At 35.5% G+C, this 144,179-nt stretch overlaps 8 protein-coding genes and 1 long non-coding RNA gene across 21 annotated transcripts; 6 read left to right on the plus strand and 3 right to left on the minus strand.

Moving 5' to 3' along the window:
• Nucleotides 1–3,466: 3,466 nt before the first annotated feature.
• Nucleotides 3,467–28,269, minus strand: LOC112045227 (uncharacterized). 7 transcript variants are annotated; one of them, XM_052882411.1, is made up of 5 exons: nt 28,195–28,269; nt 12,955–13,102; nt 6,559–6,665; nt 5,262–5,385; nt 3,467–4,195 (listed from the first exon to the last, which is right to left on the minus strand). In XM_052882411.1, the coding sequence occupies exons 2-5, from the start codon at nt 12,973–12,975 to the stop codon at nt 3,539–3,541; spliced, it is 909 nt and encodes a 302-aa protein (XP_052738371.1). In that variant the 5' UTR covers nt 12,976–13,102; nt 28,195–28,269; the 3' UTR covers nt 3,467–3,538. The 7 variants fall into 7 exon arrangements, with proteins under 7 accessions (XP_052738371.1, XP_052738372.1, XP_052738373.1 ...); XM_052882412.1 differs by lacking the exon at nt 28,195–28,269 and adding an exon at nt 17,958–18,036; XM_052882413.1 differs by lacking the exons at nt 12,955–13,102; nt 28,195–28,269 and adding an exon at nt 17,958–18,077 and having other exon boundaries at nt 5,262–5,366.
• Nucleotides 16,676–20,400, plus strand: LOC112045228 (protein catecholamines up). The gene is made up of 3 exons (XM_024081329.2): nt 16,676–16,985; nt 18,577–18,700; nt 19,892–20,400. Exons 1-3 carry the CDS (start codon nt 16,968–16,970, stop codon nt 20,251–20,253), a joined length of 504 nt encoding a protein of 167 aa, XP_023937097.2. The 5' UTR covers nt 16,676–16,967; the 3' UTR covers nt 20,254–20,400.
• A 55-nt stretch (nt 28,270–28,324) lies between the features above and the next one.
• On the plus strand, nt 28,325–35,376 carry LOC112045222 (cuticle protein 19.8). Of its 2 annotated transcripts, none has more exons than XM_024081321.2 (5): nt 28,325–28,524; nt 31,465–31,578; nt 32,068–32,184; nt 33,803–33,982; nt 34,337–35,376. In XM_024081321.2, the coding sequence occupies exons 1-5, from the start codon at nt 28,444–28,446 to the stop codon at nt 34,508–34,510; spliced, it is 666 nt and encodes a 221-aa protein (XP_023937089.1). In that variant the 5' UTR covers nt 28,325–28,443; the 3' UTR covers nt 34,511–35,376. The 2 variants fall into 2 exon arrangements, with proteins under 2 accessions (XP_023937089.1, XP_023937090.1); XM_024081322.2 differs by having other exon boundaries at nt 31,468–31,578.
• Nucleotides 35,377–37,181: 1,805 nt separating this feature from the next.
• LOC112045193 (KRAB-A domain-containing protein 2) lies at nt 37,182–60,430 on the minus strand. 2 transcript variants are annotated; one of them, XM_024081288.2, is made up of 5 exons: nt 60,252–60,430; nt 54,844–54,956; nt 50,214–50,371; nt 41,680–41,863; nt 37,182–40,339 (listed from the first exon to the last, which is right to left on the minus strand). In XM_024081288.2, exons 1-5 carry the CDS (start codon nt 60,285–60,287, stop codon nt 40,186–40,188), a joined length of 645 nt encoding a protein of 214 aa, XP_023937056.2. In that variant the 5' UTR covers nt 60,288–60,430; the 3' UTR covers nt 37,182–40,185. The 2 variants fall into 2 exon arrangements, with proteins under 2 accessions (XP_023937056.2, XP_052738366.1); XM_052882406.1 differs by lacking the exons at nt 37,182–40,339; nt 41,680–41,863; nt 50,214–50,371 and adding an exon at nt 52,140–53,658 and having other exon boundaries at nt 60,252–60,270.
• Nucleotides 60,431–60,589: 159 nt separating this feature from the next.
• LOC112045192 (uncharacterized) lies at nt 60,590–78,548 on the plus strand. Of its 5 annotated transcripts, none has more exons than XM_024081282.2 (6): nt 60,590–60,972; nt 66,785–66,963; nt 67,234–67,384; nt 72,850–72,981; nt 73,315–73,477; nt 74,119–78,548. In XM_024081282.2, exons 1-6 carry the CDS (start codon nt 60,734–60,736, stop codon nt 75,592–75,594), a joined length of 2,340 nt encoding a protein of 779 aa, XP_023937050.2. In that variant the 5' UTR covers nt 60,590–60,733; the 3' UTR covers nt 75,595–78,548. The 5 variants fall into 5 exon arrangements, with proteins under 5 accessions (XP_023937050.2, XP_023937053.2, XP_023937055.2 ...); XM_024081285.2 differs by having other exon boundaries at nt 66,788–66,963; XM_024081287.2 differs by lacking the exon at nt 60,590–60,972 and adding an exon at nt 61,002–61,256 and having other exon boundaries at nt 66,788–66,963.
• LOC128198222 (uncharacterized) lies at nt 61,454–63,795 on the plus strand. Its single transcript, XR_008250953.1, has 2 exons — nt 61,454–62,602; nt 62,856–63,795. It is a non-coding gene; the product is annotated as an uncharacterized LOC128198222 (long non-coding RNA).
• Nucleotides 78,542–81,602, minus strand: LOC112045200 (protein anon-73B1). The gene is made up of 2 exons (XM_024081294.2): nt 81,332–81,602; nt 78,542–79,835 (listed from the first exon to the last, which is right to left on the minus strand). The coding sequence occupies exons 1-2, from the start codon at nt 81,560–81,562 to the stop codon at nt 79,734–79,736; spliced, it is 333 nt and encodes a 110-aa protein (XP_023937062.2). The 5' UTR covers nt 81,563–81,602; the 3' UTR covers nt 78,542–79,733.
• Nucleotides 81,603–83,739: 2,137 nt separating this feature from the next.
• On the plus strand, nt 83,740–92,537 carry LOC128198220 (antichymotrypsin-2-like). The gene is made up of 8 exons (XM_052882408.1): nt 83,740–83,870; nt 85,611–85,748; nt 86,710–86,913; nt 87,387–87,485; nt 87,698–87,829; nt 89,636–89,848; nt 90,778–90,919; nt 91,390–92,537. Exons 1-8 carry the CDS (start codon nt 83,838–83,840, stop codon nt 91,518–91,520), a joined length of 1,092 nt encoding a protein of 363 aa, XP_052738368.1. The 5' UTR covers nt 83,740–83,837; the 3' UTR covers nt 91,521–92,537.
• Nucleotides 92,538–92,839: 302 nt separating this feature from the next.
• On the plus strand, nt 92,840–111,063 carry LOC112045213 (netrin receptor UNC5B-like). Its single transcript, XM_052882403.1, has 13 exons — nt 92,840–93,190; nt 94,194–94,579; nt 95,261–95,471; nt 98,375–98,574; nt 99,950–100,028; nt 101,079–101,267; nt 103,155–103,211; nt 104,240–104,401; nt 105,012–105,143; nt 105,633–105,801; nt 107,637–107,746; nt 108,232–108,489; nt 109,065–111,063. The coding sequence occupies exons 1-13, from the start codon at nt 93,109–93,111 to the stop codon at nt 110,234–110,236; spliced, it is 3,207 nt and encodes a 1,068-aa protein (XP_052738363.1). The 5' UTR covers nt 92,840–93,108; the 3' UTR covers nt 110,237–111,063.
• The last annotated feature ends 33,116 nt before the right edge of the window (nt 111,064–144,179 follow it).

Below are 144,179 nucleotides of genomic sequence, written 5' to 3' on the forward strand. Positions count from 1 at the left end.
TATTATCATTTTGAATGCAGTTATTCGAATTCCGATGAAATTACATTATCACCTCATTTGTATTCATTGACTTGAAATGAAGTAGGTAGGTAATTGTTGATACTTACGTCAATGGTAAAAGGAATATTGCAAAAAATACAATAGGTCCAGCAGCTCGCTCCCTGATATTTCTTTAACATTTTTTTTTTATCTCAAGCACGTGCTCTCATTTGCAAAACTATTGTGGCGTCTTACAGGGAGATCTTCTCGCCCCTTTTTATTATAATTGTTTGGTCCATGGGTCCCCATAATAGTCATAAAAACCAATAGTTTTTTGTTTGGTGACAAATGCCCTCATACAATAAAAAAAACTTTTTTATCTGTTTTTAATTACATCTTTAATGTGTTTTGTGGTATATTTATTAAAATTAAAAAAGAAATTACAAATATGTTATCAAATGAGAAAAATAAAAACTGTAATTTAAGACTACCGACATTTTAAATAGATTTTGTATCTACTTAACTCCAAATAACATTGAGATTAATTAAAGTACATTTACAAACGAATGATTAGTTATTTATATTTCCTATTAAAACTTTAAAAGATGTTGTTATTATTTAATTTCTACCTAACCTTTCAAATACTTGCTGTGGATGATAATCTTACTGAAACTCTTATAAACCACGGCGCTTCCGCGAAAAAAACGAAAATAAACTAATTTACCCTCTTTCAAAATTAATACTCCACAGCTCCGGCCCATACGCAATGTCAATAAAAATTTACAACAACCTTCCAGACCGTATACGTAATGAGGCGAAAGATATTGCTTTCAAAAAGAAATTAAGGGACTTTCTGGTCGAAAAGTGCTATTACACGGTGAATGACTACTTGAATGACAAATAAAAACAAAAAATAAAATCGGTCTCCCTATCACTCACTTGACAAAAGGCTACGCCCAAACTGGGTATCCATAACTTGCATTATGTAATAAAATGTAACTTGTAATTATTATTATTATATTGTATAATGTAATGTATGGTATTGCTTGATATTAAATAAATAAATCTTATATCTACTATTGTTTTACACTCATCTAAAGATAAAAATAAAGGGATACACAGATCAATATAAAGATACTCTTCAATTTGTACCTGCATGTAACAACCGGAAGTACACTCACTGTACGTTTATGACCGTTACCCAAAAAGTACAGTCCTATTGTTCTAAAGCTGTATAGGTGTGGGAAATTTTATTTTTTAATTCTGAAACATTTAGCGAAAGGTGGCAACTTAAATAGGTATACCCACAGAATACAGAAAACGCTAAAGCTAACGCTATTCCGAAGGTAGGTATACCATATCAAAATTAAAATAGGGACTGGTAATGGTATTGCTATCTTTATCATTTATTTATATGTCCTTTTTTAAATTTTAACAGTGTTCATACAAAATATAATACAAAACGCTATTAAAAAATTATAAAAAAAAGTTGACTGATAGGTACTATTACTTACCTTACGCATGATAAGCAAGTGTAATTCTACAAGCGCGCTCATTCTACAAAAATACAACAAATCTTTCTTTTTCTCTTTGTGATATTAGTAATAAGCTTATTATAATTTATTTAGATGAATATAGGAAGTGTTACAAGTGTTACCTAGTCTCTTATTAGTCTCTTCAGAAAACCAACATTTGATGTCCATAGTGTAAAATTATGATGAATGAATAAATAATTGTATGACATAAATATTGACGTAATGAACCTACTACACATATTTTGTGCCTCGATACTGATAGAGTCAATCGGTAGGTATTGCGTAAAATATAATTTAGTAATTATCTTTAGAAACAGTCCGATTTAGCCTACTTCAAGCCTGTTGCAGTTGAAAAACGAAAGTGCTGAGCTTTTTATGTAATTTAAACTCACCTACTTTATCGCTTATTTATTGTGTTTAATAACCCCTAGTGACTTATCGACTTACATTTTTAATGCAATGCAAAACTAGAAAGTTTTGTGTAACTTTATTTTATTGAGTTTTAATTTATTTTTAGTGCATACCTGAGAATTGTCTTGTTTCTCTACGTGTGTGAAGTCTGCCAATCCGCATTAGGCTATCGTGATGGACTATTGGCCTCTTTATTGCTCGTGCTCAACAGTGAGCCAATATTGAGCCAAAAATGGGTTGCTAATGGTGATGATGACGACTTTTTTGTCTTAGCATTAATTTACATTTAAAATAACAAAAGATAGATAGAGAGAGAGAGAAAGAAAGCGAATTTTTTACTTTTACAAGACTCTCGAAGTTCCGGTTAGATACCGAATGATTGTTATAGGAAGAACTTAGAGTTCAGATTGAAAGGTGTACTAGATTTATTTGCTCATGAATAATACTATTAACCAGTAAAATATGGAATTCTTCGTTTTGCTCTTGGTTAGTGAAGGTGCAATATAAAAGTAATATTCTCGAACGACCTACTAAAATTGCTTTTTATCAATCTTTGCCACTTGCGAAAGATCGAGAAAGGTTATTTTGTATGCCCCGAGTGAAATTCTCCGAATTTAGAATGGAAGCGATTTTCTTTTTACAAGTTAACAATAATGATAACTGTTAATCTACTGGAAGCAATAGTCACGAACTAATCAAATGAATAGAAATTGTATTCCCAAATACAGTTCTTGCTGCAACGTATCAAGAATAAAGACATTAAAATAGTAAAATTACTTTCAATCTTTAAGCAAAAGATGTTTAAGAAGAAGAAAGATAAAAAATGTTTATTTTTTATAAATAGCTAATATAGCTAAGGCAGATAAAAATGTAGCACAGGCATGTCTAAAGTAAATATTTATAGTTGCTCCACATAAACCAGTAGCCTAAAAAATCCTAGATTAGTTATACGCAATTCGATAATTTTGTAATGTACTAATAGTAAATGCTACTAAAGTTTCAACATATCTAATTATTCTATTGTCGTCATAAATCTATCCAATTTGTCAACATCTTAGATAGTTCAATCGTAACTATTGCATTATTTGTGCGTCCATGACTAATTACAACAAAGGTCAAATCAAGTGACAAGCGTTTTTATCACGCTAATTTAATAAATTAAATTTTGTAATACTTTTAGTAAAATAATTGCGGATTTATATTGGTGAAAGTAATATAAAAAATCATACATACCGATTACAAAAATCATAATAATGTTAATAAGATTTCTGTGATACCGATCCATACAGGCCACTTTTTCTGACGATAAGCCAGAGTCACAGAATACTTAAAATACGTGCAATTACTAAACATACACACTGTACACTCACACTGTGTACACTCTGTGCAGCCGGGAATTTCATGCAAGTTCCAAAAAAGAGTTTCTCAATCTGTCAGAATCTTTTACATTTTTATGTATTCTTTAAAATTATTTTCCGTCATACTAAACTAAATTGCGTATTGTGTGATGTTTGACATGTACTTTTTAAATAAAACACATATTCTAGGACTACGTTTAATAAATATTAACTTATTTTACTAATAAACTTATTCTACTGCATAATAAATTACTATTAATATGGATGATTGTTGTGATTTACTGGTTGTAAAACATATGCTTTACCAGTTACTCTGTCAATAAAATGACCTGTGAACGCCTCCAAAAAAGGTCTAAAGACCGGTGCTGCGAAAGCTTGCCGTTTGTAATGCTTTCTTCCGGCTTCATATGACACAAAGCCATTAGGATTTTCTTCTTCCACTTTATGACCTACAGACAAAACTAAATGGTTTATTTTGCTTGGTTGTGGATTTGTGTCATCAATATTATATTTTTGCAAGTTATCTTTAAGATATTTTGTTCTTAAATCTACATCATAAACATCTTTACTATCTATTTTTTGTCTTCTGAATATAGTTTTGTCTATATTTGTCCACTTTTGTATCGGAGTAGGTTCTTCTTGAAAGTTCTGTTCACCTTTCAGATACTGCATTTCAACTTTAGAGTTTTCTCTCTTAGGTCTTGAGGTTTTTTTGTAATCAGACGCATTAGGATCATATTCTTCACCTTCATATTTGTCCGACTGTTCTACGGTCTCTGGATAGTCTTGAAGTTCTTCGTTATCAGGGCCGTCATCGTAATCATCGTCACTTGCTTGCTTTTCAGCATGACCAGCATGATTCAAATCCCAATAGTGTTCCCCATATCCACCTTTTCTATCACCCCATCTTACCTGTTTAAAAATTTCAAGTTATGTAAACAATTCTCTTTATACATTTTTTACATTTAATGGTGGTTTATTTAAAATTATTGTTATTATTTAAGGACAAACGTTATTTTATTGATTAGTGATTCATATAATTATGTTAGTGTGCTCACATATTCCTTGTAATATTTCAGAAGCTTCTACGAATTGGATCAGATGGATGTTAATCGCTCTTTTAATTTTACATGAATTAAGTGTATTCGAATCAAAGTATTCTCTCGACAATTAAATTAAGAAGTGTAATTAGTAATTACAGTTATTAGAAATTATTTGTTTCTAGGCATCATAAATTACATGTAAAATATGTAAAAGATTTTTAAAAACTAAATATATTTATGTGATTTGCAAAGGTTTAGTTACATAACATAATAAGCATAAGCGTACTTTAGCATAGAACAGCCCTGCAGAGGGTCGGGATCTCTCATGTCTTTCTACGAAGTGCCGATCGTTTCCCAGCAGGTATCCATTATCGAAGTCCTCAGGAGAAGATAAATGCATGTACCTTCAACCAAGCCAAGCGAAGCGCCGCAGAGAAAGAAACATAGATAGTTTAGAAGTAGAGATGCAAACGCAATATCGATCTTTTTGGAATATCGATTTCTTGGTCAGAAAACATCTTTCATAAACTTAATAGGACGTGCACAATGTAATTTGAAGCATTGTATAATTAAATAAGTTTAGTTTGATATATATTACCTATTTTATTTTTCGTTTATAAATATTAACGATACGAAAATCCGAAATTACATTTTAGCGAGCTTATGAAAACTAAAATTAAAATTCCCTATAAAATTAATAGTTTAATGTGATTTTAAAGGTTAGAAAAGAATTATACCTATATAGAACACGATATAATAAAAATGTTTTCATTTTCACCTTTGAGCTAGCTTGATGTTATCGAAAAACAAAGGTAATTAAATCGTCCATAATAATAATGAATAGTTACTCGTAGTATCGATGTATTTCTGACCAAGGCTTACATCCCTAGTTAGAGACAAAGCGAGATAGATGTAGAAAGCAAAAGTTGTTTTACTTTTCCCATGTCCCTGTGGTTCTTAAAGTCTTTCTTCTCGTACCGCTGCTCCCACGTGTTAGGGTCCTCGCACACATGGCCGAACTCTATCTTGTATGGACTCAACTGTACTGAGAAAAAATCCCTATAAAGCAAATTTTATCTCTTCACTCAAGGTTGCAGGACATGTGACAAAATAAAAAAAATATTTAATTGCAATCCGACGCCTGCAACTACGTTCGCATTTTTCACAAATCCCGCGCGAACCATGATTTTTTTCTGGAATACAATTTTGGAACAAACAATATTCAAAACATAAGCTATTATCTTCTGCTCCAAAGTCTCTCTATAAAAATATTCATCAAAATCAGTTGAGCTGTTTAGCCGTGAAAAGGTAACAAACAGACTGACTCACAAACTTGTGTCATTATAATACGAGTACAGTTTCTACCCTCATTTAAAATCTAAAACGATGAATTTTCCTTCCTTGAAGTTTTTAAAACAAATAAAAGACTTAAGCTGCGTTTTCTTATGTCCAAAGTTCTGAGACTATTAATAAAAAAAAAATGTTAATATTATATCATTCACTCATACATATTTTATTGTCATTTGCAAACTAAACCTTAAAAATAGTTTTACACTTAGAGATCGTTTTGAAATAGCTATCTAACCTTGACCAAGTCAAGTTTACTACTCCATTAAGATCGTCAAATGATTGGCCAATAAATAGTAAACATAAAAATATATGAAATTAGGTTAGTTACTTTGCGGTATGTTTCTTTAGACAAAACCGAAAGTAGTCTACAAGAAATAAAATAAGTAATGAGGTGTTTGTTAGAATTATTATTATGAAGCAAGACGTATATTGAAATTTGAATAATAAAATCCGATAATCGAAACTAGATAATACACCTGATTTTTTTTTTTCATTAAAAAGCAAAAAATATCAAAGTGAAAATCAAAGTTATTATTATATTAACTTAAGATCTTTTGCCGCGAAACAATCTTTATATTAGTTTCATTATCCCAAAACCGGCTCTTAGCAAATAGAAGAAGAATTCTATTTTTAAATATAAATTCCTATAATGTTTATGATTTCTAAAATTTCTGATTCCTAGTTCTTAGATCTGGCATATACCCTCAGAGAAGACACACGTATTTTTTTTATTGATAACTAACTATTAATAACTAACTATTTATTAAAAAAAATTATCGAATTTAGTTTTTTTATCATTAAAAACAAAATTCGAACAAATTACAAAAAAAAGCAACTTGCAACGTAAGTTTATAAAAAAAAAATATAAGAAATAGACCTTACTGAAAAAATTTCGCCTGCGCTTCGATAATCTCCGGAGTGCGGACATTGACGCTGCTGACGGTACTCCAAGGCCCTGAGCTTAGCGCCAGGAAACACCAGACCCATTTCTGCAAGAATATATCGAATGGCTATCTGTACTATAATTAGGTGGCACCAGCAACTTCGATCGCGTGATACTCGATGTAAACATTCAACCCTTTATTTCATCATATTCATAACATATTTATAATTTCGCACGTTTTATTCATAATAAATATTCCACTAATCATTCAACAAAACTATAACTTTAAATATATATGATATATGATTTTTATTAAAAAATCTACAAAACCTTTTCAGGGTAGAATTTTGAAAAATCTTGAATGACACTATTTTTAGTATTTTCTTGGTACTTTACATACCAATTTTTATAAATTTTTAAATCGAAAAATTAAGGACTTTCCATACAATCTTTCAACCCCTATTTCACCCCCTTCTGATTTTGTGTTCGTGTCAAAAAGTATCCAATAACTTGGCACGATTGGTCTCAAATCGTGCCAAGTTTCATTTTAATTCATTCCGTAATTTCAGTGTGATGCCCGGTCATCAAAAATACGGACAGACAGACAAAAATTAAAATAGATATTTTTGGCTTCAGTATCGATCATTTAAAATGCCCTCCAACTAAAATTGACAAAATATCTTCAATGTATAGAATTTATACTGTTACAGTTTTATTATAAGTATAGAATAATGTGGTTACACAACATATATAACGTAGTTTACCAATAGAAAGCTATGTTATTTGTGAGTGTTATGCTATATTTTATCCCTATACTTCTACAGGATCGATTGAATATCAGAGATTGACACGCGGGTTGAAGCGCAGCGTGTGCCAATCTTTCTAATAAGAAAACATAAACGCCGACTTGAGAGCCAACAAACTTAGTCGGACACTCAAGATAAAACGTAGAAAGTTTCAACGTTTACATTTTATTGTAAAATAAAATGATAGTTAAAGTCGGATTTACTCAACAACAGTGATCTAAAACGGGCGAGACAAGACTTTAGTTACCATAATATCTCCTCTTATCTACTAGTACCTTGTTAAATCTTTATTTCCGAGTATACACAACATAAATTATTAGTTAAAATAAGGCTGTATCTGCATGTTTATTTATGCTCTATTTATTTATTGGCCTATTATTTTATGTTTTGTAGGCATTATTTATACAAACTTTTTTCTTTTATGCACATAAAGACGGAAGGTAGATTGTCTGGGAGAGATCGCTTTTTAGCGAAAAGACCGCCTCATATTCTTTAATTTATAATTACGGTGCACAATAAAGAGTATTTTCATTTAATTACGACTATCGATAAGTGTAATGTATTAATATAGAGTATGTGAGTGAGAACTAACTAACTAAAGTGATGTTTATTGAATGTCAAAATTGACTTAAACATAAACGTCCATAAATTTATTTATTTTTTATTTTACTTTCTTCCCCTGGGCAACCACTAGTTTATAATAATAGAGGCACACGGATCAATAGCCTCAAATGTATGGCACTCAACGCCACTGCAACAAACTCAAACATTCACTTTCACTTTAATCACTTTGGAATTAGATTCATTCACTTCACTTTTTAACTTATTTGGTTATCTATTGTGTGTTTGTAAATAAACAGATAAGGTATACCGTTGGGTCCGACCGACGTTGTGACATCTTGGCGAGTTGCCAGTGGGTGAGCTGGGCGGCCAACGTTGGGCCGTTTTATAGACAGCGTGTCTACGCCATGATGTTAGTGATTGGTAACTCTTTCATTGGAATTACTGATTTTCTTTATTTTTACAAGAATAGGCCTAATTACAAATTTTGACAGATCAATCTACTATGAAATGCTTGTGACAAGTTTATTATAGGCAAGTTTATTTAGTACTAGCGGACGCCCGTGACTTCGTCTGCATGGAAATCAATGAAAACTTTCAACCCCTATTTCACCATTATAAGGGTTGAATTAAAAAAAAATTTTATCACATAATATTTTGTATTTTTTCATGATTTACAAACAAATTCTTAAAATTTAACTCTAAAATGAAGGATTTTCGATACAAACTTTTAACCCCTATTTCGCCCCCTTCTATTTTTATTTTAGGGTGAAAAAGTATCCTATGTTTTGCTCTAATGCCCTTCTTATGCCCTTTACTATTATAATAAAATTTATTTTGATCGGTTCAGCCGTTTAGCCGTGAAAAGGTAACAGACAGACAGACAGACTTACACGGAGAATTTGTATGCCTCTTACCTCATGCTTCGGAGACCATAGTAAACCGTCGCTCCCAGTCATTATTAATAATCTCTATACGGAAAAGTTCCACACTTTCTTTTGTACAACGAGCCTCCCTCTTTGTACATAAGGAAGTGTGGAGTGTTCCAAACTTTATTAACTTACATTTAATTACCTTTACATGGTTAAACTACAGAACCAATTTTGATGAATTTTATTACAGAACACAGTCAACTTTTTATCCCGGAAAATCTATAATTCCTGCGGTATTTGTGAAAAACAGAATTTTACACAAACATAGTCACGGGATCCGCTATAGTTATAACTATAAAAAGCATTTACAAAAAGAGGGAAGCATTACAAACATAGAACCGTGGTAATTTCGATAGGACCCCCTTGTTTAGGTAGTTATTGGTAAGTGTTTGTCAAATTTTGTTTCATCAGCAAATTCTCTACAGCCAAGTAAGAAATTACTTTACAAAAGAAATCTATGAGTGTTGCACACCAATCTATTAACAACAAAAAACTATGTTAAGTTTAGGCAACAGATATATTGAAACTATACTTATGCCTACAATATCTGGTGGTGCAGTGTACATGAGTCTTTAAGCTCGGGGTTCTATGATCGAGTTTGCACGTTAATAATATTAACATCAGCCAGTTTTAATAGCCTATTTAAGAGCAATTTTGGGCTCAGACCCACTTAGCTGTTCAAACGCGGGTGGGTGAGCTTGAAGTTAATGTTAAACACTGAAACTGATATCAGAATACGGTTTGTAGTCTCCTAGATTTATTTGGATCCAACTCAAATCAAAGACTATCGATCAGTAGCCACTGGGCCAGCAAGGAAAATATCCATAAAAGTTAATGTGCTGTAAACTTAAAATGCTATGGTAATACCTACATATTTATTTTTTTTGAATGTGAAAATATTAAAATAATTTGTGTAAATACTATTTTCGTGTTGACGTTCCTTTTTATGATATTTTATATGTGAAAACTCAAGTATGGTCCGCACAGAAGGAACGAATTGTTATATAATTTAAATGTATAAGTGTATTCACAAACCAATTTATTAAGAACGTTATTTAGCAACCACTCACAGGCAAATTATATTTTAATCAATAACAATAAAAGTACGTAATGAATCCTCAGGGATGCATTGCGTTTATGCATCTATGAAGTGCACGCCACTGCACATTAACATGCTTGTCCAACTACTGTCTGTACATCTTACTTCTACAATACAGCCAAAACACCGTCATCGTAATATAAAAACATTCTAATTAAAAAGGTGTTTGGTTCAAAAGACTTCAACGCGCTTCAACCGCATTCCATAACGTAATAAATTCAGTATCGCGTGTGATACTCAATTATTCAATTATTATAAAACTACTAATTTTAAGCTTAACTTCAATTAATTATTAATTCAAACTAGATTAAATTGTATCATCGTCTGCTAGAGTCTATGTAGAAGTATAATTTGTTCAAATAAGAAAGTTGGATTTTTGGATTTGAATTGTTTTCCAATTGAATGTAAATTCAAATTTACATTTAATATAATATTTCACAATTTAATATTTAAACAATTTAATATTTCAAATAACAGAACCAACGGCTTAACTTGCTTTCCGAGGTACGGGATGTAACACTATCCACTTTCCAAGTCTATTTCCACTGAAATATCTTAAAAGAGAAAGCTCATATTTCATAGTCCAACGAGGACTTGAACCTAGAACATTGTGATCTAAAGCCTCATATAGTTATGTACCATTGGACCAAGACAAACAAAGACGCAATCAGAGCAAGGCGTAGTTAGAGACATCTCGTAATATGGTATTCTATCTATACCTAAAATAAAACTGTAACAGGTCAAGTACTGTACATTGAAAATATTTTGAAATTTTTTAATCGAAAGCATTATATAATCGACACTGAAGTAAAAAAATTGTTTTTATTATTTCTATCTGTCTGTCTCTCTATCTGTCCGTCTTTTTGATGATCGCATCTGCTACATCACACTGAAACTACTGAGTTCAAAGAAACTTGCACTATTTGAGACCATAATACGAAGAAGGTTCTAGAAAACTTTTGTCAACAAAAAAATAAGAATGGTGTAAAATTCAAAGTTTATATCGATTTTCACTCTGACGCGGATCGCAACGGGCGGAGGAGTCGGGGGCATCCGCTAGATGTCTAAATACAGCCAAGTTAAGTTTCACAGTGTCGCAAGCGATAACTAAACGAAGCACATACTCGTATGCAAGTTTGGCGGAGGCGTAGGAAGATTGCCTACGTACTAAAATGCAGCATCACAATACTTAGTACCTATTGTTTAGTTGAATGTTTGTAGAAAGTATGCCAGTGCAACGAAGGTCGAAGCAGGTATTCTATTTGAATTCATTTGAACTGATTTGGCAACATGCAAAACTACAAAGGGTGGATTACTAAATACAAAAAGCTCTCGGTCTATGCGTCTATAGAGAATCAGAGTCTGTAACAGCCAGACTTTCCTCATTTTTTTTTAATTATTTACTAGTTAGTCCTTGACTGCAATTTCACCTGATGATAAGTAATGATGCAATCTAAGATGGAAGCGGGCTAACTTGTTAGGAGGAGGATGAAAATCCACACCAATATCGGTTTCTACACGACATCATAATGAAACGCTAAATCGCTTGGCGGTATGTCTTTGTCGGTAGGGTGGTAACTAGCCAGTTAGCATTAAATAAATAGTAAATATGAAATCACGTGACTTTAAAGATTTCTAACTATTATGTCCACTAAAATATGTCAATGTTAGTGAATTGGCCCGCTGATCTTCAATTGTCCAAGATAAAACTTAATTATCTGATATATCCTACGGGATGTAAAGAGGAATCATATCTCCAGTCCCCAAACCTGGCGACCTAGAGACCTTACATAGAGACCCTAAAAGTTTCGTTTTTAATGTTATTTTTCTTTTATCGAGGTGTCGCCACGAATTGATTGGCAACTGACCCATAATTTAGCTACTGTACTTACCTATTCCTATGGTAGGAGCATAGAATGATAAAGCAGTCTTCATAAAATGAAGAATGTCTAGCTATAGCAGGCCTCTTAGTCCAATATTTTGATTAATAAGTACCTACTAATATTTCTAAACTAAATTGCAATATACCTGTTTAATTGTATATTGTCATGACATACTTACATTTATACACCAACATTATTATGATTTTGGAATTTCATTATTGTAAATATTGTTTCGTAACAATATTATTTTTGTGGTTTATTTTTGTATAATTAAACAGACATTTTTCAACGTATAAAAAAATTACAAAACTACCTGAATTAATGAATTAATATCTCTGCTTACCTTTTGCGTTGTACTTTATCTGAAATTTCGTCAAATCAAAGGACAAAGATAAAAATAGAATTTCTTTATCTTTGTCCTTTGATTTGACGAAAGGAGATGGTCCAAAATTATATGGAGCCCTGGATCATTCATTGTACCCTAGCGGAAATAAAAGAAAATATTTTTTTAAACTATTTTTGGTTAAACAAATCTACGAATTTACTTTAATTCTTTCGAAATAATATTCATTATCTCCCAAGAAAGGCATCACTATATAGGGTTTAATAGCGGATTGATAACGTTTTCAATGCAGTAAGTGATTTGACGTTTTCTGTCAATAGTCATGTCATAGTTGCTTTAAGGGCGCCATCTTGATTTAACTCAAAAACTAGGGTTTTAATTTTATTTATTTCTTTTTATTTAGTTAGATTTATTCACTTTAATAAATCTTAATAAAATTCTTGTATTTTTAAAATTTTAATGACAAGAGTGGACCTGAAATAGACCATCTCCTTTCAGACAAAGTACAACGCAGAAGGTATCGATATACAGCGATCATGCCTGTTGAACTATATTGATATTTTCACTAACCAAGTCATGGTTAGTGAAAATATGTGCTGTAGAACGCGCTTCCTTAGGAAGTGTCTAGGTCAGCAAGACACGCTAATCGATTCGTGCTTACCACGGAGTCCAGGGGAAGTTACTTTTAGTCCGTGCAAGTCGGACATGCCAGAAGTCCGGAGGGATGTTTTTCCTACCCGATAAGAGAAAAAAAAGGAGATATCTACTCACTGTTGACTTGACAATACCCATATTGAATGGTAGGGAAAACTACAACTGGAAAGTCATTCCAATCTTCATCTGTATCGAGGAACCAAAACGTTTTGGACGCGTTCAAGTACGAAAGTTTGCAGAGTAGGTGCTCCGATGACTAGCGGATCTGTGGAAAAAAGATGAAAGAGGAACTAAATAACACTCTTCAGAATATATCCTGTAGGAAACTGAGAAGCAGGCTTTTCGGCGATGCTGTAAAACATAGAGCCACAATAATACACCTAACTTTTATCTCTTTGAAATCTGCTGCTGGGGGGAGGGCTTTCGATCGTGGTTACCACCCTACCGATAAAGTTGTACCGCCAAGCGAATTAGCGTTCCGGTACGATGTAGTGTAAAAACCGAAAGGGATGTGGATTTTTATTCTCCTCCTGACAAGATCCGCCCGCTTCTATCTTAGATTGCATGATGATGCAATTCACCTTAAGTGATGACTTAAGGTGAAATTGTAGTCAAGGGCTTAACTATAGCTAGGTCGTAGCTAAGTTTACTTTCTAATTTCCTTCAGCAACACATTTACTTATTGCAATTTAACTCTTAAGTTATGAAAACGTTTAATTCTTTTCTTACATAAAACAACTATTACAAAAAAATATCATTGACCTTTGGAGACTGTTGCTTAATGAATGCATAGAATTCATATCAGCTGATAATAAGAACATTCACCATCACGATTTCAATTTCTTTTGGGCATTTTTTTTCATTCGCTATATACAATTGAGTTTTGAAATGTATTGTAGTTATTTAAATTCGTTAAACACCTGCACAGAGCTAAAATCGAGTAGATACGATTAAGGTGGAAACTAATCACGATATTGGGTAGTAAAAGAACAACTAAGCAACTCAGTCTATTGTAACAGATAACTACAGACCTCTATAGAAGGGATATGGAGCTTAGACCCAACACGCTGCTCAAATGCTGGTTGGCGGGCTTATGGTAGCCAATAAGTTCACGTGCCTGCAGCGCTAACGGCAGCACATCCGTTAAAACTGATCGTGTGTTGGTCGCAATCTACAAGATGTCCTGCCGCTACAGTCACGTGGACTTATTGGATGGTGGATGGCTAGCATCTGGGTGATAATGTATGACTCTTTATCGATATTAATTATTATTCCATGCTCTTGAAGTTTCTTAGCAGAAACTCGATGCTTCTTAGCCCGAACATAAGTCCCGTGATTTGAAGTCATATAGGCTAACCACTAGACCAAAGAGGATGTCAGTAACAACCCTAGTCCTATGGAAAAACACAAGGGAATCCTACCCCCAAGTCGACAAAGGCAAACGACTACTTTATAACTTTTGGTAATAAAGATATTCTTATCTATTAATTTAGTAACAGATACAAGAGTGAGTTAATCTAACGAATCAGAAACAATTTTCAAAGTCAAGCGATTGGAGTAACCTTAAATCATCATATTACTCCTGACCACTGACCTCTAATACTAAACGTTAACCTAACTTTGCTTTGATGCGTAACAGTTCTAACAAAAGTAACAATTACCAGCTTTTTATGAAGTTTAAACCTAACAATTAGTTTTGCATGAGTTTGTATAAGGATTTCAATCATTGTACATAATATATAATATAATCAGAATTTTTGATTAAGGACGTCGGTATATAGGAAAGTACGATCACAAGAGAACAATTTGGGTCAAAGTCACTGTTTAAAATGTTGTTTACTACCTACATGTTGCATTCTATTGCATCTAAACTATTGTTTCCAATGACAGTTACTCTTCATCATCATCATCATCATATCAGCCGATGGACGGCCACTGCAGGACATAGGCCTTTTGTAAGGACTTCCAAACATCACGATACTCAGCCACCTGCATACAGCGAATCCCTGCGACTCGCTTGATGTCGTCAGTCCACCTGGTTAGGGGTCCGGCCAACACTGCGCTTACTAGTGCGGGGTCGCCATTCCAGCACTTTGGGACCCCAACGTCCATCGGCTCTTCGAACTATGTGCTCCGCCCATTGCCACTTCAGCTTCGCAACTCGTTGAGCTATGTCGGTGACTTTGGTTCTTCTGCGGATCTCCTCATTTCTGATTCGATCACGCAGAGATACTCCTAACATAGCTGTGTCCGCTGTGTGACTCTGAGCCTTCTTATGAGGCCCATAGTTAGCGACCAAGTCTTGGAACCATAGGTCATCACTAATAACACGCACTGTTCGAAGACTTTTGTCTTCAGGCACTGAGGAATTTCGGACGAAAAGATGTCGCGAAGTTTCCCGAATGCAGCCCAGCCGAGTTGGATTCGACGGTTCACCTCTTTCTCGAAATTGGACCTACCTAACTGGATCATATGTCCTAGGTATACGTATTTGTCTACAATTTCGAGTGCAGCGTTCTCAACTACAACTGGGTGGAGCGATACATGAGCATTACACATTATTTTTGTTTTGGCCATGTTCATTTTCAGGCCCACCTGTTGAGAAACGCTGCTGAGGTCATTGAGGATGGTACAGTTACTCTTAATTAGGTATATCAATTAGTAGAACAGGCGCTGTGAAGATGTGAGTGTGCAAAAGTCGAGAACCGCATTCTGTTTACAGTTTTGAACTGAAAGCATGCAGATTACGATTCTGCATGTTGCCAGGAGGTTTGTTGATCCATTCTTTTGTTATACCCTCTTTGGTGTCGAGTATATGGACTAACCAAATGATTTATATTAGTTTTATTGCTTGTTTAATTAAGATTAAATTCATTTCTTTATCATTACACTCACTAGTGTTGTATTACAATCCACCATCAGTCGTGTAAAAACCCATTTCAGAAGTAGTTACCGTTGAAAATTTGAAAAGTTTGTTTAATTGAAGGCGCTAATCACGAAGAAACAATCAACTGAGGGAAGCCAACTATATATATATATATATATTTTGTTATTCTTTACAAGTTAGCCCTTGACTACAATCTCACCTGATGGTAAGTGATGATGCAGTCTAAGATGGAAGCGGGCTAACTTGTTAGGAGGAGGATGAAATTCCACACCCCTTTCGGTTTCTACACGGCATCGTACCGGAACGCTAAATCGCTTGGCGGTACGTCTTTGCTGGTAGGGTGGTAACTACCCACGGTCGAAGCCTCCCACCAGCCAGACCTGGACAAATTAAGAAAATCTCAATCTGCCCAGCTGATCGAATCGAACCCAGGACCTCCGTTTTGTAAATCCACCGCGCATACCACTGCGCCACGGAGGCCGTCGAAACAATTCTATAGGCTATCAAAGATGAGCTATTCAATTAGTGGCAGGAACAGGAACATAAAAGAAGAAAAAACCAGAAAATCTCATAGTTCGATAGGACGTAGCATAACAGGAAAATAAATCGGGAGTAGCGTCGACAACTATCCAAGCTTGGATAGCTCTCTAATATAATAAAGGAGGTGTCAACCTCATAATACAGATTTCATATATAATCTGAGGTGTTAACGTGGACTTATCAAATTAAAGTACGAATAGGTGCATTGACGACCTTCAAGTGGGCTGAAGTTAAAAAATAAGATCATGTTGTTGCAATAATTTTATTTGCGATACTTAATTCAATTTATTACATGTAACATAATCTCATGTGGCAACCGAATGATTGCACATTAATAAGCAATTTTTTTATCACACATGTTTCACCTACTTCTATAGGTATTTTTGTTATTTTAAGGTTCTAGAAGCATGGACTTCTAGTTAGGTAATATGTAGAGTTTCTAGCCAAACGATGAATGATTGTTATCCAATAAGTGCCTCCCGGAACACGGCAAACCCTCACCATAACGGTTTTATAACAATGATTCATAAAATGGTCGATTTTATTGTCATCCTAAATCATTTTATTGAGACGAATGATTTGAACCGGATCGCGACGCGTCAAGGCGTAAAATCGGTGTAGAAAGTGATCACTTTTCTTTCTACTTTAAAAGAGGCGGTGCGACCTCTTGCCCGCCATTGCTGCCTCGATTAAGAGCGATAATATGGATTGCTACACCTTGGTAAGTGTTTTTATGTAATGTTTTTTGTTACTTGTGACGTTTCGCAAATTCCGATCCGGTTTTTGATTTGTAGGGAATGGAACGTACGATTTGCACGATTGGGAACCGTATACACTGTTAGTCTTACTGTCAACAAAATATAACTTAATTTTTTTAAAGAACGCAACGGATTTATTGCGGTTAAATTGAACTTTTGCCGACTCTACAAACTTGTAAGTCATGTAGACAGTTTCCGCAAACTGTTATTGGCGGAAAATTATAGAGTAATGCGACCATTACTGTAGGTAGTAATTCTAATGGATGATATAAGGTTGTCGATGATACAACAACACAAAACTATACTGTGAAATTATTAAAAACGTGTTTTTAGTTAATATTTTGTAACATACTAAAGGAGGATAAATATAAGACGAAACATAAAAATATGCTTCCAAAATTAGTATGATTAGTAATTATATTGTAATATAATAAAGATCTTGAAATTTACTAAATTATAAAACTATGAAGTAGCTGAAGGCAAGAAAGAGTATTAAGAGAAACAAATTATAAAGCCTGTAAACCTAATACTGCAAACTACATTAAAAGCAAAAGGTAAATTCGACTCATCGTTGAAGTCGATTAAAAGATATCCAATTACCTATATATACGTACCCGGTCAAAATAACGAATCGTTTTATACATTATTCGTCAAAATTAGATAAATAGTTTTCCGCGATAACAAATAGCCTATGTTCTGTTCCAAGGTCCTATATATCTCTTGGATACTCTTGGATTTTTAATTGATGATAATGATGATTCATTTTTCATCCAAATCAGATTAGTTATTATGTCGTTTATGTATTGACATGTTTGTTAGTATGGATATCAAGCCCGCAAGTAAACAGTTGGTAAAACAATGTATTTTTACCATTTTACTAATTTAAAAAAAAACTTTAATACATAATTTTACTTCGTTTTCATCTTATATCTTACCTAATGTTCGGAAGTAGACATCATGTAATGCATTGTAACGATTTTATTATATTACAAACACAATTATATTGCACGACGCGGTGCAGCCGCGTGACTCTAATGTGATAATAAACATATGCAATGAAAGCGAAAGGAGACGTACTTCTATGTTATACGAGATTGGGCCTGAATGAATTGTTTATTATGACATTTAGATGCTGGCCACTCAATGTAAAACCTCTTTTTATAAATTAATAATCATCATCGTCATCATCATTAATTACCCATAATATTCGGCTCACTGTTGAGCACGAGTCTCCTCTCAGAATAAGTGGCCTTAGTCCACCACGCTGGTCCAGTGCAGATTAGCAGACTTCACTCGAAGAGAATTAGGCAAATTCTCAGGTATGCAGATTTCCTTACGATGTTTTTCTGTCAACGTTTGAGACACGTGCTATTTCTTAAAATACACAAAACTGAATAGTTTATCTACTGAAGGCAGAGGTGATATCCACTGAGCTATATAGAAATCAAAATTCATTGATTTCGGAAAAATAAAACTAAGATAGTCCGTCTGGTGATACGTAACATTTTTGCAATATTATGTTGATAATAATTATTTTTAATTTTGTATTTTCAGATTAGCCTTGCTTGTACGTTCATGCTCGTATCAGGATGGTCTTTTCCATTCTATCCAGTACATCGAGTACCTCAAGCACGAGTCACCAGATTTGCAGCATTACCTCACCCTCATAGATTACCCAGTAAGTAATTATAACTTATCCATCAATTTTCTTTTGTTAAGAGTAACATGTAAATCCACAAACCTTTTGGTTTCTACACGACATCGTATCAGAACGTTAAATCGCTTGATGGTACGTCTTTGCCGGTAAGATAACTAAGCACGGCCGAAGCCTGCCACCAGTCAGAACTGGACCAATTAAGAAAACCTCAATCGGCCCAGCCGGGGATCGAACCCAGGACCTCCGTTTGTAAATCCACTGCGCATTCCAATGATCTTTAAAATCTTAATCACAGCGTTGAAAAAACTGATTCAAGATAGAAAATTTGTAAAAATCCGAAAAATATAACTTTATATTATTCAAATTAGTTTTAATTAGCTGGTGTATCATATGCGTTTTATCCGTTAATTACGAGACACTGTATATACCAAAGACTACGTATAAAATGGCCAAACAGAAGATCACAAAAACTCACAGTTTAATCGAAGATAAATCAATTTACCGTCTTTAAAATTTCATGGACTTTGAAAATTCATTAAAGCAGCTTAAAAAGGATTATTAAAACAATTTAGATTCTTAGGCTAAACAGAACATCTGAGATTTCAATGGAAACGTTTAGTTTCATCATACTTAGGTATCGTTAGACGATCTATGCTCAGTTTTGCTAAATCTCTTGGTAAATTCAAAGATGCATTGGAATTTGGCCTTGACACTCTTAATTAACGGTCTTCAACAAAGAATTTATCTGCAAGATCTAGATGAAGTAGCAATGATCTTAGTTAATGGCGTATGCAAGTAGAATAGCTAAGCTACAAAAAAGTATTATTTGCCAATTAAGTTTATCCCTTATATGGTTTAGTGAATTTTCAAGACGGAAGTCCTGCCGCCTCTGGCTGGGCCATTTGAGGTTTTCTTAATTGGTCCAGGTCTGGCTGGTGGGAGGCTTCAGCCGCGGCTAGTTACCACCCTACCGACAAAGACGTACCGCCAAGTGATTAAGCGTTCCAGTACGATTTCATGTACAAACCGAAAGGTGTGTGGACTTTCATCATCCTCCTCCATAGGTTGGCTTGCTTCCATCTGAGATTGTATCATCCACCAGGTGAGAATGTAGTCAAGGGCTAACTTAAAAAGAATAATAAAAAAAATATGTTTCATATTTCATTTTTGCGTATGGCAACACTTTTAACATTGTCGATTTTTTATTTTCAGTTAGACAACAGCAAATAAGGCAACAAGTAAACCCAAAACCTGTACCACTCAATCATGATTATGAATATTACGACGACGAAGACGATCACAACCATGAAAATTATCATAATCACAAAAATGGTCATAATCACAAAAATGATCATAATCACAAAAATGATCATAATCACAAAAATGATCATAATCATAAAAATGATCACAATCACAAAAATGATCATAATCATAAAAATGATCACGATCACAAAAATGATGACGAAGATACCGGTGCTGTTATAGGACCCGTCCACACTTTTGTTAAAACAGACAAGAATGCCAACTATAAGTGGGGAGTGAGACATCACATAGGAAATAATCGCAAATCATAGCGAAGCATTTCAAATTTTTGTTTTATAATTTATTTGAATTTAGTTATAGATTTTTGTCTTGTATTTTTACTAAATTGAGGTACCACGGGTTTTGTAGTTCCTATTTTATTATAAGCTTAAAATTGATTACTTATATAGTTTTTGTATTTATTAATGAAGATAATACTTAAATAGGCTAAACTTATTATAAAAATAAAATATAAGGAAATATAACTACAACTACAAAATTAAAATAAATTAAAATTAAAACTAATACCTAGAAATATTTATCAAATTTTGCCGCCCTTGGTAGGGTGCCCATCACGCAGGCAGCATTCCTGCACTGAATTGCGATTGAAATTCTTATATAGTTTTTATTTTTATTAGTTCTAAATATTTTGATGATAAAAATCTGTTTTGTTAATGGTCAATTTTAATATTTAGCTAAGCGAGCTTTATAATTATTATTATTGAAATAATAAATATAGGTAATCAGATTAGAAGTGTAGGCCGAATTTGTAATTTTTAGTAATAGATATCGTCATTATTTGATGCCTGGAGTAGACACATTGCTAAAATAGTCCTTGATTTAAAATATAAATTACACAACTAGGAAAAGCGTATAATACTCGTACTTGTAATAAAAGTCAGCCAGCAGGAGTTGAATTACAAGAGATATGCAATTTATAACATTGGGACAACAAGGACATAGCTTCCTTTCTCCTTTTGTGGTGTAACTAAATATATGAAACAAGATCTATATTAAACAGTGCCTAATTGTTAATTCCGTTACCTGCTACAAAACAATGTATGAAATAAAAAAAATGTAGATTTGTCTGTTTATTATAAACATCACTGTTTAATTAATTGACCAGTTTTTATTCGTTATTCTTATAAATTAGGTTAAGCTACGAGGTATCTGACACTAGGTAGATCGAATAGAAAATAGAAGTAGATAGCATTATAATTTTAGCGACACTTTATTTTAGTTCATAATTTCGTAATTATCAGCCGATGGACGTCCACTCCAAAAAAAATATTAAGCTCTTCATATTACTTGATTTTATATACTTGGTTTACAAAAATCCTACTTACTAATTGGAATAACTTAAAAATCGAATTAGAATAGTAATTATAAATCAAAAATCTCATTAGGTAGGTGCAGTGGCGTGCCTTAGATGGGTCCTGTATCAAAATTAGTTGAGGGGCCCGCAAGCGGCTTAAATCCCGAAAAATCTCTTTAGTTTTTGATTTACTCTACCAAAAACTCTTTTTTACTTTTGTAATTGCTGCAGTTTTTTTCCCGGTAAATACCATCCAGATTAAGTAATATTGTAGATTACTTTTTACAAATTTTTGACACGTAAGAGGCCCCTGTAGTTAGGGGGTCTTGGAGGAGAGTATTGATAGGGCTGATATGGTGCTAGGCCCCTGGGTGGGTGCTTTTTGTACTGTAAGTTAGCCTGTTGATTAAAATCCAACCCACTGTTTATTCGACTAGAATATGTTCCTTATTCACCTAAACTACAATCCCTCCTGATAAAAGGTATTATAGACATGCGTTTGCGACATACAAGCTCACATACAACTGACTCGCAGTGACATAATTATTATAATACATAACGCCTTATCATATTATCATCACAACTAGATCCGGTTTTACTGGATCATTGAACTGACCCTACTTTATATAATCTGTATCGATTTGATTTATAACACTATAATAGCATAAAAGAAGCTAATTAAAATGTAGAACACAAAATAAATCTAGTATAAGATTTAATTATTTAAGTTCTAGACATGTAACAAGTATAATGTTGTAATAAATTTGATTATAGAATAAGTTTACTACAAATTTGTCCGACAGTATTTCTGTGTTTTATTTTGCGGATTATTTATAATTTTATCTATGTTTAAATTTATTCCATAGAGAGTTCGACACTATCTTACACACTATCTTGTAATTCCCCTCCATTCTCTTCTATTATACCGAAACACACCCCTATGTACCCCCTATTTATACCCCCTATTATGAAATAAATATAGTGGATACGACCTCTGCCTTCAATTTTGAGGGAGTATTTGAATCCGGCTCGGAGCATGCAATCAAAGCATGAAAAATATCGTGAGGAAACCTGCACACCAGCGAATTTTCTTAATTCTCAAGGTGTGTGAAGTCTGCCAATCCGCTTTGGGCTAGCGTGGTGGACTATTACCTTAACCCCTCTCATTCTGAGAGGAGACTCGTGGTCAATAGTGAGCCGAAAATGGGTTGTTAATGGTTATACCCGTCTTATACACAGATATCCTTTTGAACAGTCTTTTCTTTGGCATTCCTCTCTTCTTGTGTCATTTCTTTCAATTGTACATTTTTTATTTGCTATTTTTATTCTTCCGTATCACGTCATGTCCATATCTTGTCAACTAGTAAAGAAAAGAGACGATCTAATATATCGCTTTTTAATGATAAAGTTAATATTTTTATTGTTGATGACGTTTTAAGCCCTCATTCGCACGTGCCCTTTTTTAACGGACGTTAAAAATACGTTCAAATAGAACAAATGCATCCCAAGTATATGTCCAAACTCTGTCGTGTGAACAAAAAAAGCCCTCGTGCGAATGAGGGCAACTGTGAAAATATTTATAACTCGCTTCCTAAGTTCTGTTAATCCCTTCGCATATAATATATCTGTAACTCAATAGATCAGGCCACGGCCTCAGATATGGATCCGTACAAATACTTGGGTAACGTCTGTCAATAATATCACTATAGATCAGATTACTCTGTCGCCAGCCGTGAGAGATGTGATTTTACTTGGATACAAATATTTGAAATGCGTATACGATTAGATATCTATAAGTAAGTAGTATATATCTATATAGGAAGAAAAAGACAAATTGTATTCATAATATATACTTGCAGGTACATTTTAGTCATTAAAAACGTCATCTATTCTCTTTAAAATACAATCCCACCAAAACATTTTAATTAAACATTTTCATAATTTAAATTCCACTGTAAAAAGTAATTGAAAATTAACGAAAGTTCTATACAAACTTTTATTTTCCAACTTTAACGGTTGGAGGGCAAAAGGTGCAAATTTATATTTTACTAGCGGCCGCCTGCGACTTCGTCCGCGTGGAAATTAATTTTTCACAAATCTCGCGGGGACCATGGATTTTCCGACGTGAAAAGTAGCCAAATCGCTTCAGTAGCCGTTGCACAAAGGACAAACATACATACTTACACACAAACTTTCACATTTATATATTAGTATGATAGTGTGATTACGTTACGTGTGTGTACAAATATAAAATATTTTATACTTGTACACACACGTAACTATATCGTATATATATCGATCATTAATGTAATATCTACCTAAATGCACCTATAATTTGTCAAGTACAGGGCCGACGTGTCACATGTCTACAGGCCCTGTAAATTAGCTATAGATTTTCACTCAAGAGAGGTCCGAATATCAGTTAGCTCGATTAAATAAAAGTTTTAAAATAATCTCAAACCTACCTACACAAATACCTTGTCTAAGTAACAAATCGACCTTAATATTAAGAAAATCGGCTAAGATCTAGAACTTAGGTATGTGTCATACCAAAAAGGAATGTGCAACAGACTAGATCTATCTTTCTATACTTATAATAAAACTGTAACAGGTCAAATTCTGTACATTGAAGATATTTTGAACATTTCTGATGGAGGCCATTATAAAATCGACGTCGCGCAGTTTCACCCGCGTGGTTCCCGTTTCCGTAGGGATACTATATAGCCTATATATAGCCTTCCTCGATAAATGGATTATCTAACACTGAAATAATTTTTCAAATCGGATCAGTAGTTCCTGAGATTAGCGCGTTCAATGAAACAAACAAAGTCTTCAGCATTATAATATTAAGTATAGATACTGAAGCCAAAATTTTTTCTTTCAATTTTTTGACTGTCTGTCTGTCCGTGATTTTATTGGCCGGGCATCACGCTGAAACTACTAAATGAATTCAAATGAAACATGGCACGGTTTAAGACCTTATTACGGAGGAGGTCAGAAGATACTTTTTATTGTGAAAATAAAATAAGAAGGGGTGAAATAGGGGTTGAAAGTTTATATGGGAAGTCCTTCATTTTTAGAGTTACAGTTTTAAAAATTTGATTATAAATCATAAAAAATAGAAGTATAATGTGATTAATTTTTTTTTTAATGCAACCCCTAAGGTAGTGAAATAGGGCTTGAAAGTTTACATTGATTTCCACGCGGAAAAAGTCGCGGGCGTCCGCTAGTTAAAATAAATGGGGTTAATCGGTAAATATTCGAAATGATTGATATTTCTTATCGGCTGGTGACACTCAAGTTTCGTAACGCAAGACCCCGAAAGGCACTCGTCATCGAGAGCACGTGAAGTGCAATATGAGTTAGGCTATGTTCACACTTATGCAGACAATAGGCTAGTTGACACTTTTTTTAAATGGTAATAAATAGATTACTAACGTTCTGCTAGATTAAAAAAATATATTTTCACATTATCTTTTTGAGACGACATTACATGAAATTATTAATTTTTTAATTTTTAAAGGGCCAAAACGCCTGTCGGCCATGATGGTCTATATATCAACTGTTTCATGGCGTCAATATAACAAATCCATTACAAACGGAGCGTTTGACGAAAATAATATTATCAGTTGTTTTGACGATTAGTACATCAAGTAACATTATGACGTCACTAAATGGACGTTTATTACGTTTGGAAATTTTAAAAATACATGAATTTTAAATTAAGTTTTATAAGAAATCCTTAACTGTTATTAATTAATATTGATAAATTTCGGACCCCTACTCCATGCGAGATTAATATTGTATAAACTAAATTTGTTTTAAGATTCAACTACCCTATTGAAATAGCCACAGACCTCATACTATATCAGTGTTTTCGATCCCGGCTCATTTTTACTATTTCGAGTTTCTTCTTTGAGTTTTTCATTAGTATATTTCAAGTTTGTCTCTACCACCGGTTTGTAGGACAAACTCTATTAAAAAAAAACGGCAAGAAATTTCATCATCATCATTATATAACTCATATATGGCTCACTATTGAGCACGAGTCTCCTCTCGGAGTCAGAGGGGTTAGGCTACTAGTCCACCACGCTGGCCCAATGCGGATTGGCAGTACCTACGAAGAGAATTGAGAAAATTCTCAGCTGTGCAAGTTTCCTTGCGCTTTGAGGCAAGAGATATTTAATTTCTTAGAATGCACATAACTGATAAGTTGGAGGTGCATGCCCCAGACCGGATTCGAACGTCTACACCCTCCAAATCGAAGGCAGAGGTCATATTCACTGGGCTATCACGGCTATCAATTAGCAAATAGGGTCTAGATTAAACATATTTTAGGCAGCGTTGCCTAAATGGCACAGTCAAAGATGTTAAAGGGCATGGTATTGCACTTTGATCAAAGAACCCTGTTTTGTCCGGATAATGACATGTTTGAGGGAATAGAGAGGGAATTTATGCAGTTGTTCACTAGAAACTTTCTATTTCTTTGGGCTACCATCTATAGGATGTAATAGTCGGTACATATACATTTATGCCTTAATTCTTAACATTTAGGACTCAGCATTCGTGAATTAATGTAGGTCGCGGCCTCTTGATTAGGCGTGGCAATACAATATAACTGTGTAGGGTCACCATATTGAGTGGAAATATAATAGGACATACTGAATTGCTCTTAGTGATATGGTAAAACTATAAAGTATGTACAATACTGGTTATAAGATTTTTGTGTAACTTGCTTGTAATAAACCTAAAGTATTAAAGGCCCAATAAACTGGCAAGAAAGCGAACAACACGCACCAGCTAATGAAGATACAGATAGGTAGGAAGCGGATGGATCTCCAAGGGATGATGGATCTTGTAGCCTAAAATCAAACCTATCAAACTCTTGGAATGGATATTTATGGTTGAAACCAAAAGGAGAGTGAGTGCAAATTTTTATTAATAATAGACTCGCGCTTGACTACTACTAATAATGCCTGATGGAAAGCAATAATGCGGTCTAAGTTGGAGGATCATCATTATCAACCCATATTCGGCTCACTGCTGAGCTTGATTCTGAGAGGAGACTCGTCCTCTCAGAATGAGATCGATTAGGCCAATAGTCCACCACGCTGGCCCAATGCGGATTGGCAGACTTTACGCACGCAGAGAATTGATAAAATTCTCTGGTATGCAGGTTTTCTCACGATGTTTTCCTTCACCGTTTGAGACACGTGATATTTAGTTCTTAAAATGCACACAACTGAAAAGTTGTAGGTGCATGCCCCGAGCATCTAGAAGATGCTCAATTATAACTGTCAGGAAACACAAACGCTGGAAGGGCATTAAAAATTGTGCTGTGCGAAATATTTAACTTGAGCCTAACCATCATGCAACACTAACCACAGTTGGTTTTATTGCGCATTTTAAAAGTATGGTAACCCTTGTTATTCGTTCCCATGCTCATATCAAGACATTCAATTGTAGCTATTAAACAAAATCGGTCACGATTTATCCCAAAGTTATTAACAACAATACCTATTATTGTTGTTACGTCTACCGCAGGTTTAGAGAGGCTTCTAATTTTTTTTCTTCTTTTGACGCGGAATATAAAATGTAAAACCAACCAAGGGCGTGTCGGGAAACGCGCAGTGTAGGGTTCCGTAGTAATATGTCGACTGAGAATAGTGGTTTTTAGTCGGCCGATTAATACTTATCATCATAACTGAACTATCATCCTTGGCTGGTGGAAGGCTTCGGCCGTTGCTAGTTACCACCCTACCATGTAGAAACCGAAGGGTGTGTGGATTTTCATCCTTCTCCTACCAGTTAGCCCGCTTTCTTCTTAGATTGCATTATCACTTACTATCAGGTGAGATTGTTGTCAAGGGCTAACTTGTAAAGAATAAAAAAATCATCTACACATTAGGTACATGTATTACAGAACTTATTATAAGTAAGTTGCTGGTGAACACACATGAGGCTTGCCCATGTGCCTCAAATTAACATCAAGCGCGGGGTAGCGGGCATAAAGTTGCACTGGTTTTGCCTATGGCCCATGTCTGATGATCATGAGGCAAAAAATCTTTTGCATACAACTCATAGGCAAAGTTTTTCCACTTAACAAAAGTAGTCTTTTCTATTCAATAATCAATTACATTTCCTAATGCCTAAAAATCTCATATCTTATCTAGCTAGTGATAATCATCTATTGACTATAATCTACATACTTATTAGTCATGTCAAGGACATTAAAAAGATTAAAGCAGGTACGAAAGTAACTTAGTTGCGTGATTGACAGACGGACAATTTGCAATCAAGCACAAAAGGGAGTTGATAGTGATAACTGATGGGTACTTACTCATATTTGCAATTAATCATACAGGAATAACTTATCATTTTAAGATGGGATTTTGTAATTTCAACATAATATAGTCTCTATTATAATATACCTACGAGTTACGACTAATATTGAACAAAATATTTAAAAAGTAAAATAGTAGATTATTATACAAGGGGCTAAAACGACCCATTATAATATACGAGGTATTTTTCTTAATTATGTTGTTTTCGAGGTATGTCCTAGAGCATAATAGAGATATAGGACATGTTTCAACTTGCCTCAAAACCTCCCCAAAAATGTCCACGAGCTCTCAAAATAGATGGGTAGTTAAGCACTATCCAATTGAATGCTTAAAAAATATATCAAACAGTTTAACTAACTTAAACTGCTTCAATTTTGTTTTCTGTAATCGGGTGCAATATAAATTAGTTACTTCCTTTCAAGTAAATATAAACAATAACATGCTAAAGTTTCCGAATAGCCACACTCCTAATTTGTATCACAGGACATTATATCTAAGATCTACACCATTCCTTTTGGTTTGACCATAGTCGGGTAAAAATGCAAATTACTTACTTGCAAGTGAGTGCACAAGACTGAATATGCTCCAGTTTTCGTATTGCCTACACTCCTACACTGCAGGCCTGTACACTCCCGCCCTCACTACTTAGAAGGGGTGCCTCTATATAAAAAGTGAGAGTGTTCCACACGCAACATACATCGTTGTGGTTCCTGCGTGTGTGGTGTATTAATCATTTTAATTAGTTAATTATTTCATTTTTAATTAATCGTTTTATTTTATTGAATATTAAATAGTGTCGTGAAATGTTGCGTCAGTGTATTACTCTCGCGGTGTTGGGGTGTGCTTTCGCAACCCCCATAGCTCAATACCAAATACAGCAACAGGTTAGTGAAAGCTACTTTTTAAAATAGGTTCTATATTTTACAATTAAGAGTGTGAGTATTCCTTGATTTGATTTAATATTGCACTAGGTTTAATAAATTATTTAATTTTTATTTCAGTTCAAACCATAGAATTAAAAATTTTAATAGTTAGTAAGAATTAGTAGAAATTTTTATTTTATACTATGTTCGTATTGCCAGTGAAATCTACTAATAATAATTCTGATAAGTCGTATCTATTAATCAAATGTGCATTAAGTTTTTCCATCAATTTTTTTGAAATAAATTCCCGTTAGTATGTATGACTACAAGATATACGTGTATACAAGTATGACTACAAATTATTATTTAAATATTATGATTCTTATTGTGAGTTATATTATGATTATAATTAATATGTTATTATATATAGCTACTCGAATAAAATGCTTAATTGTTTAATTAATCAGCTTAGCAAACCGGTGATTTGACCGGTCTTTCAGTAGCCGAGGAAATACCTCTTCCAACTTATAAGATGCTTAAAATGGAACATTTTGTTTTTCTTTCATGAACTAAATTTTTCAAAAAGTTTGATTTTCCTATTTTGAATTAATAAGTTCTCTAAACTGTCTTGTTCAAATGGATATTTTCAACGACTTGCTTTTTTGGATTATTTATAGGTATTACGAATGCGAATGTGAGTTTATTCGTTTGTTACGCCTCAACCACTAAATTAATTTTAGAAATTTTAAAGCTACTTTATCAATGAGTGTTGCTCATTGATAAAGTTATATTTATCTCCATACAGACGGAAATAGGAACTACGCAGATGAAACCACGGAAATAGCTTACTAGAATAAAAGTCAAAGTCAAAAGTCAAAATTCATTTATTTCAAAAAGGCTTAGTTTACAAGCTCTTTCGAAACGTCAGGTAATAATATTAAACTTAAGATAATGGTGATAATAATTATTCGAAAACTTAAAATTAAAGTTACGAGGGTTCCAAACGCGCCTTGGTCCGAGAAGAGCCCACAAAAAATTCAGCCAGGTTTATACCTAAATTAACCGCAATTGCAATTTACTGCGTTATTGCTCGTAAAAATTTTAGGACATTGTTGAAAACCACTAACTTTACAGTAGACAGTTACGTTTCTCTCGTAAACATTAAATATAATTTACATAACTTTAAACCTTTTTTTCAAAATTGTGGTCTCGTCAATTCACGAACTAAGTAAGTATGCAATTTTTAAATTGAAAAAAATACTTATATTGTTGAATTGTTTGTTTGTTGTTGTAAAATTACATTGTTTGTCCGCAATTGTTATTAAATTAACTTAGGTAATTAACATAATACTGATATGTTGATTGCAAAGATTACTTACAGTTATTATACAATTATGATTATCTTCAAGCGTGGATTACATTACACTGTATGTAACTTATGTGTATTATTGATATCTGCGACGCGTTTATGAGGCCATTTTGATTTATTTTATTTTGAGTCAATTCCTGATACCTTTTCACGGCTAACGCAATTTGGAGTTTTGGTATAAGATAGAGATAAGTTATTATTTAAAAACTTTCAAAGCATTTTTTATCTTAGGGAAAACTATGACTCCCGCGAGATTTGTGAAAACATAGTTTCATGTGAACGGAATTGCAGACTATTCATTTATAATAATGAATATTTATAAAATTTTTAGCTCTATTTTATTTACTTACTGGAATACTTTTTCTTTGAAAGTATTTTAGACCCTGAGCCTGGCCCTCAAGCCTAGACATAAAAATTCTAATATGTAGGCAATGTAGGTACATTCGAAACCATTCGAAGATCTAACTAAATGTAAATCTATCCAAGAACTGTTGAAGCACTGAATAGATCAAACTCAAAAATGATTAGGTACCTTTAACAACGAACGTTAAGAAAACTAAATCACTAAATATTCTTCTAGCAGGCGCCCGTGTGAAATTCTGTTTTTAACTATGGAACTCTGAATATATCCGTTATAAAACTGGCTTTTTTTTGAATTCTCATCCAAATCGGTTCAGCGGTTTAGCCGTAAAAATGTAACAGACAGACATTTAGATACGTTCGTATGTATGACACTGACACATTGACATAAATTGACCGTTCAAAGTCACATTAAAACCAACATTTTCGTGTTACGTGACTATACCTGACCAATTTACATGCAAGCTCACTAGTTAGCTGAAAACTGCTCTACAATGTTCACTGTTAATTTGCATAACATGTGTAACATTTAAAAAGCCGTACAACTATACGCAACCGGTCGCATTGTTACGGGTTACGTCATTGTAACCCAAAACTAGGTTGCACATTAACCAGATAATTGGCAGTTTCGTTTTATATTGATGTTTTTGGTACTCGGTCAGTGTAGGTTAATTTTATTGTGTAATATCACTTGCTCTCAAAGGGATCAATCAACCTTTAAATCCATTTTTTACAAGTCTGGTTGTGAATCATTAATGGATTGATTACAACGTTATTTCTTAATTTTAGTGTTTTATTTCTTTTCTTTTTCTAATCATTCTGCATTTCAAATCGCTCACCCTGGTCTTCTTTGTTTATCCTTCATTCTTCTTTGTAATCTACTGATTTAGTTTTATTACGCCTTAGTGACATAATAATTATGAAATAATATTCTATCGATCTCTACCAGGCAATATTTTGTACGATTTGATTGATGCACCTACCTATATACTTCATAATCATCAACCTATTTCAATGACAAGCAAATCAGGGACTGTAGCCAAGTGACACGGCCATTCTCTTTCTACGATCGCAAACGCTTCGAAAACTAGAAAAATGTATGGGAATGACATTTGCTATCGACAGGTCACGAGATCAAGATCTGGAAATTACCACCAGTCTTTCATTTGGGTGAATCACTATCCGTCGCCATTGTGCCATTATTTGCTTCCGTAACGGTCGCTGTATTTTAGCAGGATGAAGGAATCCCTCCACATCTACTGAGGCAGTACATCGGCGGCGGTCAGGCGCAAGCACAACACATCCCTCGACCTGCCCCACAGCCTGCGCCGGCGCCTGCGAGACTTGTAAGTTATTTAGTTTTAAGAACCTAATCCTTTTACGAATAGGTCTAGACTCTATTTTAGATGTTAAAGCTTCGCCAACAACAACTGGATGAATTAAATGCAGTAAAGTTACATAGGTATTATGAGATGGTCATTTCGGATGAGATGGGAGTGCTAACTGAGAAAGTATATTTAATCTTAGAATAATAAATGGTTTCAACATTGTAGATAAGACCATTTTATGTAGTTTACCTACATAAAATGTTCTTTCTTCTAAACTAATATTACAAAGAGGTAAGATTAGGTTTTCGTTTGTTTGTAACGATTTAACTCGAAAACTACTAGATCAATGATAAAAACTCTTTCACCATTAAAAAGCTACATCTTTACCGACCGAGTAACATAAATTATATTTTATCCCAGTATTCTTATGTAAACAGGAACTACACGGGTGAAACCGTGGCGCGGCTGCAAGTTCTTAATATGTCTTTTGTGTTCTTTGCTATCCAGCCTTACAATGTCCAAGAGGAGCAGTACCAGCCCAGACCCCAGTACCAGCCGCAACCACAGGCTCCCCCTCAGCAGCAATACAGACCTCAACAGCAGCGAGAGCCAGAAGACTATGACGTAAGTTATCATCATTCTTACTTTTAAATATAAGCCTTACCTCAATCTACGTTTGGCTACCTAAAAAAACTTAGTAAAAAGCTTTACTTAGTTTTATCCTTGATTTGGAAAAAAATAGCAAACTATTATGTTAGTGACAATCAGTGTCGTCAACACACTGAAAAAATTGTCTAAAAAGCCTTAAAGACCATCCTTCATCATTTGAGATCTGAAATTTTAACGGTTTGTCAGTCTATAGTTTCCTACAGCTGGTACCTATATTAGTCTGACTCAAACTTGTAACTTACAATAACGAAGATCTGACCATTTTAAGTTCCAGCTCTAAAAGTATGTAAGCGTTGAAGTCATAATCATGTGAATTTAGGAACTTCACAATCACGATCTTCCTCATTGTCATTAATGCTTAACATAACTTACTTTGTCCTCCCAATTTTCCTCAAAATTGTCTGTCCTCTGAATGAAATGAAAAAATGAATGACTGAAATAACTCTATAAAGCTACGTGTTTGTAGCATATTTTTATTGGCGTTACTATACGGTATTATATTATACGCTCGTGAAATACTAAAACTCTCATAGGACTGAAGGATGTCATTCAAAAGCCTTTTATAGATCTTCAATCAATTTTATTACATCACTCAATTTCATATCATAACTTATGCTGTAATAAGTGGCTACTTAAATAGAAAGCTTCGTTATATTAAATTAGCAGTTCCAAATAAAGTGTAATTTAATTATTCTGATCTAAATAAGCCGCTTCACGACAGGTTACATAAACTTGCGAGCTTAAAACAGGATTAAAGCCAAGCGTTTACGTGTCGGGTTTAAATTGCTCTCCTAATTTATATACTGATACCAAATGCTGACCAGAAGAATTTATATTTTCTGTTCAAGTAAAGTAAGCTGCTTTCACAACGTTCATTAGACGTTTCCGTATAATAATACTGTTGGGTATATCTAATACGTGCGGATCAGTTATCGTGGTAGGATCGTTCGTCGACACAAGTTTAACTTTCACTCTAAACTGGATTGTCTCGTTCATATAACTACGTTTGATAGGGCAATTGGACCACTTGTGGAAGAAATAGAATGTCTGCTTTTATATCTATAAAGAAGTTAAGTGGTGTATGCAAGGAAGTCGTTATTTTAATTGAGCTTGTGGATAATATGGGATTATCTAATTAAATGACAGATATTAGAAGTTATATGCAGTTTATCGATGTTATTTTATAACCAAACTGCAAATAACTTTTAATCAGTAATACTTTAATAGCAAATCCACGTGAACAAAGTATATCTAGCATTACCAGCGCTATATATAATAGGATTTACTTCGAAATTAGATATATGTAAAATAATTTTTTTTTTCAGTATTACTACCACGACTTGTATTCGAGGTTGTCGATTTATGACAGTAGATCTATATCTTACAAAAAAAATAAAAAAAGTTAACTCTTACGTAACATCGACAGTTTACCTACTCGTATACTTACGTAGCAATATTATTAAATTGACTATTTTAATTTATGCAAAATAATTTTCTTTAATAAGTAATATAATAAATAATACATAATAATAAATAATAAATAAGTAATATAATACATTTACTTTTCTTTCAGCCTCATCCTTCCTACCAGTTCGGCTTTGATGTCAACGATGACCAGTTCACCAACTACCAGAACCGTAAAGAGCAAAGAGAAGGTGACGTCATCAAGGGCTCCTACTCCGTCGTAGACAGCGATGGTTTCATCAGAACCGTGACCTATACTGCTGATCCTAAGGAAGGTTTCAGGGCTGAGGTAAGGACATTCATTATTATCAAAAAACTTTTTTTTAATGACAAAGTGCTGGTTAGGCACCATCCATCTCTTTTAGAATAGAGACGATTTGGAGTTAAGACAGGTAGGTTTATAGTGAAAATAATTAATTTTGTAACTGTTATTATTAAATGTGAGTCATTAATGTAACAACCATTATCCGATCGTTTTAAATCAAACAGACTGCTTAACGTTCTCAGTGAGGCACCATCACCCTCAAAAACTTCTTGTAAAAAAGTTTAGAATATTTCTAATCCCAATCTCTAACCACTGGACCATCGCTCTCATAGTAGGTATAAAATTCATTATTTACTTAAATTTACTTTATTTCTGTAGGTATCCCGTCAACCCACCGACATCGTGGTCAAGATCCCAACCCCCAAACCCCAAGTCCTCCAGCCCCAAGTTCCTCAGCTGCAGCAACAGCACCAGCAACAACACCAGCCACAGCACCAACAACAACAGAGACCACAACAACAACAAAACCCACAATACTACCGCTACGAATAATTAAATTGTTATTACACTTACAGAAAAAATCCGATTATCAGAACCATTGTTAATGACTGTATTGATAAAAGCAGCAATATTTTGTTTATTTGAAATCGTTGTTTCCAAAAAAGTGGAAAATAACGAAATAATTAATTTAAATAAAATCAATTAAAATAACTTTACAACAGCCGAGGAATTGAAATCCGAAATAATGAATACCACACAATTTTTGACTAATTTAATATAACAATACCAAGTTTTAAAAAGAACTAGAATCATGATTAGTATTCCATTCAAGATCTTAACGGGAGTCAAAAGTATTCTAAAAATCTATTGATTTATCTTTATCACCGCTTAATTTATATTGTTTTTAAATTCATTTATTTATAATATCAAAAAAATGCATTAGTATGCTTGTAGACATTATTTTCCTCATTAGTGACTTACATTAAATATCCTTCTCATTTATTTAATTCATAAATCGCACCATATTTCAATATTTCTTTCTTTCTTTTTCATATTTCTTACTCATTTTACAGGATTAGTATTATATTAATCGGGATAGTCGGATTTTGACTGTATTTATTATGACCGGTACCGCACAGGGTACAGTTTTACTACCTTAAGTGTTCCTTTTTCATACTGGTTAAATGATGTTGACACCAATGTTTTAATCTATAATGGATATCTATGATTTCAAATCATTAGTTCGATAGTGTTTCGATCAATGATGTTGGCGAAGTGTTAGATATCAATTAACAGATAAACTTGTATTATTAAATTTAATGTAGTTGTTTAGTATAGAAATCTAATTGTGAACTATTAGGATAGGATTTTGAAATCTAAGTCCCACTGAACGAATAAATTTTTTATTATATTTTAAATCTTGATTTATTTTAACATTACCTATTATTTTTATGGATTCATATTTTTTGTGGATAACACCATCTAATCATAAGATGGAAATGCTCTTATCTGAAATGAATAAGTAATTGAACATAATGAGGTGTTTTTTGTATCTTCAGAGTAGTCAGGTTTTTATAAATTGAGGGTAACGAACTTGTTTGGAAGACACTAATATAATTATACTTATAACTTACGTAAAATTCAAAAGTCAATGGTCAAGTGTTTCTCAGAACACATGCATTATAAAGGTTCCGTAGCTATTCAAACGCCAGACACGTTGTTAATTTTTATACAAATAAAAATTAATCTCTGATATTCTGATAAATTACTTATTAATTATAAATTACTTATTATTGCATCTGATTGATTATTGCCCGCGTCCTTGTCTCCATGGAACTGGTTCTGTTAATTTGACTGGTCAGCTCAGAGGCCTTAGCCATATAGCACGTTGATTCTCTTTCTACAAACCTCCTAGACAAAACTAATAAAATGTATGGAAATGACAGATCCGATCGATAACTTGATCACGTGACCTGTCGACAGTGAATTTCATTCCCTTACATTTTTTTAGTTTTCGAAGCGTTCGCGTTTGTAGAAAGAGAATCGACGTGCCACATCGCCACAGGCCTAGAATATTTCAGTGTATTTTATATATTTTTCTTTTCGAACTAAGAATAGAATGGGCTTTTCTAGAAACTCTTAGACAACTTTACACTGTCTGCTGGATTTTTAGTTAGATTAGTTAATAACAAGTAAAGAAGTTTTTTGAGTTGGTTTTTGAAGCAATTTGACTAGGGAACCCTAAGAAATGGAGACGTCATGTCCAGTGCAAATTACATCGCAGTTAATAATGAGAGGGCATCGCACTGATCTTAAAATTAAAAATAAAACGTTACGGACTGTTGCTTGATACTTTTCACTTGGAGTCAAGTCAGATTTTTTTTTATATTATTTTAAGTTACTTTGTGATAATCATCATCATCATATCAGCCGATGAACGTCCACTGCAGGACATAGGCCTTTTGTAGGAACTTCCAAACATCACGATACTGAGCCGTTTGCATCTAGCGAATCCCTGCGACTAGCTTGATGTTGTCAGTCCACCTGGTGGGGGGTCTACCAACACTGCGCTTTGTAGTGTGGGGTCGCCGCTCCAGCATCTTGGGACCCTAACGTCCATCGGCTCTTCAAACTATGTGCCCCACCCGTTGCCACTTCAGCTTCGCGAATCGTTGAGCTATGTCGGTGACTTTGTTTCTTCTGCGGATCTCCTCATTTCTGATTCGATCACGCAGAGATACTCCGAGCATAGCTCGTTCCATCGTCCGCTATTTGCCCTGATCCTTTTTATGTGGCCCATAGTTAGCGACCAAGTCGCGGAACCATAGGTCATCACTGGCAACACGCACGTTTAATATGTTTAATATGCACGCACTTTGTGATAATATTTCTGATGGTAATGGTAAGTAGAGCCGTGATAGCCCAATGGATATGACCGAACTGCCTCCGATTCTGGAGGGGTTCGAATCCTGCCCGGAGCATCCATCTCCAACTCTTTGTGTGCATTTTATGAAATTAAATATCACGTGTCTCAAACGGTGAAGGAAAAACATCGTGAGGAAACCTGCATACCAGAGAATTTTCTTAATTCTCTGCGTGTGTGAACTCCAATCCGTATTAGGCTAGCATGGAGGGGGACCTAACCCCTCTCATTCTGAGAGGAGACTCGTGCTCAGCAGTGAGCCGAATATGGGTTGTTAATTATGAATATTAATACAATAAATCGTTTTTATTAAACTTTATTTCTTTGTTACATTCGTTGTTTTCTAAGTCACACACATCTTCAACCTAAACTACAAAGACGCAATATATTTGTAAATATATTAATAATTATCAATAAATAATAAGAATAAATTAACATATAAATTCAGTCTATAAAGAAGTAATATAAATAAAATAAGTATGCTCTGTTCTGGAACAATAACAAGTTCATAAATGTATCTTACATATTTTACTATGATAGTATAATTTAAAAAGACCAGACTGTTTTTAAATTAAAGAACTTAATAAATTAAATTAAATTTAGTGGCTTAAATACTGTTGCAGTCCCGAATCTAGGGCGGAATCTAGACAATATTATATAAAAAAGTCTGCGATAAAGGTAGGCGTCCACAGAACCATACCGTACGCATCGGACGCGTCGCATCAATTTTTTTTACGGTATTTTCGCGCGATACGTACAAAGCGGATCTGTGGACGTCTACCAAAAAAAATATTTTATTACAAATTTTTAGTCCGACCGAAATAGTGAATTGGCACTAACTGCAGCTGTAGACACAAGATGTGGTAAGATGAAACCTCGACTTATATCGAGACGAGAGAAAATAGCGGATAAATCGAAAATATCGCTCTCTAACTCTATCTTCCGTCCCACCAAAGCAATGAAAGAGAGAGCGAGAGCGTTGTCTTTTATTCTTTACGAAATATGTCGTTGTCGCATGTTAGGCCTACAGCAGGCCAATTCACTAACTTTGACGTATGTTAGTTGACTTTTACCAGTTCGACTATCGTTACTAATACTTGTCGCGTGATTTTATATTCACTACTTATTTAATGCTAGCCGTATTCACTGTTTTGGTCTTTATTATCAACCTATTAATATAAACAAAAATTCATCTACCTGATGATATTTGTTACATAAAATTTCAATTTCGTATATGTCAACTAACATACATCAAATTTAGTGAATTCGCCGGCGTCAAAATTATAAAAAAAATTCCTGAGAAAAATACCAAAAGATTTTATTTTAGGTAGATAACTTAGTTTAGTATTGTATCTGTTGTTTCCGTTAGTATTTAATTAGTTTAATGTAAAAAAACCTAAGTAATTTTTATTCAACAGAAAATTAAATAAAATTTGTTGATGATTAAGGTAGGTAGATACGCATTTTACCAGTCACAAAAAAATGCCTATTATTATTCTTAAGTTTCTAATCGACTTCCAAAAAGGAGGAGGTTCTACGTTCAGCTGTATGTATATTTTTTTTATTAAGTTTCTGCCATGGATTAATAAAATATATATCTACGGCTACTACCACATATTAATAAGTTTGTCTCCATGAACGCTTATCGCAATTAAGCACTACAAGGAAGCATTGCTTCATTGCATATATTTGAAATAACTTCAGCGCAACAAACTTAATGCGAATTGTAGTATAAATGCAATTCTGGAAATTATTTCATAACAATTTTCAAGCTATTTACTCCTGCAAAAAATAAATCAACTAAAACTCTGTATTTAAATTCATAATATTCTTAGTAGTCAGAAATCACATAAAATTTTCAATAAATAATTTAATTTCATATTATTTTGAGCATGAAATTTATTTATCTACTTACAATTTACTTGGATATCCAAAGGTTATTCTGAACAAAGCTTAGTAAAAATCATAATAAAAATGATTTTTTCCATCCATAAAATAAATATTCATAATAACATCACGGAAACCTCGAAATCGAAGTCGTTTACGAGTATCAAAATACAGTAAAACAAAATGAGCCTTGTACTTTTAATTATATCTCCATTCAGTCCTATTCTAAGAAAAATAGAACCTTAATTTAATTAACCAAAGAAAATCAAATGTTTCGATACTTGTAAACGATTTTCTCGAGTACCTATTTGAAATTCAAATTAAAAAGAAACCTTCGGATACCCATTAATTAAAACCTAAAAGCTATACACAAATGTGGATCGGCAAATTCGATTCCTAATGCTAGCCACTCACCATCCAATAAGTTCATGTGCCTGCAGCGCTGAAGGTAGGACATGATCTGCATAATGTCATGCACATTGCGACCAACACACGATCAGTTTTATCGTGCAGGCACTTATTGGATGGTGAGTGGTTATTTATTATTATTTGGGCGTAGTAAGATAGTGTCGATATGCAAAACACGTGATCGTTCAATATTCGACTACATTATGCTGATCCGCGAATGGGTATAGTCAATCTATATTGAGAAGTACGTTTGGCCTTGATTTTAGTGGTAATAAGTTAGACCAAGCGCGTTTGTGTGAAAAAAAGCGCTGTCTGTCAACAGTGTCCAAGGATGTCGTCAAGGGGAAGCAGGGGAATAAAGGGCCAATAATAAAAAATATAGAGCCAAATGCAAAGCAACCATAGTCATAAGGCCATTCTGTCGATTTACGTACAAAAAGCGTAAAGCTAATAGTGCATGCTCTTGACTCAACTTACAATAGGCTATTTGAGTCTTTTTTAAAAAGGTTTTAAACTGTTCAATAAGGGTCTGCTAGATTGAATAAAATTATCATATGTTTTAGAGACATGAATACATTTAATTTTTAAATATTCTTTTGACAATACGATCCGAACGCTATCGGCCATGGTGGTCTATATTTTATCTGTTACGTGAAGTCACGTAAGCCTGTAAACAGTAAACCATAACCAAACGGTTTAGTGTTTGAGAGAATTGTTAGTTATATCGTGACGTCACAAAATAGACGACAGCGTTTTTGACGTTTGCAAAAATTTTAAAATACCTGACTTTTATTAATTAATATTCCCTAATTACACGTAGTACCTACATGGAATCAGGGAATATTAAAACACGAAATTAATATTGTTTATATATTAAATTTGATATGAGTCAACTATCCTATTAGTATTCCTCCACCCCCTTGACAAAATAAACTGGTCAGTAAACCTTACCACTACATCCAATTTCAAACAGACTTCCAAAAATTAAACAAAGTATAACAATATAAAGCTAAGGGATGGGGTCCGGTCGACAAACGCACCCCGACTCGACTAGCACGTAGTCTTGCCCAGTGAGTGTGACAGGCCCTAATGGCAGCACCAGGAATAAGTAAGGCACGTAAGTCTGGGTACAAGAACCACGTACCACCGAACACTCGCTTGACCTGGAATTTAAAAAAAAAATAGTTTATTAAACCACCAAACCAATCAATTAGAACATCAATAGCTCAACGGTAAGAGCGGTCAGACTTATCACTGAGGGGTGGTTCGACCGCTTCGTTGGTATTGTCGTACCCACTCCTAATACAGTCTTTCCTGACTAGTTGGAGGGGAATGGGAATGTTGGTCATATTTAAAAGATATGGCAAATATTCTTTAAAAAAAAACCATATGGCGGTTTCTGTGCATCATCATACTGGAACGGCTTTGCTGGTAGGGTAATAATAATAAATATACTTAAGCAATACACATCACTATCTAGCCCCAAAGTAAGCATACAGAGTAGCTTGTGTTATGGGTGCTAAGATAGTTGATATTATAATATTAATATACATTTATATACTACATATAAATACTTATATAATGTATAAATATACATAGACACTGGAAAACACTCATGCTCATCACACAAATATTTTCCAGTTGTGGGAATCGAACCCACGGCCGAAGATGTAGAAAGCAGGGTCACTACCCACTGCGCCACGTGGCCGTCAGGGTAACTAGCTACGGCCTATGCCTACCACTCTGACTGTCAGACATGGCCTGAGCTACCGCCACTCTAACTAAATTCCCGCATTAACTCTAGCTGTGAATAGAACCCAAAATATTCAAATATCACTCCAAATATTAAAATGGGTATAGCGATCCCACACTGCAAGTACTATTGCTACTATTTTCATGTTTGATAAACATTGATTTTGTGTTTTTTGTCAACAATTAGCTTTACGGAATACGTTGTCATTAAAACGTGACTAATATCTATACAATAGCTAAGGTAAGTCAAAGTTAGCCAGGACCTTGTATTTCACGGCTGCTTTGGTAAGTATCTGCACCAGACAGCGAGGCGAGAATTGACTCCGGTATGCCATCAGTGTGGGGCCACTGAAGACACAGCGCATCACACACTAGCTGAATATGCAGCCTGGAGCCTGCAGAGGCACATACTGTCATCCACTATTGGTAGAGCCGTCTCGTTGCCCGACGTAGTTGACGCCATGATAGGCAGTGAAACGTGCTGGTCAGTGATGTTATCGTTCTGTGAGGCAGTCATGGGTCTGAAAGAGGCTGAAGAGAGAGCGAGGGAAGAAGCTGCCGATGCTCCCCTCATACGCAGGCGGAGGCAGGGTAGAAGGAGGCGCCGATATGCGCACCTACTCCCACCTTCATGTAGGGCGAACAGGGTAGGCGACGACACATAGAGACAAGGACCTTGTATTTCAAAGCTACATGGGTTAATCACTGGAACAACGAGGCCATAAATGATGATAATGAAATCACAACTCACTCGCAAACTTCGAAGACAACCTGCTGCAATAGATCAGGGAACTTCTGCACGATGGTGACCGGCTGGCCCGAGGTCAACGACACTCCGTACATGGGTGCGGTGGTGTTGTAGCGCGTGCGGCACAGGCGCGAGCCGCCGCAAGCACTACCACCCGTGGACAGACCAGGGAGACTTGACGCGCGCGCTGAAAACATAAATTGTAAGTTGTAAAGGTTGTAAAGATCTATAAGCACGTTGCATACGCCTTTTTTTCACAATGCTTATGCATAGATATAGCCAGCATAGGCGTATATAAAGAGGAGGCCGGAGGGCCGTGCCCACCGTAGAATGGACCTGAGCCCACCCTAGGATTCTGGGCTACCGATATAGAATTCTATTATGACACTAATAATAGACTTGGGGACCAGTCCGACCCTAGGAAATAATCTTAGATACGCCAATGATAGCCAGTTCTCAAGTAATAATTTTTATCAAATAAGTAATTTACCCTATCTGATCCGCATCGTACAGTATCGAACTTCATCTACGGTAAAATTATAAATTCGTTAGATGCGATGCGTCCGACACGTACGATGCGGATATGTGGATGCCCACGTTTAGGGCGAAAGAGGTCAAAGATAGTCCACCGTTCGTCATTGTCCAACCGACGTCCAACCGATGCCATAGTATGTCATAGTAAGGCGAAAGCAACCTCATGTCAAGCCGATATCGCTGCAGGCATGTGATTATTGATCGTCAATGGCTGACATTATCAAAACATTTTATAGAGTCCTGAGTGAATATCCGAACCATACCTATAACGATTTCGATATTTTTTTTCATTGCCCTCATCTCATATCCGAGCTGCAGATTTTAAGGCATAGACCATAAGCACTCGGTATCTCACTTGAAGCTCCATAAATGGCACCGTATAACTATATGCGAGTGTGAAGTGTATTGCTAGATAAAGGAACATATTGTTGGCATGTTATGCGCATACTCTCAGAATTGAGTTGCGTCACTTAGTTCAGGAGACGGAGTTTGGACTTTTTATTACGTCGATGCTTGACGATAAACTTGACCGTGTGTGGCTGGCGATAGCTATTGAAACTTAAAGGGTACTTTATTTTCAGATAAATATGTTTTAATAATGCTATAAAAAACGACAATATCTCAGCATATAGATTATGTATAGGCACAATATCTTTGTATGTACCCAAGTCGCCAGTATAATAATCTAACTACCGCTCGTAATTCTTGACTGACACTTGGTATTCCTTACTACCGATTATGTTAATTATAAAAAGAGCTCAGGCTATAAAATCTGGCACTTAAAGTGAAGTGAATGCAGCCGGAGCGAAACGGGGATCTTTAACGATGCACATAATATAACGACAGCCTGCAATAGCCAGACAAACCCCATTATATGATGGCTGAAAGTTTTTCAACCAATGCTTGTACCATAGGTAAGGGTCGACGCGATTTCCCTCGTGTAGTTCTCGTTCCCGAGATAATACGGAGATAAAATATAGCCTATGACACTCGCCTACAATACCACAAACATTACCGCTTTAAAATATTAGTCTATTTAAGAAAAATCAATACGTATAAATAAAATTGAAGTGTCTGCCGGTGATTTTAAAATAACTGTGTTTAACTGTTCAAGTGTTCATAGCTATAACATAATGTATATCGTGTACACACGTATGTACACGATGCTACAACGTAATCAACTAAATCGTAGTTAAGGGAGGTGTTAGAGCAACTTATATGCTACTTTTTATCTCGACAAAATACATGTCTCCCGCGGGATTTGTGTAAAACTAAAGGAGATGTCCTAAATTGGGCCCACTTTTTAAAACGATACAGATATGAAAATTGTACTAAAAATCTTGTATATTTTTTTAATAGACTATTCCATTAGAATCTTGGCCGAAATAATATTCGCCAATTGGAAAAATTAGCTGATTACATTATTTTCACATTGATCCAGCTTTGCAAATGCATATCGTAGTGATTTCCATGTATATCCTCTTTGATGCTTAATTAACTGATTAATTATCAGTTGTCTTTGCCGGCTGTCAATGTCAAAGTCAATCAATGGCAGATTTTTTGTGTGGTGTGTTCTAATATATTTTGGTGGTGGTAAGTCCGAGGTTAGATATGGAGGTGGATCCGCCGCCTCGAAAGCCTCCAGACCCTGGGCCGTCAGCTCATGGGGTAAATAGAAAACGTCCTGTAGAGGATGACAGTCCGCCGAATGATCATATGGGCACCGGGAAGAAACCTTCCTCGAACTTGTCCCAACCCTCCAAGCAAACCATTTTTATTCATCCTTCTTTTTCTGAAGGCCCCAAACAGTATTTAGGATCCGACAAAGGTCCATTTATCATCCATGTGTCAAGGGAAATCTCCGACCCATCTGCGGGTACCACCATTCAGGCAATTAAATTTGGTCAATTTTTACACAGGAATAAGTTTGTTGATATAACAAATGACGGTGTTAAAAATATAGGACGTAATAAAATAAGCGTAGAATTTGCTTGCAGTCAATCAGCAAACTTATTTCTTAATAGCCCAATTCTCAAATTAGCCAAATATCAAGCAATAATACCAACTTATAACGTAACTCGCATGGGTCTAGTAAGGGGAGTCTCTATTGACTGGCACATGGAGGAATTTGTTGCATCCATAGAATTGCCGACAGGTTGTGGTGAAGTTCTGAAAGCTCGCAGATTAAACCGCAAGGTGACAAATGATGGTGTTATAGAATGGATCCCAACCCAGTCGGCGGTTCTTACTTTTAGGGGCCAAGTCCTCCCATCAAAAATGTTTTCATTCTACACCTCCCTATCAGTGGAAACCTATAAGTATCCTACAATTCAGTGTCTGAGTTGCTGCCGTTTTGGCCACATTCGCACTCAGTGCAGATCAAAACCCAGGTGCTACAGATGTGCGCAATCTCATACTGGAGACTCATGTGAGGTGTCTAAAGATAAAGCTACATGTTTATATTGCTCAGGCAACCATTTTCCCTCTGACAAGCAATGCCCGGAATTCAATAGACAACAAGACATCAAACATATAATGTCCCAAGAGAACATTCCCTACATAGAAGCAGCATCACGCTTCCCCCCTGTCCGCAGATCGTACGCAGAGATGGCATTCTCATCCTCCCCGTCCTACACACCTCCTCATTCTAGGAACTCTCCACACCATAATACCTCTCCCCGTAAATCATATAGAGAAACTATCCTCCGTTCCCCCCGTCCTCGTGCACCCTTAGGTAAGGGGTACGATAAACAAGCTCATGCATCCTTTGTAAACACGCCGTCATCATCCCTCCCCAATGGTTGTGCCTTCGGGTCCAACCAAAAAGAAAACCTTTCCTCTCAAGGAAAGATGATGGAATTTTTATCAGAATTTTTAGTCAGTATCATTTCTCCATGCAGTGAAATGCCCTTACCGCCCAACGTTGCCCAAAATTTGTATAAATTGTTCGACATAGTTAAAAATGGCCCCAACGGCGATCCTGCAATGGAATAGTCAAAGCATTAGACCAAAAAAACAAGAATTAATTTCAATTATTAACTTGCATGACCCTGTTATTGTTGCCATCTCGGAGACATGGCTGAGGCCTGGTTCCCGTTTCCGGGTCCCGGGTTTTTTCTGTTTGCGGGATGACAGGAGTGACAGTCATGCAGGGAGTGCCATCTTCCTCCGGCACAACCTCCCTTATTCTTCTATCCCCCTTCCTCCTCACAGTGATCAGATTAATGCTGTTGCTGTGAGGTCCCTTAATATTTCCTTCTTGTCTCTGTACATACCTCACCCTAATCCTTCCTTGATCCCTGAGATCCAATCCATCCTATCATGCCTTCCCAGCCCAACTGTTGTTATGGGGGACTTCAATGCCCACCACACTATGTGGGGGTGTTTCAGCTGTGATGGTTTTGCTCCTTTACTGATAGACATCATTGAGGATGCCAACTTGTGTATTCTAAATGATGGCTCTCCAACTCGTAGAGCTTATCCATCTCAGAACCCGTCTGCAGTTGATCTGACTATTTCCTCTTCATCTCTTGCATCCCAACTATCCTGGAGAGTTCTTCCTAGTACCTATGGTAGTGACCACTTCCCAATCATCATATCACTGAATATTAGATCTGTCCCTCCTCAAAATCCTACCCCCCTGCTTAAATATAGACTGAATAAAGCGAACTGGTCTGCTTATGCCCAGTCCGTTGACAATATGATGGACTCTCTTCCAGTTCTGGATCATGATAGTGATTTTTTGACTTACTACAATCAATTTATTAACTCTCTTTTGTCTTCAGCCGATTCTCACATACCTAAGAAAAAAACTACTGCAAAAAATCAACTGCCTTCTCCACCCTGGTGGGATGAAGAATGCACTGATTTATTTAACCAGAGAACAATCGCAGAAGCAGAATATACAGCTTGTATGTCCAATAACAACTTTATTAAATTCCAACATATAGCTGCTAAGATTAAGAAAATAGTACCCAAAAAGAAAAAGGTTAGTTGGTCCACATTCTGTGAATCACTTAGTCCTAGATCCCCCTCCTCAGTTGTCTGGAATAATATCAGAAGATTCCGGAGATCCTTAAATCACTCTGATCCCATTTCCAATAACCCAACTGAATGGCTTAGTGCTTTTGCTGATAAAATTGCCCCCCCATACGTCCCAACTATGGAAGATTCCCTATATCCTATAGTAGTTTCAGATACGGATAAAATGGATGCCCGCTTTTCCTTCTCAGAGCTTCAAATAGCCCTTAGCGGTTTAAAAGATTCAGCCCCTGGTGAAGACGGTGTACCCTACTCTTTTTTGGTTAAATTAAATGATAAATCCAAACACAGATTGGAGTGGCTAATGGAGAGCAGAGGTGTACTGGCTCCTTCACAGTTTGGCTTCAGGAAAGGCTCTAGTACTGCAGACAGTCTCAGCATACTCACTACAGACATTCGAATTGCCTTTGGAAGGGGAGAGTACCTAGTGGGTATATTCCTAGATATTGCTTCTGCATATGATAATGTAATTCTTCCGTTACTCAGGCAAAAATTGCTCCAGCTGAGTGTACCACCGAGGATGACACATTTCATATGTAACCTGCTCTCTGGCAGGTCAGTGGTGTTAAAACACCAGTCCACCTTTCTTCCCCCCAGATCAGTCTGGAAGGGTCTTCCCCAAGGCTCTGTCCTCAGTCCCTTACTTTACAGTCTATATACTCATGACCTAGAATTGTCTGTGAACAATTTTTGTAACATTCTACAGTATGCTGATGATATTGTCCTTTACCATAGTTCTAGATCTGTAGACGACCTACATCTTCATCTTAACTCTGCACTTTTCTACCTAAGTCAATGGCTCTCTGATCATGGCCTTTCTCTAGCAGTGGATAAATGCCAAGCTGTAGTGTTTACAAGGAAGAGATCTATCCCTACTTTTAACTTAAGTTTTGAGGAACAACCCATCAACTTGACAGACAAAGCCAAATTTCTTGGTATTATATTAGATAGAAAACTAAACGGATTTGCACATTCACAATATATTACTAAAAAATGTGAGAAAGGTATCAATGTTCTACGGGCTGTAGCAGGAGTATGGTGGGGAGCTCACTCTTACTCCTTAAAACTATTATACAATGCACTAGTTCGTAGTCACATTGATTACTGTTCATTCATTTTAGATCCCTTAAATAAAACTACCTCAGAACTGCTGAACCGAATTCAATATAGGTCTCTTAGAATTGTTTTAGGGGCAATGAAGTCATCCCCCACAAATGCTCTACAGGTTGAATGTGTTGATCCTCCCCTGCATCTCAGGCGACAGTATCTATGTGATAGATTTATCAGTAAAACACTTCAGCTTTCTTCCCACCCTCTATGGTCCAAATTAACCCAGCTGTCAAAAGTTATTAGCCCTAGTAATCCCTCTCCATGTCTCCTTAATAGTTTTGAAAAATTCACTAAGCTTCCGCATCCCTTGTCATCATTATCAATAAATCCTCTATACTCTACATCATACGAGGCCCTTGTTTACAATCCTCCTGTGATTACAGATCTGGGTCTAACTAAAGATGCCCCTGATACCAACACAAAGTTTCAAGAAATTGTTCATCAAAATTGGTCAAATTACTTGTACATTTACACAGATGCTTCAAAACTCTCCCCTGAAAGTTGTGTTGGTGCAGCTTGCTGGGTTCCCAAATATAAAATAGTCTTGCAATTTAAATGTCCTCCAGAAACCTCGGTGTTCACAGGAGAGGCTGTTGCCTTGTTAGAGGCAATCCTGTTTGCCCGATCCCATAACATAAAACAAACTGTTATTTTTACTGACTCCCTTAGCTGCATATATTCCATAAGGGAAAATCCTTTTAGAAGTAAGTCCAAATTTCCTATTATACTACAGATTAGGGAAGCTCTGTTCTCATGTCATGAAATCGGTTTGTCTATATTTCTAGAATGGATACCGAGTCATTCCGGCATCTCTGGTAATGAATCTGCGGACTCTTGTGCTAAGGCAGCTGTACAACTTGGCTCATTGGAACATTTTAAAAATTATTCACATGACCTCAGTACCTTAGCAAAAAACTATTTAGATAAATCTTGGCAATCATTCTTTAACCACTCAAAAACCTTTAAAGGTAAATTTTATGCATCAATTCAACCAAATATACCCAAGCGACCTTGGTTCTTTCACCATAGGTATGCTGACCGATGGGTCACCTCTACAATATCCCGTTTAAGACTTGCTCATGCCTGTACACCTGTCCACTTGAACAAAATTAGAGTGAGAGATCACTCTCTGTGCGAGTGTGGTTTGGACGAAGGCTCAGTTTCCCATATCCTCTTCTCTTGCCCTAAACTTCTCCACCCCCTATATGATGTTCTTCCTCCTAAATTCCCACGCCCTTTGAATGTTGAGTGTTTGTTAATGTCTGTGTTTAGTCCCTATTGTAAATTTATATGTAAATATATTGAATGTAATAACCTTAAGTTGTAAATATTATGTCTATTAACAATATTAATTTTGTGTTTTTTCAGAAGTGTGACTAACAACTGAACTAACAAAAGGTTTAAAAAAAAAAAAAAAATCCGCTACATACAATGTCAAAATTATGCTGGATAATAATAATTAATACTTGATTCCCAGCTTACACCGATCAACCTCTATAAAAGTGTGTCTTCCTTACCACGTGACATTGGCGAAGTAAATTGTACCCAATTGGTACAGCAGCAAGCCATATAATCAAAAATTGAATTGAATTGACCTTATACTTAAAGGTCTTTGGTCCAGTTAGTGTCAAATTCTTATTAAAAATGTCGTCTGTCAGTTAGACACAGATTATGCAATCAATTTTATGTTAAAGAGATACGAATTATTGTCGACCTGTAACAAGTAATTTAGCGTATTAGGCAAATATAGATTTCTTTGAAATTTGGCCTTATTTGTCCTAATTTATGTCCAAATTTCAGCTCTGTATCATTCGTACAATTTGGGCCCGAGTTTGTATGGAGGCAGGATTTCTTCTTTCACGTGGACGAAGTCGCGGGGGTCCGCTTGTATTAATTATATTCAATAATTGGCTACCGCACCTTCTTACGTGATAGGAGCATAGACTGAAAAACTTTCAACATTCCTGGGATAAGGTACGAGTAAGTCTAGCTATTGCAGACTTTTAGTCCATAATATCCTCTGCGCGTTCGTGTAATGATGCTCGAGATCGAGCCGGTTTGAAAACGGCGGAAAGTAGCTAGCTCGTCTGAGATACCTAAATTACATACAGTCATGAGACACTTTCTTAAATATAGTCGAAGCCTTTTGAAAATATTTCAGGCAAGATTATGAACACTGTGGTAATTAATTATTTTTAACTAACTACTAGAGAAGCTAGCTGACTGAGCTATCACCTTTACTGCGTCAACGCTAAACTTTTAAACATGCTTCTATTGTTATACGAGTCATATATTTCTCGTAGCAAGAATGCCTGATATGACCCTCATTTTGCCGTATCAGGACCTTACTTTAAAGGTTCTTGGAGACGTGGAAACTCACCTCCCGTACATTTATTTTTTACCGAATCGATGTGTTACATGCTTGTGATATAGCTGCCGTCGCCCGGGGTTCTGTGTAATATTTTAAAAGTTACCAGTATATTATAGATTTTCTTTTGTTGAGGATTTTTGATAGACAAGCTAGAACTGTAGCCTGCCGTATCTACCTCATGCTACAAAGACTGACTTAACAGCTCAAGCTCCTACTATATTATGTAGTTATCAATATAACCCGTAACATATATATGTTATAAAGAGGATTGATTTAATGTTTTGTTTGTGTGTTTGCATGGAATAAGCTCCGATATTGCTGAACCGATTTGAAAAATTCTTTCGCTGTTTGGAAGATACACTATCCCCGGATGCTATATTTTATCTCCATATTCCTACGGAAACGGAACCTACGCGAGTGAAACCGCGTGGCATCTGAAATCGGACTAATATAAATGTTGGTAGGTAATAGGTTTACTCACCAGTTCTATTACCACCCGGGGTCTTAATGACCCCCTCAGAGTAGCCGACGTGAGCATCCAACAGAGCCCTACGCATAAGAGTGGGGTCCAAAGTGCGCGCCGCTCGCCCCTGCCGCGTTGAACCCCACGACGACTTCAGCGCCCGGTTCACTAAGTGTCTGAAAAAAAATTAATAAATAAAAATATATGTGTGGATCCAGAGATTCCTACAATACCACAAACTTTACCTATTCATAATATTAGTATAGATAGTGGTAAGCGTGTATAATGAGATACGACCTTTATCGTGTTGTCTTCCAAACTGACGGTCAATTTTCTGTAATCACAGATGGTGCAAAACCTTTCCCACGGCCGGATAGTGACGGCCAATTGAGATAATACTGATATTGCATTAGGTGTAAGCGTAAAATAATCTGCCTAAAGCACGGGTTCTCAACGTGGGCGTTGACGTCCATTTGTGGGCGTGTAAAATGTTCTACAAAACCCAGGGAATGTTAGAGGGAATTGAGATAACACCAAGGACTACTAAAAATGGGCATTTAATCTCAGAGAACGTTAGCACTGAGATGACCCAAAAGGCAAGTGGCAGATGTAAATGAGGTCTAAAACGAGCACTCGGTAATAGTTTTAAAATGGTAATACCTACATTTAATTTCATTTATTTGAATCGATTTCTGTAAGAGCAGAATAAATTGATACCTATTCGGACGAAGAAATATCAAAGGCAATGGACAAACAGGTTGAGAACCTATCGCCTAAAGCAATGCAACGGTGCATTCAGTATTTTTATTAAATGTGGGTACAGAAGCTAAATCTGTAACGGAGCTTTTAATGTTTCATTATTATTTTTAATTCAAAGCTATCACTTTCTAGTGTATTGATCTCGCTCTGAAAATGTCTTAATTTTTATCAAATTCGAATTTGATAAAAATTATGACATTTTCAGAGCGAAATTCTTGCTCCTTCAATTTTTTCAATATACCCACAAAAACATGTCATAATTTTTATCAAAAATGAAAAATTTTTTTTTTTATTTTTGATAAAAATTAAGACATTTTCAGAGCGAAATTCTTGCTCCTTTAATTTTTTCAAAAATTCGATCAAGTGGGAAAAAAAAACGCTTGGCTGGATTGAATTGAAACTTTGTAGGGTTTTTGTGGGTATATTGAACAGTAAAAGGCACACTTAACGTCAGTGGTTTCCGCAAAATTTTTGATTGGGCGCTTGATTTTCCAAAAAACGACAAAAAGCCCTTTTTTGGATGCTTTTTCAAATTCATGTAATGATTGAAAAAAAAAAATTTTTTCAATTTATTCAAGTTTTTAAAACCAACCTCAAAATTTCTGTGCGATCATTGGTTGCTGAGATATTGGTAATCAAAGACAAAATGATCTTTTTCCATTCAAACATCGATATCTCAGCGAGAAATGCTCGTATCGAGATTTAAAAAAAACGAAATTAAATCTGAATAAACAAGCTATCCGGTCCATATGGAGGTTGAGTCGAAAAAAATTTTTCCACGTCCGTAGATTAAAAAAAAGAACCAAAAAAATTTCGAAAATTTTTTTTTTCGGTGGTTTTCTTATGATTACTCGAAAAATATTTTCAAAAAAAAAATTTCAAGCTCAGATCCAAAAACTAAACACTTAGAGCTACAATTTGCTTTTTTTTTTTGCTGTACGACCATTTTTGTATAAGTTACAGCCTGTTGAAAATCCCCCAAAAAATTTGGATTTTTTTTCTGCTCCCTTAATTTTTGTGCATAGTATATTTAGATCTTTCAAGTAGCTTGCTAAGTAGACTTAAGTTAGCGTGTTACTCGTAATTTATGATCCAATGAACTTAGTAAGTTTACCTCGTAGTTTGAGATAACCCAGCTAAACATTTGTATTGTATGTAACCCACAAACTTGTATTTTGGCATTCTAAAAGTTAGACTGTAGGGTGTCCGTGTCTATTAAAATTTGAGGACAGAAATAGCTTTTTGCTGGATGCTGCTAGCTAGAGACCGTTATGCTTGGAAGTCCATGCAAGAGGCCTATGTCTATTGGCTAATGATGATGATGAGGCTTAATTTAAATTTATTATGTGGAATAATAAATAAATGAAATGAAAATAAATAATTAAAAAAAACAATAGCAATTTATCTATTCTAAATCTATTTAATACAATTTCAATATAAACATCATTTTATCTATCACTTGAAAAATAATCTATGAAATTTCATTGCGAGAGTCATTATTCCGATTCCGAGTCATTCATTGTTTCATCATCTAGGCCAGTGTTAAAACTATCATCCGGTTCAAATTTGATAAAGCTACAAGAAGGTATCAGCGACTCTTCCAACATTAGTTCTTCAGAATTCTTGCCCGACTCTTTCTCTTCTAGAGCTTGTTTTAAATCGGTTTCATTATGAAGGTGATCGTATTCATTTTTTGTCATGAATGTCGCTACACCTCTCTTCGGGTTATAACCGAAAACAGCTTCACTGGGTGTTCTATGGAGATTCATATTGAATGTGGTGTTTAACACGTATTGAACATATTTAACCCCTTGGTACCATTTCATTGAACTGTTCTCCTTTAACCAATCACTCAACATTCTCAATATGTCCTGATTGTTCTGACCTTTGTAGCTTGCATGCTTTTGCTCTCCACTGACAACTTTTAGGTCCGGGAAAGCGGTGTACATTCGCCGACAGATTTGTTTCGTTACAGACATTCCATTTTTTGATTGCAATACGTTGGGCGCTCCGAAAATGAGGAATATTTCTAAAAGAGCTTCGACGGTTTCGTCGACGTTGATACTGGTTAACGGCTTCAAGTGTATGTACTTTGTAACGAGATCTCTATACACCATCAAATATTTATAGGACTCCCCTTTTGATGCCGTAACGTCCAGTATGTCCATTTGGCCACGGGAATGTAATTCTGGGTACACCTTTTCATCTTCGTCGAAATTCGTATCACAGTTTGTTATGTCTCTCGAAATTACGTCTCTAGAACTCAGAGGATCGATTCTCGGTTGTATTTTAACACTTTTTTCAGTGTCTGCCTTAGATACTTCCTCCGTTTCTCGTGTTTCATTCGATATTATGATCTTGCTTCGTCTGGCCACTTTATCTTTGCACCCTTCGCATAGCGACAAGTAAAGCATGACGACAGCTGCTGTTATGTTTTTATACTTCTGTTTTATTTCGTACATTAGCCTCGTTCTGCCCGCATGGTTCATTCTCAGGTGGTAATTGCGTATGATGTCGTAAATCTCCTTCAACCTGACGAGTATTTGCGGTCTTTTTTGCCCTGGAGTCAGTGCCATGGCGAGTCTTTCACCGCTCGATGAATTGACGATGTCGTATCGCTTCATTCGACGGTAATCTGCTGGAGATTTCTTTATTTTCGTTTTTGCGCTTTTCACTAACTCGAGGAGTCGCGTATACTTCGCCTCTGTGAGTAGAAAAATGTTCGGTGAAGTCACACTAAGAAACTTCTCATGAACTTTTTGATAAAACAGTTCTTTGTCAACATCTCCCGGCATCGTGTTAAATGGAGTTATTAAACTACTTTGCACTAGAATATACTGGTAATTGTACAATTTTTGTTCACTAAGAATAACCTTATGTCAATAAAAACGCGTTATTACGCGTAATACCCTAACGAGTGGGAACTACACAACTCTGTCGCGTCTCACTAAGCGTTATCGACATTGCCGGGTCAAAACGAGAATTCCCGACTCCGCACGAAAGACAGACAGAGAAAGTACGAATGAACCACGCACGCGTTGGACAAGGCTGCATAATGTCAGTCAAAGCGTCTCACCCGTGTCTAATTTTACACATTCCAATAAACAAAATATTATCGAACCGGAGTATAATGTTTTTGTAATGTTGATACTTTGACTAATATTCAAAATAACTCGTATTTTTATAAAAGAGTTTGGCTAATGAAAGTTGAGACTGAAATCGCCCGCCAAATTTAAAAAATAATTTAAACAAATTAAAAAAAACAAATGTTTTCATAATTTTTTGTTTGTGAATAAATTACTACATAAACTATAGGTATTAAACTCAGTTATTCCAATATTTTTTTTTTTAATTTGGCGGTCCATTTCAGTGTCTACTTTCATTAGCCAAACTCTGTTTGGGAATATAATTGCTAAAATCGGTCAGACAAATTAAATTGATTAAACGATATAATAACTGGCTTCGTTACTAACTTTGTGCACGTGTGAAAGGGGAAATCAGACTAGGCTGTAGCCATTATTTGACGGCTACGTGGTACAGGGAGTAGTGGCCCTGCATTCTGCATCCAAAGTCGTGGGTTCAATTCTCACGACTAGAAAATATTGTGTGATGGGAACAGTGCCAGATTAAGGCAACTTGATGCCCTGAGCGATCTTCCCCTAATAATAATAAGGGCCTATGTATCCATAAGTACCTACTACTAATATTATAAACGCGAAAGTTTGTTTGTTACTCAATAACGCCGCTACTACTGAAGCGATTTAGCAGACACATAGGCTACTTTTCATCCCGGACAAATACCATGCAGACGGAGTCACGCAAGTTAAGTAAATAATAAAAATAAAAAAATTGAGTGTGTTCTGACCCTAAGATTGGTTCATTGACCTACCTCGGGTATGGCGTACCGTCTGGCCCCGGACAGTCTGTCCCTTGCAGCGCATCTCCCCAGGCGTACTTCAGTCGTGGTCCACATTCGCCGACGACGCTCACCGCTATCGTAACCTAGAAACAGACCAATCATCGTCATCGTCATATCAGCCAATGGACGCCCACTGCAGGACATAGGCCTTTTGTAGGGACTTCCAAATATCACGACCTTAAGCCGCCTGTATCCAACTAATCCCTGCGACTTGCTTAATGTCGTCAGTCCAGAAACAGACCAAACGACGTTATAAGGCAGGCAGTATACCAAAAATTTGAGTCAGTAACACCAGCTTTGGATACTTTTTATCGCGAAAATGAAATCAAAAGGGGGTGGGGTAGGTGGAGTAGGTGTAAGGGTTGAAAGTTTGTATGAAAAGTCCTTCATTTTTATAAGAAATTGTCTATAAATTATGAAGAAAATACGAAATTGTAATGTGATTCAAGATTCCTCCCTAAAGAGTGAAATAGGGATTGAAAGTTGCGGGCGTCCGCTAGTTAATGAATAAAACGCAAGTCGAAGCTATACCACCTAATTAGGTGATAGTTTCCACTTGCGTGGCTTCAACGAGTCGCAAAGTCTACGGTAGGATCCTAAGGAGACCGGATAACATTAATCGGGTTGCAGGGAGACACTTGAAGCATATTCAATATCGTGATCGTGGTGTTTGGAAGTCTCTACAGGAGGCGTATGCCCAGCAGTGGACGTCTATCGGCTGATAATGATAGTGCAATATATAGGCTTGGTTTGAAAATTTAGGAGGTAGGTATCTTAAAAGTTATAAAAAAATTTCGTGTCAGTGTTAGTTGCCATAATCCTCTGAAACCGCTTAACTGGTTTTGGTGAAGTTTTATATTCATAGTAGGTCGAAGGTTATCTATTTTTCATACCCCTAAATGATAAGAGTAGCCCCGAACCCAATATTTTTCATTTCCGTCTAAACTTATATTTTATACAGGTAAGATATGTTACTTACGATTTAACTCAAAAACTACTAGGCCGATTTTAAAAAATCTTTCACCATTAGGAATATACATTTTCACTGAGTAATATAGGTTATATTTTGTCCCCATACTCCCACGGGAAAGAAAACTACACAAGTAAAACCGTGGCGTGTTTGCTAGTAGATCCTAAAATTGCTTTCACATCGGATAAAATGGTTAATAAACAATCAAAACGTAAACGTTAGTCACGCAAAGCGAAACGATCGTGAGTAGAAGGAAGGTAGGTAGGTATGTGTGCCGCGTCCCATTGGCATAGATATAGGCACAACAATGCCAATCCTTTTGTGGCTCTAGTCTGAAACCAGTTCTACCACAAAGTGTCCGATCACAATACAAGTGCAAGATCGCCGATTTTTGAAGTTTTATTCACGACCAGCGATAAAATCCATATTGTTCACTAAAATAAATAGCTAGATAAAGAAGTTGAACCAATCTTACAGTTGTCTGTGACGGTACAATTATAAACAAAAGTGTTAGACGCGGTAAAATAATTTTCAAGATCAGTTCAATACCACGGGCATGGTATTGAACTGATCTTGAAAATTATTTTACCAATAGAAAGTCACGTTATTTATGACTCATATGCTATATTTTATGCCCGTATTCTCACCACGTCCAAGCATCTAAGTTAGTTAAGACCGCAAAACGTTAAGATCGCTTCATATTCGATCCATTCGTTTCGAAGCTACGATGTCATAGACATACATACAGACGCTGAATCTATGGAGCTTAATCTTAGTCTTTAGCTTGGACATATGCTTTATGTTGACATTGCTGTTCTTAAAACGATCACTATCACGTCGCTGTGTAGTCGCTGGGACTTCCGAACCGATTTTGATAACTTTTATTAAAAAGGTAGACAACATTTATGAAATGCTAATAAAAGAACCTTAGAATAGTTACAGCTCGCGAGTATTTAACTAAACAATACAGGTATCACATATGAATTTAAAATCTTTAAGATTTTGAATTCTTATGTGGTGAAGAAATTTTAAAAATACCGCGAATGTAATATTATAGTGTTGTGCGATGAATCGTAAAAACCTTCAAGAAGAAAGTACTACCGGTCGTGTCACATTTCTAGGCCAAGTGTACCTACATGACATGTCAATGAACTGTTGGAAACGCAAGATGGGTGTCAAGTGTGTACAGTGACCATGTTCAGGTTTCACGACATTCGCACTTGATTGTGACTCTTTTGTTTGCCTCATTTGCATTATTCGAAATATGTTTTTACAATGTATATTTTAAATCATATTAAAGGCACACACATTACATGTAACAATCATTTATATCATCATCATCATATCAGCCGATGGACGTCCACTAGAGGACATAGACTTTTTGTAGAGACTTCCAAACATCATGATCCTGAGCCGCCTGTATCCAGCGAATCCCTGCGACTCTCTTGATATCGTCAGTCCATCTGGTCGACCAACACTTTCTAGTGCGGGGTCGCTATTCGAGCACCTTGGGACCATAACGTCCATCAGCTCTTCGAACTACGTGCTCCGCCTATTACCACTTCAGCTTCGCGACTCGTTGAGCTATGTCGGATCTCCTCATTTCTGATTCGATCACGCAGATATGTGATGATAAATGATGAAGACGATTTTATCATTAATATAGTACGTATTTACTTATTATTGTTGTTTGTTTTTGCATAAAATAGAATACATGAATTATCTAGTTATTAAAATAACTTGGCTGATGTTTTTAAGCCTATGAAAACTAGAAGGCTATACAATAAATAAATACTTATATAAATAATTGTGTGACTATCAGAGTTTAATTGCACAATAGGAAATGTAGATGTTATAAACTCTATCAAGGGAGTTAGTAGCTCATCGGCATTCAAATCGAACAGGCTTAATGCAATAAGGTTATCGATTATTACAAAAGTGAAAATGGGTGGGTGCATAGACACACACAAAGAAAAGCAGCGAAAGTATTTAGCCGTCTCTAAGGCCCATTTTATGGAGGGCACGTAGGTAACTATATAATCAGCCCTTCAAAATAATTCTTCTAATACCTAACATGAACTTTTTTTGTTTTTCAGTAGACAAAAATGGATATTTTGTTATTATAGTACAAACTTTTAAGTAATTCCTGTCCAATACCACATTTATATTTACGATTTAAGACATTTTTTTAATTTGTTTTCAAAGACCATTTATTTTTTCAAAGGGGAGTCTCCTTGAAAGTTTAGGTATTGGTCTCAGAAGTGAGATTCGTAAGATTAAGTATATAGGGCTCATTGACCCAAACACTTTACTGACAGAACATAAACTTATTTGGAGAACTCTTACATACTGTTTGAAGATTTCTTCTAAACGTTTTATCATTTTCCAAGTTTTGGAACAATACTTATCTTGTGTGTTTTCACAACTACTTTCCTAGGGTTTCTGAGATATAATTTCTAATTTAAAACAGCTCAGAAACTGAAAAGAAAGTTAATTTTCATTGTTCTTGACTTTGCACATGGCATCAACCTACTCAGTCTGCTTCTCACGTTTTAGGCTTAAAACAGTGAAAGTTTCATGTGATGAATGTAGTGTACGTGAAATGTATGTTTAAATAAGCTAGATATTTCTCCGTTTTTGTACTGTACGAATTTGTCATCTGCGTATTCTGTTACCGGTGCCCGCATTGTGTGGGAAATCCATTGATAAATGCCTAATTAATTTGTGACTTTCAAGCCACGTCAGTGTAATGTATGTGGAATTAGCTCCAATTTTAAAATGTTTAAAAATTTTATTGAGCAAAATATTCTATTCATATTGGATTGCTTACATAAATACAAAACTACGTAACGTACAGGTACGTGCAGGTACGTACAGGTACATTTACTAATTTATATTTCTCAATAATTATAATGAAAATGAATACGATTTGTATTCTCTACAATACAATATTGAATTTGAAAATTGAATGACGTTCTGAGACATAAGTTGCATAATTATCAAGCGATTTACTATTTCTTTCTTCTACACAGCCTGAATCGTTTAGTAATAAAGAATAAACTACTTAATTAGAGTGCTTTTGTTATGTATTGTATTTTGATTATTTGAAACTCTCTGTAGTAAATAGACAACTTCATTATAATGTATACATTTCTTCTGTGCTTCTGTCTACGTACTCTACCTCTCTAAATATCTATTCTAGTACTGTATTTACATGTTGGATTGGATGTTCTGCTCTGTATTGAACTACATTATTTAGATCAATTTCATATAATTGATTTATTTTTCCACATACACAATTTACTACCAAAAATTGTCTCTACCTCTTGTTGCTCTATCTATCTATTTATTTTCTTTTTATTAAGTAGACAAATAAATTAGTCCATCCAATGAATGAGTTTTCCTTACATTAGGAGTTTCTTCCTATCATATTAGGATCCTTAATATCCCTACTATAAATCGTATCTATATGAAAAAGTCATAGATAGCATTGAAACTACCTTCCAATTCATTCATTACACCGGCTCTAATTAGCTACCTGCTCAAAATTATTGCATTGCCATAGAAGATATGCAAGTAAAATACGTTCTAGTTTAGTTTTAAATATTTCACAAATACGAGTACCTATGAATGCCTATAATTAGGGCAGGATAATAGCAAATAAAAGGTTGTAAAAAACTGCAGTTACGAATAAATCGTAATGGCTTTACAAGATCGCGGTCAGCCACCTTCCACTAATGACATGTTAATGCGCTTAGACAACGAAGAGCTTGCGCCTAACAGTAAACCGATGATAACTTCACCCGCAGTTTCATATTTTTTACCTATCTCCCTGAACGGTCCGCTCTGAATGCATGGGCAATGAGTCAGTCGAGCATATCGTAAGTATAAACTTAGATTCATACCTTTTTGTTAGTTCCTAACATTGCTAGCATTCCTAGATTTTCTTATAAAGATTAGCTAGGCTTAACACATTGTAAGTTTGTTGACCTTAAATATACTTTACTTACGAAAACCTCAAAAGCGTCTTTGTATTAATTTAAAGCTATTTTTATTATTAGTACTTCTACCACTTACTACATAGGTATTTTAGAAAGCTTTTAAATCTAGGTTTCATCTACCTATTTACCTTTTTTTAATATTGTTGAAGTAGGTAAATATCTAGTTACATTTACCTAGCTACTCAATCAAAAAAAGTTTTCTAGTCCTTTTTTTATAACTTAAGCTTAATTATTTTTTTTATAATTTAAGCTTAGAGCGAATTTGCATTACGTACCTACTTATTTAACCCTAATAAATACCTACATAGAGTATACTAAATTAGTAAGTAAGCTTAGGAAAAACTTTTTTTTTCTATTATCTTACTAGGATCTTATTAGATTTTATTATTACGATGCCAATTACTTACCAAATATAAATATACTGATATACTTTTCAGACACATTTTGTTAATATTAATTTTAATTTACACTAGAAATATATTTAATTTAATAATTCGGTACACTGTTGCATGGAAAATGTAGTTCGATTGTAAAAATTATACATTCGCGATAGCTACTAAGGGCGTGCGGACGGCGCACTGGCCGCTCAGTCGACAAGTAGTGTTCATTATAACGGGAGTTCATGCCGGGTTGGAGTCCTACGAGCGGGCACCTACTTTACGTGTTCTGCCGCAAGCTCTCTCTTTGAAATTTGAAATTAGCGCCATCTGTTCAACCGTGACGTAGTTATTTTGCAACTTGTCGGTTGATACCGGTTTTGCAGATTACCGATTATAATGACAAACAAAGGTTAAGTGTATAGTGACAAGTTGTATTTTCTAACCAAAGACTAATAGTTACATAGATGTCAAACAAATAAAATACCTATTTAAAAAAGTTAAAAGAAAACATGGCCGCATGGCTCGATGACAGTAGTTGTTCTGAAATTCCGACGCAGAGCAACTTGGAAAGCTTATTGTCGGAAACTTTTGTGCCTGACGATAATAGTGATAAAACATTTGATTCGTTTATTAAAGAATTTGAGTGTTTAACAGAACACTTCCAAGTGAAGAGCGAATCGAAAAGTGTGACGTCGGAAAGTAAAGCAATACAGGATGTATGTACGGAAAATGTATTTAAAGAAGTCTCGTAAGTAAAAACAATTTATGTACGGTAATTATTTAGTGTATAATTTGAATAGTAAGTAATTGAGAAAACAACGTGATTTTATATCAACAAGTACTATGATCAGCTGTTTGTCAATACAATCTTCTATCTCTTTCTCTCGTATGAATGTTCTTATTTGTGGTCTTTTTCCTTGTGTTTGACTTTTGGGCATGCTATTTTGGTACATTACCATCACGATGTGGTTTGAATATCCTAAATTTGTGTTCTCTAATGACTTGTGTATATTGTTAAATAATGTTTCGGAGGTAACTAAGACCTTTGGGATTAAAAGTCTATATTTTCTTTGTAGCTATACAATGTTTGGCTTGGGAAGTAATCTGCTGATTATTCCAGCTTACGTCTAATAACATTATTGCTTGCTTGACTTACATTACATTGTGATTATAGTATGAAATCTGACTCTCTCTAATATATGACATGTTGTGGAACTAAAGAGGTTTGTTTGTCTTATAAAATTCCATATTTGTGTCTAACAGTCAATAAGATTTGGTTTGTTATTTAATAGTAAACACTCATGTTGTTTACTCACATCTATTATGTATGTACTACAGTGAGTTACAGTATCCTTGACTTTTTCTGACACTTCCAATAATTATTGTCATATTTCAAACAAGCTACATAAAACCTTGGGCCTAATTGTCTAACGCAAACGATTGAATTTGACAGTTGAAATCGTACGTTTTTACTTGTCAAACGGCTATTTCGGATTGTGTAAGCCAATGGAAAGCCATCGGTTGGGCATAGTTAGTTCATTACGATTAGATCGTTATTTTTATACGAAGAGTGAATGATTTGTTAAGATTTGACAGTTATTTGCGATTGTCTTCGAATTGTGTAAAGTTTTATGTTCATGGCTTATGTCAAAAACTTACGATGGGTCTTGAGTCACCTTTGATCGTAAAACGGACAAATTGTGGATGTCCAAAATTCCAAAATAATAATTTATATTTTGTTAAATATCTAAAATTAATATTTTTTTTTCCATTCTAAATCTCTCAATTCAGTCTCCCCGTCCACAGTTAGCATTTTTAGGACGAAACTTTGCGAAGTGTTTTGTTTGTAAACAATGAACTCTGTTAAAAAGAGTAATAAATAATATATTCTTTGCAATGAACCTATAAAGTCAAAACAATGAAGTTAATTGAGTGCTATTAATCGATTTATATAGGATGCTGAGACTTGGACTCTGAGAGAAAGTGAGAAAAAGAATATACACGCTCTAGAAATATGTTGAAGAAGAATGCTTGAATATCCTGGACACAGTCTCACTCCTCCAAGAACTGGGGATCAAACAGCATCTTTCTTCCAGCATCCAATGTCTTCTTACACACACTTTCTTTGGACGTACCAGAGAAAGAGACGATAAGTCCATAGAGCGACATAAACTCAATACCTACGATATTTAATACCATACCATGTTTTAGATTTCTGCGACATCGTGCATGTTGTTGTATCCAATGTGTTGGGATCTGTGTTCCAGGGCTTATGTGTGTGGTTTAGTTAAGTTTGCTGGTTATTAAGCAAAAAGGAATCGAATTTCATTTTTAAAATTATGATTATGGCGAACGAACTCTTTCGTCATCGCTCATAGGTACATTTACATTTTCCATTGGTGCATGCCCACCCTAGGAATCCTAGGATTCTGAGCTACTGAATAGGAATAAAAAAATAATAGTAGATAAGCCAATGGGTGGGAGTAGAATAGGATAGGAATAGGGAATGAGTCAAAGCGAAGCTTGTCTGTCTGCTATATTATCTTAGTACACAAACTACACTTACATTGAGACTAAATGTTGATGTGTGTATTTTATAATATGCTCAATATTAACAATTTTGCTTTACAGGATATTTGGAATATGCCCTATAACTGCAGACTCCAATATTACAAAAAGCACCTGCAATACAGTAGAATAACATATTGGTGTGCTGAAGAAAAGATGGCAAAGGCTTTTAGCTGATAGGACATTGTACTGATGACCCTGTTATCTGGTCAAATCATAAATGTGTGTGTATTATCAAAATATTTGCATAGATTGTGAAATGCTGATGATATTTGATTTGGTCTTTGATATTTGAAAATAAAAGAATACTTACTTCGCTGAGTTTGTTTTTTGTAGTCTTTTCCAAAACTAAAGCTTTCAGTTTAACATTTTACTATTAATATTTTTTTTTACCATTACAATAATTAAATAAATTATTCAAAAAAGTGTAGTTGTAAAAAATACATTTATAATACCTGTGTATGTTCACCCCCTGCAGTTTCACCCACATAATTCCTGTTCCCGTGGGAAGGAATACATGGCCTATAATACTCAAATGTGGATTTTTATTGGTAAAATAATCTTCAACATTGGTTCAGTAGGTCCAGTGTTTACCCCTACAATCTCACAAACTGTATCTTTTTATTACAGTATCTTGACTACTAGTATTCTAAGAATTATGAAAATGACACCTCTGAGGGTGAAATAGGGGTTGGAAGTTTATAAAAAAAAGATTTTTTAAGTTTATTTATTATAATAATAATAAATACAGTAAACATAGACTTTCAGTTAGACATTTTTTAAACCCTGAAACCACAAAGATTAAAAATAATCAACTATATACTTCTCATCCAAACAGTCAGCCTGTACAGTACTTGCAGACACTGTTTTGATGATTAGTATATTTTCTTAAATCAGAAAAACGAGTCATCATCATGGATCAGTCATCAATCATGGATTCAGCCCTGCCCACTGTACTTGACAACATATTGGCCATACTTAAATGTTAAAGCATGTTTATTTTTAAATATGTTTTACCGTAAATAAATTATTACAGATGCTATCTTTCTAACAGCTAGCAGGATAGGTACAATGAAGTTACACACTAAATAATCAAATTTATTTTATAATTAACAAAAATGAGTAAGAATATAGATGGATGGCTGACATAGAGAGCTCCTGGAATTAGACACACACACACACCACATAATTCTTAAGCTGGCTCAGCTAGTCAGTCTTGTTGTCAAAGCACTCATCTTCATGTCTCTGAGTCAATATCAGTGGTTCATCATAGTGGTCTGTTCATAATAATCAATTTAGTCTGAAATTAAAAAAAAAAATTAATCTTTCATACTAAAAGTTAGATAGAATCTTTGAGAGGAAAACATTAGCAGTGGTGTCCTGGGTTTGATCCCTGGCTGGGCCGATTGAGGTTTTCTCAATTGGTCTAGGTCTGGCTGGTGGGAGGCTTCGGCCAGTTACCACCTTACTGGCAAAGAACTACCACTAAGCGATTTAGCTTTCCGGTACGATGCCATGTAGAAACCAAAAGGGGTGTGGATTGTCTTACTACTCCTAACAAGTTAGCCCGTTACCATCATAGATTACATCATCACTTACCATCAGGTGAGATTGTAGTCAAGGGCTAACTTGTACAGAATAAAAAAAAAAACCTGCTCCAATGTGGATTGGTAGTTATGATGTTAATATACCACTATCAGATTTTAATGATAATTAATGTTCTGAAGGTCCTGTGTTTGATCCCGGCTGGACCAATTGAGACTTACGGCCAAGCAATTTAGCATTCCGGTGTGATGACGTGTAGCAACTGAAAGGGTTGTGGATTTTCAGTTTAAATTGTAAAGAATAAAAAATAAAATATAACAGTAACATTTTGCTCTCAGTAGAGGATTTTGAATGGTATATCTAAATGCCTAGATAAACTAACTCTGCGAACCCATTGTAATTATGACACTGTTGTTGGCTGGTGAAGGAATAAAACACCCTAAAGAGCTAGAGAACTGTTCAAATCCTTTAATAATAAGTCTGTTTGTGAAGTCACTAATCACACACTTAGGTAAACCTATGTATATTAGTGCCGATTCATACGAGACTTAGAGATTAACACTGGGATAAAAATAACATGCGGACTTTTCTAAGAGACAGAGGAAATGCCCACTCTCTCCTTTTGCGCAGCCCGGATGTGCTAAATACTTCCCAACAAAGAAATTACTGCTATAACTAGTGCAGGGACATGTAGTAGACAAGCAGCGCGATCACTTATTAATCGGGCATTGTTGATTGTTCTTCAGTTGGCTAACTGTAAGTTAACCACTTGTAGTTACGCTAACCACCTTAGCCCTGCCTTGCCTGAGTTAAGGGTTGTTTTAATGAGAAACTTCTTAAGAAATGGACATCGACAAAATTAGATAGAGGTAGTTTTTCTTTTTTGTTTACTTTTATATTTTTGATTAACAGTAACACAAACGAAGTAAACTTTGCTCCTAAGATCACTATAATTTAGTAAAACTTTGCTCAATTTCTAAATTCTCTTTAAAACCTGAAAAATAAAAATTTTGTTTTGTTTATAAAATTTAAATTTCTAATCCACAGGTTATTAATATGCTATGTTTCACCACAGACTAATAGGATACCCCGTTATTTTGACACTAGCCTACACAGACAACAGGGAGATTACCAAATAGTCCAAATAGCCCTTGGTTAAATTCGTTAATTGCGTTTTGTTACTTGAGTTGCATGTACCATTTTCTCACGCTATTGTCTTCAATAGTAGATATTTGTCGTGAAATTTAATGCTTCTTTAATGTTTTAAACAAAAGACATAAAACATTGTTAAAATATATGCATTATTATGGAGTTTGACTTAAATTTGATAATATTATTAACGATAGTTTCACTATCGTTTTGCATAAACAATACGCAATCTTCATGAATGATTTCAGTTCATCGTTCATCATCCGGTCTTCATATAATGAACTAAATTAGACAATACCAATGTAAAGTTACGATTGATCGTTGATCGTAGCCGATCGTATGAACTTTACGATCAATGAAGTCCGTTAGACAATTAGGCCCCTTGACAAATTAAACTTGAAAACTGCATGTAAATGTGTTCAGTGGTTCTACAAGTAGTAGTACAAGTTTCCATCATCATCATCATCATAAGCTAACTGAGAGACAGAGACATATATTTTTTATGATAATATGTAGTGTAGTAATTTAAAAAAAAAACATTTATCTTAGTTTTTAATTTGTGACATAGAAAAGGTAGTATTCCAAATAAACGTAGTACGTACTTTGAACATCTCAATTGCCTTACACATGACTATAGTCTGGCAAGTTCATTGATGACACTCCCATGATATGCGGGCGACGGGGGGGGAAAAACTTCGTAGCTGTGAAATTGTGCGTGCGGGGAAGAGAGGTGCGTCAGTCATGGGTATTTCATTCATCAGACCATCGGGAGTGTTACGGACAAAGCTATAAATGTGACTTGGTACAATATATTTTTAGAATCACAAAATATAGATCCAATTACAAAAAATCCGGGTGTTCTGTTTCATTTTGCAGTTCAACCCCGTTTTTTTTCCTTATTTAACTTTACAGATAATTGCGTTTTTCTCTTTTATTAGAGTTTATTACTTACTCTTTTGAAGCAATTTGTATTCTGCCTTAACAATAATCTAATTCTATACTAACATTATAAGGTTATTTGAATGCTCTTTAACGGCTAATTTTTTTTTTTTTTTTTTGTTCTATTGATCTCATGCGATCAGTCGATAGACTATGAGCAGAGGAGTTGTAGGGAGATTTGGCGGTTAGAAGCAACCTTCCCCAGCGGGAGAAGCTCCATATATATGTATGTCATATGTGGCTTTCAATCAAGAATTTGCCGTCTTTTCAAGCGTCGAATCGCCTGTGTTATCGTATCGTTCGTCGTTAACGGCTAATAATAATTAAATAAATAAATAAATTAATGGCATCTATTCTAGCAGCAGCAATGATAAATTACAAGATGTCCCAAAATCAGAAGTCGAATCACAACCACTCAACGATAATAATGCACGAAAAGTGGAATTCAATAATTCAAGATATAATTGTGAATTTGAAGGTTGCCAAAGAACATATAGCACTTCGGGTAATCTACGCACCCACATGAAAACACATAAAGGTATAAACAATCTCTCTTTTTTATTCTTTATCATATATCAGTGTTTGTTTTTTGAGCCCAGGGTTTTATCATGTTTATCTTAGGAGGTCTACTGTACTTGTCTTTAAGCAAGTTATAGAGAGATTTTGCTGGTAATCCTCTTGCACCTACTTCTACGGCATACAAACTAACTACATAGTTACCATTTTTAGTTACTTCATTTGTTAGGTCATAATAGAACTTAAAGAGTAGAACTTACGTAATAGACTTAAATAGTCCAATTTTTTTCAGGTGAATACAGGTTCATATGTCCAATGGAATCATGTGGCAAGGCATTTCTCACGTCATATAGTCTCAAAATACATGTACGGGCGCATACTAAGACAAAACCTTTTGCCTGTGACATTGGCTCCTGCAACAAAGCTTTCAACACATTATACAGGTTTGTATATTTGCTGCATGAAATTCTATAGCTTGGCAAGTTAATTGTCACTCCCATGGTATGCGGGCAACAGGGAGGGAAGTGTGAAGTCGTGCACTGCCTGTCCTAACTGCTGCAACAAAGTCAATGCTATTATTTTAGTAGGAATGCCCTTATTTTGATAAATTTAATTATAGACAAATAAATTCTTTTGATGCCACATAAGTTTCCACAATTATGTATTACATTATAATTAATTTGATATTTTTATGTATGATAAGGACTTATATAATAATAAAACCCTATATTTGTACTATAAGATAATATTACATAATGGGAAGTACCCTATGAATTTTGATTTTCTTGAAAGCGTCTAAGATATACCTTTTTGTGACCAGGTGGTACATGACCATATCTTTTTATTTAAATTAATTTATACTAAAGCCAAACTAACTGTGGAAGGTTTATCAATAAACTGATCAAAAATGAAGGTATAAATCACAAGTAATTTTACACCGAATAACAATTTTAATTATCTTTTTTCTAAATTAATCACGATTTTGATTATTAAGCTTTGAACAATTACATTTTTAATTAAAAAACAATAAATAATCTACCCACTAATATAAGAATAAACCCAACTCTTCTTGAATTTCTGGAAAGCTACCTATCAGGGAATAACATAGGATTTCTGGAAAGCTACCTATCAGGGAATAACATAGGCCAAAGTTTATACCCATATTTCCACGGGTTTTACTAGTTTTAAATGAATAAGGCATGGAATGACATGTGTTTTGTAAGTACCCTCATTTTTAATATGTTTGTTGATAAACATTCTACATTAGGGTGGCTTTAGTATAGAAGTTTGATATTTTCACAGCTTCAAGGAACTGTAGACCTGAGAATATGATTTAAATTTCTATTCGATAGACAGACAGACATACAGACAACAAGGGTTCCTCTTTTCCATAATGAGGTGCGGAATCTTACAAAAAAAAAACACTGTTTACTTCGTCGAACAACAACCTGCCGCCCACGTTTTTTGAGTCATAAAGAAAAAATAATCCAAGGCCTGTGCACTTGACCTTTTTTTTCATTCATACGCGTTTTATTACACAATACGTAAGGCTGAATTGTTTCTAAAACCCGAAAATCTAAACAGTACAACGTGTTTAAGTAACTATCTGATTTATGTAGATATGTCTGGATATTTGCCAATCCATGCGTTCGTCTGTCGTTATATAGTTTTATAATTTATTTTGCCATTTGAATTTGAACTCTATCTACATGGAACATAATTTCGTTTATATTAAAATGTTTATTTCTATTTGTATTGAATTTCTTTTTTGCTAAATGTTAGACTTATTACTTACAATGTGAATTGCTGTTTGGAACATGTTATTTATATTTAGGAACTCTATTTTAGTTCAGTATCCCATTAAGGACGCTACATATAATTGACAGGTGTTTTCATAATTTGTATTCTAGTAGATGTTAGTTTAATTGATTATGAAACACGGCTAAAACTCACGTGATATTACGTCGGAGTATGCCCGACTAGTTTCGAACCCATACGGGGCCCTTAGTCATGAGCTGGTTCTTGCATCGCGGCACGATCCAAACTCAAACGATGAGTTTGGATCGTGCCGTGAGTTTTAGCTGTGTTTCATAATCAATTAATATGAATAACACTCACGATAGTTTAAATTCTAAAAAGATGTTAGTTTATTTTTAACCGACTTCCAAAAAGGAGGAGGTTCTACGTTCGGCTGTATGTATGTTTTTTTTTTTTTTTTTTTTTTTTTTTTTTTATGTATGTCCAGCGATAATTCCGTCAATTATGGACCGATTTTGAAAATTCTTTTTTTGTTTTGTAGGGTTTACTTCCAGGGTGGTCCCATTTTTTTCATGTCAGGATCTGATGATGGCATCTTGGAGAAATTGAGGGGAACTTTCGAAAGTTGTAGAGACGGCTAGTACGTTTGTTAGTGTTTCCATAAGGTATTTTAAACCACTACAACTTTATGAAGGTTTGGAGTTGGTCTGATGATGGAGCTGAAACCCAGACGATGGAACTCGTCAAGGATTTACAGCAGTCACCTTTTGTTTGGGCTTGATTTATTTGTATTGATGAGTACTTTCCACCTATATGGGTTGTGACTGTATTAAGGGTCTGGTGATGAAGACGAGGGACAGTGAAGAGAACTCCTCGACGGTTCACAGTAGCTACCTTGTGTTTGGACTTGATAAATTTGTATTGATGAGAACTTTCCACCTAGATGGATTGTGACTATATTAAGGGTCTGATGATGAAGACGAGGGACAGTGAAGAGAACTCCTCGACGGTTCACAGTAGCTACCTTGTGTTTGGACTTGATAATTTTGTATTGATAAGAACTTTCCACTTAGATAGGTGGTGACTGTACATACGCAGTGGGTATGCTAACACTAAAAATAAAAAAATAAAAATTTTAATAAAAAAAATTCAACCGACTTCCAACTCAAAAAATAACTTTTAACTAAAAAGCAAAAAATAACATCCTACCTATGTGCTACCTTCTGATCAGTTTGAAGGCGGTGCCAAGCCAGTGATGTTTTAATTAAATACGTTTAAACTACAAAATTTCTGTGGTTATTCCAGAAACAGCTTTAATTAAAACACGACACTGGCTTGGCACCGCCTTCAAACTGATCAGAAGGTAGCACATAGGTAGGATGTTATTTTTTGCTTTTTAGTTAAAAGTTATTTTTTGAGTTGGAAGTCGGTTGAATTTTTTTTATTAAAATTTTTTTATAATATCTAAATTAAGGCCAATGTGATGAGAAAATAATGTAACCAATCTTACGGGGATTCAAAACTTATGTTTGTATGAATTATGACAAACTTCAAATAGTTATCAATATTTCTAATGGACGAAGATAATTCGTTAGACGAGTAGATATGAATCAGTCGTAGGTACCAATCTATTTATAAAGAAATTATCATTTGTATTATCAATCATGTGCTACTTAATATTATAAATGCGAAAGTATGTCTGTCTGTATGTTTACGGCTAAATCAATGAACCGATTTGGATGAAATTTTGGTAGAGATAAATTAGATATTAGAGCAGAACATTATACTACTTTTTATCCCGAAAAATCTCATGATTCTCGCGGAATTTGTAAGAAAATAATTTAACGCAAACGGACTCACTGGCGTCCGCTAGTCATGTTATGTAATCAATTTTGATATAAAAAAATGTTCTCTACGTTTATAATATTCATAATCAACCCATATTCGGCTCACTGCTGAGCTCGAGTCTCCTCTCAGAATGACAGAATGAGAGGGGTTAGGCCAATAGTCCACCACGCTGGCCCAATGCGAATTGGCGGACTTTACACACGCAGAGAATTAAGTAAATTCTCTGGTAGGTTCTAGTAGGTAGGTCCGCCGTTTGAGATACGTGATATTTAATTTCTGAACACTTTCACACAACTGAAAAGTACTGAAAAGTTGTAGGTGCATGCCCCGGACCGGATTCGAACCACGCCCTCCGGAATCGGAAGCAGAGGTCATATTCACAGGGCTATCACGGCTCAATAACGTATTCCACATAATTTCGTTGTTTTTTGTAAGAATTTTGACATCTGCAGAAAATGAGTTAGGTTAGATATTGTCTATTGATAGATATGCTGGCAGGGTTGCGGTAGTTTACAAAATGTCCCAATGGCTCAGTCATAAGGTGACAAGTCGGAACACCGTGAGGTTTTAGTCAGTTGCAGTCTGACATAACCTTCTTGCCTCCCCGTGGCGAGAAGGTTTCCATGAGGAATCCCCACGTGAAAAATAAAGTATTGATAGATATCAGTTATCACTTTAACGCAATCTAAACAGGAACTAACTTATTTATAAAATGGCGGATTTGATAATTTCCTAGACAGCATTCCTAAACTACGAATTACAAGACAACCATGTTACTATGTAACATACTGATAAAATTACCTATTGCCTGTGAGAGATAAGGATAGAGATAATTTGTTCGCTTTCGTAACGTAACTTAGTAACCGTCAGTTTGTTTATGTAATTTATCTCGTCTTGTTGGCCTTGAACGTTTTTCTATAATTTCATTTACATTGAATTGACTATAGGTACCTACCCTACTCGTGCTATATTATATAGCTCAAAACTGGACGGAATATAAGAAACGTACTCGCGAGTTTTACATAGTTCTCGAACTAAAACATGAAAAAAATTAGTAGACCATTAGTCTTAAAAAGATGAACCTTATTACTACAATAAGGTTCATCTTCTTTTCTAACCCTTTTCCGCTTCTTGGTCATTAAAGTTGACCGTTGTGTGAAGATTTGGGATTTGTGATATGACCAAATACCTTCTGAGTTATTCTTGTCCAACCAAGAGTAGGAACAAGCAAGAGACGAGCCTGAATAAAATACCAGATACACAAGCAGTGACGTGCACTACATAGATGTATAAATGCACTGCCTACCCTAAGGACTCAACACAAAATTATGTTGGACTATAGAATTCATAGTTAGAAGAGGAATTTTCCAATCTCAACTTACAGTGCATACCCTAGTTAAAACCTTATGCACGCCATTGGACAGAAGATACCGGATATTCGGTATACCGGCAATGGCGTAGCTACCCAGGAGCTAGGCGGTGCAGTGGCCCGGGGTTCTCAAGCTCAGGGAGCCCTCGAATCCTTACCTTACCAGAAAATCACGAACGAACTGAACTTTATACATTTTTATGTATTTGTATGTTTTAACTTGATAAAACCTAACCAGTTTAGGTAGTAGTGGGGCCCCATTTTGTTTTTGCACCAGGGCTCTTCGTTACCTAGCTACGCCACTGTATACCGGTTATACGATAAAATACCGGACTGAAACCTCATACGTCTTGAATTCAATCTCTCCCGTTGGACCAAGTATTGTATCTACCTAACCACTCTTGGCATTTTCACTAAGCTAAGGAATGTGTGATTTTATTGCAAAATATTTGCCATCAATCACGTCATGTTCATTTTGGACAAAACTTGGCCGTTGCCAATTTCTTAATGGGTGTTTGTGGAACTTGTCAATTTGTTTTAATGATCGTCCAATGTCACATCTCGTCATTATTCTCAAGAGTAGGTACCTACCTATAGGTAGAAACGTTCGCTACGCGAAACCTTTCTTAGCATACATCTTTTTTTAGGTATGTCTAATAAATATGTGAATCTAAAATAGAAAATGTTATTTTCAGTGGCCTTTGAGAGAGAGAGAGAGAGTAAATGAAGGGAAAATTATCTCTAAATATACAAAAATGTTGCTCAATATGACAGGGACTTAACCATGCAGGATGTTTCCAATTTTTGGGCGCACGCTTAAAAAAGAGACTGCTTTTTTTACTTTTGTAATTTCTGAAATGAGAGTTTCATTTCAGGAACCTCAAAAAGGAATTTGACTTGGTCTTTGAACGTATGAAAATGTATACGTTCCAGGTTACGAGCGCATCAAAGGCTGCACAGCGGTGACACGTTTAACTGTAAAGCTGAAGGCTGTTCGAAGTTCTTCACGACGCTGAGCGACCTGAAGAAACACATACGCACCCATACACAAGAGAGACCTTATAAGTAAGTTTTTATATGGGAGTAGGGAGAGGAGGTATTGACAGGGTGTCCCGTAAATAGTACAACATACTCTAAGAGAGTGATAGCTGACATTAGGGCCTACTAAAATAACGCAACGAGTATGTTAGCTGAAATTTTCCGTTTTTTAGGTTATATTGATTTTTCTACAAAATACAGAAATCCTTTTAACGGTCACATTGTACCTTAAAAACATGTTAATTTAATAGGAATGCCAAAAATGTAAGACATTAGTAAAAACCAATATATGCAAAACCTTGTCATCATCCCCATAATTACCCTGCTGATGTGAATGTTGAGTTGAGTATACTGTCCCAGATGTCTAATGGACGGATGCGGCAAGTCGTTCACAGCGTCGCACCATCTCAAGGCGCACGCGCGCACGCACTCTGGCTCGCGGCCGCACGCGTGCGCCGCACCCGGCTGCGGGAAACTGTTCTCCACGCCCACCAGCTTGCGCGCACACGTCAGGAAACACCAGGTACGTGGAGATATCCTCGTCGCCATCCTCATTTTAAAGCATCAATAGCTCTATCGTAAAGGTGCATATCAAGAATTCGCCGTTTTTATATTTGTCGAACTGAACAAGCGTTAGCATTTGTAAGATAATTTATGTGAAATTTGGCTACTGACTCAGACAAGCCTAGGTAACACGCTTTTAGCTTACACATACGCTTACATTGACCGGGAAAATAAGTCTTCAACCATACCAAGCAACTTAGCGTTTCGTCAGTAAGCCTAAAATATATCTACAACATATTTCTAGGAGAGAGAATAACATTGTCGACCAATAAGAACAAAATCGAAAATATTCTCTTTTACGTCCAAAGAGAACGATATGTTCGATTTCACCGATATTGGTATGGTGTAGCTCTTTTCGAGATATGTTAGGGTGCGCTTCTTAAGCCAGGTCAGCACTCTTCATTCTTAAATCGCGCTCTTCATTGTATGTATAATTTTGTACACAATTACACAGTATGTACCTACACCAAAAATTGATGCGGGAATAAATATGCTCTATCGCTAACTAGTTTCCTTTGTTATATGTCACAAAGGACAAAAATGAAACATTGTCCTAACACATTTCTACATGTACCTTCATATAAAAATGATACTTTGCAGATCGAAGCCGAGACACCGACTGTAGAGGTCATTGAGAATGAACCGGCGAAACCAGTCAATGACGTCATGGTCTGGGATAGCCTCCTCGAGTCCTTTGGTAGGATCACCACTGAGTCCAACTCCACAGACGGCAGTTTAGAAGATATAACCAGTGTCGACCCACTATCTAACACTAACATGGACATAACGGAACTGCTTTTCGATAACGCTACTAACAATACTAAATTCGATGATAACATAGCTGTAGATTACGATTTGAGTAACCTGGAAGTGCTTTCTCCATTTGACGTGAATAAAATCGATAAGAAAGACGACAACGACAATAGTTGGGTAGTCGATAACATACCACCGATTTCATTGTCCACCCCTAAAATGGAAGTCGAATCTAAAGCGATGCAATTAGCGTTGGCCAATGAAATCGAAATTCAAGCCCCTTGGATAGACGTCACAGCTTTAGCGTCGTCCATACTAGAAACACCAGTTAGCATAAAAGAGAGCGGCCCTGAAAGCATATTTACTCTCGCAACATTCGTACCAACACATATGCAAAGTTACATAGATTTGAGCACCGAAGCTGTGCCAACAGCTAACCTCTTGACCCAAAGTTCTTTCCATTTAGATACACCGAATATTTTAGACGTCAGCGATAAAGTTTTCAATGACAGTGAACTCGTCACGAACCACGATGTGTCTAAAATAGATGCGGACATTGATTTCTTAAAAACCACCGCCGACATCATCGACGATAGATCACTGAACACGCCATCTCCTAGTCGAGTGCAACAAAGCATCGAAATCAATCCATCCAATTCGGTTCTGTTTAACACAGATCTGGCACTCGAGGACACTTTGCTATTTGATAACGAACCCCCGTCTGATATGTATGTTGTAAAAACGGAAAACGTTTTCGGTAAGAAAACTAAAAACCCTCTAGAACAATTGGCAGCAGATGCCGGAATCTGCTCCTGCACCGAATGTAAATGTGGGCCGAATAGTGGCGAATGTAGAAACTGCCAAAACCATGAGCCTCCCCCTAAGCCTGTCGGTTGTGGTGACGATAAGTGTTCCTGTGGCGTTGACTGCGAATGCGATCACGCCGAGATGAAATGCGCAGTCGGCTGCGGCCGAGCCACAGACACTAACCATAATACATTCTTGCATTATCACAAAAGGCACAACAACTCCAACCTTGAGGACTTTGGCGTTTACACCCACGAATGTGACGAGTCATTATTGGGAATCATCGACAGCATAAAATGTCCCTGCAACGGTTCTACCGACGGAAAATGTTCCTCGGAATGTTCCGAACCCGGAAAGAGCTGTTCGAAATCAGACACAAGTCACGACCTCCATAAAAAATCGTGTTGCGTTACAATATGCTTCAAAAAATTAGACGCTTTCAAACAGTTTTTGAATGACCCCAATGTGTTGAATGCTATAAAAGTGAAAAACTTTAATTTGACCACTAGCTTCTAACGTTACTTACCATTATTTTTTTGCATTTATACAAGTGGGCTTATGCTGTAAGATTTATTGACAAGTTTTTCTCATGCGGGTCATGACCAGATGTTTGACGTTACAAAGTTCTGCGAACTAAAAGAAACAGAATAACCTCACTTTCGCAGTCGTGTTCCATGCATATAGCTAGGCCTATTTGTTGTGAGTTATTTTTAAACAAATCGTTAAATTCTTCCATTATTGTACAAAATGTAATTGTTTATCAGTCTTTATTTTACAGCACTCATTTAGCTAATCTAATACCAGTAGGTTGGAAGCTAAACCCTGTGACTTTTATACCAAATTATATTAGTGCTTTAAGCCCAATTCGCAGAATCAAAGCGAAACATAGCAACATGTTTTTTAACGTTATTAAACACGATATTGAATTCATATCTCAAATTATTAACATAAAAATAGTGCCCGGGATAAAGCATCATTAGCCCTCATTCGCACGAAAGTTTTTTTAACGGTGTTGGAAATAGACTATGAATTAAATTAAATAAAGTACGTAAATAAAAGCGCCAACGCTGGGTTATAACGTATCGGTTTTTTAATTCTCGTGCGAATGATGTCATAATGAAACGATATAGACTTCAATATCTTGCAGCTAAAAAAAAGATTAATTTATATTTTCAATAAATTAGTGATTTAACAAAAATGGTAACGACCAGCTAAGTAGCTGTGCCTAAAAATTTTATAACTACTATATACTAAATAATTCCAATAACAATATTACTAAATTAATTTCTTAACAATAAATTCCTTAACCCAAAAAACGTTTGCTGCTCAAAATCTAAAATTAGAATGGGATTGAGGAAGAAATACATATATTTCTTTATTATAAATGGAGGACCTACGAAAAATAATACACTCAGAGGAACAATTATCCGCCCTCTTTGACATGAAGCGAGTATATTAAAGCGGGCGGATAATTGTGCCTCTGAGTTTATATTATCTTATATTATCATGTCATGTCGAGATTATTTTTAGTCATATTTACGTCACAATTTAGAATTTAACTTATTGAGATCAAAGCCAAAGGCTTGTTATCTGTTATAAAAAAATAACTACTGTTGCTTTTTTACAATAATACAGATCCTCTTTTATACAAACAGCATCTAATGTTTTTGTTATTATTATAGATTGTTGAAAAAATAAATTAAAAATTAAGTTGTTGGAAATTATAAAGATTACAAATTTATGTTCATAAGTTACAAGTGATATTATTATTCGCTGGGATATTAATATTTGTATAATTAATTTTAATTATTGCATTACAAATAATATTTATTAGATCTACTTAATTTAAACTAAACATGAAGCATTTTAATAGGTGTCATAGTTGTTATCTATTTAGAAGTAGGGTTGCCAATATTAATTCAGTGAAATATAGTTTTTTTTTTATCAAAATGCATGTAAACTTTATAGCTTTATCAAAAGCTCATTTTTCATTAATTTGTATAATTAAGTTCCAAAAGCAATAAAATATGTATATAAGTTCGGATATATGCTATTGCGTCAATCGAAGTTAATGAAAAGGTACATTTACACAATTTTATAATGAAAGTTTTGTTTGTTAGACAATTAGAAATATAAATTATATTATTTATAATTTATATTTGAAATTATAGACTACGGAGACCTAAAATATAGTCAATATAAACTATTATTGGTAACCCTATCTGGAATAGTGTTTAATAGACATTTCATTCATTTTGTTAAGTGTTTTCTATTAGATACATAATGTAACCGACCATTTTGGGCCCAGAGAGAAAAATATCCTTTATTTTTTATAATAAATCAAAACCACCAAAAATAATTACAATTCACAGTTGTTGTTTTTTGAAAAGTATGTTTTTTTGTTAAAATCGCTCATTTTATAACGCCCTTAACTTGATTATGCAACTGTCGATCACACTGAAATTAAACCAGTTATATTATTACTTAATATTTTGACGTGGCAACGTCTTATAATTTAATGGGGCCGGCTGCACACTCGAAAAAACATGACGTCAAACGTCGTTCCCTCGCTCTAGGGTTGCCAATTTTTTTTACAAGAAATAAAGCATATTCTGGTCTATGAATATTATTAAACAGTATTTTAGAAAAAAAAACATTTTCTTTTGAAAAATGCAACCATTCCATCAGTATTTTCCTCAGACCAATTATAGAAGGACCTGTATCGCACTCAAAGTCACGAACAAAATTGTCTGTCATTTTCTAAGGATAACGAGCTTAGATTTTGTACATATCTTATACTAAACTAGAAGTTTTTGCCCGTTTTTTACACAATTCAATTACACAAAAAGGTATTTTTACGAAGCTCTTTAACATTAGTACATATCATCTATAACATTAGTTGATCATATACTTTGACAGAAAAGTAACGACTAGCGAGGCAGGTCTATACAATAATTGGTCTGAAGTATTTTCTTGTGACGTTGTCACGTTCAACTATCGACAGTAAACCGACTTTATAGACAACCGATTATTTTTTTATTATAAGACGTCAATTTTACTATTAATAAAATGACACTAACGGACGGTTCATTCATCAAACCTGGGCCTAGCAATATTTTAAATAAATTCTTTCGGTTTTTTTAAATGTAGCATTTAGAATGGAGTTACCATCCAATAATGTTTTGATATAGATATTTTATGAATTGTTATTTGTTTTATTTATTTACATAATATTAAAATGGTGCTATATTATAATTATACATATGATGATACAAAGAAACAATGTGCCTTAAATAATGTTGTCCACTGTACTTATTTTGAATTTTTTGAGCTTGTACAAAATATGAGATTTGTTAAATAATGATATTTTACTTATATAGATAATTATATGAATATACTCTAATCTATTTTAAGCAATAATAAAATGCTGTAACTTCTAGTCCATGTAACAAATAAAACAAGCTTTTAGATATTTGTCTTTTATTCAGTTCAACAGATTCGACTTACAATAGCCTACATCATTTTCACCTTCACATTTCACTCATTGATGTCATTTTCCATTGTTGAAAGAATTTTTATAATTGGTTTAGTGGTTTAGGCATGAAAGTGTAACAAATAAACTCACATCCATACTATATGAACAGAATATTAAATGTTCAACTGATCTAACTTGCAAGTATGATAAGACAAATTGCACCATGGAAAAATAAATCAACTGCTTATATTATATTGTGAAACTACAATATAAATTAAAGAAAAAAGAAGTTTCATTGAGATCAGATGTATTTTTAATTAGAGCAATATCTGCTCGTAATAAGATTTATGTAATTAAAATTGTGAAAAAGTGTTGTTGAGATCAGACATTAATGTATGTAAGTTAATTATGTATTTGAGAATTATTGATATTATGGAACTATCTACACATTTTATATAAATATAAGAGGCACCCCAGTGTGATCTAATGATGGTTGTTAAAGAATTTAACGTTATCAACCTAAACCTGACAACCCACATATCGCCTATAATAGAGCCCTTTGTACCCAGTTGGTACAGCAGCAAGCCATAAAATCCAAAATTGAATTGAAGAGAGCCCTGGGTCATAAGTAGACTGATAATGATATTGATTAAAAAATACACTAATGATGATCTAAAACCACTTTAAGTATACTCTTACATCTAGATGAGATTCCGAACTTTAATTAAAACAGCATCAGTTGTTAACATAATAAGTAAAAAAATAAATATGGAAGCTAAGAGCAGCTTTACACCTTAACTACTTATATTAAACCTACATCTTTTATAGACATTATCTAAGCTACTGAAAAAGATACAAGGTACTATTAATTATGTTAAATAGGTTTTACAGTATAACAATTTGGACTGACTTGAATTAATTGTAACAGGAAATGTACCTATTCTATTCCAGTGAAATACCATCAAAAGAATTAGCATCTCAATTTAAAAGAAATTGAATTTATGGATACAGTGCCTTTTTTTTTGACAGTCTAAAATCATCTACTTCTAAACATATATTACTTAAGAGTATATCATGGGTAGTTGAAAGTTACAATTTTATAAATTGTTTTTTTCAACAAGTACTCGTAATATTCCGTACAGGTCTATAATTTAAAACGTAGTTCTTTCATGTTTGTAGTCTAACGACGTTTCTTCTTATCATGTCTTCTGGTGCGAGATATGGTTGCTCTGTGGCCCGGGGAAGACTGCTCTGAACTGCATTCATCACTGTCTGTGTATGCCTGGAAACAATTATAAACTCAAATATAATACTAGCCAATAAAAGAAGAAGGAGAAGAAGAAAGTCATTGATGTAACCACCAGGCACCAGCAGGCTACAATGTTTTTCAGATAGCATAGGTAAGGTGACAGTTGCCATAAGATGTTCATAATACATGCTATTAGTGAGAAACACTGCAAACTTTCAAGAGTGAAACGAACTGTCATAGTACCCATGCTATCTGAAAAACACTATAATACACTAACTTTGACATATAGAAAATTGAGATTCCATGTAACAAATAACATCCAGTGCCTACTGTTAGCTCTTTGTGGATATCATACAATAATTATATTCATCTTCACCCATGCAAACTAGGTACATGAAGAAATTCAGGACTTTTATTTCATATATTCAGTACAATAAGAGGATCTTTTCTATTTCAAAGTCTGATTAAGACGAACCCATGTTGTTTTGTTTTTGAATAACACAAACAGGTACAAGTCACTAGAGTTTTCATAATTATGTACACAGTTAAAGCCACTGTCACACAGATAAGTCTATCCTGCTTTGTGTTGCGCCGCCAGTTTCCACTTATGCATAGGCATAAAGAGCAAGACTTCACAGGACATGTTATACTACTATCGTTAACAACTGAGTCTTAGGGCCATAAATCATTTCTCTATATCTATCTCGCTTGCACTTATGGGTCTTATGGAGCCGTCTAGTGAAGGGTGTAACAATGAAAGACATATTATCGATAAGTAAAGTTTATTATCGTATCTTGTTCACAAAATTAAAAAAATTAACAATATTTGATTTAATATAATACATATTTCATATTATATAATTATTAACTAAATACTTCCGTCTTGATTCGGTCCACTGTCGCTCTGCTCACACCACAAACAAATGCGGCCATTTCACGTGGTTTGTTGAAATTTAGAGAAGCCACTTTATTCGGATCACTTTTCAATTCATTGAGAAACAGGAATACGTTGTGAATCAGTGTTCGAGCTTGAGGGCTAATATCGCCATGTAATTTCTTCAGATCAACGTTAGAAAATAAAGTATCCATAGTGCGCAACGAGTAACACATGAATGTATTTATTTAATTGCAGTAAACACATTTATAGCAAAAAAAATACGCAATGCAATTACATTAGAAACCGACCAATCAGAATCGTCCAAATCATTATTGACTCATCATTAGCACGTGCGCAGGTAGCCGTTTATCGATAATTAGGGTGCGCAGGTAGGCGCGCTGCACATTCCTATCTTTTTTGACTTTTATGACCGGACGACTCAGATGATAACGCGCATACTATAGAGAAACTTCGTACAATGCGCTGCCTTGCGCTCGTCAAACTAAGGCTTAGTCAATATGCTTCTAGAGCCTGTAATTACTGCTGTAACCGTATCCTTCAGTCAGGAAACCAAGAATACTGCTTAGCGTTAATGCCTACTTCCAAGACAAGCTTTGGGCAAACAGGGCTCTAATATTTAAACTTTATTTACCTTCTCATATGGATGCGATTCGCTCTGTTCGTCCGTAAGTGTAACACAAGCTAGCAAGCAAATTAGTTGAAATGCAGCGCCGATATACAGGCCGTATCGGATCACAGTACTCATCATGTCTTCAGCGAAGATTTCATTCGGTATCATATTTAGTAACAGTGGATTATTATAGAGGATATAGTTTTGTTGATCCGAATTTTTTGAAAATGTTTTCACTTGAGAACTTTTCATAAAATCAATAATCAACCGGTGATTGACAAAACAATAATAGACATAGACAACTGACCAAAGAGTAAACTGCCACAGAATAAGGGGCATAGACAGTAGACATCAAGAGCAAAAACGTCATATAGAACCCTCAAACCAATTATAAAAGGAACTGACTCGCTAGACGTTACTCCTCTGTCCAAGAATCAACGATCTAATGCGTTTGTAAAAACTGTTTTTAGAGGATCACTGTTTTTTTGGTTGTAATCGTTTTCGTCGTGTAAAGAGAGCTCACTTAAAATGGTGGTTTGTGTTAATAACTAAATTTTTCTCTTTCTTCTTCGTCATTTTCAAAAATTACATGAATTATTATTAATCTTGTCACGAAGTTCACCTATAGGAACTCCGTGATACTAATTAGATGTTTTATTTGTCAATTATTGTCTCAGACCAATTACGGAGTAAACCTAAACATCGAAAATATATAACGTTAATATTTTTTACGTTTTAATTTGTTAAATTAAATTATTAAAACAGACATAATATTTACGTTAAATCGTTATCATCAACTCTTAGTTAGGTAGTCCTGAGATTATTGTCCTTATTAGTGTACATTTTAAAAACAAATATGAAAAACTTTCAGGGGGTAGAATGTTAGATGGCTGTTATAATTACTTTTGAAAGTTTTTGTATGAAACTGAAAAAAGACAGACAATTTTGTTGGTGAATTTGGGTGCGATACTGGTCCATTTGTAATTTATCTGATATAGAACCAGATTGACATCATACTACCATAGATAAAGTACGATGCATAGAGTATATTTTTTATTGTTATCATCCTTGTAGGGAAAAGGCAAAGGCATTACACCGTACAGCCGTATTCCAGTATCGGTTATTATCATCAACATCTGATAGTGGTCGCTAATGAATTTAACATTATCACCCTATACCCGTCAACCCAATTTCCCCTGGTCTATAAAGAGGGAGACCTGGTCCTGTAGTGGGCGGAGTAGGCTGTTATAAGAGACTTATTTATTATAGTGTTAAGAATGATTATACTATAAACGTTAAAAAAAGCTTGGAAATAAACAAAAAACACCCTGACTGAGTTTTTTATGCGCTCTTCTCGGTCGAAGGTGCATTTGGAAGCCTCGTAACTTTAATTTTAAATTTTCGACTGATTATCACCATTATCCAATATAAGAGCCGCGATAGCCCTATGGATGAGACCTCTGCCTTTGATTCGGAGAGCGTAGGTTCATTTCCGACCTACACACATACATTTAACTTTTCAGTTAATTAGGTACGTGCATTTTAGGAAATTAAATATCACGTGTCTCAAACGGTGAAGGAAAAACATGTAGCCAAACTCCTCTCATTCTGCGAGTAGACTCGTGCTCAACAGTGAGCCTCACATGGGCTGATGATTACAATCTAATAACATTACTGTGAAGCTAATTAATTATCTTTTACGTATGCTAGTTGACATATTATACGAAATTGAGATTATAATTATGTAAAAATGACATCCGGTGCTTACTGGTGTATTTCACACAGTAGGTAAATTACATTTTGTCAACTGATTTGATGTTCATTTTGATAAATACCTAAATAGTGAAAAGTGAAATTCAAGTGTAGCACGCAAGCACTTTGATTTCACGGTACATCGCGCATGGTTCGTATTAAAACCGTAAACATTAATAATTCAATTAAAAATAAATTCCACTTACATGAAAATGTAATTGTTTTCTTGCATTAGACTGGCTTAGCTGTAAATAGGTATTGCGGTGATTTAATGGTAACAACTCTATGAATATGAAATTATCATTAGCAAGTACGCATTATTAATTTATTATTAGCTAGGTATTCAATTTTTTAAAAAAGAAAATTTGCCATAAATTTTTAATATGATCAGTAATCCAAAATACTGTGTTGGGATTGGGTATGCCAATAGTCCAGCGGGGCGGGGATTCCCCCCATGAGCTCTTGGTGTGAGTCCAGTCCGTTTTCCGTAGAGCTGTTGTACTTCTCATGTCTTTAAATCCCTCGCGAAGCTCAGTTTCTTTTAGTCGTAATTCAATCATATTGGAATTTTCGCTTGTGGTAGGTATTCAATACGCGCAGTAACACCATAATAACAAAATGACCATTTTTAATTTAATTAAAGTTACATTTATTATTTTTTACAGTTAACGTAATTTTAGTATGGATAGCAGTTCTCGTGGCAAAGAAACACAAAAAAGGGCATAGACACAAAAGCAACGATATTCCACAGAACATTTCCATTTCAAAAATCGATATGAAAGGGAAATTGAGTAAAACATTCTTTTTGGTAAAAGTTATTATTCAATACCTAAAAATAAAATTTAAGTTTCTGTCTGTGATTTCAAAATTACTTTGTTTTCTAAAGTGCTTGTTATTATTTACACAACACCAAAACACTAACAAGCTTTTTTAAATTTTTTGTCAGTCTGTCTGTCTTTAATGTTACATTGTTAGTAAGTATAGCTCAGCGAATTTGACCGAGCTGGATATTGGATGTTTTTTTTATATTAATTTACCTACCTAACTATTATATCAATAAATATATTGCAAACTAGTGCACGCCCGCAACTTCGTTCGCGTGAAATTCTTATTTTTACAAATCCCGCGGGAAACGTGAACTTTTTCGGTAAAATTGCCTATGTTCACTTTATCTCTATACCAAATTTCATCCAAATCGGTTCAGAGGCTTTGCCGTGAAAAGGTGACAGACAGACAGACTTGCTTTCGCATTTATAATATTAGTAAGTAAGTATTGATGGGTTGACTAAAAATATTTTATAGACTTGATACTTTCGTTTGGTACTTAATTTGTCTATTTTACAAAACCGTATAGATATTAAAAAATAATATTGTTAATAAATTACATCCTGAATGACGATCGCGTAAAAGTAAACGGGAATTTATATGGGATTGAAACAGCTGTGCAGTAGTGCCACTAGATGGCGCTGTTTCAATTCCTTAAAAAATCGCGTGTACGTTTACGCGATCGTCACAGTTTCGAACTGCCACTGGGCACACTGGAATGAATAATTTTGGTTAACCCATTAAAAATATCTATACTTATAATAAATCTGTAGAGAGGTCAATTCTGTACATGAAATATATTTCCAAAATAACTATCAGGGGGTGATTAGTGATCGGTACTGATGCCAAAAATGCAATCAGTAAAATTTTTGTCTGTCTGTCTGTCTGTCTGTCTGTCTGTCTGTCTGTATGTTCTTTATAGAAACAAAAACTACTGGACGGATTTTAACGAAACTTGGTACAATTATTCTACATACTCCTGGGCAGGTTATAGTATACTTTTCATTACGCTATGATCAATAGGAGCAGAGCAGTGAAGAGAAATGTTGAGAAAACGGGAGAAGTTACTCAATTTTTTAAGCTTCCGTCGCGTGTACAGCCTTAATGGTTAAAGCTACACAGAAATCATGTATGACGGAAATGTTCTCCTTAAAATGATCTATAAAAACACAACAGCATATATATGTCTATCTTTTATGGTTGACTCACAATAACACGTGTAACTCCCAATAGCTTAGCAGTTCGGAGCTTTCTAATTATATTTGTCTACTCTTATGTTTATAACACTCATCATCCCTAATAAGAAAGTTAACATTATAACCTATTCAATAAAAAAAGAATCATAAAAATCGGTAAAGAAACACCAAAGTTATACAAGAAATATGCTAAGCCATCGCGCGTGAATACTAATTCATGCTATATGGATTATTTTTGTGTAACGGTTGCCGCGCTCGACGCGACTCGCGGTGGGAGGAATAAATAAAGAAGTGCAGCCTTAATGAGTAGGGTAGGGGTAGGGTAGGGTAGGGTAGGGGGGTAGGGTAGTGGTAGGGTAGGGGTAGGGTAGAGGTAGTTTAGGGTAGGGTAGGATAGGGGTAGTTGAAAGTTTACAACGACTTTCACGCGGACGAAGTCGCGGGCGTCCGCTAGTATTTAATAAACAGCTTGGCGAAGGTCGCTTTATACTGAGTGGGCTCTTAGACTTTGTCTATCCATTTTTAAGGCTATTACACAACCACGTCAAAATAAAGTGTGTTCACCTCTATCAGCCTTGCTACCCCTGGGCAAACTAGCACTTGGTGCCGACGGCAAGAGCCTGGAAGAATTGCTGGCAGCCATTGGCATCTCCAAGAAATCCCAGGTGTGTTTAATTTTTTTTTCTGGCCATTTTGGCCGCAAAATTATTTTGTTACTAGCGGACGCGACTTCGTCCGCGTGGATTTGAATTTAGTTTTTCACAAATCCCTCGGAAACCATGGATTTTTCCGGGGTAGAAAGTAGTCAATGTGTTAATCCAGGCTTTATAATATATCTTAATATCAAATTTCAGCTAATTCGGTTCAGCAGTTGATGCATAAAAGAGTAACAAACATTCATATCATCAAAATCATCAGTTTTCGCAAATCTCGGGAAACCATGGATTTTTTCGGGATAAAAAGTAGCCTATGTGTTAATCCAGAGTAAAATCTATTTCCATTCTAAATTTCAGCTAAATCGCTTCAGTAGTAGCGGCGTTATAGAGTAACAAACATCCAAACATCTATACAAACTTTCGCGTTTACAATATTAGTAGGATAGTAGCTTTTTGGTGTGACTTCGTCTTTCAACGAAATTTATTCTATTAATTATGAAAATAATGAAATCACTCACTTTCCCTGTTGACCAATATTATTTCGTCTAAGATTCAAATGTAGTAATCTAGTAAAAAATACAAGAATTTTAGACATTTTTACATTTTTCATTTCTGTATCGTTCTGAAGAGTGGGGGCAATTTTGGACTTCTACTTTCAACTTTTTTTTTTTTACAAGTTAGCCCTTGACTACAATCTCACCTGATAGTAAGTGTGATGCAGTCTAAGATGGAAACGGGCTAACTTGTTAGGAGGAGAATGAAAATCCACACTCCTTTCGGTTTCTACACGACATCATATCGGAACGCTAAATCGCTTGGCGGTACGTCTTTGCCGGTAGGGTGGTAACAAGTCATTAATCGATTCAGTAGATTCGGAGAAAATTGCCCGACAGACGGATAAGCGAGTGATCTTATAAGGGTTCTGTTTTTGTACTCGGATGTTCAGAACTCTATTTTTTTTTGTTTTTAGATCCAGGATCATTTTAAACCTCTCATACAAGGGTTGCAATATCTGCCGGGCGTAAGATTGGATATAGCGAACAGATTGTATGTAGCTCAAAACGTTCATATAGACAGAAACTTTGCGAGTCAAAGTAAGGAAATATTCGATGCGAGTGCAGTGAAATTAGAATTTCAGTACCCTACGTACGCTGCAGAAGAAATTAATTCATGGGTAACGTAGTAGAAATGTGTTCATAACTCATTAAAGCCATTCAGCACCCGACCGGCCACGTGATTAGCTGGACTTCTATAAACATACATTTGTACCTATGCTTAATTTTATTATTATCGGGAATTTTCATTACCATGATTGCGCAGAAACGAATTTCAAGTTTCTTTGGTGGAGCGCGATGCATAATAAATAGTAACTTTTTCTTTATTGAAACAGGTTAATATTCACTTAAATATGATTGTTATATCTACACACGGATAGGTAACTATTTTAACCTTACTGCATATTTTTGCTCAAGAATTTATCTGGCTCCTGTGCGTCAATTTTACGAGTTACTCGATCAACGGGCGGGCGAGGTGAACCAGTCGGTTTTTCTTGCTGAATGGCTTCAATGAGCTATTGCTTTTGGTGGGATATTAAAGCAAACATTTATATTTGTTCTATCTAAGGTAATAATATATTTTGTTCTTAAGGTATCTTCACAAACGAACTATATGATACACGGTATCGTCTCTGCTTCTGACATAACACCTTCAACTTCTATGTTACTTATCAATGCTGTTTATTTTAATGTAAGTATTCTTGTGTACTTACCAATTTAATACTTCCTTTACCTAATTTGTAACAAAGTCACCTATTATATCGTTATCGATGGAGTTTTATTTAAGTTTTTGCATTTGAATGTATAAAGAACTGCATCGATATATAATATATATCAAGCGGCGTGAGACCCTATGTCGGTGTAAGACTGTTTATTTAGACTGTTTATTATGAAATTCATTAGGGCAGATGGAAGGAAGCCTTTAAGAAAGTGGAAAACAGAATATTCCATACACCGATGGGGAGGCAAATGGTTCCTATGATGAGGAGAAAAGGAATTTATAACTACACCAATTTCAAAGCATTAAACGCCAAAGTAAGTAACGTCATCATCGTCCTTGTCATAATCATCATCATCATCATCGTCGTCATCGTCATCATGATCATCATTATCATCTATTTTAATTCAAAGTGTGACTGCTGGTAGGTATATTGTCACACATACTTTTAAACATTACATTACTATCATAGACAGACTCCTCTCTTCATATTATGTGAGATCACAATCAAGGTTTATTGAGAAACCATTGACTGTACAATTATTTACAATGTAATTTATTTAGTTATATTAAAAAACTAGAGTCCGACCGAACCTGGTTTTCTGGCTTAAACCAAAACCGAATATTCGGCCGTGGCTACAGTTTCGGCCAAAATCGAAACCGAAACTCATGTGGTCAAGTATAAAATTCCTTAAGTTTGGTACATTTTAGCCATATTTCTGCATTAACTAGGACATGAAATGAAAACACAGTATATTAAATTTGTTATAATCATTTATTTAACATAATATTATCATCATCATCATCATATCAGTCGATGGACGTCCACTGCAGGATATAGGCCTTTTGTAGGGACTTCCAAACATCACGATACTGAGCCACCTGCATCCAGCGAATCCCTGCGACTCGCTTGATGTCGTCAGTCCACCTTGTGGGGGGTCGGCCAACACTGCGCTTACTAGTGCGGGGTCGCCATTCCAGCACTTTGGGACTACGAGGCCAATCCAGTTGCAGCGAGGAGTGCGTCAGGGAGATGTGATCTCTCCGAAGCTATTTACCGCCGCACTGGAAGACGTCTTTAAGCTTCTGGACTGGAGCGGACTTGGCATCAACATCAATGGCGAGTACATCACTCAACTGCGGTTCGCGGACGATGTAGTCATCATGGCACAGACTCTGGATGACCTTAGTACCATGCTCAATGACCTCAGCAGCGTTTCTCAACAGGTGGGCCTGAAAATGAACATGGGCAAAACAAAAATAATGTGTAATGCTCATGTATCGCTCCACCCAGTTATAGTTGAGAACGCTGCACTCGAAATTGTAGACGAATACATATACCTAGGACATATGATCCAGTTAGGTAGGTCCAATTTCGAGAAAGAGGTGAAACGTCGAATCCAACTCGGCTGGGCTGCATTCGGGAAACTTCGCGACATCTTTTCGTCCGAAATTCCTCAGTGCCTGAAGACAAAAGTCTTCGAACAGTGCGTGTTGCCAGTGATGACCTATGGTTCCGAGACTTGGTCGCTAACTATGGGCCTCATAAGAAGGCTCAGAGTCACACAGCGGGCGATGGAACGAGCTATGTTAGGAGTATCTCTGCGTGATCGAATCAGAAATGAGGATAATATTATAAAATATTATTATTATTATTTTTTCAAATGAAGATCTCATTGCAAAATGCTATTCAGTTATCAATAATCAATTACTAATTATTGTTACTGTTTCATTACTTTAAGTATTGGTATTTTGAAATCTTATTAATTAATACTTTGTTTTGTATTTGTACTTAGGAGAATAAAAAAAAGAAGATGAAATACTTCATTGCACACAAAAATACAATTATAAATTAAAACAATAAAAATATTAATTAAACTTATTCAAAAACAGATTCATCAAATCATAACCTCTAAAGTTAGTTAGTTAGTTAGTTAGTAAGTTAGTTTTGTTGCTACATACAGAGCCAAAGTCCGCCAAAGCGTTGCCGCGACATACGAAGTTAGGCGAGCGTGAACGACTACAGCCGAAATCAATTGCGGTTTCGGCAAAAAAATCGGCCTATTTTGGCCGAATTTTCGGTCGGAAACTAACAAAAACACGAACTTATTGTCTGTTTTTAGATAATTGAAATCCCGTACGTGGGTGAAAAGGCGTCATTCATTATAGTGAAGCCGAATGCGCGTGAAGGGTTGGCAGTATTGCTGAACCAGCTGAAACTGGCTCCTGAGCTACTGGACACGGCTATCGCAAAGATGACGGAGACAATTGTCGACTTAATTATACCAAAGTTCAAGTTAGAAACCACGTCGAATTTAAAAGACTTGTATGAACAGGTATTTATATTTTACTGGCAGAACCCCGCGCAGTTCCCATTCCCTATGGATTTTGGCGATAACATAATATAACCATGTTACTCACTGATAATGTAACTTTCCATCGGTGAATTGCTTATTCAAATCAATTCAGTATTTTCAGAGCCTATTCAATTGATCAAATATTTCCTCTCTAGGTAGTAGATATAGATTAATAAGTTTTAACTAACAACTTTTATTATACCTACCTTAATTTGTCGATGAATTCCGTACTCTAAAGTTTTATTAAAACCAATAAGATAAAAACAAAATTAATCTTTACAAGGAAAGATTTTTCATTGGAAGATAGAGAATTTTCAGCAGACTCAGAAGTGGATTACAAAAATAAGAGAACCAATGTTGAACAAAGGTTAGGTATATTCACAATATTTTTATTAATTACCAAATCAAATTGGATCCAAAACAAACCCTACAATGGAAGAGAATACCTTGAGTATCAGCCCCAGAGCCTTGTGACTTCGCATCCAGGTTTAAAGGATCCCTTCCGACATGCCTAAAGGGCTAACTTGTAAAGAATAAAAAAAAAAATGCCAACACTCACTATTCACTGCTCAAGCTATTCTCCCCGCCTGTACCAAGTAACCCACAAAGAATTACTCAACAAGAAATCTGGCCGGCTCAAATGCCACTAAAATATTAAAGACGACCGTACGATGAGCGCCTTAAATCGCCAGTCGTTCCCGCCAGATCCTGCCCCTCTCTAACTCCTCACTCTTTTCGGAAACAAGTCACACCACGTAGCGTCGGCACGAGCCAATCCGAGATCGAGACACATCATATCCGTCTCAGACTACTATTTTCTCCACTATATACTTATACTATAATGTACATAACTATAATAGTAGTATATTATGATTTATTCGCATTAACCCCTCTCCCATACAAATCAGGCAGAGGTGAAACAAATTTTCAACCAGACCGACTCTGGACTCACTGGAATAACGCAAGATGGTGTTTTGTACGTCTCGTCAGCAAAACAGAAAGCTTTTTTAGAAATACATCAACATGGAGCTGAAGCTGCGGCTTCATCAGGTAGTATTTTTTTAAATGTTCGACAGAATTATTGTATGTAAGAATACACATAAACAATACATCACTAACTATAGTCTGGGAAGTTCGTTGATAACACTCCCATGATATGCGGGCGACAGGGGAAAGACTGCGCGGGTGTGAAATCATCAGTCGTGGGGTTATCAATCATCGCTACACGCCCCCCGCCCCGCGCGGACTACAATCTCACGTGATGGTAAGTAATGATGCAATCTAAGATGGAAGCGGGCTAACTTGTTAGGAGTAGGATGAAATCCATACTCTTTTCGGTTTCTACACGACATCGTACCGGAACGCTAAATCGCTTCGCGGTACGTCTTTGTCGGTAGGGTGGTAACTCGTCACAGTCGCCACCGGCCAGACCTGGACCAATTAAGTAAACCTCAACCGGCCCAGCCGGGGATCGAACCCAGGATTGGATAAAGATAATTATGATTATATTTTTGTTCCAGCTGTGGCGATAACGAAGCTGTCGTATCAATCGGCAGGCGTTGTGGATGTGGACCGCCCATTCCTGTTCTTTATTTTAGCCAACAGTCACCAACTCTTTTCTGGCACGCTGTATTATCCGCTATTAACTTAATTAAGTCTTTTAGTATTATGGAACGGGTGCTTGAGATAGCCTCATTTTAGGAACTTTGTCAGCTCAGCGTAGCTCATAAGCTCAGTAACGTAGCGTGTCTTGAAGGGGCCTTGCTTAAATGTGAAAGAGACTTCAGGATGTTTCCAACTTTTGAAAAACCTAAAAAAGAGATTGCTTTTTTTTCTTGTGTCATTTCTGAAGTGAAACTCTATAGACAGTTTTTGTGTTTGTTTTTTTTTCCGGAAAGCACCAGATTCAGTGAGATTGTGGATTGCATTTTACTAGTTTTGCTTTTATACGTAAGGGGCCGCTGTTGTCCGGGGGCCTTGCACTACAGAGGGCTGATACGGCGGTAGCTACACCCCTGTTTTTGTGGTCAAAGAATCATTATTTCTCTTAAAGAATTTACAGTCACTTACAGAGAAACAACTATAAATAAATCTCTCAATTTCTTCAAGATTCCATCATCAGATCTTGACATGATGGCAATGGGACCAAATGAGGACTATACCGTTTCAAACAAAAAAAGAATTTTTGAAATCGGTCCAGGCGTCTTTGAGTAATCGGTGTACATACATAAAAAAAAAAAAAAAAAAAGAATACCGACCGAATTGAGAACCTCCTCCTTTTTGAAGTCGGTTAAAAAGCATATGCCAACGCATACGTTAAAATATGTCCAGGACCATGCTGTGCGAATGTAGCTTTAACCTCCGTTTGTAGCATCGTTCTACGGTTCTACGCAGATGAATGGATCGATTTCGACGAATAAAAACCTAGTTATACTAAAATAAATTTATTTTAAGTGTTATTATTTACTTCCTGTCCCATGGGATTACAGGGATTAATAAAATATAGGCTATGACACTCACAAATCACATGACTTTCTATTGGTAAAGATTTTTCGAAATCGATTCCCAAGTCTCCCGGTTTTCCCCTAATTTCGAAATCGATTCCCAAGGTTCAGAGATTTCTCCCTACAACCTCACAATCTTTACCTCTTTATAACATTACTAGCTGACGCCGCGTGGTTTCGCCTGCGTGGTTCCCGTTCCCGTAGGAATACTATATAGTCTATAGCCTTCCTCGATAAACGGGCTATCTAACACTGAAATAATTTATCAAATCGGACCAGTAATTTCCTGAGATTAGCTCGTTCAGGCAAACAAACAAACTCTTCAGCTTTATATTAGTATAGATAGAAAAATAATTAAATCGTGAACTTTTTCGGTGAAAGTTAAGCGCATGCGTGTAAAACTTTCTCGGCTTGTTTTCATTCACCCTTACAGTTTGCACCCCAACCCCCAGTCGAGTTACGGTCGCCGTGGCGTGAACACCTACTTTAGCGAAAATTACAAGGTGGAAAACTTTTACGCCAATATTTAAAACATCGTTAATTTTTTTGATTGTGCATTTGTGATATTTAACGTAATATGGCATAATTCGGATTATTTTGCCATATTAATTTATAGGAATAAATCAAAACTTAATAACAAAATAATGTAAACTAAAACAATAGTTATGGAAAAAAATGGCAGTGATGCCAGAGTTATTGGTTTAATAAATTGTATAAGAACGGATCTGTGTATAAATGGATGTGCATAATTGGTTCTGTTTTCTGATTCTTCAACTGCATTTGGTATTTTTCATAAGAGGAGAGGATGGTGCGCAAAGTAAGTTTTCTTTTTTTCATGCTATTAAGTGATTTTTTAATGTAGGTAACACAAGTTTTTTCCAACACAGCAAGAGTTATAATAGGATATAAATACGTAGTAAGGAACGAAAGAAGTGTGTAAGTTCTTATCTGAGACATAACAGAACAACACTAACTAATAAATTAAAATAAATAAAAGAGTTGTATCAATTTAATAGAAGTTTTAGTCATAAATTATATCTTCCTTTATTAAGAGTTTTCTGAAAAGTTCTGATTACTTAAGTCTATTTTAGTAGTAAACTATGGCCCTGATTATAATTAAATGTATTATTTTCATAGACAGTTATTCGCTATAACTTACTGCCTAAAACAGTTAAACCGTGTCGTGTCTACGGTTGTTAAATTATATATTTTACAAAAACTTGTACTTACTTCTATTTTGAAATATAATTTTGTTATATCTGTATTTAAAATCACTTGTGGATCTTATAAACAAATAAATCAGTTCCTCTTATCAGTAATTTCCCGGCAATTGACTGTAGTAAATAAAGCTTAACAATAATAAATCTTTTCACAATGAATTGGAAGTTTAAAAACCAAAATCTATTTATGGTAAGTAGGCTTGGTTTACAAGGACTTTTAAAACTTCATGTTTGACTATTTGTAAAGGCACTACCACCAGTTTGGAAGACAAGATCTGCTGTGAATAATTAGCAAGAAACTCAACAATTGTTCTTTTGAAAACATAATTCTTACAGAAAATTTCTACTTCTTGTGTTCAAAGCCAGTCCATAAGTTAATTTTAACTTAAATAGGTAACATATTTCATATTCTGCATGAATACTTTAATTGCATTGTAGAATGATAAATATTTTAATTATTTAAGCCAGTCCAATTACTTCCAATCATTTTTGTTTTCAATAAATTTATCTATACTACAATAAGTTAAAACTTAAGTAGGTAACATATTTCATATTCTGCATGAATACTTTAACTGCATTGTAGAATGATAAATATTTTAGGTACACATCATCGTACAGATGATAGTCTAGCCAAAATCGACTACAAAGACGATAGCAAAACACTAGACTTTCTAATGAACGTTAACAATGAGGGGAAAGACTATTTCCTACCGCCGATATTCTCAAGCAACGAAGAAGACGAAGAAGAAGATGAAGCAGACCATTCTTACTTAGATTACGACTACGACAATAAAGAAACTAATTATAAAGATTCACCCGATGTGGCAACAGTCAGCAGTGATACGCAAGACGTATTGCCAGATGACAAAATACCACTGCATAGTGCTAAAGACAACTTACCCGTTTTTTTATTGGAGCCTGAAAACACGTATGTCGTGAAAAACAAACCAGCTACACTTAAGTGCCGTGCTGCAAATGCACTAGAAGTAAGTTAATTTATATTTTTTTCAACGAACACGACATATAAAATGAATCTTCGATAGTAAATCGGTGTGATAGGGGTAGAAATTTCCAGATTTTTGGTCTATGTAAAGTTTTTTGCTTGGAATGTAGAAGGGAATGTAAGACACGTTTTAGACATTAAATATTCTTATATGAACAAGTCAAAGATTTAAAAAAAACATCGAACAGTCACGAATTTAGCTAAAACAATCATTTTTTTGTCAGAAATACTTTTAATATTATAGAGAAAAGCCTTATCGGATCTTCATCGAATAAGTAGCTAATAAACATTTCAATCATATTAGTTTACAAACATACAAATAGCATCATAATCGGTACATTCGTTTGGAAGCTGCGATGCCACATACACACAGGCACTTCAACTTATAACATAACACCTCTTTTACGTAGTAGGTTAAAATATCGTTATGTAGTTAAACATATTATAAATACCTACTGACTAATTCGCAAAGAACCAACGAATCCAAGTGACAACGTCACTCAGAGAAAATCATCTATGCACTTGATACCGGATCATCCTCAGGAGATGTTAAGACATTAAGTCACTATTAATAATGAACTTTCGCAAACTGACGCCTGCTTCTATTCAAACCATATTACATCCATTTTCCTTCTATCTGTTTAAACCATAATCATAATTTTAGGTGTATTTTAAATGCAACGGAGTAAAAACACAAGCGGCAAACTTCGAGTTTGTTGATCCGCAAACCGGTGTCCGAATTATTGAGGGTGAATACAGAGTTACGAGGGAACATGTCGAGGAATACTTCGGCACAGAGAAATATCAATGTTCCTGCTTTGCTTGGACGAGTAGAGGACAAATAAGGAGCCAACCAGCCACGGTTGAGCTTGCTTGTAAGTAACAATATAACAATAATGATGGTAACTGGTTGCTTGGGCACTTAAATACCCCGCAGCGGGGGGGTTGAATTTTTTTATGATTTTTTATTTTTTTATATAAATGATGGTGATAGCTATAGCTTTTCAAGTTCGTTAATGACACTCCCATGATATGCGGGCGACGGGGGGAAAGGACTACGCGGGAATAAAGTCGAGCGCGCAGTGCATCGCTACCCCCCTGCGCGGAGCATCGGGTGTGCTTCGAACGAATTTGCCAAGCTATACATAATTATAATGTAGATAAAACTGCCTCATTGGTTCCGTGGTTAGCTGGTTCAGCTTGGACCATGAGGTCCAGGGTTCGAATCACGGGACAGGCCAAAAACAAATACGTTATTGGGATTTTTCGTACAAGAAAAATCTTAATAGCAGCCTGGAGATGGGAAATTGGTGGTTTTGGTACACCTTGTAGAGCACGTAAAGCTTATTACTATTATTATGAATGCGGGGAAAAAATATAGCCTATAGTACTCGGTGAAGATGTAGTTTCTAATGGTCACATACTTTTGAAAACCGGTCGAGTAGCGAGAGGTAAATCATAACAAAAAAACAAAAAATCAAACTCTACCACTTTATATTATTGGTTAAGACGTCTCAACGGCTCTTTTGACGGGCGAATTTAGATGAAAAGAGATGGTCCAAAATTGTATGGAGACCAGGATCAGTTATTGTACCCTGGCGGAAATAAAAGAAAATATTTTTTTACTGTTTTCGATTATACAAATCTATGAATTTTCTTTAATTATTTCGAAATAATATTCATTCTCTCCCAAGAAATGCAACACTATTATGGGTAACAATGGCGGATTGATGACGTTTTGAATGCAGTAATCGTTTTGACGTTTGCTGTCAATTGTCATGTCATAGTTGCTTTATAGGCGCCATCTTGATATAACTCAAAAACTTAGGTTTTAATTTTATTTCTTTTTTATCTTTTTATTTAGTTAGAACTATTCACTTATTTAGATTTTAACAAATACCCAGTATTTTGTAAGTAAATGATAATACCCATTATAATCTATGCTAGTGTTTAATAGTAGTAGTATTAAAATCATTGCGATAGGCTAGTTGACACTTTTTTAAATGGTCTTTTAAGTAGAACGACAATGAACATTTCATTATCGTTCTACTTGATAGAAAAAAATATATAATATTTTTTGAGACTAAAATCCTTACCAAACGAAGCGTTTGACAAATTACTTTGACGTTAGACGTCACATTTGAAAAAATACATTAGATTTTTATAAGAAATCCTTAACTTGTATTAATTGATATCGATATATTTCGGACCCTTATTCCATTTACTCTACAAAATTATTATTGTTTATATTAAATTTGATATGAGTCCACTACCCTATTAAGCCAAGGCCAGACTGAAAAGGCATCTTACATACATCAGTCGAACAGCGCAAGATTATTCAGGTTAAAAACAACAGTAACTGGATACATGGGTAATGCAATTACCCGCTAGCTTTCAAGTGTTAGGTACTAATGCATAAAGCAATTAGACGTACGCGCTTTAATCCTATAAGGAATGTATAGGATTACATTTTCAAAGGAATAGACGACGACCGTTAAATGTACCTACTATAGAAACATTAATTGATGTACCAGAAACAAATGTACCTATTATAGAAACATTCGCTGAAGTACCAGAAACAAATGTACCTACTATAGAAATATTCGTTGAAGTACCAGAAACAAATGTACACTATAGAAACATTCGTTGAAGTACCAGAAAACAAATGTACCTACTATAGAAATATTCGTTGAAGTACCAGAAACAAATGTACACTATAGAAACATTCGTTGAAGTACCAGAAAACAAATGTACCTACTATAGAAATATTCGTTGAAGTACCAGAAACAAATGTACACTATAGAAACATTCGTTGAAGTACCAGAAAACAAATGTACCTACTATAGAAATATTCGTTGAAGTACCAGAAACAAATGTACACTATAGAAACATTCGTTGAAGTACCAGAAAACAAATGTACCTACTATAGAAATATTCGTTGAAGTACCAGAAACAAATGTACACTATAGAAACATTCGTTGAAGTACCAGAAACAAATGTACACTATAGAAACATTCGTTGAAGTACCAGAAAACAAATGTACCTACTATAGAAATATTCGTTGAAGTACCAGAAACAAATGTACACTATAGAAACATTCGTTGAAGTACCAGAAAACAAATGTACCTACTATAGAAATATTCGTTGAAGTACCAGAAACAAATGTACACTATAGAAACATTCGTTGAAGTACCAGAAAACAAATGTACCTACTATAGAAATATTCGTTGAAGTACCAGAAACAAATGTACACTATAGAAACATTCGTTGAAGTACCAGAAAACAAATGTACCTATTATAGAGACTTGGGTCTATAGCTTGGCAAGCTCGGTGATGACACTCCCATGATATGCGGGCGACAGGACAGAGGGAAGCACTGCGCAGGTATGAAGTTGTGCGCGCGGGGTTTCGCGGCCTCCGCGGACCATCAGGAGTGTTACAAACGAATTTGCCAAGCTATAACTTTTGTTACACTGAGTTTTCATACTGTCAATAAATTCTCAATACTCGTAGCAGTAAGAGTTGGGACGTTATACGTTCGTGCTTCGGAGTACAAAACTTATAGTTTAACATTATAATCATCAGCCCACCATACACCATAACGTGTGTTATGGGTACTAAAAAGCTGATTTTATCATATACATTAATATACTACATACAAATAATTATACATATTAATGTAATGTATATATACAAATAATACAACTAATACAGTCCTCCTCCAGTCGCCACGCGCCGTATTGAACCAACAAAAAGTGACATTCCAACCTGTTCGTAGATATAAAGAAGCACTTCTCAGTAGCACCACAGTCGCAGCTCGCTAAACAACACACACCAGTTACCTTCAGATGTGAGCCACCTCAAGCAGCACCATTCGCTCAGCTGTACTGGCTGAAGAATGACGCTCCAGTCGTTGTGGATGACAATGTTCAGCTGACCAAAGAGGGTGACTTGGTTATTAAACAGGTGTCTTTACAAGTAAGTATCTTGTAATATAATTGCAGACGCCCGCGGCTTTGTCCGCCCTTAGACCTCTCGTCCTATCGCAAAATCCATTCTTAATACCTATACCTACTAACTAAAATCTACCTCCCTGCCAAATTTCAGCTTACATCAAGCGGTTTTCGAGATTTCGTGATGAATGACCTTTCGCATTTATATATTAAGATAGCGGACGCCCGCGACTTCGTCTGTCCCTAGCCCTTCTTAATCCGGCTCTGCTGCAAAATCCGTTCTTAGTGGTCTACGAATTATAAACTACCTCTCTGCCAATTTCATCTTTGTCAGTCAAGCGGTTTTCGAGAACAGTGACCTAATCGCTATTATATATTAAGATTGAGAAGATACTCTAGGGTTATAATTACAGTGTTTTATGTTTCTTAAGACCTTACTTACCTTACCTTGGGAAGTACGCTTAGACTTACTTACTACGAGACTTGGAGTCTACGCGTTCCCGAGATAAAATGTCGCGTAGACTCTACGCCTTAGAGCTACCAAATTGACATTATGCTAGCCACAAACGGTCAATTATTCTCACATTTCCGTAGCACCCACGACTATAATTGATCGTGTTTTGGTCTTTGCGTACATGACTTGTATAATATGCCGCGTGGGTACTGCCGTTTGCTTTTCAGAAACGTGAGAATAATTGACCGTCAATGGCGACCTAGAACTTTTTAGAGGTTTAAACTCTACATTCCCTTGAATCTGTAACAAAGTACAAGTTCTAATTTAACGCTAAAAAGTTAATTTGAACTGGGTAATATGGTTGTTATACCGCATACAACGTACTAATATATTTCAATACTCGCAAGAGAATCAAATTTTATTTTAGGTAGGTACCTATTTTTAATTTCGTCTCTGCAAAATGCGTGAGATATATTTTTTTTATTCTTTATAAGTTAACCCTTGACTACAATCTCACCTGATGGTAAGTGATGATGCAATCTAAGATGGAAACGGGCTAACTTGTTAAAAGGAGGATAAAAATTTTCACCACTTTCGGTTTCTACTCGACATCGTAACGCAACGCTAAATCGCTTGGCGATACGCCTTTGTCGGCAGGTAACTAGCCACGGCCGAAGCCTCCCACCAGCCTGTGTTCTATTTGTCGTGTCTTTTGTTGACATGTCGTGGACGCATGCTAAGCCTACTGATAGTGATAAAAGTGTATTATTGATGATGTAAATACTAAAGTAATAATCGAACCTTGACTCAACCTCATGTCACCATCATATGAGCTAGATGTCTTAAAATAAACATTAATATTGGTACTTTGCGAGTAAAGGCGAAGACAGGTAATATATTGCAACTAGTCGAGTGTCGTAAAGTCTACACCATAAGTCATTTCCAGGACATGGCGAACTACACCTGCGTCGCGGAAAATTTAGCCGGAAAAAGGATGTCTGAACCGGCTCTGCTTACTGTATTCGGTGAGCTCAAAATTTGTTTAATTCAAGTATACTTACATTAGTTACATTACCTAACCTTACCTTACCTTATAAGCCGATAGACGTCCACTGCTGGACATAGGCCTCTTGCATGGACCTTCAAGGACAATGCTCTCGAGCCGCTACCATCCAGCGGCTCCCTGCAACCCTCTTAAAATCCTCGGTCTAGTTGGGGGTCGACCAACACTGCGTTTTCCGGTGCGCGGTCGCCATTTCAGCACCTTGGGACCCCAACGTCCATCGGCTCTTCGAACTATGTCGCCAGCCCATTGGCACTTCATTATAATGGCTTATATATTTTTAGCATATTTATTTACTTCATTACATTTTCATTTTATATATTTGTCAATTTACAATTCACATAAATTACAAGTTAGTATTATTAAAACAAGCGCAGCTTAATTGTTTTATGTTCTGTGATTAAAACTTATTGTTTTTCATTTAGAAAATAAATATTAGGTTTTAATGAGCTTTTTAACCGACTTCAAAAAAGGAGGAGGTTCTCAATTCGACGCGAATGTTTTTTTAACCAATTTTGATTTTTTTTTATTTGAAAGAGTGTACTTCCAGATTGGTTCCATTTTATTTTCATAAAAATCAGTTCAGTAGTTTTGTGGTAAAATGAAAATAACGAAATTGCCCATACTGTTGCGCTTTCGTTCACTATGCGGGAAATAGAATCTTTATAACAAATAAATTCAACCGACTTCAAAATCAAAAAATAAACTAAAAACCGAAAAATAACATCGTATGTGCTACATTCTGATCACTTTGAAGGCGGTGCCAACACAGTGATTAACATTAACTCAAGCCGATTCTGAAGGCGGTTGAATTTTTTTTGTTAAAAAGATTTTATCCTATAATTTTTTTAAGGATTAAAAAATTAAAAATAATTCATAGCATTAGTCTTCTTTTCGCAGTTTTTTTTTAATTTTTATTACAAAGGTTTTCTCTCTTCTTATTTGTTTCTCTTATCATAAAAGCAAAACTAATGGACATATCAAAACTATTTTATTGGAGAAATTCTTGCAGTGAACGGAGGTTGGACGGCTTGGTCCACTTGGGCAGACTGTTTCTGTGCGGGTCAGGTCCGGGAACACCGTGAGGGTCGGGGCAGAAGAAGAATACGAACATGCACCTCACCTCGACCCTTAAATGGAGGTCAACCTTGCATAGGACCCAGTGTACAGAAGACCCAGGACTGCTTAGATTGTGACTTGGGTGAGTATGACTTTAGATGTATTTTTTTGATGAGTTTTGGTATCTATACTAATATTATAAAGCTGAAGAGTTTGTTTGTTTGAACGCGCTAATCTCAAGAACTACTAGTCCGGTTTGAAAACTTCTTTTAGTGTTAGATAGCCCATTTATTGACGAAGGCTATAGCTATATATTATTCCCGTATTTCTACGGAAACGGGAACCACGTGGGTGAAACCGCGCGGCGTCAGCTAGTTGAGTATATGTATTGAGTATTGTAGAAATGTGTTGTTGATCTGTGGTTAGACTATACGGATTTGGAGCATAAGGTACTGCCTTCAAATTGTAGCTGGCTAATTTATGAAATAAAAAGGAAGAAAGCAGTATTTTGGTAAGGAATTGTAAAATTGGTGCTCGGATATAATGATAATTTTGTCATGATATAATAAATCATTAACATTTTTGAGATAGTAGATGATGATTGATATGTGTTTGAGGCTATTGCATAGCGACCTTAGTTACTCGTAGCTTATTATTTAGGTACGTGTTTTAATAGACTAGATTATTTTTTCGAAGTATCAACACGTATTATTTCTTTTTATATATTTTTTTATCTACACAAAACATTGTTTTTTCAACAAATTATTATTATCAGAGGCGTGATAGCCCATGGGATATGATTATTACCTGTAGACCTTGCCAAAAACCAAATACTTGTATAGTATTCAAACACTTCCTGTGCATCGTTGAAAGATGAAGAGTGAAGCGTGTTCACGCATATAATCCCTAATGCCACATCCTTTATTATTTATTCATTATTCATGCACGTTTTGTGGTTTTCGTTTCACGTGAAGCTTAAGCCCTCATTCGCACGAGAGTTTTATTAACGGATGTTAAAAAAGCGTTCAAATATAGTATGGAGTTAAATGAAGGTCTATTTCTAACGTCCAAATTTAAAAGTGCAACACTTCTCGAAAAAAAGCGAACGCTTACTAAACTAACTACTAGTTTGTACGCTTTTTAACGTCCGTTAAAAAAGCCCTCGTGAGAATGAGGGCTTAATATGCTATCCCTTTTGGATAGGTATTTCATTCGAGCAATAACACGACTAGTTCTATTTATACTAATATTATAAAGAGGTAAAGTTTGTGGTGTTATAGGGGCAATCTCTAGATCTATTGATCCGATTTTAATAATTCTTTTACCACTAGAAAGCCACATTACTTGTGAGTAACATAATATATTTTATCCCCCTATTCTTGCGGGATCGGGAATTACGCGGGTGTAACCATAGAGCGTCGGCTAGTAATATTATAAAGAGGTAACGTTTGTGGAATTGTAGGAGTAATCTCTGGATCTACGGAACCGATTTTGAAAATTCTTTTACAACTAGAAAATCACATTATTTTCGAGTATCATAGGATTTATTTTCTCCCATATTCTCACGGAAACGAGAACCATGCGGGTGAAACCGCGGGCTAGAAAGCCACATTTTTTGCAAGTGTCCAACATTTTATTCCCGGAAACGGAAACGGAAACTACGGGCTAGTTATAGAATTATCTATAAACATTAGCATTTACTGAAGAGCCGTGATAGCCCAGTGGATATGACCTCCGATTCCGGAGGGTGTGGGTCCTCCTCCAACTTTTCAGTTGTGTGCCTTTTAAGAAATTAAATATCACGTGTCTCAATCGGTGAAGGAAAACATCGTGAGGAAACCTGCATACCAGAGAATTATATTAATTCTCTGCGTGTGTGAAGTCTGCCAATCCGCATTGGGCCAGCGTGGTCGTCTAATGGCCTTGCCCCTCTCATTCTGAGAGGAGACTCGAGCTCAGCAGTGAGCCGAATATGGGTTGATGACGACGATGACGATGACTAGAATTTACGTTTTGGGCTGTATTTCAGATATGTACGTGGATAATTTGGACGAGTTGGCTGATGAATCGTCCGATATAATATTGGGTATGCACTATGCTTAATTACCTACGCTTTAACTTTAACGTACGTAAAAGTTTTCAAAGGTTGCCATCGATGACTTGTCTTCGAACTTCCATTTTACTGGCAAGTTGCCTTTTGCTCATTTTATTTCATTACGAACTAAGTTTTTTCAAGGTAATATAGCTATCATCAAAAGTAAGAAAAGAAAGAAAGAAAGAAAAAACATTTATTTAAAAAATTGTGCCATACACCACAATGCCTAAGTAAGCACTATTGTTGTGTCTGATGCTTCAACCACCTGAACAATTGAAAATCAAAACTAAAGTAGTTGAAGCATCAAAAACCACTTCGTCATGTTTGGCACAACCTTGAAAAAAGGTAACAGCTCAGCATTGTGCCGCATAAACCAAGCAAAGTACTTGGCCAAGCGGCGCTGATTTTCAGCTGCTACCTCGATCCAGGTGACACCACGGATATACATAGCCACAGTGACAATATGCTATATTATTACCTTTAAATTAAAAACAAACAACCTTGAATTAATATGCTAAATAATAGGATTACGCTAAACAAATAAAACAAATAAAAAAAATAAAAAGTATAGCTAGACCTGTTACAATTTCTTTCTTACAAAATAAAATGAATTGGTTTTCATTGTACTAATTTACCTGTACTTTACCGGCATACGATCGTATCGATCTTTTAGTACAAACGACAAAAAAAAATTGATAATTTTATTAAGAGATTTTATAGGTAATGCAAAATGCAAAATCAATAAGATTTGATTTTTTGTTTTATTACGAACAGGCTTCGAAACTATTGAATCGATTTTAAAAATTCTTTCACTAAACGAAAGCTACTTTATTAGCGAGCAATATAGACTACATTTTATTAATGTAATCCCATGGTAATGGGAAACATAGGTCGATAAGTTTTTGAATTAAATCGTAAGAAACAAAAGATTAACTTACTTAAAATCGGCCGAGAAGTTTTTGAGTTAAATCAACTTACCTCCTTGTAATATAAGCTTAGTTCTAAGTGTTGGTCCCCAGGTCGTTGGTCCCAATGGTCTGAATGGTCCAGATGCGATTCCGACTGTCTGCACACCAGAAGAAGACGATGTATAACAAGCACCGCTTGCCTCGGCAAAGATTATCAAGTTGCACAATGTCCTATGTGTGTTAGAACATCTAAATCCGATATTATACATGATGGTAATCATTTTAAAATTATTATGAACTGTAGTAGTGTATGCATCATTATCAATGATATTTTACTAATATACGCGATCCTGCATTAATAGAATTTGTAGCCAATTTTATTATAAGCATCATACGAGTAATAATCGAGAAATCAACCTTTTTAATTTGAAAACAGGGCGCAGGGAAGTTGAGAAGTAGTGTACCTAACTTTACTATTAATTTGCTCTTTGTTCATTTTGTTCATTTTTGATTTCTTTGTTCATTCTGTTCATTTTTGATTTCTTTGTTCATTTTGTATTTTATATTGTTTGTTTTGTTCTGTAATGTTTTTTCTGTGCCTATGTACAAGCCAAAAAAGTTATCGATATTTATGTTTTAAATCTGTATTCCTTGTATAAACTATCTTATATGTCTATGTAAATAAATAAACCATATAATGTGTGTATGTTACGGTAACTTTTTACTTGTCATTCGACATAATGACCTAGCAAAATGAACAAATGAAACTTTTAAATATAAGTAGTTACTTTAACCGTCATTATGCTTATAATAAAGTTAATAAAACTAAAATAAATTATTTAAATATGCTTATTCTTTTGTATTAAATTGTATTTTATTTCAGGGTCTTCATATTGGCCACTATTAATTGCGTTATCGATAGCATTTCTTATATTTATTGTGGTTGTTGTATTGGGTATTAAATACATGAAGATAAGAATGGCGGACGACTCTCCATATGTCAAACCACCACCAGGTTAATGCATTTTTTAATTTTAATTGTTTATTATTTACAATTGTTTTAAAATATTTCACTATTATAATTGTTATTTGATGCCATGTTTGCCCTTGACTGCGATTTAATCTCATGCTAAGTGTCGATGCGAAGTCTAAAATATTTACTTGGAAGAAATACAAGATAGATTTTGATATACGTGTAAATAACTAAAATGATGATTTTAGAATTTAAACTATCGTGCGTGTTATTCATATTAATTTAGTATGGAACACGGGTAAGACTAAAATCTTATTCTCATGATACACCGTCGGAGTATACCCGACTAGATTCGAACCCATACGGGGTCCTTAGTCATGAGCTGGTTCTTGTAACGCGGCACGATCCAAACTTCACTTAACGACTAAGGGCCCCGTATGGGTTCGGGCATACTCCGACGGTGTATCATGCGAGTTTTAGTCGTGTTTAATAATAAACTAATAGTATAAAATGATGATATTGATAATTCAGGTACAAACTATTTTGGGAATGTGATAAAAAGAACTCTAACAAACCAGCCAGACTTGACAATACATGAAGAGTTCCATACAGTTGACTCCAGACGTACTCACAGACAAACGAGTACTTCTACCAACGCTCGCAATGAACATCTCTATGAAGTACCTCAGTTGGCTAACAGGTATGTTTAATACTTTAAATAGTAAAACAATTTATTACTAAAACCAAAACCTCGTAGATGAAACCAAAAGTAAATACAGCAGAAGGAAGATAGGTAATCATTTTACTGTTTTATTAAACAAACAAACTAATTATTTCCTTCGTAATAACGGATTGATGGAACAAGCATAAACATATGGTCAAACCAGTATAGCGATGGTTGTGTGTCGCTAATATATAAGTCTTGATAAATCAAGCTGGAGTCAGAAGGAGAGTGAGTGAAAGATAGCGAGATGCACGGAAGAAAGTTTATTACAGCACAGGCACAAGTATAAAGTTCACAAGAAAGAGTAGGTACATAGAACACAAGAAACAATAGTTATTAGCAGATAATAAACAGAGTAGGTATACGCGCGGAGTGTAATCAAAAGCAGACTCACCCGTGTCTGTACCCATGTGGCGTATCGATTCTCTTTCTACAAGTGCTAACGCTTCGAAAACTAAAAACATGTATGGAAATGACCAGATACGACAGATAACTAGATCACGTGACATGTCATTTCCTTATATTTTTTCAATTTTCGAAGGCTTTCTATGTATAAAAACCAAATTTGAAGTACAAAATCAAACATAAATGAATCACGAGTAACCCCGACCGAGCTCTCTGTCTGTCACAAAATTCTTCTTATTTGCCAATATTCTAACAATCTGAAGAAAAAAACAAAGTAGATAAGTTTAGACTAGCTCATTTCGTGAATTTTAAAACATAGCTTCATTAAGTAGATACTTCGTTTTTCAATAGCTTTTGTAACTATTTTGATTGCTGCAATTTCAATTTATGAGTACTGTACACGACTTTAGATAAAATATCATATTTATTGAACATAATCCTAAATAATCTGGCAGTCACATCATTAAGGTTATTATACTAATTAAAATCGGAGGATATGGAAACTGTTTAACATATAAATAGATTTGGATGCAGATATCGGAAACTGATGGTCTTTTATCAATTCGATATTGTGATTTGCTGAAATTACAGATAATTATGTAAATAATTTCCGCAATCGCTTTTAAAATGTGTAAAATGTGTACGAATTTGGTAGCCACAATAAGTAATTATAGTGCTTTGTTATCGCCATTCTGGAATATAATAACTTATGTGGCATAACAAATTATAGCCTCAATAGCTCAACGGTGGACTCACGCCGAAAGTTCATGGGTTTGAATCCCGTCCGCTGGAATTTCATTTGGTAGCCATTTCTATCACAGTCTTTCCAATTAATTGGAATGGGAAATACATTCTTATATAACCGATTTAGTTTAGATTTTGTTAGGTGAGGGTAATAGTTGAACGGGCGATATTCACATGACTTTGACTTTTTTTTAAAAGACTATGGTTTTTTAAAAGAGCAACTTTTGAGTTTCGGTCTCTTCTTAGCAGAACCTGCCTTCCGAACAGGTGGTAGATTCTCTACAAATAGTCAACTGACGTATCAAAAGTGCTTGTAAACTGAGCCTACTTGAAGTAAATGAATTTTGAACTTCTTAAAGTTGAGTCGGTTTATTTAATTGAGCTATTGGCGCTATTACGACTCTTAGTTAATATATTTTTTCTAATCGAGTTTTCTCTTTTCTATTTTCCAAAGTCAACCAAATTTCATCAAAAATACTTTTATTCGTTAATTTTCTTAGTTCTTCTTAGTTAAAATTTCGTTTTTTATTCTCGTAACTTTGATTTTTGAATTTTGATTTGATTACAAAATATCCTAACAAAAGTTATCCTTGTCAATCAAAAGCGTTTTTTTTAGTTTAAACTCTGTATTATCAAAATTAATATATTTTTTTATTTCACAGTTACATCTCCCCAATAGACCACGAGAGAGAGGTAAGAGCTCTTGGCGCAGAGAGTTACGCTTGCAAGGACAAGGAGTCAGATCGATCTGACTCCAGCTGCTTTTTGAGCTGTGAGTTCACTGATCATGCACCATGTGTCATTGTAGGGAGACTTTCTGGCAAATATGAAATTAGGACTAATATTGAAAATTTTAATTACTTGAAACAATTGGAATGTTGTCATTATGTTGTTAATCTTTGTGGGGACAACAAAACATAAATTCATCATTTCTTATTCAATGTTATTTTATGTATTAATAGATATTTTTAAGCAATAATTTTTCTCCATTTTGCAATCTATCTATACTATAATAAAAGAGTAGTAATCGAGTGTCTGTACTTTGCCTAAAGCAATTACTGCTTACATCGAATGTTCAATCTTTTATATCTGTAATTTTTCCTTCTTGAATTTTTTAAGGACTTCAGAATAAATTCCCATTGGAAAGAAGAACTCAGAGTTTAACAACCAAATAATATATTTGTCATTTAGTCCACCTATTCACACCGCACTGACCTTGAATCGTGTTACTAATTTAATCTAGATGTACCCTTACAGCAGGTTCATCGTATGGGAATGAAAGTGTAGAAATGTCGCCGTCGCTTAAAAACAACGCTTCTGTAGACTCAAAATTTCTGAATTCCCAATACTTGGAAACGGCGACATCTAAAATCATCAACAGTGATGGTGGTTGGCTCAATTTGGAGAAATGTGGAGTTAGATTGTTCATTCCTGACGGTGTTGTTGAAAAAGGCGAGGAACTGTTCTCCGTTGAAGTCACTGATGAGGAGTGGAATAAGCCGATGTTACAAGAAGGTGCGTTAAATGAACATTTTATTTCAGAATTTACTTGTATACACTCCTATATATATATACTCGTATATGGTGCTGAAAAATTCATAGGGTTTATTGCCGAAAACCGTAGAGCAGTACGTTATTGAAGACTTGTTATATCAGTGTATATTTTCCATCCTTATTTACCTTATACAGTCTTAGCAGAATTTTTAAATAACTTTATCTTTCGAGATTAGTTGAAAGCCGGTTCTAAATCGCAAAATTCTGTGGTCATTATCGTCAAATATTTTTTGTGACTGGAAAATGACCTTAAAAGTTTTTAAATTTAGAATTTTAACTTTTACTGAATTTCCATACTGATATAACTTGACCCAGACAGTTCTGAAATTAGACTATCTAGATCGAGAACATTTAGAGGGCGACCTCGGTAGATATCTACAAAGTTCAACTCACTGAATTGGTAAACTTGATCTAATCTGTTCTAATTTTAGAAATGGATATTATTAGTTCTTTATTATCTTGTTTTACTACTCTTAAGTACTTTTTAGTTGATAAACATGTAGTGTTTTAATAACATATAGATTTTTGTTTCTTAGGTGAAACGCAATTAAGCCCTGTTATAAGATGCGGGCCGAAAAATTTCCACTTTTGCAAAGGAGTCGTTCTAACATTTCCACATTGTGCAGCAATTAAAAACTCTAGCTGGGTGCTCTCCATCCTGCAAAAACCTGAAGAAATCAACTCAAGGGAATGGAGAAAAGTTCTAACTCTTGATCAAGAAACACCCGGCACTCCTATATTTGCACAAGTTGATCCAGCAAAAGTGTTTCTTGTTTGTGAATTCTTGAGTGACTATGTTCTTATTGGTAGAAGCTTTAATGCATCGGATGCCAAATTGTTAAAATTAGCTCTATTTTTTAGCAAACGAATTGACGGTTATTATAATCTTCATTTACACGCTTTTAATGATACGCCGTACGCATTTTATGAATGTTACGAAAGTGAACGGCGCACCGGCGGTTTCCTCCTTTGTGATCCTAAAACAATTTACTTTGAAGAGAATTGTTCAGATTTGTGTGTATGTGTTAGGGATGTTGGTGTCGGCTGGAAGATTCAGTCTGGAGGAAAATACCAGGAACTCTCCTACGCCCGCCTATGGAATATGAATGTCAGCTCTTTACACTGTATCTTCATCCTCCAACAGACCGATGCTATGAATAGCCTAGATTTAAACATCACGGTATATCAAAGACAAAAGCAATCTAGCTCAGTCAATTTTAACTTAAAAACAAACGATATTAATTCGAATTTCAATTGTAATAAACGTTTCAGCTACTCAGGTTTGGATATGGGTTACAGCGTTAATACTCTCGAGAATCCATTCAACTATTCGTCTTTGTCAAAAAAAGAGAGCCGATACGATTGCGTTCACAGAAACAACGGCATTCGGAGGAGTAGTTTTACTGTAGACAATAACTATTTTAGATCTAACATTTTAACAAAATCCGATCGAGTTATTCTTTGTAAACTATTGGACTGTCAGACTTCTAAAGGCAACGATTGGAGATTGCTCGCGGAAAAGTTGAAACTTTCAGCCTTCTACTATTATTTCTCTAATACTTGTTCTCCAACTGAGAATATTCTAAATCTTTGGATATGTAGGAACAACGACATAAGTATGCTAGTGAGTTTATCGAGAATATTTAGAGAGATGTCTAGGATAGATTGCGCGACTGTTGTCGAGAGACGCTGTTTTCCTAATAATTAGACTGACTTTTTTAAGTCTATTTTTTCACTCTAGTCATTGTATACGTTTACTTCAACGATCACACTGCGCTTAGTAATTGCGTGTACAAGCAAAAACCATTACAGCTGGTCGAATACTTGTCACTAGCTTTATGTTAACATATGTTCAAGCATTAGGTATATTCGACCAGAATACTTTGTTATTCCAAAGTATGTTATTTGCTTTACTTAGTAAAACTCGAATGCATAGCAAATATATATATACACAAAGTAAAACTGTTTGAGTAGCTCGTTAAGCAAATTAATTAGAAGAGAATTGATGTTGACAGATACTATTTTTAGGTTAGATTAAGTTCATTTTGTACCTAACGAAAGTTATTGTATTGCGAAAATAGGAAACCTACTAAATTATATAGATAACATTTTTTTGTTTTTTTGAACACCTGATTTATTTTTTAATTTGAAATCAGACAGCCTTTTCGTTCGGGCTCAGTTAATATACGTAGATCAACATACTATTATGTTCCAAGAAAGTATTATAAAGAATTTAAATTTGCTATCTCGGCCGCTTTCAGAAATGAAAGTCGAAGGCTTTTTGCCTAATTTGAGATTTAATGGTTCTTCATAAAAAATGCTATCTTCAAATAATTGTATCACTCAATGAAGTTGCAATGTAAAACGTAGAGAGTAAAGTTTTTCTTTACAAAGAGAGAATGTTTACGAAACATAATTAGTTGTGTATAGTTATTATATGAACCAAATAGAAAATGTAATGTATTGTTTGGTTAAGGAATATTAAAAAAAAATGATTTTAGTAGTGATTTAAAATTTTTGAAGTAAATATTTTAATGAAAATTGTTTTTGTTTTATTTAACATTTTTAAATACCTATTTTTAGGGTAGATACTGGATCAAATTAATTTGCATTACTGGATGTTTTGGATAATAGATATTTGTTACTCTTTTACGCAAAAACTACCGAATGGATCTGACTGAAATTTAGAATTGAGATAGGTATAACCTGGATTTTAACGAATTTTTATCAAACCTTTAGCTGATTATCATTACCATGTGATAGTGGAAATTAAATAATTTAACATTATCACCCAAGCTGCAACTCGCAATGGAGCATGGTGGGTCTAAGCTCCATATCGCATCACCTAGAAGGAGGGCGACCTTGACCCTGGCATGTTGTGGACAATTAAACGATAAGATACTATACGATATTGATGATATTATAGTATGTTTGTATGTCGGTGATTTTTCAATCAGGTTTTGGATTGAATACATATTTTTGCAAGATTGCAGGCAAAAGAGGTGTAGGAAGAAGAAAGAAGTCCTGGCTACGAAATATAAGGTAGTGGACTAGCATAAAGACCGTCGACGAACTTTTCCGTCTAGACAAGGAAAAGTTTAGAAAACTGACCTTCAGTAATGGAGAGGCACTCTAAGAAGACATATTTTTGAACCAATTTGGAACAAAGTAAAAACCAATCAAAAACCCTGGTCAGGGACGTAGGTACCTACATTACGAGTGCAACCCGGGCAAGAATCGAACCTTCGACCTCTTGAATTCCTAATCTCTTTCAACGCTGATCGATACCTATAGGTTTATTTATATTCTCATAAGAAGGCTCAGAGTTACACAGCGGCGATGGAACGACCTATGTTAGGTGTAGTTCTGCGTGATCGAATCAGAAATGAGGAGATCCGCAGAAGAACCAAAGTCACCGAAATATCTCAACGAGTCGTGAAGCTGAAGTGGCAATGGGCGGGGTACATAGTTCGAAGAGCCAAAGGACGTTGGGGTTTCCCTTTCGCGTTTATAATATTAGTAGGATAGTAGGATAGGATAGTAGGATCATAATCATTATTATTAATGCTATATGATATATTCAAACTACTATATATTTATCCAAGGTACCGGTATTCTGCTATACCGTGCCGTAGGTAATAAAATTCCTCGCAACGGACATAATAACTAAATAACTTGTATAGAAAGCTACATTTGGCATAGCACTTATGTCCGTGACCCAGATAGTAGGTATTCAAGTATTAACGCTATAGGGTTGGAGCTCGCGATTGCATTGTTTAATAATTGAGAACATACAGACATTACTCTGCATTGGGGTTAGGTACAAGTTATAAGCGTTTGATATTTTTTACTGTTCCAATCCCTTGCCGAGCCGTAATAGCTAGCTGGACATGACCTCTGCCTCCGATTCCGGAGGGTGTGGGTATAAATCCGGTCCGGGGCATGCACCTCCAACTTTTCAGTTTTACCTATGCATTTTAAGAAATTAAATATCACGTGTCTCAAACGGTGAAGGAAAAACATCGTGAAGAAATCTGCATACTAGAGAATTTTCTTGTGTGTGAAGTCTGCCAATCCGCATTGGGCCAGCGTGGTGGACTATTGGCCTAAGCCCTCTTATTCTCAGAAGAAAATCGAGCTTAGCAGTGAGCCGAATATGAGTTGATAATGATGTATGATGAATTGCTTGCCTGCAATCAAGGCTGATAAGCAAATACAAACAAATACAACGAAGTCTACAGTGGAATTGAAAAGCTCTTGCCTAGAAGGCACCTATTCATTTATGATTTACACAGATAGAAAATTAATAAAACATTATCTTATATAGCATATCTAATTAAAGAAACGTATATGAGTATACTCATACTTCTTTCTAATTTTTCTTTCTTCCAAGTATATATCTGTCGCGGCAGGCTAATAATTATAAATTCCAAGGAATTAAAAAGTAGGAGGTGTTATATATATATTATATTATTAATTATTATTATTTGACATAAGTACTCGTACCTGCACAGATTGTAATTTTTTGCTTGTTCTAATTTTTATTTTTTGATTAATCATCTGCTATTGAATTCATTTTTTTTTATATTTTGTTAATAGTATTTGTAATATAAACTGTTGTATGCCAGAAATGGCTGAATACATTAGAATGTATGTGTTCTCAGCAATAAATAAATAAATAAAATAAATAAATATCCCAGTGCCTCGGAAAGCAAATTAAGTCGGTCTTTAATACGCAATAGTGGTTACATATCGCATTGAACAATGGAAACAGCGTAAAGTCTAAGATTCAAATGCCTCTCATATAAAGAGACCTAGCCATGTATTGGGCCATTCAAATAGATTGATAATAGTGTTGATTTATAGCTTATATATTTTATTAAGTAAATGATAAAAATGGAATAACAACAAAACGCTGCCGCTATTAGTTTGAACCACAGTATACAGTTTCACAGGGTTCCTTTCCTTTCTATTAAAGAAATCCCTTAACAAACATAAGGGTTGTAATTCGTGCTCCGAATATACGTGGGCTCCAACGAAATAAAATGAATAAAATTAATTTATCTCTGAATATGTAAAATATGAATATATGACGTGGAATAATTTTGGTAGATAATCACGAAAATGCCATGTTTTGCTAATGTTTACAATGTAAGGTATTTTTTTTTTAATATTTACGGAAGACAGCTATATTATAACAACACTATATTATATTATATTATTAGCGGACGCCTGCGACTTCGTCCGCGTGGAATTTAGTTTTTACAAATTCCTTTGGGAACCATGGATTTTTCCGGGATAAAAAGATGCCTATTAGTTAATCCAGAGTAAAATCTATTTCCATTCCAATTTTTCCAATTCCAATTTTAGCCAAATCGCTTCAGTAGTAGCGGCGTTAAAGAGTAACAAACATCCAAACATACATCCAAACATCCGTACAAACTTGCGCGTTTATATTAAGTAGGATTTATTTTCTGTTATAAACAAGGAAAGTATTCACTGTTTTGTTTGGTAGGAGAGTATTTTTGGTTAAGTATTTGAGAAAAACTGAAAATCCTGTACCTTTCTTATACTACCGTAACATAAATCTAGCTTAATTTCCCTGCCAGATTTCCGCGGGGAAATTTAGGCTTTTATTTAAAAAAAATATCCTTAATGCAATTTAAAATTTTTGTACCTTTCAAGTGAATGTTTCAAAAGTAAATGGGCCGCGGGCCGGGAAGGGGGTAGTGATGACTCGCGCGCACGACTTCACACCCGCGCAGTTCTTTCCCCCCGTCACACGCATAATATGGGAGTGTCATCAACGAACTTGCCAAGCTATAGCCTGCTTCAGAAACCTCAACAAATTGATATTTTACTTGTTTTACCAAGAATTCTATCGAACTTAATTGTGAATACGGGTTCCCTTTGCCAACAGGATTTCCTGTCGAAGAATGTTAGATCAAAGATGTGGTACAAACCGCAATTACTTAATATGTAGATAGCAAAATCAGCTTTATTTACCCTGTGGTAGAGACTTAATTCGACTGAAGACATAAAATCGCTTGAATATTGCGGTGTAGTGTACACTTAATGCCATGAAAAGCAGTGATCTGTATAATGAGGGATAAATATGTTGAAGAAATTCTTTTATACTTTCAATGCATGAGATTGTGGCGCAATCTCATAATTAATTATTATTTTTGTATTTATGTAGGTATAATGAACAATACCTAAACCTATCTCATCATTCATCATTATTAGCAACCCATTTCCGGCTCACTTTTGAGCACGAGTCTCCTCTCAGAATGAGTGGGGCTAGGCAAATAATCCACCACGCTGGCCCCATGCCTTTTGGCAGTCTTCACACACGCAGAGAATTAAAAAAAAATCTCGGCTATGCCGGTTTATTTACGATGTTTTTACTTCACCGTTTGAGACACGTGTTAATTAATTTCCTTAAATGCACATAACTGAAAAGTTGGAGGTGCATGCCCCAGACCGGATTCGAACCTGCGCTAGCTAGCTAGTTACCACCTTCCGGGCAATGACGTAACGCCAGGCGATAAAGCGTTCCGATACGATGCCGCGTAGTACCGTCAGAGTTCAGGTTAGAATATACTGTGCAAGAAAGCCAGCTTCCATATGGCAAAAGGAAAAAGACGGGGTTTTAGCAACTCTATTTCGTACGACTTTCAGATATCTTTTACCTCCATGAATTTGTATACTATCAAAATCAAGTATTAGGTATATAATACTATTTATTACTATATACTACGAGTATATATATTGAGCCGTGATGGCCTTGTGGATATGACCTCTGCCTCCGATTCCGGAGGGTGTGGGTTCGAATCCGGGGCATGCTCTAATTTTTCAGATGTGTACATTTTAGGAATTTAATATCATGGTGTCTCAAACGGTGAAGGAAAACATCGTGAGGAAACCTGCCTACCAGAGAATTTTCTTTCTCTGCGTGTGTGAAGTCTGCCAATCCGCATTGGGCCAGCGTGGTGGACTATTGGCCTAACCCCTCTCATTCTGAAAGGAGACTCGAGCTCAGAAGTGAGCCGAATATGGGTTGATGATGATGACGATGATAATTATTTATTAAATATCATTGAGCATCATGTTTATAACCACGGTATTAGTCTATTCATATTTTGGAATTGACACAGACTAAACTGGAATTTGAAATAGCAAACTATTCAAACTAACCTCAAATTAAAAATTAACTAAGATAATTATAATCATAAAACTATATAACAACGAGTACATTACCTTCGTAAAAAAAGTTCCAAAAAGTCATTATCTTAACAATTATTTCAGACGACTTAGCAAACAAGGCTCATAAGAACGCATGCTCAAAGTTGACAGATCCAACCCTTTAGACGGCGCATCTAAACACTTTTGCTAGTGAGCCCGTGCTCCCGTGAGCACGGCTCAAGGGGTGCACCTAATTGGAGAGCGCTTACCTCACGAGTACTTCAGAGCGTCTTATAAAGAACCTGCGGTTTGCACTGACTTCACATACCTTGAAAGGATATTTGCATTTTGCTTTGAAATTACCTGTATAAGGCTGAGGGTTGTTTAAGATATCTAGCAGACGATCTTCAGTGAAAACTATTGAGGTAATTAAAGTAATTGATCTTTTGATCTATCTGTATATGTTACAGATAAATGACTTGGGGGGGGGGGGGGGGGAATTTTAAATGATAATCTGTTTTTGAAAGCTAAATGAAAGTTTTTCCACATGGACAAAGTCACACGGTCGAAATAACATGTACATAGTATTTCAAATTATAAACAGTTTATTCAGAATGTATCGATCGTCAAGGAATTTCTTAACCCTACATCCTGTAGTCACAAGTTCAGGACTCTGCTCGGAGTTTTTCCCTCTACCACGCGATTGACTCGGTACCCGCACGGTGAATCCATGGAATGCTAAGATATTCGTCTCGTAATTACTTTACTTTGATCAAGTAAAAAACATTTTACAGTAATCCAACTCGGAAAATTTGTATACCAAAGCGTTACCAACTGCGTCTAGCTGGTCGTCAATACTCACTGGCACTCAATTTGGACGCGAAACTTTCAGTTGTACGTAAAGTTGATTCATAGACGCATTTCTAAGACAAACGGGTCTAGTGAGTCGACGAACAAAACACAAAAGATAACAAATCGAGCTTTTAACGCCCGTTCGTCGTACTCGTAGGTGGTAGGTGGTAGGTGCCCGTACGTTCATATGATTTATGAACTCTCATCAGGCCGGCGAAGCGTGAATTACGAGAGATGACGGCGAAACGAACGCTACAACTTTGGAACGTCAGAACGATTCATGTTACGTTCTACAAAGTTTACCTGTCATCTATATAGAACGAGAGCTTGCAAGAGCCACACTTACCACATTTTGAATGCTGACAATTTGTCAGCCTGTGGTTATAGGTAATAGGCATAAAAGCCAATAATTATAGAGATCCACTATGGTGGCTTTGGAACTTTAAAGGTCGAAAATCAAAATCAAAATACATACATTAATTTCACTCAGGATTAGTAATCAAGTACTCTTGAAACGTCAAGTTTGACGTTGTGTGATAGTTGCTGTACTACATACAAATGTAAAGTTTCTACAACAGGCAGGTTTTGCTGAGAAGAACAGTTTTAGAAGAAAACTTTATTTGTAAATTATGTTTAATAAATCAAAATGTTAATCATTTTGTGACGTCACGATGTTACTCAGTAACATATTATATTCGTGATAGCCCAGTGAATATGACCTCTACCTCCGATTCCGGAGGGTGTGGCTTAGAATCCGGTCCGGGGCATGCACCTCCAACTTTTCAGTTGTGTGCATTTTAAGAAATTAAATATCATGTGTCTCAAACGGTGACGGAAAAAACATCGTTAAGAAACCTGCATACCAGAGAATTTTCTTAATTCTCTGGTATGCAGGTGCAGGTAATCGTGTGTGAAGTCTGCCAATCCGTATTGGACCGTGGTGGCCTAATGGCCTAACCCTTCTTATTCTGAGACTCAGACTCAGCAGTGAGCCGAATATGTGTTGATAATAATAATTCTGCTGTGTCGACGTTGCTTTATATATTCACAAATAGGCATTATTACGAGTAATATACTTTCAACTTACTAAACTACATTCAAAGGCAAATATCTTCCGGAAATATAAGAACTACTGTTATCGCCGTTTAGCGTTGTAAATAGTAGTCTGTGACAGATATGACGTCGCTCGATCTAGTGTCGGCTTCAGTGTGCTCGTGGCGTTCCAGTCGTCCACATCTCTTGTTGTGTAATTCTTTATGGGTTACTTGGGATAGGCGGGGAGAGTGACTTGAGTGGAAAAGGGGAGTGTTTGATATCAGTAAAAGGCGCCTTTAACCCTACACACATCGTTCACAAGTACGTGACTCCACTCAAGGTCATTCTCTGCCATTCTAGGGTGTTATTTCGGTTACAGTTTGATTTGTTAATTAAGTTGTCCTGACAAGTGTTGTGAATCATAACCTTTGTTCGATATTAGTTTTCTTATATTTGTTATCACCTTTAGAGTCCTATAATACTACTATCATAATATCTAGATTATTTAAAACGGGTGAAGTAAAGCCTACTGGAACTACACAACGCTACATACGCCCAGTCCATCTTTATGCAAATACAACCCTTAACTTCCTACACTCGGTCGATTTAATCGCCAAATTTCCCAACTCGGGGAAACTTCAGATCGAAGGGTGAATAAATTTAAAAACCTCTTAACAGAATACTTAGTGGGTGCCGAAAAGTTTATGTTTAAGGCTGAAGCATATTTTGGCTTTTAATCTAAGTGAGTGGTTTGCGGACTTTCGGGTTACGCACCGTTTGTGTACGCAGAACTTGGATACGAGGTGTGAATACAACTTGAAGTATAACATAAGCTTAACACTTTTGTGTAATTACGCTAATTTAAAGGCAACTTACAGTATTTTTTATTCAAAAAGGATACAACAAGAGACTTAACTGCTAATACAGACTAACTTATTATAATATCTGTACTTTGAAGTTATAGAACTAGTGGCTTAAATATTAGCTGCATTTCCATGCTGATCCTTTGCGAAAGAAATGAGCCAGTCCATCTGTCACTTAAAGTTATTTATAAAACAAAACATAATACCATAAAAAATAACACTTGTAAAATGTAACAACTCTCGCAATCAGTTATTCTACCGCAAAAAGTTGTGAGATCCATGTAATACCAAGTCGATTACTTTATTCTGTCCGTAATTAAGGGACTTTCTGTTTCAAGTTATTACGTAATTAGCTAACCTAACAACATCTTACAGTGACCATATCAATATTAAAATTCTTTTATATTTTAAATAAATAGATTGACTTTTATTTAAAAAAGTACTTCAACAACGCTCCTCAACAGGTCTTTATTGTTCTGTGCTTGCATACATTCGTGATATTTACTAACTTAGGTGTAGTGTACTAAAGCCGATGTATGGTGTTATGGTGTGGTAGACTATGTGGTGATTCGCAGAAAGGTCCCGTGACACAGCTATCAGCCATTAAAGTCCGACATGGCCCTCTTGCTTTCTCATGGAAAATTATCGACGAGGATTTCCTCACGGCATCGGTAACTGCGTCGCTGATTTATGATCAACTCGTGGACGCCCGCGACTTCGTCCGCCGTTAGGTCTCCTTAATCCGGTCCTGTCGCAAAATCCTTTCATAGGACGTCTACTAACTATAAACTATGTCCCTGCTGAATTTCATCTTTCTTCGTCAAACGGTTATTAGGTTTCATGATGTGAACCTTTCGCTTTTATAATATTTAGATTCAGAAACACAAAAACAAACTACCACAATAAAGTTATATTATTAAAATTGCTAATAAATAAATACAACCATAACAACCACGTACCCCTAAAGATACTTCACGTTGTAAAAATCCTGGTGGATTAGCACATGTAACTATTTTGGTTTCATTTCGTGGCTCGCTGGCCCAACACGATTCCGCACTTTGCGAGAATCCCCCAACAAACATTGATTGACGAAAGATTTCACTAAAACCGTCCCAACAGATGCAATTGATACCGTCGAGTCTGAGCGCATTGTTTACTTTCCTACTGCAAAGGTTTTAAGTCTATGGTAAGGTATAATTACAATTTACCTAAAGCTCAAAAGAAAATGTACCAAAATACTTAAAAACCTTGTCCATGACTTTACCGCTATGTGGAATGTTAGTGTTGTGATAGTCGTTTCAGTCAATGGTCTTCTACAGGCTGTTGGATCATGATACCGGAATAACAAAAAAAACGGCAAAGTACGTGTCGGACCACCCGCAGGGTAGGGTTCTGTAGATTTAGTTAGCACTTTAATCCCTTATGTAATACCGATAACGATAACGATATAGGATAAACGATAAAAATTTATAGCTTTCTAGTAGACGGACGGACAGACGGACATGACGAAACATGGTTCCTTGTAAAAAGCAGCAACTTTAAGACTGTGCGTGTATTGTGAGGAGGTTGTTCACTCCGTGACCTGGGGCTTATAATTTGTTTTTAGTGTTGAAAATAAATGAGAAGAAAAATTGCTTACCGAAATTAATATAAATATTCATATGCGTTAAAATAATCTTTTTTTCAACAAAATGCTGTAATTTAGTCATGTTACAGTCTTTATTTTTAGGTATTGATTATTTACACGTAAGCCGTACGAATTGGTTTATTTTAATTCGTACGGCTAGTCGACTAGCTTCTTCCTTATTTTTGACAAACTTCTCCCTAAATGGAGGAAACGTACATGAATCATTGAAGTGCATTTGTTACTTACAAAGTGACGCGATCTCTGCAACTTCACGAATCACTGCTTCCCGAGTAAAGGGGACAGACAGAAGGGTAGATTGACATGTAGACAGGAAACATCGCTTCACAATACAAATTCGTTTATCACATGATATCTACCTATATAATACAGAGTAACAAAATTCAAATGTGAGTTTGTTTGTTACGCTTTTACACCTAAACAACTAAACTAAACTTATAATTCTTTCATTAATTAAAAGCTACATTATCAGCAAGTAACACAGGTTTTTTTATCCTCGTCTTCCCACGAAAACTGGAATTACGCGAATAAAACCGCGAGCGTCCACTAATAAATTACAAGTATATACATATTTACAAATTGCGAAAAAAATTAGCCGTGATAGCTCAGTGGATATCACCTGTGCCTCTGATTCCGGAGGGTGTGGGTTTGAATCCGGTCCGGGGCATGCATCTCCAACTTTTCAGTTTGTGTGCATTTTAAGAAATTAAATATCACGTGTCAAGGAAAAACATCGTGAGGAAACCGGCATACCAAATTTATTATGTGAAGTCTGCCAATCCACATGGGGCCAGCGTGGTAGATTATTGGCCTAACTCCTCTCTTTCTGAGATGAGTGTTAATTTGTTATCGTTATTAAAGATAAATATACATAGTCTAATAAATTATTTCGTCTACTTCAGGATATGGAAAACATTGTTTGCTACTCAATGTCTTCTATCTCAAAACTATTGAGTCATCGCGAAATAATAGAAGTCAATTTGCAAACCATTTATGTCCTATCACTAAAGCCGCTTACAGACATCACAATTATTAATTTAGCAACTGGCTATTAAGAAAATATATTTTAGACATTAAATCAAAGTTATGGTCTTCGGCCCAAGGAAAAAAATATTCGTTCATGACCATACTCCTCACCTTTTTATGTGTGATATTCATGGTGTGGACAAAAACATGCACGTAGCGAATTATGGTGACGGGGCCGTTTCACTTTCAAGCCTTATTTTATCATCAGCTGCACTGCTAACAAAATATATAGACCTGAAATTTGACCGACGAAGTTACACATTAATTTTAAATACCTTTATTATGTAAAAATTGGGTTAATTTTTTTTAATACAATTTAGAATGAAAATTGCATAAAAAACTATTACAGAATAGAAATTATTTAATCAAAGTTGCTTCGTCTGTGTAGCGCCTTATATGTTTACCGTTCTAGGAAACTCTGCCTTTTCCCCTTTGACAATAAAGTCTGTTCATTGGCGAATTGTCTTATCTGGTAACTTTTATAAGTTTCATTTGAACGAGCCAAATGATATTCTGCTCAGAAATTAAATTGTATTTTTAAACGACCGACCAACAAAGAAGGTTGTGTAATACATCTGATGTGTGTCCGTGATATTTTATGTAAAACTACCCATTCGATGGTCATTTTGGTATTTAAATGCCAAATATGTCTAGAAAAATTTCTCTTAAATATTTAATCATATGATCGTTTTAATTGGTGAGTGTTACAGGCTATATTTTATCCCCGCATTCTCATGGGGACTTGAACTACGCGGGTCAAACCACGGGGCGTCAGCTAGTTACTTATTAATATTTCTTAGTAATACCAAGTACTTTTTGGTATAAAACTAAAAATAATCTACTTTTAAGTACCTATTGTTTCAAACCAAGATCACTTAAAACTTTTACAGTAAATCGCGTAGTCATCACAATACAGAGTGAAAACTTCCAAACTTCGTAGTCATGTTTTTGCCACCGATTCTTTCCGAAACATAAAATCCATGACGATAAATGATAATTATTTTATTGTTCAAGTATTTTAATGTAGCTGAATAAAATACAGACTTTATTATTGTTGGGTCCGAGTGATGAGAGATCAGAGGGCCTAGTGGCAGTTTGATATTGTTACTATCGCATTAACGTAAACGCGAATTTCTAAGGAATTGAAACAGCGCCATCTAGTGGCACTACTGCACAACGGTTTCAATTCCATATAAATTCGCATTTACTTTAACGCGATAGTAACAGTATGAAAATATTAAAACTCACACTACGCACTCAGATGAGTGGATAATGCAATATTATAGAGCTGAAGAGTTTGTTTGTTTGTTTACTTGAAAGCGCTAATCTCAGGAACTACTGGTCCAATTTGAAAAATTCTTCCAGTGTTAGATAGCCCATTTATCGAGGAAGGTTGTAGGCTATATATTATCCCAGTATTCTTACGGCCACACGGGTGACACCACGCAGCGTCAGCTAGTGGAGTTTAAGAGATGTTTATAGTGCTGTGATTCTCAACAGAGTGGCTACGGGTTCGATTCCCAGAGCGAATCAGTTTGGGAGTTACATTTTCTAATGGTAGACCAACCTTGGCTAAGACGTACCGCCAAGCGATATATACTTAAGGTACTATACTCTCATAGAGCGAGATAGCCCAGTGGATATGACGTGGGGTTTAGGTTCGAATCTGGTCTGGGGCATTCACCTTTTCAGTTATGTGCATTTTAAGAAATTAAATATCACATGTCTCAAACGGTGAAGGAAAAACGTCCTCAGGAAACCTGCATACTTAAGAATTTTCTAAATTCTCTACGTGTGTACCAATCCGCATTGGGCCATTGTGGTGAACTATTGGCCTAACAACTCTCATTCTTCTGAGAGGAGACTCGTGCTCAGCAGTGATAATGATGATGATAATGACTATGCCGCGTCGAAACCTTCAGAGGTATGGCTAGACTAAGCTTTTACTTATTCGAAGTAAGCCCACTTCGCTTGTAGAGGGTAGATGCTTTGACAAACTTAATCCCTCGATTTTACCAAGAGTCTCTACGAAAATCGAAGCAAAGGAGATGTATTGATTTCCAAAACAAATCTCTGACGTAGTACCAGGCAAAAGTTAGTCTATTTAATAAAATAACCTGAGTTGTAACTTGAACCACGCGATCACCCACTGTCTCTTCGTTCCAATGAGCACAGAGTAGACAGTGGCAAGGGGGAATATTCCAAGGGGAGGCCGGGGAGTTTTGGACACTTTAATGCGAGTTTTGATGTTTTATGCTAATATCGAGGCAAGTTCGCCCAATAGTCACTGAATCGTGGTCGTTAGGAGGTCTAACTTCTATGCCGAACTGATCCGATAAACGTTATAAGTGTACCCGATTCATGTTCAATGAATAAATAATTTTGACGGTAACAGCAGCGGTGGAAATTGTTTATCGGTTTTGCTGAGTTTTGGCTGGTTGTTATTTACAAATTGTTTAAAGCTATTTATAAAATATTAAGAAACTTTACTATGCTGTATATCAGTACGAAAAGCATAAGTTAAATAAAGATTTGGCTGTTCAACGCGGAAAAGCAGCCAGTATTCTTGCTACCATTCCACGTGGGCATGATTTGTATAGTTATTTTTGTATTTTTTTCTAAATAATAAAAGAAAAAATTTATAATAAAGATGAATATAATTTTCAAGGAATTCAATACTCAATAAAGGTTAAAAGAGAATAGAAGTTAAAAGAGAATAGAGGTTAAAAGAGCAAAAAGAATTGACAAAAGAATAAAATCATCAAATAAAATTTTAGCGATGTCTTTTTCTTACATGATTTATATTCCTTTTTCCAGTAAGTGTGTGCTGGCAGTAGGTTTGACATGTCCAACCGCCAAACATCGAACCTGCCCCCTCCTCCTCTCGAACTTGAGGCCGGCCCTTAGCCGTAGAACCACTGAGGCTTCTAATATTATAATATTATGTGAAAATTTATGCGACGATATGTTTAGCGGTAAAGTTTTATGTTTTTTTACTACGTTCCCGGTTTTCGGAGGGTTAACATCAAAAGCATAAAAATTTATTTGCCCTCATCTGACTTTCATCTTGTCACAGGGTTCATACATAATAAACGGTTCATGTCTTTGCCGAAAGATGTTTTTATACAGGGTAAGTTTTTGAGACTGACTATGTTAATGTTAAGTTACCTGTATCTTAGCGATAAAGCTACCTTCGCATGAACAATCCCTATTCTCGTAAATATAAAGTTTATACTTACGTTCTATAATTGTAGCTGTCATCATCATAATCAGCCTATATATATAAATCACTAGCGGATGCCCGTGACTTCGCCCGCGTGAAACTCGATGTAAACTTTCAACTACCCCTACCCTACCCGTACCCTACCCTACCCCTACCCTACCTCTCCCTACCCCTACCCTACCCCTCCCTACCCCTACCCTACTCCTTCCCTACCCCTACCTTTTCCTGAATTTTCTTTGCTATAAACCTCACGGAGTCCGAGACCTTTCCAACGAATGCAAAACCGTGGTAATCGGTTCGTGCGTTCTGGAGTTATAGCGTCGGGAAGGAAAACCCGACTTATTTTTATATAGTAGATTATCATCATTGGCAACCCTTTTTCGGCTTACTGTTGAGCACGAATCTCCTCTCAGAATGATAGAGAATTAAGAAAATTCTTAGGTATGTAGGTTTTCTCACGATGTTTTTCCTTCACCGTTACGTGATATTTAATTTCTTCAAATGCACATAACTGAAAATTTGTTGGTGTAGTTAGTAAACAGCTAAAATTTTTTAAATATTCGATACAATTGAGTCATAGCATCGGTTGATTAATTAAGATTTTCCATCAAGTCACACTAAGGGAATCGAAACTAAAAGACAAAAATCATCTTCCATTTTAATCGTCGACCTAAATTCAGAGACAAAAATAAACAATGGAGCCATGATGAATGGATAATTTTCTTTTACTCAAAAATATTTTCTATTTTCTTGGAATAAAGAAATAGGGCAAAGAATATTATCGCCAGCATCCGAGAGGTATTTAATTTTGAGATTTCTTAAAAAGTAGGTAACAGTTTTTTTTTTAAATATAATGAGGGGTAAGTACAACAAACAAAAATAAGCAGTAGAAAGGGTAACTTGGAAGTGGTTCAAATGTTTCAACATGTGCTGATTCAGGTCTTGGGTCAGGTTATTTTTTTATTCTTTACAAGTTAGCCCTTGACTACAATCTCACCTGATGGTAAGATATGATGCAATCTAAGATTAAGAAAACCTCAATCGGCCCAGCCGGGGATCGAACCCGGGTCCTCTGGAGACCGTCAAAAATCATGAGTTGGTGATTCGTGTCTTACGTTAGACTAAAATCAGCGCTATATGTCCAAATTCAAATGGTCTCGTACCATTTTGCAGAGCTGGGGCCATTTTCTGGGTTATGCCACACATCGCAGGGTATTGTCCTGGATGACCTGGTGTACTGGAGATATGGATGGATGTGTGGCATAATTTCGAAATAAACGCATTTTTCTTTCTTTTTTCTTTTCTTTTCTATAAATAGATATTGAGGTATCTTATATTCGTATTTTACTTCCAAGAAATTTTCAGCAGTGACCCAGTATTTTGAAATACCCATCTTAGTTAGCGACCAAGTCTCCGGACCGGAATACCGGTCCGGAGACTTGGCCGCTGACTATGGGCCTTATCAGAAGGCTCAAAGTCACTCAGCGGGCGATGGAGCAAGCTATGCTTGGAGTTTGTCTGCGTGATCGAATCAGGAATGAGGAGGTAGGTCAGCGAGTCGCGGAGCTGAAGTGGCAATGGGCAGGCCACATATTTCGAAGAGCCGATGGACGTTGGAGTCCCAAGGTGCTGGAATGGCGACCACGCACCGGAAAGCGCAGTGTTGGTCGACCCCTCACTAGGTGAACCGTGTATATCAAGCGAGTTAGTTGCAGGGAGCTGTTGGATGCCCTGCTTGGAGGTCCATGCAAGAGGCCTACGTCCAGCAGTGGACGTCTATCGGCTGATAGGGTCCACCCATCTTGCCTCGGACAGCAAACTAAGCAGGTTGTGGTAATTTTGGTAACATTTCACAGAGTTCGCTACAGAGTCAAATGTTCTCAGCCTAAGCCCACCAATCCGCAATGGAGCAGCGTAATGGGTCTTCTATACTAATATTATAAAGAGAAAACTTTGTTTGTGTGTTTGTATGTTTGTTTGTTTGTTTGTAATGAATAGGCTCAAAAACTACTGGACCGATTTTAAAAATTCTTTCACCATTCGAAAGATACATTATCCACAAGTAACATAGGGTAAATTTTATTTTGGAAAAAAATAGGGTTCCGTAAGATATTTAGGTTTTTCGGACACAAGGTGTAAAAAACCAAGCAGAAAAGTAGAGTAGGGGTAGGGGTAGGCTAGGGGTAGGCTAGGGGTAGGGTAGGAGTAGGGTAGGGGTAGGGGTAGTTGAAAGTTTACATCGAGTTTCACGCGGACGAAGTCGCGGGCGTCGGCTAGTATTTGATAATTTTATATGTACACTCTTTAAAATACTTTTATATACACTCTGCGTAAAAATGAATTATCACATCAATAATATCCCATTAAAATTTAATGAAGACTCACTATTTCTACTTACCTTTATTAACGATCCTTTTTGCCTGAAAAGTTTGCTTCTAAGTTTTTTATAAAGACATTGAATGTCTACAATGTTAACTAATAATTCATGCCTTGCACTTTATGTAATTTATTTTTCTTCATCTTTACCTCCTAAAATCTAATTTTACGATGTTTAAATTCCACCATTGTTTCTCATTTTTCTTTTCCCGGTTTAATATTTAATTCACAACACTGTATTCTTAATCCGCAATTCCCGCATAAATCGAGCCGGCGCCGCGACGCCTTGCATTCCGGGATACGGGACGGGGATGCCCCCGGGATTTATTACAATGCGATCCCGGGCTAAAAGCGTGGGCGGCAGCACCGGTCCGAGATTAATATGCGTTTCTATTTGATAAGAAGTTTACGACGCTTTTATGCGTTCCTGGTAGATGGAAACAAAAACTTGTATGTAAAGGAGGATCTAAGGTATTGAACTATAATCAAAAGTCCACGGTAAAGAGGCTGGACTATAATCATCGAGAGGTCCTGTGTTTAATCTTCACCAGCTAAGCGTGTGCAGCAGCACCGACCCCAGATTATGCGTTTCTAGCTGATTAGAAATTTACGAAGCTTTTATGTATTCCTGGTAGATGGAAACAAAATATGTAAACGAGGAGATAGATTTTATACTAAGACCTACGGTTGACTGTTAAAAATGAAGGTATTCTCGATAGTCCACGGTTATGAGGCCGACTGCACATCGAGAGGTCCTGCGTTCAATCACCACCCGCTTAAATTGTAGGCGGCAGCACCGTAGATGAATATGCGTTTACTTTGATAAGAAGTGTAGGTACTACGTTTTTATGCGTCCCTGGTAGTTATAGGAACAAAAGCTTGTATGTAAACGAGGACTCTACTGTAAGTACTGGCCCTAACATAAAATGCGTTTCAATGGTATCAAGTATTTATTAATTCTTTAAATAATACTAGTGATTCCAGATAAAACATTCAAGGAAAGTCTTCATGATATCTACCTAATTGGGGTTTCTTTGTACTCGTACGTAGTGTAGGTAAAAATTTTCTTCTATTTCTTACAGGAAAATTCTAGTAGGTAACATTTATGACACGCATTATCTTATTTTCCCTAACGTCTTGCCCCCGTGTCCCCTAAAGACTATAATCCATTAAGTTGTCAGTCGGGATTGATAACTAAGTCAGTGTCCCGTTACGTGGGTGCATCGCTAACGATCTATCTACAAATGTTCAAAATATTCCAACACGTACCTAAAAATATTGAGTGTTTTAACACACATCAATGTTTTTTTTACCCTACTCATCATCATTAACCTACTTTAACGGCTCACTAAAAGACCAAAAGCCCTCTAAAAAGGCTCACTAGGATTACTATTCACTAGTTTTAGTCCAATACTTTTAATATTTTTATATGTTATTGTTTCTAATAATTACTCTTTTTTTTAATTTTTTTTTTCCAAGTTTTCAGTACGTACAAATTCTCAGCCTGAAATAGACAGTATTACGCCGTCCTCGGAAAGTATATCAAACCGTCGGTTCATTATCATAACATAGTGATCGAGTCAAAAACGTTATCACCCGCAAACCCACATTAGAGCTGCGTGATGGACTTAAACTCTGTATCCTCTTTCCTTTGGAGACCTGCTGGCTAACTCACTAACTTTGACATATCGTCGGTCTTGATGTGATAGCTCGTAACAAACTGATGAACTTTACAGGAGAGACAAGAAACATCTTTTAGGTATCACTAAAAGTCGTTTTATTCGACCAAAAACTTTTTTAATGGACGTACTACAAGATATTTACGGGCTACCAAAGGAAAAGCTGTTTGAAGCTTTCTGCATCAAAATCAATTTTTACCAAAAAATGTTAGTTACGAGGTATCACATCTAGACCGACGATATATGAAATTGAGATTCTATGTAACAAATATCAGCCCGTGCTCACTGGTCTCGTCTCGTTATCAACCCATATTCGGCTCACTGCTGAGCTCGAGTCTCCTTTCAGAATGAGGGGTTAGGCCAATAGTTCACGCTGGCCCAATGCGGATTGGCAGACTTCACACACGCAGAGAATTAAGAAAATTCTCTGGTATGCAGGTTACCTTACGATGTTTTCCTTCACCGTTTGTGACAAGTGATATTTAATTTCTTAAAATGCACACAACTGAAAAGTTGGATGTGTATGCCCCGGACCGGATTCGAACCCACACCCTCCGGGATCGGAGGCAGAGGTCATATCCACTGGGCTATCACGGCTTGCTTGCTTACTGGTGGATATCATAAAATATGTAGATGACATTTTGTCAATTCATTTGTTGTTTATTTTAATAGGTTGATAATAAAAACCAAAATAGAGAATAGACCACATGAAAACATTGCGCAATGTACGGTTGAAAGACCGTTGAATTTAATAATGACATGCATACTAAACAAATAAGTTTTCTGATTTGGCGTAACTCCCGTTCCACTTGCGTGCACACTCGCTGAGATGTTACTTGGCAAACAAGCAGACCGCAATCAGCGGAAAACATATAAATCTTCCACGGACTGTACTCCCGTAATTGGTGTTCAACCGTTTGTTAATACTTAATAGTCGGATGTCATCCTTTCACGTCGCATTTTGTTTGTGTTGTCTATGCCGTGAGTTGTCTCGGAGGAATCGGCAGTGACAACTTGCAAGTTTGTGAACGGAAGGATGTCGTTAGCATTGTTTTTGTGTTGTAATTTGTTGTAAAAGTCAATGTCATAATTTTGTTCAATAAAATCTTTTCTGATATATCCAGTTGGTACAGCAGCAAGCCATAAATTCAAGAAATTATATTGAATCTTTTAAGATCATTTTGAATTGTCAATAAATAATTAACAAATGAATTTGTACATAATTGTTAAATATAATTTTATTTATAATAATTCTACAATACAATTACTGACTGAACAGACTGTATGGACACAGATCTTTGCCTGTCCTATAGACAATAAATTCAAAACGAATAAATCTAACCATAAACTCCGCACTACGAATCAAGTCCCGTAGACGTGGCTCTAATGTCTTAATGTTTTAAATAAATTAAAATTGCAATTTTTGCACGTTGTAGAGTCAACATCTCCTGAGGATGCTGCGGTTTCGGGGTAAAACGTACGTAGAGAGTATTGTGTTGGACCTGGTTGACGTTGTCGCATGGGTTCGTCGGCTTTTCGCGGATGATAGCAAAATAAATAAATTATTATATATTAACGAGAACATTTCTGGTGAGTCGGTTAAAATCACTACTATATTAATTAAGCTTTAAAATGGGGTGGAAGGTTTTTTACAATGATATAACATTATCGTCCGCGGACGGAACGTGACGGCGGTAAATTGAGCCAATCGTCCTTACCTTTGTGTGACTGCGACGCGCGGGTTTGATCCAATATTTGCAGCGCGGCAGATTCCACGTTTGCAATAATGACGTAACTTTTATGACACAAAAGTCTTTTTGGATGGGAATCTGTGCGAGATCCCAAATATTAGATCCTACTAATATTAAAAAGGCGAAAGTTTCTATGGATGTTTGGATGTTTGTTACACTTTACGCCGCTACTACTGAAGCAATTTGGCTGAAATTTGCAATGGAAATATATTTTACTTTTTTTATCCCGAAAAAATACATGTTGATGAATGTACATGAATGTTTGTTTTTTCTTTCACGCGTCGCCTAATGAACCGAATTAGCTGAAATTTGATATTGAGATATATTATAGCCTGGATTTTTTTTTTAAGAATATTTGCCATATATTTTTAAATATGACCAATATTCCCATTTCCCTCCAAATAGTCGAGAAAGACTGTATTAGGAGTGGGTACGACAATAGTCCGACGATATACGAAATAGGGAAAATCCATGGTTCCCGAGGGATTTGTGAAAAACAAATACCACACGGACGAAGTTGTAGGCGTCCGCTAGTTGGCAATAATTGGGAAGACAGTGTCTTAACGCCAGCCACTCACGATCAAGTCTACTGACAAGTCAGCAGATGTGAAAATTAAAAAATATCGTCATGGTTATGGTTTTGATATTGTTTTTATGATACGAGCTTACCTAGTATAAGGGCCAGCATAACATTGTAATCAATGAATTTTAATATATATTTCTCATTCTTGTTATTCTTATTGAGCTGATTTGGATCGTAAATTCAAAAGTCTGCTACAAAACGAGACTCAATTATATTATTTTTACATCTTTACCGAATAATTTGTTTAAAAAGCTTCTTTACATGAAGAAGGTATTCAATGAAATATCGAATGTATCATTGATAGAGAAACAAACCTTGAATCCATGGAAAAAAAATACAATAAAAAGATTTATTGAAAGTCCTTTGCGTTCACAGGATACACGCTGTTCGTGTAGTAACGTAAAAAATGCGAAATACCAATCACGCGGAGCATTTTGGGCATCAAAACGTTCCTTTTCACGTGTTTTGTATAAAAAATGTGGCAAGTGAGTGAAAAATGAAAACATCACAAACACAATACCTCCGTCCCCTCCCGCCGTACCGCGCCCCGCACTCGCCCGCAGCGCATTGTCGCACTACCCACCCGCCGAGCGAAAAAATGACAACTGACAAAGAGTAAGTCTCAGATGCGACACTTTCAATGTACCTACATATGCCCTGAATTGCGAAGTAAATAGTGTAACACCCTCGTATCTTGGAATCAAGTTAAATCGTCAGTCATTATCATTAACAATAACGATCTTTACAGACTCAAATATGACAAACATCAACTTATGGGCTGTGAATTATTACAGAAAATTAGTAACAAGAAGAAAATCTCAGAACGAGTTATTAGTATCTCTTTGAAGAAAGTCGGAAAGGTATTTCATAGAAATTTATTTTATTTTCACATCTGGATTTAAAAGTAAAAAGCTATACATATGCGTTCCACGAAACTTCAAGTTTCGAATTATTCTCTCATCAATGAGATCATCCCCTCATTATTACTATAGTAAAAGGTCTAAATAATATTGTAATATTGTGTTTCCTTTTAATTCTCTCTCTGTTAAGTTCTACAGTTCTGAAGCTAGAACATTTGGATGACCCATGTCATCCTACATACTTCTGTGAGACTGTCGATTTCCTAATTAAGTTTCCATCTTTAAGTGCTCGTGAATAGACATAGAAACCAGAAGTGTCGCGGCGACATGTCTCCACTGCTGACTACCTATCTGCTATCTTTGGCCGCTCACAAAGGCCGGATATGGCGGAAATTTTTCAAAAGTTCGCCGTTTCCTGTTTGTTGATTGTATGCATCCAAGCGAAAGAGCGATTTTTTGTCCTCGCTCAAAAGAATCGGTAGATGGATGGAAACGTATGCAAGATTGCCAAATAAAATTGTCGCAAAGAATAAAATGGCTCTTTAGGCATATTTACATGTGTGTATTTCCTGAAACATAGTTTATTAGGTCTTTTTATCTATATCTTATTATAGACACGTTACTTCTGTCAGGTTAATCTATGTAGTTATGTAGGATTGCGAAGTCCTAGTTCTAGTCTTGTTGGGTTAAATACTTTTCTCTAAGAAGGTTTTCGAAAAATTCTTAGTCCGAAGTTGGGAAGTTCATCCTATATGGACGCCTGGCTTGGCGTTTTAATAATAAAATTACGATTATAACTATTTATTTTCCCTCTCATCCATTCTTCCAGATCAGAAAAATATTATTAGTTTTATCACACGAGAATGGCTAATATACTTTCTTAAAACGTTAGCCGGTAATATTATAATAGTAACCGATACGATTGGCTCTGTTCTCTTTGAAAAGAATTGTCGTATTCCCACGTATTCGAGTTATTTTATCTGTTCGAGCAAGAGTGAAATAAAATAAAAATCGTGATTGTTGAGCTCACACAAATAAAATGCAGCCGCGTCGCAATAAAGGCGCTCATCCACCGATACCTAGAATGCACGACACGAGATATAAATATATTTTTTTACGTTAGTATTACATATCGATATATCTATAGATAGCGGTATTTTTAATTTACAATCAATCTCCCTCTTTCGTCACGAGATATTATGTCCTTGACGCCGCATGTTAAGGATGCATCGGTTGATTTTGGATTTTAAACACCTATGTGTAAATATAACGGTGTAATAAGTTTCACGTGTAAACACGTCACAATTATAAACAGGTAAACCTGTGTAACTTGTGTCTGTCAATATTTTCTAAGCAATTACCTATTATGATGATGTTTTTTTTAATTGAACTAGTATTTACGATGAATATCCGATAAGTCAATCCAAATATATTTCCTATTACGATAGAACAATAGACAAATCGTTGTTCAAAACTGAAAATTAAAAACAAATAAATAACTAGTTACCATTAAATTTCTGTTTCGTAGTGTACCATCATAGTCTAAACCCTCGTGAGTTTTTGTAACAAACGCATTCCCAAGTACTCGTACATGTTCACACGACAGAGTTTTTAAAACACACGCTATTTTTCCCAGCAGTGTTGCATTTTCAATTTTGGGCGTTGGAAATAGACCTTCATTTAACTCCATACTATATTTGGACGCTGTTATAACGTCTGTTAAAAAAACTCACGTGCGAATGAGGGCTAAATCATAAATGATATTCAATTCAAGTTTTCATTAAGCTTTTATGCATCGATATACTCGTAGAATATCTCTCGTTCTTGCGCTACCGCTACCTACCTATTCTCTCCCGATGCGATGCTTATAGACGCATGCAGTGGACAACCCACCACCTCCCATTGCCCTTTCAACCTTTCGGTAATTTGGGCCGAACCGAGGGAGGGCGAACCCGGTACTTGCTCTTTGCGTGCTCCCGGGACGCCTTTTTGACTCCCAAGTTATTTTCTCTTTTCGCACCTTGTCCCTTGATACTCACTCTTCCTCTTCTGGGGCTGGACGACATACGACGTTGAGATCCACTTGCCCGCCGCGATCTATGCTTGGTTCTGCATTACCTTCGACCGGTGGTAAACTCCGTAGAACGCTCCGCCTCGCGTCGCATGCAGTGGACAGAGAGCCTAAGTGGTATGTTGTTAAAAAGATATTCAAAGAATTTTACTGTCCGCTATCTCCCATATAAACTTGTTGTCGTTCTACGCCACCGCTATATTCTCCACATCTTTTATTATCACTTAAAATCATATGAAAATATTTCACTGCTTTTAAGTTGGTTTTAACTGGTACCTACTGATAATTTTAACTGTCTTCATATTATCTGACGACAGTTTTTAAATACATTCTTTTTATATTGTTTTTCATTTGATGGCATGGCACATTGCATTTCGAGGTTCATAGAACATATAATTATATCAACTAGGTAAGAAATGGTCACCGGTTCGTGAGCTTATACTGAACTTCACTATCATATAATCATGGCGTGCACAGGGTAACTAGGGTAAGCATTATACGTTCAAATTGTGCAAAAGGTTCGTAATGAGTCTTCAGGGTAAGCAGTGCATTAGTGCATTTATGAATTGAACGCCACTGAGTAAAATAAAATAATAATCAAAATTGAATTATTTCAATAATTAGGCTTATGTCATGATTTAATGTTGGTAAGTCGAAAACTTAAAATTAAAGTTATGAGGGTTCCAAAGACCCCTTGGTCCGAAAAGAGTCCACAACAAACTCAGTCTTTTTGTTGACGACCTCACGTATCACGTATGCACGGTGGATTTATAAGACCGAGGTCCGGGTTCGATACCTGGCTAGGCCAATAGAGATTTTCTTAATTGGTCCAGGTCTGGCTGGTGGGAGACTTCGGCCGTGGCTAGTTACCACCCTAACGGCAACGACGTACCACCAAGCGATTTAGCGTTCCGGTACGATGTCGTGTAGAAACTGTACCGCAAGGTGTGCATTTTCATTCTGCGCCTAAAGCCAAAAGAATCTGAACAAAAAAACCAAGGTTAATTTTTTTTTTACCATTACTAAAAAAAAAGAAATGCTAGTAAGTACATAAACTGAATGTAATGTTGACAGAGAAGTATTTAAAAGTCCAAACACACTTCGTAAACGGCAGTTAAGATTCTCTTATCTTTTTTTATCCTTAAAATAATTAAATTCCTCGGAGCCGAGGGCACAGGACCTGTTAAATTCTCCTCGAGACTTGATTAGCGACCGAGATCAAAGCCTTGTCTAAATTTCGTAAACGAATTGTTGAGACGTACCAACTCCGTAATTTCTAGCTCCAACGTTGACTGAATTACACTTCGTAGTTTAAATATTATATATATTAATTCTTTATTGCACTCACAATAAGGGACATTTTTATTTTATACAATCCAAAGCCAACGACTCCATTTAAGTCAAATTAAATTTGCACAAATTCGGGAATTTGTGGAAACTTTTCCGATATCAATAATAATATTCATCATCATAATGTGAGTGTGTGTATTTAATACTAGCTCACGAGCGCAACTCCATTTAATTCTATTTTTCACAAATTCGGGTTTTTCCGAGATAAATAAACTTAAGTAGGCATTATTTAGTTTAAACTATGTATAAATCCATTTTTATGTTATTCATTAAACACAAATATTTACTTGTGAAATTTGAAGACGAACAGTGCGTGTTGCCAGTGCCAGTGCCAGTGCCAGTGCGTGATGACCTACGGATCCGAGACTTGGTCGCTGACTATGGGCCTTATTAGGAGGCTGAATGTCACTTAGCGGGCGATAGAGCGAGCTATGCTTGGGGATTTTCTGCGTGATCGAATCAGAAATGAGGAGATTCGCAGACGAAATAAAGTCACTGATATAAGTCAACGAGTCGCGAAGCTGAAGTGGCAATGGGCAGGCCACATAGTTCGAAGAGCCGATGGACGTTGAGGTCTCAAGGTGCTGGAATGGCGACCCCGCACCGGAAAGCACAGTGTTGGTCGACCCGCCACTAGGTGGACCGAAGACATCAAGCGGGTTGCAGGGATGCTGGTGACTCGAGACCGTTTTGTTTGGAAGTCCATGCAAGAGGCCTATGTCCAGCAGTGGACGTCCATCGGCTGATAATGATGATGATGATGATGATGATGAAATATTTACTTAGAATAGTGTTGTTTAGGTACAAGAAGAATAGTTTAAATATACTTAACTATTATAATGTCACTTTGCTTAATACGTCCATTTGTTTTACGTAATAGTACGTAATATAGAAAAAGCTCTCTCCATTTACAATCCCGTCTAGTTTACATGAAACCTCTTAAATCTATAACGTCTGAAGTACCAATTTAGATTCTTAATAGAAATTATAATTTATGTATTTGATAACAAAGTCTATATTCAAATGAATGAGGATACACGCTGTAGGTGATATGATTTTAGCCACCACAGATTCGTAATGTCCCTTCAGCGCCATCGATCATCAGTTCTAATTGAGTAATGGCCGATATGACTCGGCTGATTGATCGGACGCTAAATATGATGTATCGATGTGTGTTCATGAACTCCGAGTATTTGTATAAACTGCGTGTGTGTGTGAGACTTAATAAGCACCAATTAGGCGATTGGTTAAGTTTGACAGCTTGTTGAAACTTAGCTAAATGTCAATGAACTTCAAGTGTCTGTTCGCCTAATAGACGAAATTCGGCCTTGATCAATATTTAGAGGAAAACGTCTTACTGGGTGAGGCTTAATGCCCCGGTTTTGGAGTTTCACTGCGAGGTTCTATCCTCGCCGTTGTTCTAAAATTGTTGTTATCATTGACAACTCATATTCGGCTCACTGTCGAACACAAGTCTCCCCTCAGAAAGATAATTGTTAGGCTAATAGTGCACCACGCTAGCCCAATGTGGATTGACAGATTTCACACACGTAGAGAATTAAGAAAATTCTCAGGTATCCGTTACCGTTAGTGATATTTATTTTTTTTTGAATTTTTTTGAAATTTCAATTTGAATGCACATAACTGAAAAGTTGGAGATTCACGCCTCGGACCGGATTCGAACCTTCGCCCTCCGAATCAACGGCAGATTTTAATTATTTTATTACGATTTGTTAACTTAGGTACTTCATTTTTTACGATTAATACAAACGGAAAAGTTTAGTAATTATTATGATAAATGATAATAATGATCATAATCACTATCATTATCATCATAAAGCAGTAGATGTCCGCGATTTTATTCGCATTCATTTCAATTGTTAATTGTCCAATTTTTAATTTTTGTATAAAATTTTCTATAACATCAAATAAATCAATGCTACAAAGAATCATGGCGCCGGAAAATATAACCACACTCGAGAAAATTCTTTTTTTATCAAAGTACTCGAGAAATAGCCGACTAAATTACAGAAGCCATGTGTCATTACCTTGGTTGCCTTCTAATTGTTTCCTGAGACGTATCAATTTGCACGCAATTTTCTTTACCCGATGGTAAGGTAAACCTCTTGTCGAGATATAAATACCCTTTGTGGGGGCCGCGTATCCCGTTCCCGGTAACGATGCAGTTCTTTTTGTACTTTAAAGTTTACAATACTTGTATTATATAGGATGTACCCTTAAAATATAAATCATGTTTTCATATTAAATAGATTTTGAGCTATTATGGAGACAAAAGTGGCCTCAAATGGTTCGTGTAAAGATACCTTGTCGCTTTGTTGTCCGCTGTTCTCTAGAATTTGCCTATACACGCCTCACACATCTCATAGAAGATGGTATGTCAAAATATAAAAAAATATGGAAATCTTATTACAGCTCAATTTTATCTTTTGACTGAGAAAATAAACTATTTGCTATACTATACATAAAATACTGTTGTAGAATAACAGATAAAGTTTTACAAACTCAATATAAAATAGAAATAGAATAAGACCATTACAACACAAAGTTTTCATCAAGATAGCTACTGTAAAGCTTGCCCATATCTGTATTTCGTGTCCATCGCCAGACCCATAATGACAGTCACAACACATTTAAATGTAAAGCTTTCATCAATGCAAATTAATCAAGCCCAAACACAAGGTAGCTACTTTACACCGTTAAGGAGTTCCCTTAACTGTCCCTCGTCTCCGTCACCAGACTCTTAAAGACAGTCACAACATATGTAGGTAAATGTAAAGTTCTCATCAATACAAATTAATCAAGCCCAAACATAAGGTAGCTACTGTACACCGTTAAGGAGTTCCCTTAACTGTCACTCGTCTCCGTCACCAGACCCATAATCATAGCCACAACACATAAGTAGGTAAATGTAAAGTTCTCATCATTACAAACTAATCAAGCCCAAACATAGGGTAGCTACTGTACACCGTTGAGGAGTTCTCTTAACTCTCCCTCGTCTCCGTTTCCAATCCCTTAATGACAGTCACAACTCAGCTAGGTGTAAAGTTCTTATCGATACAAATTAATTAAGTCCAAACACAAGGTAATTGCTGTAAATCGACGAGGAGTTCCCTCATGAGCTTCGGCTCCGTCATCAGCTCGACACCAGAGCTTCATTGAATTATAGTTCTTTAAAATGCTTATTGAAATCATTCACAAACGCACTAGTGGCCTCTATAATTTTCAAAGTTCCTCTCAATTTCTCCAGGATCCCATCATCAGAACTTTCAAACAAAAAAATAATTTTTGAAGTTGGTTCTGGCGTCTTCAAGTTATCGGTGAACATACATAAAACCTCCTCCTTTTTTGTCGGTTAAAAATCAATTTTGTTTTTTTTTGTTTGCACTTTTTTAGTTTAGGAAATAAACTCATTAAGATGAACCCTAATCTCAAGCCTCACAAAATATACAAAATAACCCAGAGATAATTCACGTACTTAAGTATGTAAATCTAACAAAAAAATTAAGTTAGCTATTCTAGACACTTAATCACGTCGAAACATAAAGAAACTTTTCTTTATACACAATTTACGTTATACTTTACACAAACATTGTAACGTTTATTGTAAAACTGAACAATTTAAAAGAAAATCCAGGACAAACATTTTCCGGGACACTGTTTTACAATGTAGCACACCGCACGGCTACAGACGTTGTAAAAAGTACGCAATAATTGGTCCCTTTGGGGCTTTGCAGTGCCACAGGCTCTCTAGACGTCTTAGTCTGTGGGCCAAGTATGTACCACTTTCTGAATAATTAAGATACTTTCTGGTAATTAAAGGGCTTTTATCTACATGTTTAATACTATAGTGTAGGAAATAGTAGTCTGAGATGATTCTGACGTCGATCGATCTCGTGTTGGCTCGTACCGACGCTAAGTGGAGCGACTTTTTTTCCCCCGTAAAGAGTAGGGAGTTAGAGAGGGGTAGCTATCAGGCGGGAACGACTGGCGATATTAGCCGTAAGGTCTAGCTCACTCTTGTCATGGCGTTCGATCTGCCCACCTTTTGTTGTATCCTTCATGGGTGAATTTGGGATAGGTGGGGAGAGTGACTTGAGTGGAAAAGGGGAGTGTTAGATAACAGTCAAGTCTTACCCTTAACCCTACATACAACGGTTACAAGTCCGCCACTCCACTCAAGATCATTCTCTTCCACTCTGGGGTAGTTGTTATGGTTACAGTTTGATTTGTTAACTAAATTGTCCTAACAATTGTTCTGAATCTGACCTTTGTTCGACACTGGTTTTCTTAATTTTGTAATCCACTTCTTAGTCAGCTAAAAATAAATTTACAAGTCGAGTTAGAATAAGCTTCAATTACTTCACGACAAGTCCCAGCCGCTGGACTATGGTCATATTTAAAAGAAATGACAAATATGTCTGAAAAAGAAATCTCTGGCTGTCTGGTGGTAGGCTTAGGCTAGGTCGTAGTTAGTTACGACAAAGACGTACCGCCAAGCGATTTAGCGCTTCCGTTTCCGTTCTCGCTTTTCATGTATTTTTTACTGTAAATTATTATAGTTCATTTCATAGACCATAGTATGAATGTATCTAAGTAGTTCGAAACGGTATCTAACTCTCGAAGTGATAAACTAACAAGCGGTAGTAAATAGATACCTGTCACGTTCATCTTATCTCATTTTAATCTTTCGGCGTCCCGTCAAGAGATTCAACTTTGGTCCCATAGTGCTAAGCCGCTGTAAGTCTTAGGATCATCACACATTACACAAGAAAGCGAAAAGCTGGAATTTCTATTTAATACACAGTTATTATTTATTTTTTAAAACTTATATCTATTTACTAACAACCGCCTATAACTCCGTTCGAGCACTTATTAAAAAAATACCGTACCCTTTCTAATAACACCTCTATTACTTTACTGATCAAAATGGAAAAAAATAATTATTCAACACCATCAAGCCGTTCTCGAGTTGTAGATTTAGAATCTAGCAGCTATACGTTTGTATAAATCAAAAATTTAGTAATTCAAAACTTAATAATAATTTTGTACTCGTATTTCAGAAGCGTTTGTAGAAAAATTTAAATACATATCTACAACACTAAAACAATATAACCTAATTTATTTTGAAACATTGGAGTATGCCAACTAGTTTTGAACCCATACGGGGCTTTTGGTCATGAACTGGTTCTTGTAACGTAGCACAATGCAAAGTTACTTAACTTGTACAATTAAAATATCCGCGTGGCTTTAAATTGTTTATGTTTAAGACTAAGATAGATAGGTGTTAATATATTTTTTGTTGATTAACTCAATAGAGCTCAATAATAAGTAAATAATTACTTTTCGTAAAAAATAAAATTACTTTAACTAGGAGCACAATCACGACTGAATTTAAAATTTAATGGTTATCGAAATAATTATGTATTTGATTTTTTCGCTTGTTTATACATAATGTGGTCACACCCTTAACCGGCTGCGAGAATATCGCCAAAGTAAATATTTGCCAGAGTAATTAGTAACTTGGAAGGAGTTAGTTGGCAGAGTTGTGAGTGGCAGGATTTGCAACATGCCTGGGTGGTATACTCTTGTATTAATAAATGTTCTTGTTGAGTTGAGATTGACAAACTTTTTGTAGTACAAGACATTAAAGTCACAAGATTTTTTGAAGGTTCGAATATAATCTGGCAAGTTCGTTGATGACACTCCCATGATATGCGAGCGACGAGGGGAAAGACTGCGTGGGTGTGAAATCGTGCGTACGGGAAAGTGAGGTGCGTTAGTCGTGGGGTTTTCATTCATCACTACACGCCTTCCGGCCCGCTACCGCATTGAGAGTGCTACGAACGACGTTGTCAAGCTATAGTTAAATAATTTTATATTTTATTATTTTTTATCTTTAAAGTAGTTTTGTGCCTAACTGAATAGTTAACTCTATATACACGTCAATAATAATTTATATACCTACGAGTAATTGTGATATTTTTTTTATATACTTGTAAAATTTTTTTTTGAAAAAATGTATTTTTAAATATTAAATCATAAAATGCCCGCGACTTCGTCCATCTTTAGACCTCTTTAATCCGGCCCTCTCGCAAAATCCGGTCTAAGCGGACCTCTACTATCTTTATACTACCTCCTTGCCAATTTTCATCCTTGTACGTCAAACGGTTTTAGCGATTTGGTGATGAATGACCTTTCGCTTTTATATACGAGTATTAAGATTTTTGCCGCGTAATTTTGCTCTTATAATATGCAAAATATTTGTCTTAAAACTTCGTAATTACATATTATAAATTACGTGACTGAGTTACCAGTAGGTATGCGAGGAAAAGTTTACACAAAGCAAAAATTTAACCCGCGCGTCACCGAAGGTATATGAGCATATAATTATTTTGAAAATTCATAAAACCGCTATGTCATGTTGTAAATAACTTTTATCATTTTACAAAGTATTAAAATTAATTTACAACAAGTATGTACTTTGGCTGAAGAAGATGTAAAGGTAAATAATAATAACAATATTAGGTAAATTTAAAATTAATTATTATAAATGTTAGTTTAAAAAAAGTAGCTTTTATTAATAGATTTTTTACATTTTAACTAATAATTTTGATGCAAAATTATCATTGAACACACTATAATAAGTTGTAAAATATAATACTTTTTCTGAAAGATTATTATATTTTTTATTTATTTGGGACTGAAAACATTTACATATTACAGGTTAGTTAAAACTTAATTTACCATACAAAGAGGTTAATAAATATGTAAACAACAACACTATCCACAAATTACACAAATTAAGTATTAGGGCGTCACAAAACATACCTATAAATGACATTTACAAGACAATTTAGGAAAGTGGGATAACAAAGTCGCTGGAAGATGATTAGGGCCTGCTCCCTTAGAGGCGTCTAGAGATTTTAATACCTTACGAATTTGTTCCAGGGTAAGTTCTAGATTGTCTATTAGAATCTCGTTACATGAATCTCCATCGGGAGCGGACCAGTCCGGTATATGACCCATCTATTTATTCATGTTTAGTATAAAGTGGCTTAAGGGATCTTAATCCCAAACCAGCAATATATTTAACAAAAACAAGATCGTATCTAAAGGCGGGCGCGTGTCCTACGATGGGGAGATTGCAAACATCTAATTGAAGGTCCAAGAGACCAGAGACAACATAAGGGAAGGAAAATACAAGGAAATACTTAAATCGACTTTTATGGCGATTTGTCTTGATATGATAAGTTAATATGTACGAATATACACTGATATTTGTAGTTTAGATTGTACCATCTACTAAATTAAATTAATACTTAGTTTAAAACGTACTAAAGAAAAATGGCCGTTAACTTGAAAATTATTGGTTGTACATAATTTTCTAATATAAAAATAATAAATAAGTGCCTAAAACTCATTAGCAATCGTTTTAGATTACAAAATAATTTTAATATTTGACTCGTTTTAAATAATATCATAAAACTATGAATAGAAATAGAAATAAGTTTATTAGATTAAATAATTACAACACAAGAAGTATCTAAATAAAACTCAAAATAAATCTGTATAATAAGTCACAATGTCATATTATATGGCATTGTTATACAATATAACAATGTCATAATTTTGATAATATTATTATGATATTGTTATACAATATAACAATGCCATAATAATATCATCTGTAACGTAAATCATCAATCAGTAACATGAATTCGAAAATTATAGGTAAAGTACAAAACCCATACATTAGATCTATTTAGATCGTCGCCGTCGTTATCAACCCATATTCGGTTCACTGCTGAGCTCGAGTCTCCTCTCAGAGTGAGAGAGATTAGGCCATTATTCCCAATAGTCCACCACGGCCCAATGCGGATTGGCAGACTTCACACACGCAGAGAACTAAGAAAATGCTTATAATATTTATATAATTTGTATTATTTATTAAACTAAGTTGTAAGTAACAGTTTGACTGCAAGGTAAATTGTAAAATAAATGAAGTCTACAATCTTCGCTTGTAAATAATTTATCATTTATTTTCAATTATTCGTATGACTCACATAATAATGATAAGTTTACACGCTCCAGATTATCGTGCCGAGATTGCTGCGTGACCAAACCGCAAGTTAACAAATTTCTAATTGAAATACACCAGCTATACAGCGGCGAGGGGTGAGTCCGGTTGTAAGGGGATAGTTGTTGTTTAATTGCTTCCCTTACAAAATACACACGTATTGGGGTTTAGAGAAATATCTGAATGATTACACAGCGGTTATTATTTACATACCATTAGTAGTAGAAAGTGCCGATTATGCAAATAATTTAAATTAAAAGGTAAATGGATACGGATAGACTCCGAAACTACTGGATTTTGAAAATTCTTTGACATTTCATACAGTTAAATTAAAGGCTGTTTAAATCAAAGTGTCAGGGAACACAAACGCAGGAAGAACATTCTAAATGTTTGATAAGAGAATTAGAAATGTGGATGCAAATCGTTGAGACGGAGTTACCTGCCCCTGTAGCCCAGTGGCACGTCGATTCTCTTTCTACGATCGCAAACGCTTCGAAAACTAGAAAAATGTGTGGGAATGACAGATCTTCATCACGTGACCTGATGATAGCAAATGTCATTCCCATACATTTATCTAGTTTTCGAAGCGTTTGAAATCGTAGATAGTGAGACCTCGTATCACTTGGATACAGGGGCTGGGTATCCACAACTTAAGGATTCGTAACTTTTGGAAAGTAAGTTTTGTGGTAGAAAGAAGGAGGAACATGATGATCGTGGATGGTATGATATTATATGTTTATTAAGATTTACATTAATTACAAATTAGGGTCTACTTCTGAAATATAATAATAATGGCGAACCGCTGGTATACCAAATAAACTGCAACTAATAGGGCACAAAGCTGGGGCTAGTAAGGGCGAAGCGTGAACCGCAATTAGTAGTTTAACGACTCGTGCCACTAATGACTTGGCTAAACTTGCGTCGGCCGACTGGGCTAACCTACCTACCGTTTACAAATTACCACTCTAATCAATTTCGTTTAACCGAATGAAGAACGTTAAACGTTTCGGAGTAAAACTTTCCGAGTCATTTATTGTAAAATCACGTTGTGTTA

Source organism: Bicyclus anynana, chromosome 7 (assembly GCF_947172395.1).
Source record: "Bicyclus anynana chromosome 7, ilBicAnyn1.1, whole genome shotgun sequence".
Lineage (NCBI taxonomy): Eukaryota > Metazoa > Arthropoda > Insecta > Lepidoptera > Nymphalidae > Bicyclus > Bicyclus anynana.

Coding starts and splice junctions, on each gene's coding strand:
- LOC112045213 (XM_052882403.1), top strand. CDS start 93,109: ATGGATGTGCATAATTGGTTCTGTTTTCTGATTCTTCAACTGCATTTG. Junction 101,268..103,154: donor CTGCTTAGATTGTGACTTGG/GTGAGTATGACT, acceptor GCTGTATTTCAG/ATATGTACGTGGATAATTTG. Junction 104,402..105,011: donor ATCCGATATTATACATGATG/GTAATCATTTTA, acceptor ATTTTATTTCAG/GGTCTTCATATTGGCCACTA.
- LOC112045227 (XM_024081328.2), bottom strand. CDS start 8,263: ATGTCACAACGTCGGTCGGACCCAACG. Junction 6,666..8,236: donor AACGTCGGTCGGACCCAACG/GTATACCTTATC, acceptor ATATTCTTGCAG/AAATGGGTCTGGTGTTTCCT. Junction 5,386..6,558: donor GCGCAGGCGAAATTTTTTCA/GTAAGGTCTATT, acceptor TTTGCTTTATAG/GGATTTTTTCTCAGTACAGT.
- LOC112045200 (XM_024081294.2), bottom strand. CDS start 81,562: ATGAAAAGTTCTCAAGTGAAAACATTTTCAAAAAATTCGGATCAACAA. Junction 79,836..81,331: donor AATCGCATCCATATGAGAAG/GTAAATAAAGTT, acceptor AATTGTTTCCAG/GCATACACAGACAGTGATGA.
- LOC128198220 (XM_052882408.1), top strand. CDS start 83,838: ATGAAAGGGAAATTGAGTAAAACATTCTTTTTG. Junction 85,749..86,709: donor GCATCTCCAAGAAATCCCAG/GTGTGTTTAATT, acceptor TTTTGTTTTTAG/ATCCAGGATCATTTTAAACC. Junction 86,914..87,386: donor CAGAAGAAATTAATTCATGG/GTAACGTAGTAG, acceptor TTTGTTCTTAAG/GTATCTTCACAAACGAACTA.
- LOC112045228 (XM_024081329.2), top strand. Junction 18,701..19,891: donor TCACCCTCATAGATTACCCA/GTAAGTAATTAT, acceptor TTTTATTTTCAG/TTAGACAACAGCAAATAAGG.
- LOC112045222 (XM_024081321.2), top strand. CDS start 28,444: ATGTTGCGTCAGTGTATTACTCTCGCGGTGTTGGGGTGTGCTTTCGCA. Junction 32,185..33,802: donor GAGAGCCAGAAGACTATGAC/GTAAGTTATCAT, acceptor CTTTTCTTTCAG/CCTCATCCTTCCTACCAGTT. Junction 33,983..34,336: donor AGGAAGGTTTCAGGGCTGAG/GTAAGGACATTC, acceptor TTATTTCTGTAG/GTATCCCGTCAACCCACCGA.
- LOC112045192 (XM_024081282.2), top strand. CDS start 60,734: ATGGCCGCATGGCTCGATGACAGTAGTTGTTCTGAAATTCCGACGCAG. Junction 67,385..72,849: donor GCTTTCAACACATTATACAG/GTTTGTATATTT, acceptor TATACGTTCCAG/GTTACGAGCGCATCAAAGGC. Junction 72,982..73,314: donor ACACAAGAGAGACCTTATAA/GTAAGTTTTTAT, acceptor ATACTGTCCCAG/ATGTCTAATGGACGGATGCG.
- LOC112045193 (XM_052882406.1), bottom strand. CDS start 54,895: ATGCGCTGCAAGGGACAGACTGTCCGGGGCCAGACGGTACGCCATACC. Junction 53,659..54,843: donor GACGGTACGCCATACCCGAG/GTAGGTCAATGA, acceptor TTCTACTCACAG/AGGCGAAGTATACGCGACTC.